Source organism: Acomys minous (genome assembly GCF_964271855.1).
Source record: "Acomys minous genome assembly, chromosome: 14".
Taxonomy (NCBI): Eukaryota; Metazoa; Chordata; class Mammalia; order Rodentia; family Muridae; genus Acomys; species Acomys minous.
Genome location: NC_140496.1, coordinates 68,745,609 through 68,889,787, shown reverse-complemented (window position 1 = coordinate 68,889,787; position 144,179 = coordinate 68,745,609).

Genomic DNA, 144,179 nt, shown 5'->3' with positions numbered 1-144,179 from the left:
ACATAGTTGAGCAAATGTCCTTCTTGTATGGTCGAGGATATTTCACGTATATGTCCAGGAATGGTATTGCTGGGTCTTGAGGTAAAACTATTCCCAATTTTCTGAGAAAACACTAGCTTGCTTTCCAAAGTGGTTCTACAAGTTTGCACTCCCACAAGCAATGAAGGATGGTTCCCCTTTCTCCACATCCTTGCCAGAATGTACTGTCACTTGAGTTTTTAATCTTAACCATGCTGATGTGTGTAAGGTGGAATCCCAGAGTCATTTTGATTTATTTTTCCCTGATGTCTAGTAACATTGATCATTTCTTCAAGTGTTCCATGGCTTTTTATATTCCTTTGTTGAAAATTCTCTGTTTAGTGATGGACCCCATATTTTAAATGTATTATGTCTTTGATGGTGTTTAGTTTCTTCAGTTCTTTACATATTTTGAATATTAGTTCTCTGGCACATCCAGGGTTGGTGAAGAACCTTTTCAAATCTGTAGGCTGTCATTTTGTTCTGTTGACAGTGTCCATTGCCTTACAAAAGCTTTTCCATTTCCTGAGATCTCATTTATTAATTATTGATCTTAGACCCTGAGCTGTTTGCGTTCTGTTCAGGAAGTTTTCTCCTGTGCTAACAGATTTAGTGTGTGGTTTAATGCTAAGGTCCTTAATACACTTGGACTTGAGTTTTATGCAAGGTTTTAAATAAGGATCAACTTATATTGTTTTTACATGTATACATCCAGTTAGACCACCATCATTTGTTGAAGACGCTATCTTTTTGCCATTCTATAGTTTGGGCTTCTTTGTCAAAAATCAAATGTCCATAGATGTATAGGTTTGTTTTTGGGGCTTCAATTCAACTCCATTTATCTTTCTGTCCGTTTCTATGCCAATATCATGCAGTTTTTATTGCTGTTGCTATATAGGATCAGGGATGAAAATACCTCAAGAAGATCTTTCATTGTATAGGATTGTCTTAGCTATTCATGTTTTTCTTTTTCCCATATGAAGAAAACTATTCCACAAATAAAAACAGAAAGAGAATAACCAAAGTCATTCTATGAGACCACACTCACCTTGATACATAAACTGCACATAAACCCAACAAAGAAAATTTTAGACCAAATTCTCTTATGAACATTGATGCAAAATTACTCAATAAAATACAAATCATATCCAAGAATACATAAAAAATTATCATTCACCATTATCAAGTAAGTTTCATTCAAGGCATTGAAGGGAGGTTCAATATATGGATATCCATCAATGTATTCCATAATAAAAACAAACTGAAAGAAAAATAAGCCACATGAACATCTCCGTAGATCCAGAAAAAGCATTTGACAAAATCCAACACCCATTCATGTTAAAAGACTTGGAGAATTAAGGGATAAAAGGCACATACCTAAACGTAGTGAAAGCAGTATACAGCAAGCGTACAGCCACACCAAACTAAATGGAGAAATAATTAAATTAATTCCACTGAAGTCTGGAACATGACAAGGCTGTCCACTCTCTCCATATTCATTCATTATAGTACTTGAAGTCCTAAAACAGAAATAAGACAACTAAAGGAGATCAAAGGGATACAATTTGGAAAGGAAAAAGTCGAAGTATTACTATTCTTGGATGATTTGATAATATTCATAAGTGACCCCCAAAATTCTACCAAGGAACTCCTACAGCTGATAATCACCTTCAACAAAATAGCTGGCTTGTATACAAAAGACAAACACTCATATAGCCAGTGGATAGCTCATCCTCCATGGCTGTGGGGAGAAGAAAGGCAGACTCTGACAGGAACTCTGGTTCTGAAGCCACTGATTTGATCACTTCCTTTTCCTGGGGAACATAGATGAAGGGGAAACAGACTATTTGGATGAGACCTGATATGCTGTGGCTATATGAGGTTGAGGAGGAGGCCCCCTTCTGTCAGAGGCATAATAAGGTGGCAAAGGGAGGGAAGGTGGGAATAGGATGATGCAAGTGGGGAATTAACAATCCAAGTGTAATTTGAATAAGTGATAATAAATTTAAATTATAGAAGAAAACCCAAATAAGTAATATAAGCAGGACTTTTTGCACCAAAAAAAAAAAAATAAGAAAATGAAAGGATATCACATGCTCATGGAAGAGTAGGATTAACATAGTAAAAAATGCCATCTTAACAAACGCAATCTACAGATTCAATGCAGTTCCCATCGATATACCAAGACAATTCTTTACACACTTTAAAAACTAACAGTCTTCTGAAAATTAGCAATTATTCTTCACATCTGAGCCATCCCTGCAGACTAAGAGATTAGTATCTTCTAGAGCAGTTTAAACATGCATTTGGGATTCTATGGAGATGTTGTTGCTGCACTTCCAGTGACAGAATATTGAGGTCTGTACTGCACTTCCTACTCATGCCTGACGTACATTTTTACATACAAGTGAAACATTCTCTAGGTCAAGAATGCCAATCCTAGGCATGGAATAGCACTGCATTTACCTTTTCTATTATAAGGAATATAATTTTGAATATCTTTTCATGAAAGAATCACTGGGGTTTGTAAACATCTTTCAATTTGAGATTTCCTTTCTCTACTTCCTTACAGTTCCATAAGAATAAGCATGTCAGTGAATTATTTTATGTATACCAAGAGTTGGAAACTTTTCATGGTGCCAGGCAGAGTGTTCTCCATAGATGTCAATAAAAGAGAGGTAGAATATTTTCATGCATGTCAGATATATTTAGACTAATTTTCAAATCATTCTGGGGAAAATTATGTATCTTTGTGAGAGATAAATTTTTCAAGTATCCAGTCCAAAAGTAAAGTATAAATTAAATCTCTAATTTCATGTGGCATGTCATAAGCAAGAAGTAAAGTTCAAGAGATTTATCACCAAAACCTAAGGCAGTTCAATCTGCCCTTCATGGATCTTGAAGCAGTGAAATTCAGGTGGCACATTAGTACAGACAGAGGGTGCAGTTTACTTTGCTACACATCACTCACCATATGATATTTAGTCAATGCAGTCTAATTTTTGAAAGTAGTTATTTCAAGTAGTGAGAACCTTTTCAAATGTATATATTTCCAGTTATTTTTTTGTCTTCTTTATCTAAAGGTTGGTCAAATTCTACTTCCAGCATTCTCAGCATTATTTGGAAGGATGTAGAGATACCATTAGTGTATTCTCCTCCACTATTCAGTAAAATCCTAATTGTTTTTTTCCTTTCTACATTTCCACAGTGCTCAACCCACTTGGGTTTGTTAATGTTTATAAAAGACATATCCCATCATTGACAAGGATCCCTTTGACTTGGTTCTGACATATAATTTCATAGGGAAATGAGGCAGTGGAAATGGAATTCTTCTCTTTTTAAAATACTCTTTGGATATAATTGCAGCAAATCATTACAATTTTAAGTTATTTTATGCTTAAAAAGACTTCTATCAAACATTATATTTGAGATATATTCCAATATCAGTAGAAATAATAATGATGTTAATTATGGCAAATAAAAATGATCTGACCTCACTTTAATACTGGGCTACTCTGGGCTATCACAAAAATTAAGAGCATCCCTCTTGTTAGGGTGTTTTAAAGTAAGAGCCATACAGTGTACACAGTGTACAAGGACAGTGACCAGTCCTTGATGCCTTTGGGTTTGTTGAGGTTCTATTCTTTTTTTTAAATTTTTTATTAATTTATTCTTGTTACATCTCAATGGTTATCCCATCCCTTGTATCCTCCCATTCTTCCCTCACTCCCATTTTCCCCTTATTCTTTCTACATTGAAAGGAAAGTGTCATTGTTCTAATCAATATTGAGGTTATGTCCAATGTAATTTTCATCAAGTTAATATCTCCCTTGTTATTGAAGAGCCTTCTCAATCTCACAGCATTTCTTATTGGTTTTACTATTAATTCATTTGGCACTTTACTGCTTCTGTTTACTTTTAGGTATTTCTATGGTTTGGGTATTTATTGCTTCCAAAGCATGCTGAAATTTATTGCTCTTAAGGGGGTATTATCAGGGTGCCAATTTAATTTATATTTATGGAATTGTTTTCTTCATTAATGGAGTGAGTTCACAATTACTGGAATTGGATCAACTTTGTGATATCTTACCTTCTTTCTGCTACTTTACCATGTGATATCTTTATTATATTAATACATCACTCGACAGTCACTAATAGCTTGGTATTGGAAAGCTTGTGGATCAGAATTCTGAATCAAAGAATTTTGAGAACAAATGGTCCATTCTGAAAATTTCTTATTTATCAGAAAAAAGGTTACAAGCCTGAAATTTGTACCTGAGAGTAGCCTATTACTAAAGCAAATACCTAAAACCCTGAAAGCAACCTTTAAGCTATGTAATGGACAAGAGAAAGTGGCAGAGCTTTTAAGGATAGAATGCTTTAGAAATCGCATAAGAGTTATCATAAGAATAGTAATAGAACTGGGTGGTGCTGGTCCACACCTTTAAACCCAGAACTCAGGTGGCAGAGACACATAGATAAATGCATTTGAGACCAGCCAGGTCTACAGAACTAGTTCCAGGACAGGCAAGGATACACAAAGAAACCCTGACTCAAAAAACCAATACATCCCACACACAAATTAATAAAATAGAAAAATGGACATCAAAACCAACTCTGATGATACCTTGGATAAAAAATCAGGTGAAGGTATTGAAGATGAGCTAAATTATCATTTTGCAAACATGGTATAAGTATGGAAAGTAATCTGGCGCTTTCTCAGAAAATGGGGAAAAGTGCTACTACCAGACCCAGGTATACCACTTGTGGCCATCTGCACGAAAGATACCACAATACACAAGGACACTTGCTCAACTATATTCATAGCAGCTTTATTCATAATAGCCAGAATCTGGAAACAACCTATATGCCTCTCAAATGAAGAATGAATACAGAAAGTGTGGTACATTTACACATGGAATATTATTCAGTTACTAAAAACAAGGACATTTTTAAATTTGCAGGCAAATGGATGGAACTAAAAATGCTCAACCTGAGTGAGGCAACCAAGAAAGACCTAGAAAGAAACACACGGTATATACTTACAGATAAGTGGATATTAGCCCAACATAGATGTCCTCTGAGAGACTCCACCCAGGAGGGAATTAGGCTAAATGATTGGACTAACAATCTGTCTCAGGGTGGACTTCTGAGTGTTGTATGGAAGAGTCGGGGCATGGAAGAACGAGGAGGCATCAGGAACCCCACAGGGAAACCATCAAAAGAGGCAGACCTGGACCCTAGGTGCCCTACACAAACTGGAGCAACAACCAAGGACAACACATGCAAAGAACATCGACCCCCTATTCAGATATAGCCAATGGACAGCTCATTCTTCATGGGGTTTGGGGAGCAGGGACTGCCACTGACATCAACCCTGGTGTCCTGGATTTGATCACTTCCCCTTGGCAAGGAGGTCCTTTGGGTACACAGAGGAAGGGCATGAAGACTATCAGGATGAACCCTGATAGGCTGTGATTAGCCTGTGTGGAAGGCAGTACCCCCTGTCAGAGGTCTAAGGAAGGGGAATAAGACAGGAGAGGCAGAGAGGATGGGAATGGGAAGAAAGAGGAAGGGGATAATAATCCATCTGCAGTATGATTAAATTATAGTAAATAGGTAATAAAAAAGAGAAATGAACTAAGATTTTGAGCAAATTTTGAAATCAATATATGAATTTTATTAAATATCATAAAATTCCGGTGACAGGAAATAATTTTAAAATGAAACACACACACACACACACACACACACACACACACACACACACACACACCGAAAAATTTGGAAAATATGCCAATGAGAAGTGTATCTGTTACATATGGTACATCAAAATTTTCATCTTTTGAGAATTCTACATACTGAATTCCAGATTGACAATAATAATTGGCAAGCAATCTCAACAACACTGGATGAGGTTTCCATGTCCCCCCATAAACACTAAAAATTTTATTGGTTGTTTCCTTTGTCTTAGCTATTGAATGAAAAAAGGAAGAAAGTATAAGAACATGAGATGACATTACTGCTCTGAGGTATGGTGGAGAAGAAAGTGTACTGAAGCTAAAAGGAGAATATAGCTAGAGGCAGAAACATCAGGGAGAGTCTAGAGTGGTCAAGACCATGAGCCATGTGAGGAGAGAGGGTAGGAGAAGGGACAGGTGAGAGAGGAGAACCAGGTGCAGTAGCCAGGAGGTGAAGGGTAATAAACAAGGGAAGACACCCAGATATCTGCATTGCATTATGAAGAGCAGCCCAGTCCGCTGGGCTGGTGGGATCAGAGTAGAGGACAGGATATTTAAACTATACCCTGTAATATGTCGAATCTAGGGGATGTTGGGAGAACCTATCAGCCAGGTCCTTCTACTTTGATATGTTAAGTATCGGCCATTTGTCCAGGGTTTGAAACTTAAGCCATAGCATGTAAATGAAAGCAGAGTTGGCTTGGACATATGGGAAGCTGACTGACCTAAATACATTTATTAGAAGCTTCGTTTCTATTTCTTGTGTTTCTATTCCTGATGTTGAAAATTTAATTCTGAAATTATATATATATATATATATATATATATATATATATATATATATGTATATATATATATATATATATATATTCATTCTTATCTATTTCTACTAAGAAATATATAGTCAGGTCTGTCAAGTGTGGTTTAATATAGTCATGAGATTACTTCTTAGAAAAGGATGACTGGGATTGATATACCTTCCTGTGGTTGTTGTTACTTTTGAAATTTAATTAAAGATATGATAGTGTATACATAAATTTTACTATTATATTGGTTGTTCAAGATTCTTACATCACCTCATGAATACATTATTGCATATAAAGGTTCTCTGAGAAATCAAAAGGAAAGAGGCATTAATTTAAAAAAAGAATATTTGTGGGTTTGGTGTGAAAGATACTACAATGAATTTCAGTGCTTAGCAGGAAACAGTTCCAGTGTGAGAACTATTAAACAATATTCACTTTTAAGAAATCTTGGTTTACAAAATCTATGGTCCCAGAAACTATCTGAAAAACTGAAACTGCAGACAAAAAGTATGGGTAACCCTACGGGTTAAGAAGAAACACAAGTGCCATCTAGAGAAAAAAGCTTCATGAATTGTTTACTGGAAAGGGTTGACTAACTATGTCATTAAATTTGAAAGCAAACTATTTGATGGTCTTCATCTCTGTATCTGTGGATCTCTAAATTAAATGAAGAAACACACTAATTGTCAAGTCTCAGAGTGTTCTGATATATAAAAAAATGATGTTCATTTCCCTTGATATTTCCACTACTGTTTCCCTTATAAAAGAGAAGGGGCTTTGAAATACAGACACCAAATTGGTTCAGATATGGTAATGCTGCATTTCAATATTTTTTATCTTTTGTGTACTCAAAGATACTAAAAATCAAACACTTTTGAGTGCTTTTTTTCCCTATTCCCACAACGAGGCCTTAAATTGTTTTGTGGTTTCTGGGCAAGGTGGTGTTATGGTTGCTTTGTGCCATAGCCTTAGGCTGCAAATGCTCAGAGTTCCCAATTTTATCCTTTAAAATTGTTCTGACTGCTCTGAGCCTTGTAGAGCTGCAGTAGTGACACTCATATTCAGGTGAAAATATGTGAACATTCCCAATGAATAGCCGTTCTTTAAGTTAGAACTTAAATACTGACTGGAAAGAAAGGCCGTACTGAACTTTCATATGTGACCTTGCTGGAGTCATGGATATTCTTAATTTAATATTAATTTAACTCCATCATCAACTGGCTAATTTAAGATGTTTATTTGGTCCTTTTATGTCGTTCTTTCTTTCCTTCAATCTCTCTTTCTTTTTTATCTTTGGTGACATTTTTCTATATTAGTTTGTGGCATGGATGTTATGATAACATCTAGATTTTTCTATTTCAGAGCATGTAGAATATTATTTTTACATGTACATGTGACAATGAATGTGAAAGTTAAAATTACAATGGTTGCCCTTCAGAAGGTGTGTGATAATTATGGTAACAAAGATTAATAAAGTGTTGTCAAATGTGGAATATTCATTTTCAAATATCTCTAGTAGGTGGATTTATGTCAAATATTGTAGCACTAAATGTTTGGATCAAGGTAAAGTTTCTTTATGTGCTCAACATCAGTCCAAAAATATATGTGAAATCTTGAACAGGTTAGAATAGAAAATTAAAACTAGTGTGGTTCTTACCAGAAGCAGTAATTTGCTTATATTTTCCTGTGGTGATGGATAATCATTGCAATTAGATGCTGTGGTAATATGACAAAATAGAAAACACTGGAATTCATGAGGTTCTGGGTTTCTGATTACTTAGTCTGATACTGTAGTTCATCCATGCATTGGGTATTTTGACTGGTGTTTATCCCTCATTTTGGCTTGGGGTACATAAGCTGCAGCCTTCAAACTGACTAAAGACTAGTATTTTTATCAAAGTATCATTAGGAAAATATATCATAAAGAGAATAATTTGTAAATATTAACCATGAAACTCATACTATCCCTATTCTATGTAAGCCAATATTGTTGTTATATGTAGATCATGACCAGATAGTCCAGAAAAATATGATAAATATAACGTTAAATTGCAAAAAGTAAAAATGGATGGTTTGTGGAGAACTTGCTTCCAGTATTTGTTAATACTTTTATAATAGAGATGTCAAAACTGTTTGTATTAGTTTTCTCAATATCTAAGATCTTTTCCCACTTTATACACAGTTTCAAGTTTTCTTAGCATATATAAGGCCACCTAGCAATTCTGCAAGGATTTTCCAAATAAGCTAAGTCATGACCAAGAGTTGTGGGTTAACGCTCCCTTTTCATTAGAAATCTATGTGTAGACACATACGCAGATACATGCCCATGTATGTGCACACACAGACACATGTTCTACACACACACATGCATGCACACACACACTCACACACACACACATACACAACTGACACAAATAAAAATCACATGAAAATATAGAGTATTTCAGTATAAAATTATACTTGCAAAGTATATGTGATTAAAATATTTAAGTATTTAAACCTGGTTAAAAACTCTATGTATAATTTGTGAAGAGTACAATAGAAAAGTCCTTACTTTCATATAGAAATGAAGGAAGTCTAAATACCTCACAAATCTTAAATTTGGAGAAATTACAAATTTAGACATACAACCTGTTATTCTTTCTTTGAAAATTTCATGTATGCATTAATTGTGTTCTGATCACATTCATCCCAACTTTGTCTTCCAATTCTCCTTGGAAGACTTGCAAATATGTCACCATGTCTTTTTTTTTTTTTTTTTTTTTTTTTGGTTTTCATTCAATAACACAGAGCCCAATCAATGCTATTGGTAAGAGTATGGTTTTTCAATCATCCATTAGAACATGTTTTAACTATCAGTAAGAACACCTCCAAGGAAAAATGACTTTTCTAACCTCAGTAGTATTGCATTTCCAGTATCCCATATGATTAAAATCACTTAGAAGACAACTATTCGAAAAGCATATTTAAAGTTCTCCCAAAAGTTCTGTCATTTTAAGAGTATTTATATGTGTGTGTGTAACAGGTATATAAATAATTTATGGTTATATTGTGTAATAATGCTAATGTAAAATGTTATATATATATATATAATATATATTTATAAAAAATTTATGAGTACATGTATAAGTATATACATATAGAAGTAAAAAATATACTTTTATGCTCTTAAAATTCATTTATGACCATCTATTTAGATGCTGGAAAAGCCTTTCACAAAAATCCAACATCCTTTCATGATTAAAGTCTTGGACACATCAAGGATACAATGTACATACCTAAGCATAATAAAGACAATGTAAAGCAAGCCTATAGCCAACAGAAAATTAAAGGGAAAGAAACTTAAAACAATTTCACTAAAATTAAGCACAATACAAGGCTACTCACTCTCTCCATATATATTCGATATAGCACTTGAAGTTTGAGCTAGAGCAAAAAGGCAACTAAAGGAGATCATAGGAACATAAATTGGAAAGGAAAAAGTCAAAGTATTGCTACTCACAAAAGACATAATAACATACATAACTGACCCCAAAAATTCTACTAGGTAAATCCTACAGCTGATAAAAACCTTTAGCACAGTGGTGAGATACAAAATCAACTAAGAAAAAAATCAATAGCCCTCCAATATACAAACAGTAAACAAGCTAAGAAAGAAATTAGGTGGAAAAAACACTCTTCACAAGAGCCCATGAGTAGTATAAAATATCTTGGGGCAATTCCAACTAAGCAATTTAAAGACCCGTATGACAAGAACTTAAAGCCTTTGAAGAAAGAAATTGAAGATGATATCACAATCTACAGCTTCAATGCAAATTCCATCAAAATTCCAACACAACTCTTCACAGACTTTGAAAGAACATTAACTTCATATGGAAAAACAGAAACCCCAGGATATCTAAAGCAATCCTGCACAATAAAAGAACACTTTAGAGATATCATCATCCCTAATTTCGAGTGACATAAAAACAGAGAAGTTCATCAATGGAATCAAAGGGAAGACCCAGAAGTAATTCCACATACCATTTAACACTTGATTTTTGAAAGGGAAACAAAAATTATATAATGAAAAAGAGAAAGTATCTTCAACAAATAGTGCTGATCTATCTGGAGGCCTGCATGTAGAAGAATGGAAACAAACCCATATCTGTCATTCTATACAAAACCCAAGCCCATCTGGATCAAAGACCACAACATAAATGCAGATACTCTAAATTATTAAAGAAAATTGAGAAATAGCCTTGAAAACATTGGCACAGGAGAAAATTTCCTGAATTGAACACCAATTGCACAGGCATCAGGATCAATAGTTAATAAATGGGATCTCATGAAAATGAAAAGCTTCTGGTATGGCAAAGAATGTCATCAGTAAGAGAAAACCAGTGTATACAGTATAGGAAAGATCCTTACTAATCCCACATTCAACAAAAGGCTTATATCCAAAATATATAATGAACTCAGGAAATTCGACTTCAACAGACCAAATAACCCAATTTAAAAAATGGGAGAGGATCACATAGAGAATTTTCAACATCCTTAGCCATCAAGAAAAGGCAAAAGAAAAGGATGCTGAGGTTCCATCTTATGTCTATCTCAATGGCTAAGATCAAAATCTCAAGTGATAGGACATGAGGACAAGGGTGTGGAGGAGAGAAAACACCCCTCTATTGCTGCTGAAAGTGCAAATTGTATAGCCACTTTGGAAACCAATTTTTTGGTTTCTCAGAAAGCTGGGAATTGATCTGCCATAAGACCTAGCTATACCACTCTTGGGCATATACCCAATGGACGATCCACCAAATCACAGGGACTCTTGCTTAACTTTTCAGAGTAGCTTCATTCATAATAGCTATGAACAAGAATCAACCTGGCTGCCCCTCAACCAAAGACTGGATAAAGAAAATGTGGTAATTTACACAATGAAATATTACTCAGCTATTAAAAACAATGACATCATGAAATCTGAAGGCAAAATTATGGGACTGGTAATGATCATATTGAGTGATGTAATCCAGACCCAGAAACAAAAACATGGTATATGTTCACTTATAAGTTGATATTAGCCATAAAGTAAGGGATAACCATGCTACAATGCACAGACCCAAAGAAGCCAAGTAACAAGGGTAGTTTAAGGGATGACACATGAATCTCGCTGAGAAAATAAAATAAAAGAGTCATCATGGGGAAGGGGGATGTGTGTGGTAGGATGGTGGATGTGAAGAGGAGGGATCAGTTCAGGGGAAGAGTGAGTGAAAGAGTACTGGATGAGAAAACTGGAATGGGGGAGTATCTCTGAAACAAGCTATAAAGCTAGGTCAATAGAAACTCTCGTGTCTATGAGGGTGACTCTAAGATCCCTAAGAGTAGATGATATGGAGTCTGAACTGGTTATCTCCTGTAAATAGTCAAGACTTCCACTGGAGTGACTGGGAAAACAACCCAGTTACAAAACCTTCGACCCACAATTTGTTTTTCTTATAATATGTGTATGAGTAAAGATGGAGCAGATATTGTAGAACAGCAAACCAATGCTTAGTCCAGCCTTGAGAAGAAGGAAGAATCCCATCCCTCATACTGTTAATGATAGTCTTCTGTACTTGAAGGCAAGATCCTAGCATAACTGTCATCAGAATGGCTTCACCAAGCAACTGATGGAAACAGATTCAGAGACCCATAGCCACACATTAAGCTTAGCTTGGGTAATCCTGTAAAAAGTGTGAAGAAAGATTTTAGGAACCAGACGGATTAAGGAGAGCTTAAGAAAACCACAGAACCAACTAATATGGGCCTATAGGTGCTCCCTGTGACTGAACTGCAAAGAAGAGTGCATTCATGGGACTGACTGATCCCCTGAACATATGTAGCATTTGTATAGATTTATCTACATGTGGGGATCCTAACAGTGGGAGCAAAAGGTATGTCTGACTGTTACTTGCCATTGTAATCCTTTTTTTCCAACTGGGTTGCCTGGTCTAGCCTCAAAAGCAAAATATGTGATTAGTCTATTCCAATTCTAATTGATACCAATGGGGCCTCACCTTTTTTGAAGGGAAATGGAGGAGGAATGGATTGAGGTTCTGAAACAGACTGAGAGAAAAGAAGTGAGGGAAAACTGGGGGCAAGATATAAAACTAATTAATTAATTTATTAAATATATACAGATCATGCAAAAATTTCATATATTTTATCAGTATAGTTCCTTATTATATATTCCATACATATATACTTATGTTTTATAAATTATAAATTTGTATATAATAAATTATAGTACTATTTATGTACATAAATATATTTTATATATAATAGAATTGTTTTAGTTAAGATAATCTGTCTGTTTACACTTACATGGTCATATATTTAACATTTATTGCTTTAAATTAATGTTAGTCCACACAATCCTTTTTAGAATATTTGTAGTCACTTGAGTGGAAGAGGGAGGGAGGGTTGAACCAGAAAAAGGTGAGGGAGAAGCTACAATCAAGATGTAAAGTGAACATATTAAAAATAAATAAGCTAAAAGAAATGAATGGGTAACTAACATAGGTTCTAGGACTTTAGAAAAAAAGTTATTGATAAGAAAGATATGAAATTAAGGAGGGTGCATTTGTTTTCATGAAGATGTACTTTTATATGTACTTGCTAGTTTTATGTCAACTTGATACAAAAAAAAATAGTCATTTGAGAGGAGAACACCACAATGAAGAAAATGCTTCCATAAAGTTGGGCTGTGTGTGAGCCTGTGGAACATTTTCTTAATTGAGGAGGACCCAGCTTACCCAGTACATATAATCTGGGGCACTGGGAACAGCAGACATGGGGCTAGAATAAGGTCAAAGACTTCTCCAAACCCTGAAAGTCTCAAACTTGAGACCAAAAAATCTCTTGCTGAGACTGGTTGGAGTAGGACCACTCTCTCCTTGCTTTCATGCCTGCATGCAGCCTCCAACTCTCAAAGTAGTCACACAGCCAACAGGTGGATGCAGATAGAACATCCCACCCATAGACAGTAAAATTCATTCTCCCAAAAATTGCCTCCTCACTTTCCAAGGCTCATACAGTACTTGTGCATATAGAATAAGGAGATACAAGCTGTTGCACTAATAAATGGGCTTTTCCACCTAAGATCCTCTAAGAGGTGTTGTTTCACTGGCCGGTAATACTTGAAGGGCTGTTTTGGAGAAGGCCTTCTGAGGACATTCACAGATGCAGACTTCACCCATTACAGATCCTGCTTCATTCTTCTAGGCTTAGTGAGCAACAGGACATGACACCCTGAGGAGCTGAGTGGAACATGGGACCATTGTGTACACACACACACACACACACACACACACACACACACACACACATTGATATATAATGTCAATGTTTTTGAGATGAGGGGATGAGATGAGAGCTCTTCCTAAGCCTCCTAACTCTTTTGGAACTCTTGCTGGCTGGTTGAACTACATTTTTCTGGCCTAAACTCCTATCCAAATTGACTAAGCCAAACTGGCTTGCCTTGGCTTCTTATGCTTTTTGAGTGAAGTGCTCTGCCTGCCCTCAAACTGATTCTGTAAATATGTTTTAATCTTCTGGATCCTTCTTGTTCTTTGGCTTGTTCTGTCTTCACCTATGTCTAGCATATTCTCCCTGCAACCTATCTCTGTAAAACTGTCCTAGTAATCAACTCTCCATAAAATTCTCCCCCTCTCTCTTTTTACTGTTCTTCAGTGGACTCTCTTTCCTGTCCTATTCTCATGAGAGTTGGGGGTATCCTATCTCTGGTTGTGCCTAACCAACCTCTCTTTAGTGATTTGTCATTTTGTCTCCTCTTCAATTAGATGTCACTACCAAGTATGGCTGCTTTCCTCTATAAAATAACCTTACTTTCATTATATGGGATTAAATATTTATACTAAGGCTGAAATACATGTCAGTATTTCAGCCAGGCCATACTTGTAATCCAGAGCATTTCTGTATTGCAACCAGATCCATAGACCTAGGAGGTCTTTGGATGTGATTCCTTGCAAGAGCAGTCATGTGGCTGGATTAAAATTCCTCTGCAATGAAAAATTCTAGGAAATACCTTAGGCTTCTTTTCCCCACTTATCTCTCCTTTCTCTCTCTCTCTCTCTCTCTCTCTCTCTCTCTCTCTCTCTCTCTCTCTCTCTCTCTCTGTCTCCAATACAGCATTTTATATAACACGGATAAGCCTTACTTTCACTGTGTACACCAGAGTAACTTTGGTATTAATTCCGATCTTGTCCCATCCATTGCAGAATGGAAAAATTACTGGAATATGACACCATGTTCTGCTTGATAATATATTTTTGCTTCTAATGCATAGGTAAAAATTATATTTTCAAAAAGATATAAAATAATTGTGATTTGTATCAGTTCTCCTTCAACATTGTGTCATCCATATTCACTCGTTTCTATGTCCTCAGTTTCAACAGTATCACCATTATTATCCTGACATAGAAAATTGAACATTCCATTACATTCCATCATAAAACCTGAATGAAAATTACTCAACAATAACCCAATTGCTACATGAAATAAAAAAGGTTAGAGAAATGGTCATTGAACTAATGGACCATTGAACAAATTAGTACAAATTGCCCATTTAGTGAACTAACTAGCAAGAACAAACCTGGATCAATGAAACTTGTCCAGACAATCCTATAAACATAATGTCTTAACACTTAAGTGGAAAAGAATTAATAGGATGAATACAATAGCTACAAAATAGACAGCCAATAAAAAAGGATATGGCTGTTATAAACTCACCTTCACTTATAACAAAGACCTGTGAAGCATAAACCACACCCCACAAACTAAAGGAACTGCAAAGAGACGGTGACGGATTCATAAGATCTCAATCACCAACTATGAGATGAAGCTGTCAAAGCTCTCCAAAGAGTCTCAAGGCTTAAATAACTAAATTCTGAAATACATTTTAAGACACTTCATCTTCCAAAAACTACAAATTTTAACCTTATCGAACCAAGCCATGATATAGATAATAAAATGAGGAACATTGTCTGAAAAATAAAGAATACTGTATGATATGATATGAATGCAACTGTTTAAAAATAATGCAAGTTAATAAAAATTTACATCAAAGTATTTGAAATGTCAGCATTTAATGGCAATGAAGCACAATGCTTATACAAATTTTACATTACAATGCAAGTGAAACATTAAGAACTTAGATATTTCAATTTTAAACAGATTTAACCAGATACAATAATTGAAATTACCTTTAAAAGTAATTCATTGGGTATAAAGCTATCAGAATAAGCTTTATGTTATTTTAAGTAAAAATAGACATATTGAAATTATTTAAAGCAATAATGGTGTCTATAGATAAGTACTTTTAGGACACAAACTAAGAATTCCTTGTAAGACAAGGTGAGTAAAATGGCCCCTGATGGTCCAGCATAAGGCTCAAGACTATCTTTTCCTTAATATAACTGCTAGGATTCTTCCCCAGTTGGCCTAACAACCAGTGATTTTATTGTTTACTTGCCACTGGCTTTGCCCCTGTCCAGGAGTATATAAAAGGACAAACCAACTACATCTCTCTCTTCTCCTTTTTCTACTCTCTTCCCAAATTCCTTACTCTTTTGCTCTCTTACCTGTCTCTAGGTCTCTTCTTCTATCTCTGTCTATTAGGGTGCCTCCTTCTTTCTCTCCCCATGCTCATATAATAAACCTCTCAATATAATATCTGTTTGGTGGCATATATTTCATATTTTATATTATATCTCATATCTTACTGGAATTTAAAATTGGTGGCCCCATACATGAAAAACAATCCCACAATTTTAACATCAGGCACATTCTCCAGCTTTCCCCTAAACTCTATTATCAGTCTGTGCTGCTATGCTGATACAGGCTGAAACTGATTCTGATGGCTCCTATGTGAACCGTTCTACCCAAGGCTAGGAAAGCTACCTGGGAAAGCCTCACACACTCTACCCGCTTCTGCTGCTAAAACACAGTACCATGGGCTCCTTGAGGGTCTCAATTTCAGCTCTTCCTCTGCTTGGGCTGGTTTACCAAGCATTCTGGTGCATGTGTGTGCTTGAGAAGTACAGCTACCACAGCTGGTCTCAGCACGAGAAAGGTGGTTCACACAGATGCAAGGAAACTCTGGGTCAACAGAGTCTGGGTGGGACAGCTAATGGCTAGACTCTGCATAGGGGCAACTGCTGGGCACCCAGCTCTTGTCACTGACTATCAATCCCCAACCTGCCACCCCTAATGGCCCAGATAGATATTTTCAAGGCCATTTGCCCCATTCTCTGCCCCATGGGTGCTCAGGCACTGGACTACTCTACTGTGATTAACTTTATTTTTAAGGTCAAACATAGACTAAGATCATAACATTTTACTGTGTTCACAAAGCATAGTTTAGAGCAGAGGACTAGAAACAAAGATCACTTAACTGAAATATACTAGATCTCAAACTAGTCAGAGACCTGATGAGTATGGCATTTAATATGCATAGATTTATTATTTAAAAAAAAAAACAGATTCCCGGATCATACCAGTGTTACTCAGCCTCTCTGAAGATTTGGGCAACTTGGCAGATGTAGATTGTGGTGGGCTGACCATTGGACAAAACTGCTCCCAATGTCTCGACTGCTACCCTAGGGCCCAGCATGAACTGTGGACAAAATGGATTCTGGAGAGTTATTGTCCCATGTTGCCGAATACATGGTGAGGTCAGTCTCTTGCACAGAAAAAGCCTCTAGTCCTCTGTGCCTGATAACCAACTGTTTCGGTCAATGGAGTCATGTTGCCACAAGATACAATTGGGACAACTGTATATTTGCTGTGTTATGACTGCCTAGTCATTTGCTGTCATTTTTATTGATACATAGATTCATTTAGGTTTCAATTTATCCTTCTCAGGTCTCTGATGACATTGATGGCTAAGCCGATATTAGTTTCCTAGAAAACAGACATTTAGCTACTTAACCCAAAGTATGCTGCCATGTCATTTCAAATAGCAACTCTCTGGTCTTTTTAAAGTTAATGTTCTGTTTTTTCTTTATTTTTATTGAAATCTTTTTCATATAGTATACATTTTTTAATTTTAGTTTTAATCAGCTTTTTCAGTCTCTTCCCGTCCCACCTACCGCCTCCCCACCTTATTACCCACTCAACATTATGCTATATTTTCCTTTATAAAAAAAGAAAAAACAAAAAATAAGATACATGCATACATACATACATACATACATACATACATACATCACATATACAAAAGAATTAAAAACAAAATCCAACAAATAAACAACCAAAATCTAAGGCATGAAATGTCAGTGTGTTGGCCAGCTGCTCCTGCCCATGTGGCCTGCCTGAAGTGATGTTGATATAACCAGTAGTCAAGGGTACACTGGAAAAATGACTTTATGTTTTCCAGGAGAAATAAATTAGGGTAGCTTTTTGGTAAAGGTGTGAGCCTGTTTTCACTTTTTCCTCTTAGTGCTGAGACGACAGATGCCATGAACTTGTACTGTTCATGTACATGTATTGTCATAGTGCATCAGTCCTGGAAGGCACTGTTTTCTTGGTGTCATCCATCATCCCTGGTTCTTAAAATTGCAAACTCTTTTTTTCTCATGCATCCCTAAGCCTTGAGGATGGGTGTTTTGATGACAACACATCATTTAAATTTGAGTGTTCCAATGTCTCTCACTTTCTACACAACATCCAATTGTTGGTCTATATATTAATTCCCAACTGCTTCAAGAAGCTTTTCTGATGTGTATTGAACAAGAGACTGATGTATGGCTAGAGTAATATATCATTAGAAATTATTTTGTTCCTGTTTCTTTAGATGGCTAAAGAAACCAAGTCAGTTCAGAGTTCTTGGCCGTATTAGTGTCAGATATGCATCCATCTCATGAAGTAGGCATTAAATCCAATCAAGAAATAATTGGGGTTTTTTCACAACATTTATGCCACTATTAGACTAGTACAACTTGTAAGCAGTTCACTGTTACAGATTTCATGGTTTGTAGCTAGTTGAGATTGATAGTTTTCTCTTCCAATAGCATGCAGAATAACTTCCCATATCTAGAATGATAGTCAGTCAGGGGGTGAAACATCTAGTTAATCACAAGCTCAATTTCTTTGTGTCTGACTACATATGTAACTGTTGTTTGCAGCTTTCAGAACTTACCAGGAGTTGTGAAGAGCAATCAATATCATTGTCAATAGCTTGGTTCCAGGAGGTTCTCATACAGTCCATTTGGTATATAATTCAACAAGATGTAAACTGTTTCTGGCACTGGAGGCATCGCTTGGCATGTTATGGATAATTGGGTCATTTTCCTCCCCATTATTTGGTGACTCCATTTAGATCAGTTTTTAAAAACTCATACAGTTGAAGATTTTCTTTGTCATTTTTCAAATGGTTTGATTGTTAGCTTTTCCTCCCCACATTTCCCCCTTTCCTCCTCTCTCTCAACCTATTTTAGTTCCTCCTTTTTTCAATGAATACTTCATTTCATTTCTGTTAAAAATTGAATCTCATTCTACTCTTTAAATGTACCACATTTTCATTATCTGTTCGTGGTAGTCTGAGTTATTCCAGTTTCTGGCTGTTATGAGTGTGGATGAGCTTCTTTGTAGTAGGATGTAGAGCCTTTGGGGTATATGCCAAGACTGAAACATCTTGATCCTGAAATATGTCAATTTTAAGCTTCCTAAAAAATTGTCACACTGATTTCCATAGGGGGTGCATAATCTTGCATCCCTACCTGAAATGAATAAATGTTCTTCTTTCGTTATATTCTTACCAGCATATGCTGTCATTTTGTTTTTAATTGCTTGTCACTATTTGAATGGTATAAGATGAAATCTCAAAATAGTTTTAATTTACATGTCTGATAACTGTGATTATTGACCATGTAAGTTATTATTTCCCATACAACTGCATTTCATCATTTGAGAACTTCCTGTTTACTTCTGTCTACCAGTTTAATTGGGTTACTTGTTGATTGATTTTGTTGTTGTTGTTCCTTAGGTTTTTGTATTTTCGAGATACTACATCTTTATCAAATGTATCATTTTTAAAGATTTTTTTCATTCAGTAATCTGGTACTTTGATCAAATAATGGTGTCCTCTGTCCGTATAGAAGCTTACCAGTTTCATGAGATTTCATTTTCAATATTAGTGTCTCTACTAATCAGTTTTATGTTCAGAAAGTATTTCCCCATGTCCTTGAGTTAAAGTCTATTTCAATTTTACTTTCTTCAATCACATTTTGGTTATCTGGGCTCATATTACGGTCCTTGATTCATTCCTGGTATTTTTCTGTTATTGTGTAGATTTTCCATACCTCTTAATTTACAATTCTAGGATTACTTATTTATAGTTTCTTCATAGGTATAAACGCTGAACACTTATCTTTTCCTTCTAGTGTCTTCTGTATAACTGTATTGTTAGAGCTTGCTTAAATGTGGCTTTTCTGTGGAATGTTTTTCTTTCTAAAATAATTTAAAATGATGGTTTTCTGATTATGGTAGTCTGTTCTGGCATCTATGATTCCTCCAGACTTGTAGAACTTCCTGTTGCAGGGTATTTGATTCCATACTGAACCCAAGATTATGAAGTATAAACACCTTTTTCTAATTATGGTATGGCTCTTTGATCCTAGAGCTTCCTATTTATAGCAAACAGGTATTTGTGTGGTTCAAGCAAAGCACACACTTTTAATCCAAGAACATTCTGTAATCAGGATTAAATAAAGTTAGCCCTATGGCAAGAGACAGAGCAAGTAACCAGACTGGCAGAAAATTAACAGGAGAAAAAAATCATAGAGCATGAGACCTCAGAAGGATGGATAGTAAGACACACAGGAAGTAGAAAAGAGAGGTTGAAGCATATTGAATTGAAGGGACTTAAGACAGCAATGAGAAGTACAAAGAGCTTTTTCCTTCTGGGACATGAGCTGTGTAGGAAGGGGCTTTTTCACCTGAATGTTTTCCCTGCCTCTCTGAGCTAGCAAGCTTTCACCCTTGCATCTGACTCCTGATTCTTCAAGGGTAAAAAATGAATATTTTGGATTTTGTTTTAAAACCTACAACTTCCTAAACAACTATGCTTAATTGTAAAACTAAACTATCTGGTCTTCAATCTCATCAGAGTATTGACACAGAATAAAACCAATTATCTGAGTAGACAGGAAGTGCATGTTAACTTCTTCCTTTTACAATTAACCTTAGTTGTTTAGAGACTAAGAAAGAAAGAAGTAAAAAATTTTTCTATAATTCAATGAATCTGAAAGTACAGCATACCCAAACTTAAGGGACACAATGGAAGCAGTGCTAAGAGGCATATAATTTTGACTGTAGGTATTTGTATATTTGTAGTTTTACATTGGGATCTAGACATATATATTTATGTTTGAAGTATTTCTTTCTTTCTTTCTTTTTCTTTTCTTTTGTTGTTGTTGTTGTTGTTGTTGTTTGTTTGTTTGAGACAGGGTTTCTCTCTGTGTAGCCTTGACTGTCCTGGACTCAGACTCGTTTTGTAGACCAGGCTGGTCTTGAACTCATAGTGATCCATCTGCCTCTGCCTCCCAAGTGCTGTTGAATTATTTCTTGATGTAGATAGGTAGTTCTGTCTTTCTTGGGTAATTGTTCTCTTTTTTGGATTGTCTTTCTTACTCTACATCCTAGGCATGTATAAAGGCTATGGGTTCTTAAAAAGGTGCTTCTGTGATGTTGCAAGTGGCAAAGGGATAAAAGTGGACTAGGAATACATTCTGAAAATAAGATAGAGCTAAAAGTACCCTAACTCTGTAGCAAGAGGTAGAATTCCCTTGATATGAAATTAGTGTGTGAGGAAGGGCTCCTACAGGCAGGCTGCAGCAGCACTTAGAGTAATTCTGGGGAAATTGGAATGAAGATAAGAAAGACAGTAAAATTGCCTACCTGTGTCTAAGCCCGCTTTGGCCATTGAGAAACCCTGGTAAAAAGTATTTCTGAGAGTTTGAGGCTGACACTGGAAAAGAAGTAGTCTAAATGGAGAAGATTAGGAGAGTTGGCAGAAAGAGCCACTGATGAATAATTTTAAGGAATCATAATTGCCTTAAGTAGGTAGTAAATCAATTGAGCATATCTCATATTTACCATTGTATATGTTGTACCCTACACAGAGGAAAAGTCTTAAGATTTTTACTAGTCATTGTACAATGTCCATAACTTTAATGTTTATTAGGCATAGTGTCTTGGTGTCATCTCTTCCACTAAACTCAGGTTTATTACCATTTTTTAGATAAACAAATTAGAGCAGAAAATTACAAGTAAAAAGTAGAAGGAGTAGTTTTAAATTCTCATATATTGTAGATTGGCAAAGACATCTAATGATTACTTGCAGTTCATGTTATGGACCCTGAAGTGATGTTGACATTTAAAAAGAGGGCCAAAGATATGTATACATAAGCAATCACTGTCAAGCAGCGGTCCTGCCCTTCATTGAAGCAACATTGTCTATGTATGGCTGTAAATTAATTTACCTAGGAGAGAAGTTTCAGAAATAATGTTGTGCTCTTTTCTGGCCCTAGGATGTTTTTCTTCCATTGTGAAGTTTGTAAAAGAAAAATGTAAGTTTTGGGGATTAATTTTTATTGAGTTGATAGTTTTAAAGTATTGTTCTAGCATGTATTGCTATTTTACTTTGTTTGTGGTGGAGGTGGGTTTTTGAGAAAGGGTTTCTTCTCTGTTTAGCCCTGTCTGTCTTGCTTGGAACACACTTTGTAGACACGCCTGCCCTTGAACTCACAGCGATCTCCTGCCTCTGCCTCAGAGTCCTGGAACTAAAGGCACTTGCCACTATGCCTAGCTTACTTTGCTTCTATATGAGCATCACTGTGATATTAAAAAGAAAGGATACTAGAAATATCCCTGATGAGTCTAGTTCCTAAACTTCCCAATAATATCCTAGCAAGTAAGAAACAAGCATTTATCAGAAAGATTATCTCCCAATTTCAAATTGTCTTTTCTCAGAGTTCAGGGAATTTCCCACAAATATTAAGTCACTTAATATAAGAAATAATGTAAGTGGGTATTTTAGTGGATGTAAACATGTTTTAGCTCTGGTCCCAAGTGTGGGAGGTGAAACAAACTTGTGTAAGGATATGCAGTGTATTTCAGCTGAAACAGAGTGGAGAAGGAACAGGTGATTTTTGTCCATTGGAAGAGGAACCACCTCTTTTGGGGGCATGGTCTTTGCCAAGTAATAAACATCCTAGTAAGGACTCTGAGAGGAGATACATATGTGAACCCAAAATAAGAGGCAGGGCTTTTAGGACGTGGGTGTTCATCACTCCAATTCAAGACACTCCTAGAGAGAACCACTCCAATGAATGCTTCTAGGCTCCAGGCTCAGGCAGCCACTCTGGGTTCCAGAGGCTGCAGTCACAGTCACCTTCGCTGAATTGCTGGTTTGCTGTTTAACTGGTCTGTTGAAATCCTGCTAACTACAGCAGTGGAATCACTCCAAGGAACTGAGTCTAAAATAGGTCTATTTCTTCGGTTCCCATTAACCGCTTTTTCTCTTATCTAGGGTAGGTAGATTGGAAGGGAGGGATAAGCATTAAAGAACCCCAAAAGACGTAGATTTGAAAAAAATTCAAAGCCTACAAGACTTAAAGATTAAAAGTATGTGATTATCTGAATAGACTCAAAATAAGCAGAAAGTCAGACATATATCATAATAGAAAATATACTCATGGAATCTTAAAAATATGGTTTCCTAAATAAGACTCATATAAGGGCAAACATCAGTTAGCCTGTATGCTGGCAAGTTTTATGTCAACTAGACATTGTGAAGACAATACCATAACATATTATTAATTAGTGATTGCTGGAGGAGTGCCTCAGAACATTGTGAATGGCATCACACCTGAGCAAGTGGTCCTGGCTTCTATAAGGAAGCAGGCAGAGTGAGCCATGGGAATCAGCATCCCTCCTTGCCCAGTGGAACAGCTCCTGCACCTAGGTTCCTGCTCTGTTTAAGCCCATGTCCTGACTTCCTTCAGTGATGAACAGTGATGGTAATTGTCAGCAAATTAAATCCCCCAAGTTGATTTGGTCATAATGTTTCATCCTAACAAGAGTAACACTAACTTAGACAAATATTCAAACATCACTGGAGGAAAATTCATAAGGCTTTACACCTAAATGAAAAGTGATAGGCAATCAGTGGCAAACAAACCACACACACACACACACACATACACACAGTAGTAGTAAAATCAGGCTGAGCCTAGTTTCACTCTTAGTTGACTCTAATAAGTTTTGTTTTGTTTTCCCCTGCCTACTGTAAAGCATGCAAGGAATCACCTGCAAACTTCAAATATACGCCAAAAGTAGAGGATAGAAGATAAAGACCTCTGATTTATCAGATGTATTTTAGTTTTTCAGCATTTTTGTTAGGGATTTGTAAGCCGCCTGTAGAGTATAACAAAATATCTCAGTGATCTTCATAAACCTGGATTAGAATAAGATTAAGTGTTCAAGTAGTGAATGATAGAATGTGTGAACCAGATCCACGCACATGTTCCGCCAGCACTTGTGAGCAAATATTCATGGAAAGAAGTCATGTCTTTGACTGAACTTTCTGAAATTCTCAGTAACTATTATCATGTAAAGGTTGTAGGGAAACTGGAATATTGCATGTCCATTCCCTAATTACAATGACTTATGCATACCATCTTTAGGAGCCAAAGCAACCATTTCTTGTCCACCTCTGATTATGCTCTATCATCCTGTGACTAACAGATACATTCTCTCAGACTGCATTAACAAAACTCTGTTCCACAGACCAAGAAGCTGAGACAGCACTGAAGGCCAATGGCAGAAACTCACTTCTGTATTGCTTTAGCTTACCAATTGAATGTTTCTACCAATGTGTTGAAAAGTATTTTTGATTTATGCCTATCTTTATTCTGATACAATAAACATTTCAGAAAACTGTTTCCATGTTGGAACATGAAACTTGGGGCCACCTGATTTTGCGTTCTTGGACTGTAGTTGCTTGCACTTAGTTTCAGAATAAATTATCTCTCATGCCCCTTAAGGTAAGTGTTGTGTTTTTGTGTCTATACAATCTGTCATAGAGCAACATTTCCCATTCCAAAGTTTTATGCTTTTAAGTGTTATGTTATATAATATAATATATATATGGATTTTAAAATTCCATTTCTCTGTATTTTACATGCTTAAATATTTTGGCTTGCACACACTTTTATGTTTTAATAGCTTTCCTTTTTGAAGTCTGCCTATATTTTTTGCTTCATATAGCATTCATAGTTTGAATAGTCTAATAGAATAACACAAGCATAAAGCAATAAAAAGCATACTTCAGGATCCGAAGATTGTCTTTGGAGAATTAGTGTGACACCCTTAACACAAGCATGCTCAATAGGTGATCAAGTGAACAAACTGAGGATTTTGCTTAGTTGATAATGTTTATGTTCTTGTTGATTTTGTAATTTATCTTCGCCCTGCAGGTCTCTAGAGGGCATTAATTTAGATGCCTCATTTCAGCACCAGCCACAGTGCCTTCCTGCAATCATTCAAGCTGAAGAAATGGTGATGTCCTAGCTATTATTAACTTGATATTATGACAAATAAATAGACATATAAATGGCTCTATAGAGTATTTAAATAATAAATGAGAAGAATTCTTGATGAATACATTGTCTTTTAATGTTACATGAATCTCCTTCCTCAGAGGACAGAATAAATGCTTGTTAGACAACCATGTTAAATCGTTCAAGTTATCAAAAGAAATAAAATTATTGTATAAATATTTTTAAGGACAAAGTTTGTATGTGAATTATTATTGTTGAGTACATGCATAACAAACTTTCAGTTAAAACACAAAATAATGCACAGACACATACAGACACTGGCACATTAGGCACTTTAATAAATATTCTTTGCTTGTAAAACATTTCATGATAGTACAAATATGAATAATAATAATTTCTAGATTATTTATCTTATATGGGAACACCCTTTTACTCACAGAGGAGTACAGGGTCTTAAATGAAATGTAATCAATATATTTATCTAGTACATCAGTCATTTATCTCTCCAAATGATAATTTTGTAAGATTTTTGTCTCTTAGGCTATGTTTTCTCTCTCCTTAATATATAAAAAAGTTAACAAATCAATGACAAGTGCCAAAACAAAAATCTTGAATCAATTCTATAAGAAATGAAATATTAGCTTCATATTCTATTTTGCTTTAGTTGAAAAACATTTATTTCCTAGAAGATTTAACAAAGCTAATGGCAATTTTTCATTGGGTTTATACAGCTCACAAGATCTGGATATTAAATCCTAGTGGGTCTTTTTTTCAATATTTCAACTAAGTTGAATTTTATGGACAGCATCATTTTCTTTAGAGAGATATCAAGCAATGGATGCAAGGCAGGGCCTCATGTCAGGTGTGTGTGGACTAGTGTTCAATTCCTTTCTTATGCCTTCATGTGATTGCTAACAATATAGTTTGATCATAAACTTATTTTTTCAGTCAAAATTCAGGAAAAGTATAGTGTATTAAATCTCTAATGATTATTAATAATAAATATGTCACTGGATACAAGATAGATGTAAAATAATATAGGAATATCAATATGTTAATTTTGTTTTCATTAAAATAGTTGTATTCAGAAGAAGAAATATGAATCAGTGGTCAGAGTATTTTCTTTGAATACGTGAAGTGGATTTGGCTCATAACATGTGAATGATGATTCATACTTTTGATGTCTGCACAAGTTGGTTAGTCAGGAGGAACAGAAGTTCATGGTTATCTTCAACAATATATTGATTTTACAGCCAGTTTGGCCTAGTGAGGACCCATTTCTAAAATAGTAATCATAATTATAATAATCTTTTGACTCTAGTGAATAATGTCACTCATTGGCATTAATCAAGCATTTAATAGATCTAATTTGTAAAACTATGTTCTGAACATGTAGTGGCTAGTTAACCAAAAGTATGGGTATTTTATTACCATCTTTAACAATTAAGATGAAAATTTTCCTGGAAATGCTAATTATATTTTCAAAATAAGTTGTTCAAAATTTGTTAGGGATTGTGTAGATATGATGATATTCATTTTTGGTGTAATGTAGTATTGTAGGCTAAAATAAATATATTTTGGATAATTCAAATGAGTATATTTTCAGGATTGAATGGCTTCTATAAATTTCACATTGTAGATGGAAAGTTACACCAGTCACACTATTCAACTTGATACTATTGAAATCCCCCATTACTCCACTATCACCAAACAAATATAGGAAAGTGGGATGGTTCATATTCCTTATACAAAAGCATCTTTCTTCATGTTTATCAACTTGACAGAGCAACCATAGCTTAGGAAAACTCAGTTGAGAAATTTCTTCCATCATATTGGACTGTGAGAATGTCTGCTGGTATTTTCTTGGTTGATAATTGTTGTGGGAGGGTTCAGTCCACTGTGGTGGCACCACCAAAGGGCAGTGGGTCTGGGCTATTCGATAAAGGTGGATTTTGTGTGCCTGAGAGCAATATAGTAAGCTACATTTCTCCATGGTTTCTGCTTTAGTTCTTGCCTCTAGGATTTTGCCTTTTGTTCCTGCCTCAACTTGCTTTGTTGATAACCTTTGAAATGTAGCATGAAATGAATCCTTTCCTCTCCAAGCAAGTTGTTTTTGATCAGCGCTTTATCACAGCAATGAAAAGAAAACTAAAATTAAAAAAAAAAAAACTTGCACCAGCAGGTGAAACGTGTTGTAATGTACCTGATTATTTGAAGTTTATGAATTATACTGTTGAGGAAAGTGGAGGATTTGAGAGCTTTGGGCTTGAGAAGCCCCTGAATACTAAGAATTTAATGGACTTATGTGGGAATCTGGAAGAAAATACTGAAAGCAAGTCTATAAGCAGTGTTCCTCTATGAATTCTGCTTTAGTTCCCTTCCTAACGTACTTACTTGAGCTCTTTCTTTGGTTTCCTTAGATGAAGGGCTTTAACCAGTGAGCCGTAACAAACCCATACCTCCCCTAAAATAGTCTTGGTCAGTATTTTAGCACAGCAACAAAAAGCTACCTAAAAAATCTATGCAGAAGAAGTATAAAGGGTTTTGTTGCACCTGAAAATTTTATATTCTATTTTAAAATCTAGGGGTTTAATTAACAAATTATTATTGTTTGTCATAAATCCCTAAAACATTGAGTCTTATCATTAGCATAGATTGAGATGCAAGAATATGTGCCTTTAAAACGTGTTGGTAAGGTAGTATATTAATATAATTAAACCTATTTTTGTGATAAGTTTTACTTTCACGTCAATCCCAATGATCTGTGTTCAGTGCCTGAAACACACATAAATTTGGAGAGAAAGAGACAAGTCAACAAATCTGTTCTTTGTGTACTTTGTACGTATCTCCCCAACACAATGCAAATATACAATAATAATAATAATTAAATTAAAAATACTGATTAGCATGTGAGTTTTAACCTGTTTCATTTTTAAAAGAATTTTTACATATGCATTTATATTATTCCACATATATACAATAAAATACCTATAGCAAGACTAACCATGACAAAATCAAGAATTATATAAATGTTAAATTCTTAGTGTTTTGGCTCTTTGTATTTGACAGCCTTGAAGAAAACGTCTTTCCTATCTTGGTGCATCTAAAAATTCTGAATGTAAATCAATCTCCATCACCACTTGTCATTATCAACTTAAAACATCTATCTAGACCTGAAAACATCTTAATCTGGACCAGTTCATGTCTCCTGAGGCAACTTGCTCCAGGAGGTCACATATTGAACCTGAACTTTTTGTGGACACCAAATCAGCATAGCAAACTACATCCCAGAATTCCTGGACTCAAGTGATCTTTCTCTCACAGTCTCTCCAGGGAATACAGGTGTACACCACTGTATTGGACAAAGGACTCTTTCCTCCTACTGGGTTTCCAGTCTTGATGTGATGCTTTGTGCCTAGTCTAATTGTAATATGTTATACCATGTTTGGTTGATATTCCTGGGATGCAGAAGAGGAATGGAACAGGAGAAAGGGGAGATGGGAGGAGTAGAGGGAGGGGAGTCTGTGGTCAGGATGTAATCTATGAGAGAAGAATAAATTGAAAAATAATTAAATTAGTAGTACCTCGGTAATTTTTTGGATTAGCACACTCATTCTTCATTTTAGAAATTGATCCTAATTAAGGAAACATGTGAGGCCAGGGAGCCATGTGACCAGGGGAGCTGATCTGGATCAAAAGTGAGGCTGAGGCCTGTCCAACCAACTCTAAAAAATATCATCTTGAGACCTTTGGGAGTATGACTGCTCCCTCCCTGCCCTAGGCCTGCAGATTGGGGGCATGTGGCCTTCCAGACTCAATTTTCCCACCCTTGAAGTGGTCATGTGCCTTAGTGGCCAGGGTACAGGTTCTCTCCTTAAAAAGTTGTTTCCAGAAATTATGTAAAAACTCCTCTCTATGCAAATGAGGCATTCCTAGCAGCTTGTCCCTGGCCAATAATGTACACTCACACTTGAAACCCTCTACTCACTCCCCAAAGGTTTAAATAGTCTTTGCCCTCTCTGCCTCATTTAAAGGAGCTGTCCTACTGAAGCTTCTCCAGAGACACACAAATACTCTGCATTGTACCCACACACCCAGGCTAAGCTTCATTTCTCTCCAGTCCAGCTTGGTGAGCCTGGATCCTCTAAGGGGAGACACCGAAATAGGATGACTGGAACCCAATCAATTTGTCCTTTAAAAGTCATATTTGTTTTTTTTTCCTGTTGAAGTTTGGCACAGTTCATGTTAGTCCATGGTTGTTGCTCTAAATATATATGAAAATTACACAGTATATTTAATTTCGTTGGTATTCTCAGTTTAGATATTGTCCTGGTTCTGAGAAGACCAGCTTGACTTTTAAATAGTGTTGGCAATTTTGAAGACTGTGAGGACTTGCAAAGTTGAACTGGAGGCATTGACACCATGGCTGTCATAAGCCTCAGGTGACGATGCGTGAGTGAATAAATCAATTATTAACTAGACCTAGAATCACTAGATAGGGAATCCAACATGCATGGCTGCAAAAGGGCTACTTATATTAATGGAAATTAGATCATCCCACCCAAAGTATGTGTGTTTGAGAGCTTTTGCTTTTGTCTTGTTGAACCTTGTTTTGCTGCATTTGATTGTTTATTAGCCTACTCTTTTCTGATAGGAAAAGGAGGGAAAGCAAATCTGGGTGAGAGGGGAGGGGGGTAGTTGAGCTAGGAGGAGTAGAGGGATGAGAAACTGTGGTTGAGATGTATTATATGAGAAAATAATCTATTTTCGACACGAAAAAAAGAAAGTTGGAGGAGGCAGTTAACTGGATTGCTAATATTCATGACTCTTTGCTTTCTATTGCTAATGCAATATGGCCAGCAGTCTCTAACCACTAGCTGTGTCTTCTCTGTTGTTATGTACTACTGTGTCCCTTTGAATTGTAACCCAAATTAATCTCTATTTCCTATGAATTGTTTCTTATCTCATATTTTGCCACATTACTGAGACAAGTAACTAACACATTGCTCTTCATTTATCTAATGGAACAATTAGTATTCTCTTTTTGAGGTTTATTCTTAGTTTTGTTTATGTGTATGTGTTCTGTGTCTGCTTTCAAGAATGTGGTATGTACATGGGAGCCTGCATCAGGCAGAAAATAAGGTCAAATCCCTTGAGCTAGAGTTACAAGTAGTTTTTACCACCTGAGAGGGTTCAAGGAACCAAACTCAGATCCTCTGCAAGGGCAGCAAGTATTCTTAAGCAGTTGAGCAACCCAACTTTTATCTAAGTGGTTTTGTTTGTTTATTTTTGGTATTCTGAGACAATGTGTCCCTGGGTAGCCTTGGATAATTTTGACTTGCTTTGGAGCCCTGGGTGGCCTCAAATTCAAAAAGATATGCCCAACTCTGCCTCCCAGAGTGCTGGAATTACAGGAACATGCTGCCACACCTAGCATTTAAGTATTTTATAATTTAAAAGTTAGCATTTTTCAAACTACCATTGTTTTGGGAAGAAAAACAGTTTTAAAATGAATGAGACTTAAATCCCTTTTAAAATTATTACATTTTCAATTTATTATAATTTATTCAGATTGCATCAGAATTTTATTATCTCACTTGAATCTCCTGGGTCTCTTCCCATCCTCCCTCCCTCTTCTACCTATTTTCCCTCCCCTAGACCTCTGACAGAAGGGGATCCCTGAAGGAGAGAAACCTGTTCTTTAGGATCCCAAGTGTGGGATCGGAATGGTCTCTTGAGAGAACAGGTGATGTTAATTCACTAGAAGAGCAACCACCTCGTACAGGAGCTGAAATGCTGTCAGCTGAAAAGATCCCGTGAACAGACTCTGGGAGGAGATATATAAATGAGCCCAGAACTGATGGTGGGCCGATTGGAGACTTGGGATAGATTTGGCTGTTCGTCGCTGCCCTTCAACACTCCTAGAGAAAACAGCTGGAAGGAAGGATCCAGAACTCCAGCTCCTGCTGAGGCTCTGGAGTCTAGTTACCCCAGGTTCCAGTGGGAGAAATCCTGCAGCTCCGGACCAGAGAATCATTCCTCAGAACTAATATCCTTAAGGTTTTGTTATTGTGTCCATTAATTCTCATTTCCAACTGTTTTGGTTAATCGGGTTATAATTGACATAGGCTCGGTCAGTAAATTGTTAATAAAATATTTTGGTTAGGAAAATTGAGTCTACAGACCCCCTCCCCAACCATATCGTCACAGCCAATCAGGGCTCATCTGGATAGCCTACACTCCCCTCTCTCTGTAAGCTGGCCTGGCCTCCTCACCAAGGGGACAAGTTAATATTTAAATGCTTGTTACTAAGTAGGAGTGTTGTAGCAGTTATGTAATTCTGTGAGCTTTAGGAAAAAGAGTCAAATTTAATGGGAAGCACTAAAGTTGATGTGCTCAAGAAAATATCACAAAATATGTTATCTACAAATTCTATCCAAAGGAGTTTCAAGATGATCTTAACATAATACAAAATGATGAGAAGTAGTAACTTATTAGAAGTATAGCTATTTAATTCACTTATACAGGTGATTTCTTATTGAACTGTGTATGTTTACACATACATTTTTAAATTATTTATTTATTTTTTTTTTGGTTTTTCGAGACAAGGTCTCTCTGTGTTAGGCTTGGATGTCCTGCACTTGTTTTGTAGACGAGGCTGGCCTCGAACTAACAGCAATCCTCCTGCCTCTGCCTCCTGAGTGCTGGGATTAAAGGCATGCACCACCACACCCAGCCTTACACATACTTATAAGACCATCCTTGCATACATAGTAAGTTTTATTCTTGCTTAGTCTACATGATATTCTCTCAAACAAAAAGAAAGAAAAGAAAAAAGTAAAGAAGAAGTTAAGGGATTGAAGTCTCATTTTACTTGCTTCTCACTCCTAATAGTCATCCTCTGTGTTTCATTATAGAACGGGCAAAATCTGCTTTTGTGATATCCATCACTTTCTGTAGCACAAAGTGGCCATTCAGAGTTTTGACCTCCAACTAATCAGAAATTTCTATTGGCTTCTTCTCAAAACTTCTCAAAACTATACTCAAGCGACCTTAGATTTTCTTTTCTAACCCAAATTGAAGTTCAAAATGCCTGAGGCTAAAGTAATATGTTTTTGCCTGTAGCATCCCCCTGTCACTTGCCCCAATTTGAACCATCCTTACTTTCCCCATCTCCCAACACTGCCATAGATTCTCTCACATCATGCTTGACTTTTTAAAGTTGAACGGAAACTCTATGTTAAGGTCATACTTGAAATTTTTACTTTTGCATTTTCTTCATGTCGTTTTCTTTATTATAGAGAGAAACTAATACTTAAATTTGCAATGTGATTTCCTTTTCCTCTCTAAATCCTCGTTGCTATCCTCTATAATGCTCTGTAATGATGAATTCTTTAATGCCATTAAAATTGATGTCTTGTGGTTTGTTCATCATTCTCTGTAGAAGTAGAAAGCCGTGTAACTCAGTGACCTTCAACTTTAGATCAGCCATAGTTCGGTTGAACAGAGCAGTTATATAATTCTTACAGTTAAGAGATCTTACTGCTGCTGTTGCCATCTGACTTAGACATGAAATCTGGCATTTTATAAGTTACCTATAAATTAATACCAATAATAAAATAGTAACATATGACTCAATGATAATTACAACATCTCATTGACCTTAAAATAATAAAAATAACAATATTAACTAATTTATCTGGAATAGTCTCTGAAAATTATTAGTAAAATCATAGAAGTAATGATTGTGATATTTTTAGAGCACAAGTCTACATTGAAAGATTGGTTCTTCAAAACAATAAAATGATTAAAAGTAATTTTTCTATATGACAGAAAAAAATGTTAAAATTTATTAAAAATAGTGAATATATATTGTTTTCTTCTAATACACTGTTAGAGGTCCAGGTTACCATCCTTGAATAATCCATCAAATAATATTACTGTGTTTCAAGGCACACTATTGGAAAATTTGAAATATATTTGTCACATTTCCTTTTCGGAAAGACTGATTTATGGGTCACTTTGTTCCTCACCCAAAATAATTACAAGAAATACCAATACAATCAATTTGTAATTATGTTTGTGAATTATACAATTGATTAATTACCAAACTAATTAATTATTTTTTGGTTAATCAAAATTAGTTTGCTCCATAGTAGCCTCATGGTTCTAGCTACCACTTGGTGATTGGCTTATTAAAGGAATATTTTAATCATTTTTAATTGCCTAAGGAATTATGCCAAAATTCCCCTAGGACTAATCTATGAACCTTATGATCTAAGTATTTGAATATCTAGTATGTTCAAGCACTGAACTATAAAAAATATTCCTGGATCTTTCATTTCTTCAGCAATAGGGGCCAATTCTCAACCATGAGTTACAGCCCTGAGGTAGGGGACTCAAGCTGGTCTGATATGAAAGCTTCTTTACAATAACTCAACTTTCATCCATCCAAAAAATCAAGCAAAAGACAAAACAAAACAAAAACTGTGAAAACTGACAAAGGAAGGAAGCAATTAAAGGTCTTTTACCACCAAGCTACAACATCTATAAACTCACAATTACCATCACCTCAAGGTATGCATAGATACTAGCCCAAGGGGCATGCCCCACGAAAGCCATCACTTACCAGGACACTGGGAGAGAGGGGAGGACATCCTATTGGGACTCTAGATGAGAGAAGCATGGGAGAATAGCAAGTAGAAGGATCCAGAGGGTCCTAGAAACCTACAAGTAGAACATTATGAAAGGCAGATTTGGGCGCAGGGGTCCCACTCAAACTAGGGCATTAGCCAAGGACAATACAGGTGGTAAACTTTAAACCCTTACCCAGACTAGCCAATGGACAGAACACTCTCCACAGTTGAGTGGAGAGTGGGGTATGACTTTCACATGAACTCTGCTGCCTCATATTTGACGATGTCCCCAGGAGGGGGCGACCTGGTGGCACTCAGAGGAAGGACAGCAGGGTACCAAGAAGAGATTTGATACCCTATGAGCATATACAGGGGGAGGAAATCCCCCTCAGGAACAGTCATAGGGGAGGGGAATAAGGGGAAAATGGGAGGGAGGGAAGAATGGGAGGATACAAGGGATGGGATAACCATTGAGATGGAACAAGAATAAATTAATAAAGAATTTTTAAAAAGATATGCATAGATGATCAGGAGATACTCATATATCCCTGACAACCACCATATGTTTAATCAGACCAAATAACCACTCAACAGTAGGAAAATCATCTCTGGTAAAAAAATCTCTGATGGCATTCGTGGCCTAGTGAGGTCATAGACCATTTTGCTCCACAAGCACAATTCCTTACTACATTCCAAATTTTATCTCTTTATCACAAATAAGTGTAGCTACCATGCTTCATCCAAAAAGCCTCTCTTTACAGCATATGAAAACTATCACAAAAGATATAACCATACACAAATCAGAAGACAGGGCTAAAAGATTTTAAGAGCCATAATATTAAGTAGCCTGCTGTTAAACAGTCATTATTGAAAATGTCTGGATGAATGAACCAGCAGCTATATTACTAACAAGGGGCATGTTAATGAGAGTGGAGAGAAAGTCCACTGGGGTACTACCTGTAATCAAAGAACTAAAGGCAACTTTACTGCTGGGAGGATAATGAGACTCTCTCAGCAATAAGCTCCTTCATTGGTTGTCCAATAAAGAATGGTCAACCTTGAAACCCAATGCACATAAACAACTCAGCAGGATACATGTATGTGTATTGTGTGTATCCTCAGCATACACATACCATATATATGTATATGAATATAGCAAATGTTATCAAAGAAAAGAGGCTAATAATTTGAGAGGGTAGAGGGCATGGGAGGTATTTGAGGGATAGTAACTGGGAAGAGATGGATGGAGGAAAAGAACTGCAGAAATTTAGGCAATTAAATTTAAATTAAAATAATTCCAAAATAGCATATGTTTCTAAATAGAAGGAAATAAATCAGGCTCAATAGGTCACAGAGAGCAAGCTTGTATGTACTCTGCATCAGCTCTGGCTCCAGGTCCTGGCGTAGAGTTCCTGCCAAAACTTTTTTTAATGATTACTGTGACCTGGGATGTTTAAGAGGAAATAAGTCATTCCTTTCTTCAACAAGTAAAAGAAAAAAGAAAGCAAGGAGAGTAATAAGTTTCCCTTTCTGATTAGTGTAAGCACTGATGAAGGAAATGTAAATTCACCTGAAGTAAAGATGAATTTTGTTTTTAAATTTGACATAAACTTTAAAAATGTAGAATATTTTATAGGAACACTTAAGAAATGGAGGATTTATTTCCTACAACTATGAGATATTTTTCTACAGACCAAAAATAGAAAAAGGGAGTCATACCAATATAGTTATTTAACTTACGATTATTAAGAATGAATAACAATCAATTATCTCTAATCACCCTAATGCACCAGTCCATCAAGTCTGAATTTTCGTCATCACCAACATCTCAGGTACTTGTTATATATTAATGACATAAATTAAGGTCAGTGTCATCACAAAAATTATATTCTCATGGTAAGAAAGATAGACATTTGCAATAATCAGGAACTGACTCCTGCATTTGGCTCATGCCTTGCCACCTCAGGAGTCAGATTTTATATGACTTTTATTTATTGTTTAAAAATGTTTTCCTCAATTCAAGTAGTAGACTATTTCTTCAAAATCATTGTTTCCTTGCTGGATGTATACTATAATCTCCAACTGCTTTTCGTCTCTTATATAGTGGACACTACTCATCAAGTATGTGTCTCATGCCATCCCATATAGAGGATGACAGCTCCTCATGTCTTCTCTCATCCACATAGTTTGTCCCCCTACAATGTGTTTAGTATCAGCTGCACTTGCTATCATACACCTTGGGAAACACAAAGCTGTAGTTACAAGTAGCTCATGGCTCATTTCATAGGTGACTCTAGGTTTAAGTTAACAATACTATACAATCTCTACCCTGTTTAATCTTACAACCTCAACTGCGTTACTTTTAAACCATCAAATTTCACACCTTGGGGCCATGGGTTCAGGTCTATGATATAATATAAATTACATTCACTTCAATTTTAAAATTTAGCATGGCCTTAAGCAACTTAAATAGTTTAAAGGTCCAAAATATCTTTATTTGAATTTCTATAAAATGAAATATAAGTTTTAATGCATATATATGTATATGTGTATATGTATTGTGTACATATCATATATACACAGAGTAAATATTTTTATTCCAAAAGTGATGATTCAAAGAATTAGAAGGAACCTGAAGCAAAAGGAAGCATAGCAAATTCCAAATCTTGCAACTCCATGTCTGACCTCTGGGACTCTTAACATGATATTCCAGGCGTTAAATTGCTTAGGTGGCTCTACCTCTCTAATTTTGCAATCTTAAACATACACAGAATTTTCATCCCAGGTCACAGTAATCATTAAAAAAAGTTTTGGCAGGAACTCTACGCAAGTACCTACAGTAGACATCCTCTGGTCCAAGCATTTTTAGTACCTTGGAGTTACTAGTGCAATTGAAGTCTCATCTCCACAACATCCAATACCTTTCGGATTCTTTCCAAAAAGCCTCACCACTAACTGTACACCACCTGGCCTTAGTTACTCTTCATGGGCCCATCAAGCTCAGCTTACTGCATTCAATCACATTTCCAGACCAAAATTCCAAATTCTTACCTACACTGCCACCACAAACAGTTCCAAATTGCCAAAGTGCCACATGCCTCAAACTACCATGGCCACAGCAATAATCTCTGTTGGTACCACTTTATGTGTTAATTTTCTTGTCACTGTGATAAAAACATCCTGAGAAAAGCAACTTAAGTGGTAATTTGTTCATTCTAATTTACAGTTCCAGGTTATAATTCATTGTGGTAGGAAAGTCAGGTTTTCAGGGGTGGGTGGAGGGTTGGGACAGATTGTCACATAGTATCTGTAGTCATAGTAAGAGGGCACTTACTGCATGCATGATTGTGCTTTGTTCTTTGTCCCCATTTATACATTCTAGGACCCTATCCCTAGATGATGGTATCACACATAGTCTATGTTTTTTTTTCCATCTCAGTTAATCTAATTAAAATAATCCCCATAGGCCCAGTGTAGTCTCCAAGTGATTCCATAGTTTGTCACCTTAAAAATCAACACTGACCATCACAGGTATCACTGTGTTGAATGCCATTTTCTGGAGACTTGTGAACAAATGCTTACACATAGCAGGTAGGGATCTGATGAGAGATTTAAGGAAAGATTCCACCAAAGCCTAGCATGGGGAAAACAAAGAGCGTTCTAGATTAGTGGTAGAAACAATGGGCGAGATATTATTAAGCATCGTGCCTGATAATAATGTACCTCAAAGGCAACTGTATCTCTGAGAGTTCCATCTCAGCATGCAGCATGGCATATGATAAATTTCCATCACTTTCTTTTCAATTTTCAGGCAGTTTAGCAATACCCAGCAACTGTGTCCTACTTACTGTATACAGCATTTTAGATCTTTCAACATTCTAAGTTTGCTGCATCTTATGACCCGTGACGATCTCTGAATAAAAGAAATATTTCAGTAATATAAAATAACTATACACTATAGTATCAATTGGCTAACATTTTTATGATAAATATGGTACTATTGTAATGTATAAATCTGTTATATAATAGTTATGATAGTTTTTTAGTGTTGAATGTTAACTAGTAGAATTTTATAGATTTGAACACCATGATGTTTTGATATCCTATTGCTATTTAAAATCACCACATATTGAGAAGTATATAAACAAATATATCTTAATATTTGGATTAGAAATCTGGACTTGATTTAGCAGAGATCTTTGTACTGTTGCTCAATATCAAACAGCACTTTCTGAGTTTTTTTCCTTTATAAGGAATTGCTTGCAAAGTTTTTTGTTTTCATTTGCTTACATTCTCTCTTACTAAGGAGAAAACTATAATTGAACACAATATAGAACATCTATTTTCTTTACTTTGATAATATTTACAACATCTTTCATGATTTATCAAGAAACATAAAATTCCCTATAGTTAAACCATTCAGACCATCAGTAGGGTTTCTTACTGTTGATGGAACTATTGATCATATAAACATTAAAAATGATGTCTGCTGTAGCAAATGCCAATAAAGTAGTTGTACATTAATCAGAAAATCAATACACTTGTCAATAGAAAGGCAACATTTGACAGAATGCTGCTGCAGCAAGACTGAGTAGCCAAGGGCCAAAAGCTAAGTAACACAGCAAGTGACCTATTTATTTGACTTCAAGCTGTTTTCCAATTGTATATGAAAAAAAAATCAACCACTAAACCAAATTCTCAGAAGGTCTGTAGTCATTTATTTAAGGATTGATTTTGAAAAGTACAGACCACCTTATTTTTTCAGTATCCTTTCTTTTTTAATTCCTAAGTATTTATATATGCTTTTTATTGTCTTTTAGGACTCAACTACTCATTCAAAATAGGCAGGCTGTGTATAAAAATAAAATTTATATGTCTTCAAGATTTTTTTCTTTTTTTAACCACTATCTATCTATTACCAAGCAAATAACTTGGAAATATATGACTTGGATTCTGTGTACAAAATTTGCTCAGTTCAGAGTAAGACACCTATTTCAAGAAGGTAAATTAAAAAAATAATAATTAGTGGAACTAAAAAATAATCACAATTTCCTTTAGAAAAACATTTTATTCCAGGAAACCAATCAACCATGTCACTACTTAAATTTGATTAAATAAATATGATTACTGATTTTTTTTATTTTTATGGATAGAAATTTTTCACTCACCTGGAAAAATATTTTGAGTCAATTTTTTAATGCAATGTTGTTGAAATCATTATTTCTTTTTCTATAATATCAAGTGTTTTTTCAGTGCTCATTAAGAAGAAAGAAATAATGAAAAATTTCAAAATACTGAGCATATATTTCTTCAGGTTTTCTTCAAACTTAGATTCTAATGAGTGATTGTTAGTGTGTTGATACTGTATATATGTAAATAATGTAATATATGTGTGTGTGTGTGTGTGTGTGTGTGTGTGTGTGTGTTTCCTATAATCAGTGGCAACTTACAAGAATGGCTTAATTTATAATGCAGCAACACATACTGCCTGTTCTTTGGTCTTGCTGTACATGTAGCAGCATTCTTAGACTGCCTTTTAAGTGCTACATGAAATACATACATGAAAACGATTCCAGTCTTTATTTTTTTGTACATATAATTTTAAGATAATAAACTAAGACTAAATATTCTAAAAGAACTTCTAGGACTGAAGCTACCCACACAACTGCTAGGCATAATTCATTTTAAATAGAAATAATTAACCTTTCACAAAGCCAGGTCATTTTTGAGTACACACTTCAAAGTAATGTATGATCCATTGTTTTTATCCTCTTATAATAAGAAAAAGAAAGATACAAAATGTATGATTATCCAATAAGAATGATAAATTTATTTCTATTAGAAGTTATATTTCATTATGACCAAATTACTTAAAGTAGTTATAACCTAGTAGAGGAGGTAATTATGTGTATTCAGGGATTTTTATTTCTTTCTCATCTCAAACAAATGCTTTAGAGCTTAAGGAACACAGATCAAGAATGACTCACCTTGACAACAGGAACAATTTCAAACTGTAAAACTGTTATTTTAGAAAAAATAACATTAATTAAAATGAACACTTAGAACATTTACATTTTCATATTATAAGTGAATATCATATTCTTCAAAAATTTGTTGTTTCTTAAAAATTATGTAAGGCGTTTGGATGAATATTTTTCTCAAAATTGCATTAGTATATAACAATACCTCTTCTCAATCCCAGTTTAGTATATTAACTCAATTCTAGACCTATTTGTGTGTTTTATGTGTGTGTGTGTGTGTGTTATGTACTCTCAACAATTTACCACTACACTTTTCTTCACTTGTTTTTACATAAACTATGAATTTTAAAGAAAGCTTAGGATCACTGCTAACTAAAGGGAAATAGAATACTCATTCACCAACATCATCAGGCATTTATGAAAGTATTAATGAGGTAGGCAGTTTTATATTATTTAATATGCCAAAATGTCAATTATGTAACATTTTTACAAGTAAGCAATGATATAGTAATTGGAAACTGATGTTTTTAGTGGAAGATGGGGTAGAGACCTGTACTGCTTAATTAATTAATACTTTCATAAATACCCGATGATGTTGGTGGGTATGTATTCTATTTTCCTTTTCATCAGAAGGGACACTAAACTATCTTTAAAATTTATATTCTATAAGAACAAAGGAAGAACAGTCTAGTAGTAAATGTTTGAGAGTAAATAACACTATACTAAAAGGACACTTCCTCAGCTATAATCATAGCAGCTTTATTTGTAATAGCCAGAAACTGATAACCTAGATACTCCTTATCAGAAAAACGGATAAAGAAGCTGTGGCACATTACACAATGGAATATTATTCAGCTATTAAAAACAAATTTTCAGGCAAATGGCTGGAACTAGAAAAGATCATCCTGAGTGAGGTAACACAGACGGAGAAAGAAAAACGTGGTATGTACTCGCTTATAAGAGAGTATTAGCTATAAAATACAGAATAATCATGTTACAAACCACAGCCCAAAGAAGCCAAGGAAGTCCCATAGGAGGATGCTTGAATCTCACTCAGAAGAGGAAATAAAATAAACACCTGAAGTAGACTATGGGAGGTAACTGAGTGAAAGACAGGTGGGAAGGGTAATGGGGATTGTGATCAGACGTGGAGAGAGCTGGGGTAGGAGACGTAACAGAAGTGATTAGTGGCATCTCTGTGACAGAAGAGGCTCCTGGGAATCTATGGGGGTGATCCTAGTTGAGATTTCTAGAAGCATGTTTTAGGAACCTGAAGGGGCTGCCCACCTACCCATAATATCGTCGACTCAAAATTTCTCTTACCTACAAGAAGTGTAGGTATTGAGATGGATCAGAGATTAGGGAAATGACCAACCAATAACTGGCCCAACTTGAGACCCTTTCAGTGGGAGAGAGCCAGCCCCTGACACTATTAATTATGGTCTGTTGTGCTTATAGATAGGAGCCTAGCCTAACTTTCTTCTTAGAGGCTTCGTCCACTAGCTGATGGATATAGATGCAGAGACCCACAGCCAAACAATAGGTGGACCTTGGAGAGTTCTGCAGAAGAGTGGGGGAGGAGAATATAGGAAGCCAGAGGGGCCCAGGACGCTACAAGAATACCTACAACTTAAACTAACCTGAGCATATGGGGGCTCACAGAGACTGACTCACTAACCAAGGAACAGGCACGGATTGAACCTTAGCTTCTTACAAATATGTACAGTTGTGCAGCTTAGGCAACATATAGGTCCGCTAACAATTGGAGCGTGGGGCTGTTTCTGACTCTGTTGCCTGCCTCTGGATCCCTTTCTTCTAGCTGAGGTGCCTGTTAGGCCTTAGTGGGAGAATATTCACTTGAGGGGCCAAGGTGGGTTGGTATCCCTTGGAGGCCTCCCCTTCTCTAAAGGGAGGTGGAGGGATGGCATGAACAACTGACTGGGACCAGACTGTGAAGTGATTTAAATAAATTTTAAAAAATGAAAATATTAAAAAAATAAATAAATAAAGATGGAGATGAACACATAATGTGAAACTGAGTTGTAAATGTTTTTTACATTTTCCTTAGGAGAAGAAACACACAGCTTGAAAGTTAGAGTTGTTGGTTAAAACTATTACATTTTAAATATGAACTATTTGTGCATCACTTTTAATTTAATAGTGACTAGCACTGATTTTGTCCGGTTTTGTTTGGATTTATGGGAAGGGATTAGTCTAGTTTTTCAGTCAGTACTAAGTTTTTTTTTTTAAGTACATATTCTGCACACATTAGTTCATCACTTCTGTGGTGAAAAAATGCTCCCATCAAATCATTTAACACCAGAGATGTTAGAATAATTCAGTATGCTAATTATCCAAAGATTTTAACACTTTATTTTATTCCAGGAAATCTTAAGTTTTAACAATGTAATTCCGTCAAGCCATTCTAATTTACATAGAATTTGGAGCTGATTTTATCCATTGATTAATACCTTCTGCAATCAAATTCAATTTCTAGAAGAGCCTAAATTAAGTCATTAAAATATGTAATTTACTAGAGGCTTATTTAGGAAGCAAAGAAATCAATTTCAATGTTTCTGTTTGGAACAAAAAATTATGCAAATATTTTTATTTAATTTATCTATTTTGGCTCATTTATAAAACTTTCATTTTTTTATTAACTTTTTTACTTTTTACATATACATTTATATTAAACAATAAATACAATATATACAATAAACTACCTATAGCAAGAAGAACCATGACACTATCAGGAATTATATAAGTGTTATATTTTTAGTGTTTTAGCTATTTGTATTTGGCAGTCTAGAAGAAAACAAAACATCTTTCCTATCTTGGTGCACCTAAAATTCTGAGTGTAAATCAGTATCTCTCATACCTCATCATTATCAACTTAAAACATCTATCTAGACCTAAAAACATCTTAACCCCTAAACAACTAAGCTTTATTTGAAAACTAAACTCTCTGGTCTTCAACCCCATCAGAAACTTGAAATGGAATAAAAAAAATTAATTACCTGAGTATACCAGGAGTACAAGTTAGTAGCTTTCCAAATGAGAAGATGACAGAGACAGTTTGCTACCTGAATAGTCACCCAAAATTCTCTATAACTTTGGACAATCATCTTCAGACTTCTGGCCCAATATATCTGACAGACATATTGAAGAAAAAGTGGGCATATTTTCTTTCCTGTGAGTGTGTGCTGATTTTTTTTCATCATTAAACTCATTGAGCCAAACTCACATTACTTTCACTACAATGCCCAATTTCTTAGGATTATATATATATTAATAGGCACCATGTAGTTTTTGTTCTCATTTATTTAAGGATACCACCATGTGCATTATCATCAGGGTTTTATTTTCTGGATTAGATTTTCAACCTCTAGACTTTTTTAGAAAGGATCAATCACATCATCAGCATTTTATGAATGTTATTATCTTTTTTTCTCAGTTTATTTTCCATAGCCCTCTAAATTTAAAAAGTGTATTGGTATTTTCACATAGAACATAACAAGTCGTGGATCCTAGATGTGAAATAACTTCCTTTATCTGCTCCAGTGTTGGGAATTTTCAAATCTTTTATTCTTATATCATCATGGCTGCTTTGGTAATTTCTGGATTTTCACCCAAACTAACAGCCAATTTTAAAAAGTCCACATGTGACTTTCATAAAAGATTAGGAATAAGGATTATAAAAGTCAGAGTACTAAGATCCCTTCTACAAGACATTCTGCATGAAAAGAGGTCTATATACAGGCTTCTTTGTTCTCATGTCCATAAAAATGAGGCCATAAATTTGAGAAGAAGTTAGAAGAGTTGAAGGAGAAGGAGACATAGAAAAGAAGTAAATGCAGTAGTTATATGAATATTTACAAATTAAATAAATTCATATACTTAAAAAATTGATTAACTATCGCTCTGATTTAGAATCAAGTATTTAAAAAAACCTTATGATTTACAGACTAGATAATTTGGAAATTTCCAGAAGGTACAATTAATGTTATAAGAATTGATGTCACTAAAAACCAGGAATATTTGTTGACACCTAAGCATTCCTTTTCATTATGAAATTTAAACACCCACATAAAGAATCTCAGAGTCATATAGCCATAAAGGGATTTTAATCTAGCATCATGGCTATTCTGTTGGAATACAGACATGTCCTTAATATGCATTTTTAAATCCCAAACAATGAAGGTAAAGTTAGTTGGTAGAGGGAAGCAGCTATGTTTGAAAGTGATGTTTAATTGAAAGGCAAAAAAATGGCAAATCAGATAAATATTTGATAGAATAGGATATTTCCAACTATCAGAAGAACAGAGAGAACAGAAAGGTGACTTAAGAGAGCAGTAAAGGGGGGCTGCAGTTTTACCAGGAGGGCTTTACAGATTCCAGTTGAAGAAAGAACAAGCTATACACAGGAGAAGATGGAGTGAGCCAGAGAATGCGAAAGAATATTAGACCATATTGCCAAATTTAGAGTTAGGCCAAACAGAGGCATTCACTGAGAAGCTGAGGGAAGCTAATTTGAATCTGTCAGAGAGGAGAGGAGTGTGAGCCAGAACAGCTGAGTTGAACTAACCTGTCTGAGTTCAGCAAGAAGTATGAAGAGTGAGCTCATTCAGCAGTAAGTCACAGAGGCTGCAAACATTCAAAGCCTAGATTGGATTCTAGACAGGCTAGAAGCTTCCAGGACTAGGCCTAGGTTAGCTGCCTGAGGTGATAAGCCTTCGACACAATAATTACATTAGGTGAATAAAAGCTACAAAATAAGCATACATTTCATATTGTCAACAAGAACTTTGTTTTCTGTATCTGAGTAGTGACTCAAGCAACTCTACGTAAAGATCTAGTTAAGTGCCTTTTAAATATCAAAGTCAATGGACACTCAAAGCCTATATGTGGTATGTATATATATATATATAATAAGTATTAGTATAAATATATTTTACATATAATTTACACCACTGGTAACTTACAGGAAATTGAAATACAGGAATATATAAAGATATTCACTATGTAAGCTCAATCTAATTATAGTCAACATAAACAGTCTTAGTGTGACAATATGAAATTACTGCATTCTAAAAAGCATGTCCTTGGCTTTATATTATCACACTAAGTGTGATACTATAAGATACAACTGACATGCTACTAGCTGAGGCACCACACACTGGAACCTTCTAATTTAATTGGATATGTTAAACTTGAAATATTTTTTCCAGTTTGAATTACAACTTCTGGGCCTTAAAATGAAATATATTTAATTAACTTACTAGTGAAGAAAAGCAACTGATCTTTTACCTAAGTGATATACAGTATACATTTGGAAGTCAGGATCTCTATCAAGAAAAACTAGATGTTAAATCTATTAGAACAAAAGCTACCAATGTAAACCAAGGCAAAGAATCAACAAAACATGAAGCCAATTCAAACACACAAGGATCTGAAGGAAAGGAAATACAGGTCATGCTAATCAGTTAAATTAGGGTAGTATTTTATCTTATTTGTGTTTAATTGTGTAGTTCTTTCATAGTTAGGGTTGTATTATAGTGACTCATTATTAACATGCACTTATTTACTTTTTATAATTTCATATAAGTACTATATTATACAGCAGTCTTCAACCCATGCCATGTTCTCCCATTAGCTGTAGTTTATTATCTTTTTCAGCTAATTATAATAATTGCTTATATATGTAAAAGTGTAAATATATGAAGACATTACATACACACATGCACACATACACAGTCACTCACATATAAACATATAGTAAAAAACCTACCGAGTAGTTTAATGTTGCTTATATGTACATGTTGTTAAGGCTACATGTTTGGGATAGGATAACCTATTAGTGAGCACACCCCGAAAATTGCTTCTCTCTCTCTCTCTCTCTCTCTCTCTCTCTCTATATATATATATATATATATATATATATATATATATATATATGTGTGTGTGTGTGTGTGTGTGTGTGTGTGTGTGTGTGTGTTGTGTGTGTATACACATATACACACATATATACATATTGCTATTGTAAGTAGGTTTTCCTCTTGGATCTAGGACATCGCCCATAGTAAGGAGTTGGCTAGTTTTATAGAAACAGGCAGGGATTTACTTTTGTTGAGAAAGTCTTAAATCCAAGTAGAAAATGGATGGGTAACCCTAATTTAAAGTGCAACTTTTAGGCCATGGAGGTAGTCTTACCAGTCAGGTCACTGTTTTAGTGCTCAAGTTTTACATCTGGGCAGGACTATTTATTAATTTTTTTCTCTTAGAAGCTTTCATAGCATTTTTTTATACCAAGAAAGTTAATTTTGAGGGAGGCATCTTATTGGTCAATTCCAACTTGATTCCCTCAAGATCCATGTCTTAGGTACGTAGTACTCTTAGAGAAAGTATATTATTTTCAGTTTTCAGAAGGCAATTAAGGATAATGGCAGTAGATTATGTTGTCTCGGGTTTTACAGGTTGGCATGTAGGTAGGTTGTAGTTAGAGAGGCTAGTATTGTACTTAGGGTGAGCATTATCTGCCAAGTAGTGTAATTCTATTTGAACTATACATGCAATTTTAAAATAATTTACAAAATAATACATTTCCCCGTGCGTTTTTCAAACATCTTTAGTGTTGTTTATACGTTTACTTTTCACTAAACTGAAGTTTTGGACATTGTTGTTGTCCAGCCTTATCAAGAGAAAAATTTTTTCCTTTAACCTTAACTATGTCAATTGGCCCTAGTCAGATTGTATTGCTAATCACATGCCTAGTGAATCCACATAAGCCTTTTTGTAATCCTAGCTGAAAATCCATAGGTAGAATTGATTAAATTAGTAGTGGTAATAAAGATACAATAATGGTAAGACTTTGTCAAAATGAAATATTTTTGGTTAGAAACACAAAGGGATTGTAAATAAATAGCACAGAGGGGGAACTTGAAATCATTTTAGAGTCACTTTAATTCTAATGTAAACACATTGTTTTCAATGATAAAAAATAAAGGACTCCATTCGTCATCATTACTAAGATGTTTATGTTTATGCTAGATTGAAGTAAGTATAAGCAAAGTAAAATATCAAATCTAGGTTCAGATTTGCCTTTTTAATAGAAGTGCCAAGGCTTCTTAACCTAATATTACTACTTTAAATTATTGCAATGTCAAAAAAAGCTAGATAAATCAGAAAACACATTTAGGGTTTCTTTTGTGAAATATGTCATTTTTTAAAAAATATAACTAATAATAGATATTAAAGTATATCTTTTCCAAATGTTATTACATTTAAATCTTATAGCAAATTAGTTTCAGATGACATTATTTATTATAAAGAAAATAATAGTGATAGTTCCCCCACCAGTATCAGAAATAATATTGAAAGACTTTTCATAGTTCTGTTTGGGTATAAGCCTGTTATCTAGAGATATTTGGAATTTATTTTTAGCATAACTCAATTTCCTACATCTTTTTTTTTTTTTTTTTTTTTTTTTACAAAACTAGTATTGTCTGGAACTATTTCAGAATCTGAATGGCTTAGAATCATATTCAGTAATACATATAGTTAAATGTACATTTATTCCAGGGATATTCTATTTAAGTTATTTTTTCTTCAATTACACGTCTTCTTAGTTCTCAGTATTGTCCTTATATTTTAGATACACATTTCCCTGTTATTATTTTTTATGTTTGCAACTGTTACTTAATTAATTAACTAATTAAGCTAATAGTTTATTTCTAAAATTTTAAGATACATATTACTGGACTGAAATTAAACAATACAATGTTTCATTAGGACAATAAAATACATAAGTAATATAGTTATGAGACAATGGAGAAATGCTATAAAGTGCCAACACATGAATGATCTGAGTGAGATTGATTATTTATCTTTATTATTCTGTCAATTATATTCTTTACACAATCTAATACATGGAAATGTGGGCTTCTAGGCATGGGTAATTGTCTTGTATACATTAATTTATGTGGAAAGCCCATATTGACTTGGGGGCCATGACTATCCCTTGGCAGAAGACAATAGATTTTATAAAATGAATAAGCAAGCTAAACCTTAGGAATCATAGTACACTCTGCTTTGTTTTCTTTTTTTATATTAATTTTTTATTATCTTTCTTCTTTAACATATATGTTTATATTATTACATATAAATAAAATAAACTATATACAGCGGGAAGAAACAAGGAACAATTGGGGATAATATAACCGTTACATTCATAGTGATTTGGCTATTTGTATTTGGCAAAATTGAAGTAAACATCTTTCCTATCTTGTTGAGTTAAAATTTTGAATGAAAATCCATATATCTCATATCTCATATCTATCAACTTAAAACATCTAAGCTTAATTGTAAAATGAAACTATCTGGTTTCACTGCATCAGATACTAAACAAGGAATAAAATTAGTTACCTGAGTAAACAGAAAGTGCAGGTTAGCAACTTCCAAAAGGAAAAAAATAATGGCAGAGATAGTTTGCTGCCTGAACAGTCATCTAAAACTCTCTATAACATTGGAGCATTATCTTCAGCCTTCTGGCCCAGTATATCTGACAAACATGTTTGAGAGGCAGGAACCCTATCTTCGCAGTGTTTGGTCATCTACTCTGCCTGCATCCAAGCTTGCCCATTTTTAGGCAGAATTCTGTCTGTGGCAGAAAAGAGGACATTTTGCCTGGTGGTTTGTTTGCCGCGTTTGAAGCCATCTCCATAAGGAGATTCTTTGATGCTCATCACCTTCTTTGAGGTAGGCTGGGTGTTGTCAGGCGTTAACCATCCTTGTTATCTAAGAATCTTTAGAATAATAAAAATATCTTTAAATCCCATGTTCTGAAGGGTCTGACATGACCATGATATGATCAACAAACAATTAGCTTGTATTACTAAATTATCATAAACAGCCTGCAATTCCACTTTCAAGGTATTGGAAGTAAACATTATATTATAATTTGAGTTGGATGTGTACAGTATATCGTATTAGAGTAGAAATATATATAACGTGTGTGAAGAATAATCTTAACTTTGAATTCTATACCAATGTATCAAAAATTTTTAATTTGTTGGTATATAATTTTGTATATTGATGCAAAATAAGTTTAATTTTGATACTCTTTGTTTTCTTATCCTGGCTTGTAGAGAAGAGAGGAAGCCTTGAGTGAGTGAGGCTCTGAGTGAATGGGTATTTTGACATGGGCTCAGCCTCAGGAGGACTCTCAGATTAATGGACTGACGATAAAGCCATAGAGCCTAGGCTCAGGAAAAATTCCAAATTGTTTCTCTGGATTCTGAGTATTAGCATTAATGGATTATTGATCTCTGTATGGAAAAAATAGCGATTGCACTTTCTTTCTCCAGAACATTTACACCTATAGCTAGCAATCATCTGCAACTTCAGTCACGTGAGGTTTGGTAACTTCTAATGACCTGTTGTGTTCTGCACTTATGTGGAAGTGCATGATAGGGATATTCCATTTCTGGCTAAGCACTCGATAGTCACATAGTCTCGGAATACTGACCAGTTATTACTCGCTGCATTAATTGTTGTTTACTATCTGACCAAGGCTAAATATATATAGCTAATGTATTTGCATAAACAAGTATATAAAAGATAGTTTGATACCATATCTATTTATAAAAGCAGCAATTACTATTACCCCAACACACACACACACACACAGTCTATGACCTACTCAGTTACTCAGTCATGGGCAATGAGCAGGGTTATAATACCAAGTAAGAATCATTCATGTGAACTGTGCCTCAAATACAATTAGAAAATAGATGTTTAACCTCATAATAGTAGTGATACTATCACACCAGTAGACCCATTTTCCCAGTATGTTGGTATTGTGGCTAATAATTTTCAAAGTTGTGTAACAAGAATGATGATTATGGCGGTTTGAATGAGAATAGTCCATTTAGGCTCAAAGAGTTGGATGCTTAGTCACAAGAAAGTGGAACTTTCTGATATGATTAGAAGGATTAGGAAGTGTGGCCTTCTAGGAGGAAGTGTGTTACTGGGGGGTGGGTTTTGCTATAGGGTTTTGAAAAGCCTATGCCAGGCCAAATCTTGCTTTCTTTCTATAGAGCGGGGTGTAGCTCTTAGCTCCTTCTACAGCACCTTGCCTGCCTTCCACCATGCTCCTTGCCGTCATGCTTCTTGCCATGATGATAATCAGCTAATCCTCTGACACTGTAGGCAAAACCCTAATTAAATGCTTTCTCTTATGAATTGTCTCTTCCCAGCAAGTGATTAACAGAACGGCCTTTCTCCATCAATATTCTGTTTAGCATAAATTAGCAGTATGATGATAAGTGGAAAACAAATGAAGCTTCCTTCAGGTCCAATTTTATGTCTCTGTGTCTTGCCACCAAAGTGTGTAGGCTTTTAATCAACAGGTCTTACTATTGAATTTCAATAGTTAACAGATTTAACACTCTAGAGGCAGTGGAACTTGGGAGAATGGAGCTCAAAATGAGGCAGAATAAATCTCACACAATACCCAACATTGTTCAGAGCACCAGACAATTTAGATTCTGAAGATTAAGAAGAGCCAATTGAGCAAAGCATAAAACCACAAGGGAAGCTGCCCATGGTGGGGAAGATGGACATGGAGAAAGTGCATTTCCCTAGAGTCACATAAGCAAATTACAGTAGCCATAATAATCATAAGTAAACTCACTCCAATATTCTATATCTCGAAAGCACAAATGGCACATTTCCAAGAATAATTTGGTGGTTTTTTGTTTTTGTTTTTTGTTTTGTTTTGTTTTGTTTTTTTTAGAAACTGAGGTCACAAGACTCTCCTGTTGTTTTCTCAGAGTTTTCTTACAAGCATTCAGAATTCTCATAAGCCTCCATTCTTGGACCATGTTCCTACAACTACCAAAAGGAATAGTAAGGGCACATATTATTTTGAGGCCTCCAGAGCCTCCCTGATGAATAACTCAAAGAAATATTATACACTTATTTCTGGGATATAGCATTATTCTCCCAGGTAACATTCTATCTTCTAACTTTTTTCCTGGCATTCAATTCTCTTAAAGCTTCTTCCACGTCTGTTTTTCTGGTTATTTTTCACTGGCTGTCTTCTCTCTCCCATCTCTCTACCCCCATTAAATGTTTGTAGCCCAGATATTCTTCTCTGATTCCACATATTCCATGACTCCTTAAGACCTCGCTCAACATCACCCCTGCAAATAGCTCCCTTTTGCTTCTTGTTCTCTACAGATATTTCAAGTTTTATACAGAAACTTATATTTTTTCAAGCTACAATAAACACAAGAGAATAAAATAGGCCTTTGTCTTTCTAATATTTGGTTACACAATCAGTATATATTTTACAGTGCTCTCTATTTTCTTGAAAATTTTAAAATTCCATTTTTTTCGTTAGTGTTCAATCACATTCTATTATGTATATGTGTCATATTTTTATTACACACCCATCATTTTACAAATATGTGGGATGATTCTCTTTCCTAGTTATTGGGAGTAGTGATCATATATGTGCAGCCTCAGTAACTAGGTAAAGTATACTTTGGTTATATAAACAGAAGTGGTATAGCTGAGTCACATTATAGTACTAGTCTATGAGAAACTGCCAAAATGATTTTCCTAATTGCCATGAAAGCTAGTGGGGAGCAAATTCAAGAGCCTATCTTTTAGCTGCATTGTCTATAGAACTTTGGAAAACCCTAATCACAACTACTAAAAAAAGTGCTAATAGGATGTCCTTCCCTCTGTCCCAGTTTCCTGGTAAGTGAAGAATTTCATGGGACATGCCCCTTGGGTTAGTATGCTGATAGAAGTGAGTATATACCATTTGAGTCTTTCTGCTTCTGCGTTAACTCACTCATTATGATCATTTCTAGCTCAATCCATTTATCCACAAATTTCGGGAATTCCTTGTTTTTAATAGCTGAGTAGTGTACAGTAAATTTTCAATCAAAACAGAACACGGAAAAAATTATCATGTTTTAGATGAAATATGCAATTTAAAAATTTATGAAAATTATTATAATAACAGTAGTATACAATCACTACCTTTAAATTAACTTTCTAAATTATTTCTAGGGAAATGACTTTCAAAGAAAAATTAAAGGTGAAAAATCAAAACAGAATCTCATCATAAAAATGTTAATTCACCATTAATGAATTTAAATTGCTAGTAAAAATCCATGGTAGAGTATACTAAATATAAGCATAATTTTATAATACATGAAAGAAGTTCCACCAAATTAAACAATTCAGAGAAGATTAAAACTTAATAGTTACATCATTCTATTAATACATGATTATATAGGTGTGTATGTCCATCACAGTCTTTTCCACAGGATTTCACAAAGACACCAGGAAGAGAGTACAAACACATTAAATCTGTGTTCAAAATAATCAGAAGTAGAACACTAAAAAACTGAGCATATGAAAACTATAAATAACAGAATATTTTCTTTTAAATAACCCTCTGACCTCTACATGTATGCTCCATACCACACATACAAACAAAATAAATAAAATACAATAAGAAAAATTTAAACAGACAATACAGCAGAATGGCCAAAACAAACGAAAAATTGCTAAAATAATGAGAATAGTACATCAATAGGAGAAGCTCTATATTTACCATTACCCCCTCAAATAAAGCCACAGAGAGGAGTCAAGTGTACATCCTCCTGTAGCACTACTAACCTACGCTCTGACCCCAACTATTAGCTTCTGAAGGTCTATAGCAAGAAACTGCCAGATCTCCAGAAAGCGTGTGTGTGTGTGTGTGTGTGTGTGTGTGTGTGTGTGTGTGTGTGTGTGTTGTGTGTGTGTGCACTTACCTGAACTTAACCTTCAGGAAGACAGGAACACTTCTCATCCTCATTCAGGATCAACATTGTGTGAAGTTCAGCCCCAAGACTGAATTTCAACCATCACTTAGCTGATTCAACATCTAGGAAGTAGGAATAGTAAATAGTGATTGAAACACCCAGTCACCAAAGGTGGGACAGATGGTCATAACAAAAGACATTACCAGTGGCCTAAATTTATTGCATTTATTCCATCACTCTTAAACAATTATTTTCTCCAAAAGTTAGTCTTCCTCAGTTACTTCTCCTTGAAGAAATTAAATCAGATGTCAGGCAAGACAATGATTTTTAAATGATATTGATTTTCAAAGTTAGTATGCAGTAATATTTAAAAAGTCCCATCTTTTTAAATGTTTATGTTTTTGCTTTCTTACCTCTTTTTTTTTTTTTCAATCTCTGGCCTAACATTGTTTTTGTTGGTGTTGATTTAATCTCTCTCTCTTCTCTCCCTGTCTCTCTCTCTCCCTCTCCCTGTCCATCTCCCTCTCCCTGTCCCTCTCCGGCCCTCCCTCCCTGTCACCTCATGTCTTAGGAATCTTTATCCCTTTTCAGTTTGAAATATTCCTTCTAGATTCCTCTGAGAGACTGGTTTTGTGGTAATAAATTCCTTTAACCCAATTTTTTAAATTTAAATTTATTTTTCCTAATTTTTTTCACTTTACACTATGCTCTTGGCCCCCTCCTGCCTTGTCTCCTCCTGGTACTACCCTCCATCCCTCCTCTCCCTATGCCTCACCTACAGTTTTCAGAGATAGGGAATCCTCCTCCCCTACCAACTGACTCAATTTTTTTTTAAGTTTTATCAGGATTGCCTGCATTCTCTTCCTCTGTTGCCTGGCAAGGCAGCCCCAACATGGGGAAGTGAATCAAGAGAAGGCAACAGGGTTCATGGCAGAGACATCCCCTGCTCCTCTTATTAGGGGACCCTTATGAAGATAGAGCTACCTATAGGCTACATCTGAGTATCGTCTTTGGTTGGTGCATCAGTATCTGTAGCCACACCCCTACACCTGGGCCAGATTTGTTGGCTCTGTTGGTCATCTTGTATAGTTTCTGTCCTTTCTGGGCCCTTCAATCTCCCCACTTTTCAATAAGACTCCCTGCTCTCTGCCCAAAGTTTGGCTGTGAGTTTCAACATCTACTTCCATACCTCGCTGTGTGAAATCTTTCAGAGGACCTCTATGGTAGGCTCCCTTTCTGTTCCCACACTTCAACTGCTTCCAATGTCTATTCTATTTGTCTTTCTGAATGATCATTAAGCATCTTTCCTAGGGTCCTTGTTACTTAGCTTCTTTTGTTTGTTTGTTTTATTGATTCTTTTTAAAAAATTTTTATTTTTTATACATTTTTATTGATAATATTCATATTACACCTCAATTGTTGACCCATCGCTTGTATCCTCCCATTCCTCCCTCCCTCCCTCCTTCCCTCCCTCCCACTTTCACTTTTTCCCCTCCCCTATGACTATGACTGAGGGGGACCTCCTCCCCTTGTATATGATCCTAGGGTATCAAGTCTTTTCTTGGTAGCCTGCTATCCTTCCTCTGAATTACTTAGCTTCTTAATATAGGTAAATTGTAGTATGTTTATGTCTAGGCTTCACCTTTTCCAAACCTACATTATTTGTGGTTTTTTAAATGCTTATACCTCTCTTCCAACCCATGTACCATAGATAGGATAGAAAGGAGATTTAGGGGAACAGGAGAAGTAGACCTTGTTGAATGCAATTTCAGGGAGCGATTCCCTGGTGTAGTTTGCAGGATTTCAACAGACCAGCAATTACACTAAAGTTGCTGCTGGAACATGGAATTCCAGCCAGAACACGGAGCCTCAAAGCCTTCGCTGAAGTGCTTATCTCTAGCAGAGTCTAGAAGTGGAGTGCTGAATAGCCAAACAATACCAAGACTCAAACCCCCACCAGCCTTCTGTTTTGGGCATATACATACATACATACATACATACAGACAGACAGACAGACAGACAGACATCCTTTTAGAGTGTATACAAGAATATGTTTTAGCTGGCAAAACTAAGCCCCCACCTTCCAACGAAACGGTTTGACTGCTAAGTGAATAAATGTCACCTGTTCTCTCAGATGTCTATTTCCCATCCCACACTTGAGATCAAAACAAAAACATGTTTACATCTACTAGAGTTATCCATCTCATATGGCTAATATCCACCTATAAATGAATATATACCATGTGTATTCTTCTGAATTTAGGTTACCTCACTTGGGATGATCTTTTCCAGATTGCCAAGAACCTCCCTGGTAAGGGAGCTCACTAAGCATGTGGGCTGTCTAGGAGGTGATCTGGTGTTTGCAAGGTCTTGCACCATGATGCACCCCCAAACTGCTTCCAGCCTCTGACATGCTGTCAGGAGCCATTGATTTGGGGGAAATCCAGGAGGCATGAGAGATCTCTGGAGGTGAGTATTTGCAAATTCTGTATTGTGATATACCCCAGAATTGCTTCCAACTTCTGGCTACTCTGTCAATTGTGCTTTGCTGCATTGCTCTAAAATCTGGCATTAGAGCCAGGCATGGTGGTGCATATCTTTAATCCCAGCATCCAGGGAGGCAGAGGCAGGTGAATCACTGAGTGTGAGGCCAGCTTGGTCTATAAAGTGAGTCCAGGACAGCCAGGACTACATTCATGCCCAGCCCGGTCTACAAAGCTAGTCCAGGATAGCCAAGATTACACAGAGAAACCCTGTCTCATAAAACCAAAAGTAAATATATCTGTCATTGGTGTGAATTCTTATTTTCTGGCTACTGACCAGCTCTGATTGAGCAAACTTCCTAGAAAATCTTATTAAAGATGTACTTTTTATTATTCATATGAATTAATCCCTGATTATGGGATTGCTGATTTGACTCAAATAGTTTTAAAAGTTAAAGTTAGTATAGCTACAATAAATACCTTTGTGGACCTCCAGATGCCTCACTAAAGATAGCCCTAGCAGATTTGTGGCTTCAGATAAGCCTCCACTGCAGTTGACACCATGAATCCTGGTATTTTCACCATAAATATGGGCAAATTTGTTTAAACTTCTCATGACCAAAGTAGAATGAAGCTATCTCGATATGTCTGAATTTACTCTGTTTCTTAGAATGAAAGACAGATAAAATTATTGTCGCAAGCTCATAAGGAACTAAGAGATAGCTGGATAATGTATAGTTAGGTGCGTCCTACTTGGTAAGTTGTATACTGTTGTAAGTTTCAGACCCTATTAACCTTAGACCCTGCCAACCTTTGTCATTCTGAACTCACCATGAACTTATGTAGTGGATACACAGATAAGAAATGTTTAGCTTTACCCTATGAGCATATAAAGGGGGAGGAAGTCCCCATCAGTCACAGTCATAGGGGAGGGGAGTAGGGGAAAATGGGAGGGAGGGAGGAATGGGAGTATACAAGAGATGGGATAACCATAAATGTTTAGCTTTAAAACATGTAACCTGTTATATTTTAGAACTCATCTGTTTTTGTTTTTGTTTTTGTTTTTTTTTTTGATTAATTGTACTCTTTTGACTATGAGGTAATTCCCTTTTCTCAGAAGTATAAGTACGATCTACAATAAACGTGGCTGGGAGAAAATTGAGCAGCTTAACTTCAGTTGAAGTTAAGATACCTGACTTCTTCCACCTTTTCTCCTGATCCTCTTCTCTTGAATGGTATTTACTCACTTATCATCCAACACTAGCACAAAAGGGAAGTCCCATGAAAGTCCCCACTTACCAGGAGGTTGGGATAAATGAGGGGGCCTCCTATAGGGACTCTAGGTGAGAGAAGTATGAAAGAATGGGGAAATAGAAGGATCCAGACAGTCCTAGAAACCTAGAAGAGGAACATCATGACAGGCAGATCTGGTCCTGGAGCGGGGAAGGGGGGGGAGTCTACTCAAACTAATGTGCCAACCAAGGACAATACATGCAGTAAAAATTGAACCCCTACTCTGATCTAGCCAATGGACAGGACACTCTCCACAGTTGTGTGGCGAGCAGGGACTGACTCTGACATGAACTCTGGTGTCCCATATTTGACCACTTCCCCTCCCCTTGTTGGGGAGGCCTGGGGGGAACTGAGAAGAAGATAGGCAGGCTACCAAGATGATACTTGATAGGCTGTGACCATGTGGTGGTGGAGGAGGTCCCCTTCTGTCACAGTGCTTAGGGAGGGTAACAGGGTGAAAAAGGGAGGGAAGGAAGAATGAGTGGAGACAGGTAAGGGGATAACAATTAAGATGCAATCTGAATAATTTAATAATAAAAAAAGTTTTAAAAAAGAAAGAAAGAAAAAGAAGAAGCTGAACTTACTCCCAGTCCCAAACCAACAGGTGTGCTATGCAAGCTATGGCAACAGCCAAGAGGTCCTCTAATGTAAAGTACGTGTAAAGCAGGACATTCCAAGCCCACCTTATATTGCTCTCAAAGCAGATTCTAAAGAAACTTTTCTACAGATAACAGTATCTAGCCAGGTACTATATGTCACGGTCCTAAATTTCTTCAAAGCTGTGTCTGTCTCATTGCTCACAGTGGTAGGAGCCAAGATTCTTATTGTCTGGAATGTTTGGCCAGATGTCTTCTTTCAACATTCGCTGCAAAAATTTTCCCTGTGGAATTTCATTAGGGCTCATAGTCAAACTGAGAAATAGAGAGAAAGAAAGTTTTAGAAGAAAAATCAGATTTCAAAGTAATTATATGGCAAAATTACACCTGGACCATATATATTATTCAAGAGCAGTAGTGATCAGCCAGAAATCTTTGGAACTTTCTCAAGCAAATCCTTGACAGCTGTTCTGGATGTCTAGAGATTATGTTGAACAGTCAGTGGTCTCTGGAATTTTGTCAAGCAAAGCCCCTACAACTTGTCCTCATGTCTGCAACAACAACAAAAATTTTCCTAACCTAAAGAAGACACCTTTAAAGGTCCAAAAAGCACACAGAACACCAAATCAATTGGAACAGAAAAGAAAGTCCTCTTTGTATATAATAATTAAAACACTAAACATGGGACAAAGAAGGAATATTAAAGCTGAAGTGGAAAAAGATCAAGCAAAATAAAAATTCAGGCTTATTAGAAATAATAAGACATCTCAGTGGAAACTCTATAAGGCAGAAGGGCCTGAAAAGATGTGATGAAGAATCTAAAAGACCACAGATGCCAACCAAACATGTTATACCCAGAAAAACTTGCAATCACCATTTATCCAGAATATAAGACATTCTATAATAACAAATTTAACCAGTATTTATCTAGAAATAGTTTTTCAAAAGGTTATAGAAGAAAGACTTGAACTAAAGAAGTTAAGTACACATTTGAAAACATGGAGAATAAATTATCACAGACCAACAAGTTTGAAGGAAAGGAAACACACACAAACACACACACACACACATACACACACACAAACACATACCACACAACCATCACTACCACAACCACTACCACATAACCACCAGCAGCATCAGTATCATGCAGACCAGAAAAACAGGAATCAATAATAATTGTTATTGACACCTCTCAATATTAATCTTCTCAGTTCCCCAATATAATACACAGATTTGCAGCATGGTTGTAGGAAAAAAATAGTCCATCTTTTTGCTGCATCAAGAAACACAACTCAATTACATAGATAGGTATTAATACAGTGATGGCTTAGAAAATATATTCTAAACAAATGGATAATAAGAAGCAAGCTTGTGCGTCCATTTTAATGTAACAAAAGTTGACTTCAACCCAAATGTCAGAAAGAACAAGAAGATGAAGTGTGAAAGGGAAGGAAATACAGTAGCGAGGGTGGGAATGAGGAGAGAGATAGCTAGAACTGAAAGGCATTTTGGAGTAGTATGGATGCCTAGCACAATGAAAATATCCTATAATATATAAAGTTACCTTAATGAAACCTTCAAATAATACGGAAGACAGAATCCCTACAGGTCATTTCTCATCACCAAATGAAGTTTAAAATGCCAGGAATCGCTTTAACCTAATTCAGTTGTTAGCCAAAGTTAATCCATGGAAAACTCCACATAAGTCAGGCTGTTGCCCAGACAATAGGTAGTTCTCTAAAAATTGCCAGCAAGGACCCATTCCTAAAGGCAACATTCACACAACTCATTGGACCTGGAGAAGTTGAGCTGTTGCCTACACAGAACCTTTAAGCCCATGTTATCATGTCTATGACAGAGAAATGTATTTTGCAGGCTTCCAGAAAAAGGAAACAACAACCTATGAAGTAGTTTTTAATTTTCTCTGATGAGGGGGATGAGATGAGAGCCATATACAAGCTTTACTAATACATAGCTTAACCTGAGCCCAGAGTGTTTCAATCTGACTATCCCTAGGCTTAGGCCTGGAAGCTTCTAGCCTTCATAAAAATCTAATCTTCTACAAGCCAGGACCTAGCAGGCTTCAGCTTCAAGCCTCCCTCTGCTAATCTAGGCCTTCGAAGCTTTCAGCCTCTGAGACTTACTGTTGTATAACCTCCACATCTTCTAGTACTTTCTGAACCCTGGATAGCTAGTTCAACTCAGATTTTCTGTTTCAAAAGTCCTTTCCACACTGACTGATTCAAACTGGCTTTTTTCCACTTCTTACTTAGTTGCTGCGCTTGGAAAACCTGCCTGCAAACTCCATAAACTAAAATTCAGGAACTCAACTGAACTGTACTGCTGAACTCTTCTGAACTATCTCCACGAACTTTTCTGCTTTCTGTATGAAATACTTTCTAAGTAGCTTCTCTTTACTCTCTGTTCTTGGGATATAGGATAGGCATATCCTATTTCCAACTCATTTTTCTCTTATCTTTCTCTGATTAGTCACTTTGTCTGCACCTCAATTTAACTTCACTGTTTAGCATTAAGGGTATATATTAAAGTCCAGCAAGATAAATTAAAGGAGTCTCTTATCTATATTTTAGCTAGTGGATTAAATGTGTGTACTATGGTCATGTTTGTATTCCAGTTGGATGACACAGATCTAGGTCTTTGGATCCTTTGCCAGAGCTGCCATGTTTCTGGATTAAAATTTCTCTACACCAATACAACCACAAAACATTTGATATACAATCTGCCCTGGCAGCAAAATGTGCTAGGCAATGGTGGCACAAACCATGTGGGAGTAGTCAGCCGATGTCTAAAAACAAGGTAGCCAAGGATCAAAGACTATATATCCCAGAGACCTAGGTTAAAACCAAATACTACTGGTCTTAATTAAAGAAAAATGAAACAATAAAATGAATACAAATGATATTCTGCTGTACTCATATATTGGCATTTTCTCTAGGCATCATCAGGGAGGGTTATTTCTGCAGCAGACTGAAGTGGCAACCTTTTAGCCAAGCAGGACTCCTAGTGGATGGAAGAGAGCACTAACCCACCCCCAAAACCTTTGAGACACAATTTATTCTGCATATAAGAAGCCCAGGGATAAAGAGGGAGCATAGATTTAGGGATTGTCCAATCAATGAGTGGCCCAACCAGAGACTCAGCCCACAGTAAAGAGCTAATCCCTGAAACTATTAATGGTACTCTGCGGTGCTTGCAGACAAAAGCCTATCATAACTTTACTCTGAGAGGCTCCATTCAGAAGCATATTGAAGCAATACTGTTTCTTTTCTAAGAGTGAGAGAAAAGGAGTGGGTCTTAGGGGGACCCAGAGGGTCCTAGAAACCTACAAGAAGAACATTATGATGGCTAGATCTGAGCCCAGGGATTCTGCTTGATCTAAGGCACCAACCATGGACAAAACGGGCAGTCATCATCAAACCCCTACCCGGATCTAGCCAAGGGACAGAACATTCTCCACAGCTAAGTGGAGACTGGGGACTGACTTTCACAGGATCTCTGGTGCCCCATATTTGGCCATGTCCCTTTGTTGGGGAGGCCCAATGGCACTCGGAGGAAGGATAGCGGACTACCAAGAAAAGACTTGATACCCTAGCACCATATTCAGGGGGAGGAGGTCCCCCTCAGCCACAGTCATAGGGAAGGGGGATTGGGGTGAAAGTGGGAGGGAGGGAGGAATGGGAGGATGCATGGGATGGGATAGAAAATGAGATGTAATAGGAATTATTTTTAATTTTCAATAAAAATGTGTAAAAAAAAAAAAAAAAAAGAAGGACCTTGGGGGAGTAGAGAGAGAAATAATTCTTTCAGATTATAATGTATGAGAAAAGGATCGATGGTTAATAAGAGGAGAAAGGAATTCTATCAATGATGAATTAATAAACATATTAGTGTATGTATCATCTATAACTTCCCAAATAAGTTATGCTAATGTTGCTTTTGGGGTAAATACATTTAATTGTTTAAACTAGGTTAAATACTAAAAAGCACAAATTGCTTAATTTTAAATTAAATGTTGTTTCTAATCCAAAATAATATTAAGTTATTGTTATAATTACTAAAAGTATTATAATCTCCTCAGTCTATTGTGAGCTGATTAATAAAATTTTCATAGATTTTTTTATATTCTATTTTATTATTTATTTATTTATTTATTTGTTTATTTGTTTGTTTGTTTCTTCACTTTACATGCTGGTCATAGCCCCTACCCTCCTGACCTCCCAGTAACACCCTCATTCCCTATGCCTCTCCTATTCCTCAGGAAAAAAAAAGCCCCTTCTCAATCACTGTAGCATATCAAATCACATCAGGACTGAGCACATCCTCTTCTGCTGTGGCTTGGCAAGGCAGTACTACCAGAGGGAAGTGATGAAAATCAAGCAACAAAGTCCATGTCAGAGACATCCTGTGCTCCCCTTATTAGAGGACACACATGAAGCGTGAGCTATCAATCAGCCGCATCTTTGTAGGCAGCATAGGTCCAATCCATGCAAGATCCTTGGTTGGTGCTTCAGGGTCATCAAGCCCCTCAGGGGCCCAATAATCTGACTTTGTTGGCCTTCTTGTGAAGCTCCTGTCACCTGTAGATACTTTTATTTCCCCCAGTATTCCACAAGTGTCCCTATATTTTGCCCAATGTTTGGCTGAGTCTCAGCATCTCTTTCAAAGCTTTGCTGGGTGCAGCCTTTCCGAGGACAACTCTCCTAAGTTCCTGAGAGGAGGATGCAAGGGATGATGATTAAATATCATTCAGGAAGAAAAATATAATAGACAGAGGTAGTGGATGAATAGAGGGAACAAGGTAGGAGATGGAGTGCAGAGAGATAATGTGGGTAGAGATCAGACCAGAAGAAAGAGAGAGCAAAGGGACAGAAGGCCTGTAGAGAAAACAGTAACTGTGGGCAGGGACATCTCTGGGAGTAGCTGGAGACCTAGGTCATGGTAGGTTCCCGGAAGAATATGAGGGGGGCACTAGCAGAGACTCCTAGTAATGGGGTATAGAGATTGAAGAGGAAACCCTCTAACTAGACAAGTCTCTTAGTAGAGGGAGAGGAATACCAACTCACCTACAATAATTCACTCTGCCTACAAGATGTGCAAAGATAAAAACAGAGCAAATAGAGAAGAGAGAGAGGGGAAGTGTCCAACCAATGCCGAGGCCACCCCAGGACCAACTCCTGACATCATTAATGATATCTATTTTATTTTATTGTCTTTATTTTGCACGCTAATTTTGTATAGTCAAACAAATGAGTGCATTTCAACTTTGGGATTAGCATTAATTTCCAGATCAGATGATTAATTAATTTTCTATGTTTAGGAAAAATGAATGAATAGGACATGATCATTATATTCACTGATTATTATGTTATGTAAGATATCGTATTATATAGCTTATGCATATGTGATCTTATATATAAAGGGGTTTTGTTCAAATGCAAATGTGTAGATTTATTTCTCAAAGTGTTATATTTTCTGGTATGTTAATGAAGTCACTGTTCTACACTTGGTAAGATTCTTGAAATTCTTATTGATTGTACAAAGGTTGCAGTTTCTATCACTCAGACACATGAAATATTAGCTACTTAAAGTTCTACTTGAGACATTGAATATGTAAAACAATTTAAAGTGAGAAGACAGTGGAAATTCTGTAGGTTTTCTTCTCTTTTTTTTTTCTCCTATTCTACTTCATTTTCAGTCTCTAGAGTAGAAAAGTTACTTTTACTGTAAAAACATGCTGTACATTTTGTTTTTAGTGTGTTCTAATCCACAGTCCAAATTAGCACATTTTATGACTCTATTTGGATGCTATCCAAGTTTATATCTGTGCCACTACCCTTCATAATTACTTTATTTAAAGAGGCTGCCTTAGCCCTTGCTGCTTAGAGGTTGTCTGTTCTCAACTGCTGGAATTGCTGCACATATTAAGCAGATGTCTCTGCTACAGAGTTTTAATTAGTTGCAGAGTATTTGTAATTTTCCTCATATTTCTCCGGATCATAGTCGGTCGTTGCCAGACCTCCAGGTCACCATTCAAATCAGAGAAAAAAACACCCCAGGGAAGGTACCATTCAAGTCGAAACATATGTCTTGGTACTTGCTCAGCTTAACAACTTGGTAATGAAAGTGAAAATTAAAAAAAAAAAAGTAAATGAGAAGAAGGGAGACAGGAATAAGGGAGAAAGAAAGAAAGAAAGAAAGAAAGAAAAGGAGGACAGAAGACAGTCATTTTATTTTCACTTTGCTGCCTATGAAAGGAAGTTGAACAACCTTGTGTTTTTCTGAGAATGACACCTATGTTGACTTAGTTATCCCAGTGGGTGACAGAAGTAGCATTTTTCTAGGTTCTGAAATCTGGTCTCGTGTTTGTTGAGTTTGTGTTACCTTCCTGGATTTTTATTGCCATGTCTGGTACTTAGGGTAGTGAAGTGGCTGTGGGTTGCCTTGTGGGGAATTATTCTGAGATCCTGGCAGTTTTGAGCACTTGGGATCCAATATAGACTGTGTTTCTAGCTATTGGGAGCAGACATAAAGGGAAAGGGAATTGGCTAGAAGGATGGGGATCTAGGAGGTTCCAAAGGACAGGGAAAGCTGCATCTTCCACAAGGATCTTATCATTCTCCAGGGAATAGAAGTAGGGAGGAAAGACAGACCTCTGCAGGTGGTCTACTACAGGCCTGGGGATGGGATTGGTGAACTGGAAATGGAGATAAGGAAGGAGAATGATGATTGCTTACTTGGTTCTCAGGATACTGACCTGCTTGTTCCAAAGTAGAAAAGGCTGCAGTTATTAGCATCTCACAAAGGGGTGGGCTAAGGAAGGAAGAAGATTGTCCACTTGTTGCTTCATTCTGTTCCTCAGCGTCTTGCTTTGGTTTCTGTCCAGAAATCTACAGTGTTCATAGAGTACTTCTAGTATTAAGAAGTTGAGATACCCACATCCCATTTCTAGATAACTTGAAACCATATTTATCTGTGAAGAAGCTGATGCCGTAATGTCTGATCTACCAATGTATTGAGCCATGTTTCTGCCTCCAAGAGAGTTGCCCAATAATCAGTTAAGGTATGGGCTTTGGATTGATAATAAGAGTAATAAGCCTCATTAAAGAGAATATTTGTAAAAAAAAAAAAAAAAGTAGCTGATAGTGTGAATTACAACAGGCAAGTTATAGATCTAAGTGACTAAACCAATAGTGGTTTGTTGTATTTTGAAGGTTGGCTTTCTGTATACATTGTCTACATCGGTGCTTATGGACTCAGCCGTTCTCCCATAGTATAACAATGAAAGAACATTAAAGGATGCAGAGGAGTTTGATTAATGTTGACCCATTGTGGATAACAACAGAATTCCAGTAATTTCCAAGTCGATATTTTAACTACTCTGTCACACCAACCACTCCCTCTTTCGAGATGAACAATTGGGATTGGATAACTGTTAGAAAGTTCATCCTTGCAGAAGACTGAATCTCTACCTCTCAGGAGTTTTTTACTGCCTCTACCTCTTCATCCAGGCGTAGGGCCTTGCAATACCACAAGTACCCCCCATCCGCCCTCGCTTGTGAACTGCCTTGCACTATGTTAACAGAATAAATAATGAATATCCTCCTATTCAGTGGACCTTAAATACATAAACAAGTATTGATTATCTCAAAAGTAAAGTCCTACTTCTGTATCAGTAGGGATATGTTACTGGGAATTTGATCACTAAAGAAACTTTGTCTTTGTTTTACTTCCCTGACTGCTAAATCATTAGTGACCAAATAAACTGACCCATTTAAAATAAAAGGACCCATTTCTGTACCCTTTATTAGTATACCAGGCTGAAAACAACAAATAATTTTTAAAAATGGATACCTAGGAGGCTACAAACGGTGAAAGATGATGCACTACTGGGTGGGTGAAAATAAAATCCTGTATCTGATAATTCCATTTCCAAGTTAAATGGGAGTCCATCTTAAAACCAAAGAAAAGATATGAAAAAATCAGTGAATGTATTTGCTTCCTGTAATGATTAATGGTTTCTATGGTGTCTTAGTTTCCTTTTCAGTAGTGATGATAAATACTCTGACTAAAGCTCATAGTTCAAAGTATAGTCTATTCAGGTAAGGAAGTCATGCCCATAGAAACTCAAGTCAGATGGTTGCATCACATCCACAATTAAAAAAAAAATGTTGCAGTTAAATGACCAGTATGGCTTAATAATTATTAGGCCTATAATTATTATTATGACAGTATTTTCTAACCTGCTAGCCATCAATCAAGACTAAGACACCTGTTATATTTTATTTTATTTTTATTTTTTTTAATTTTATTTTTTAATACATTTTTATTAATTTATACATATTACATCTCAGTTGTTAGCCCATCCCATGTATCCTCCCATTCCTCCCTTCCTCCCACTTCCCCCCTACTCCCCTCCCCTCCCCTAAGTCTGTGTCTGAGGGGGACCTCCTCCCCCTGAATAAGCTCATACGGTATCAAGTCTCTCCTTGGTGACCTCTTATCTTTCCTCTGAGTGCCACCAGGCATCTCCGTCCAAGGGACTTGTTCAAATATGGGGCACCAGAGTTTGTGTGAAAGTTAGATCTCCTTCTCCACTCAACAGTGGAGAATGTCCATCGGCTAGTCCGGGTAGGGGTTCAAGGTTTTTACTGCCTATTTTTTCCTTGGCTGTTGCCACAGTTTGCGGAGGGCCCCAGGGCCCAGACTCGCCTGTAGTTTTCCAGGACCCACTGGATCCTTCCATTTCCTCTTTCTCCCAGGCTTCTCACACCTAAAGTTTCAATAGGATGTCCTCCCCTCTTACCCACTATTCTGATAGGTACAGTTTTTCATGGGGATGTACACCTTGGACTAGTGTCTCGATATAAGTGAGTATATACCATTTAGCTCTTTTTGCTTCTGTGTGAACTCACTCATTATGACACGGTCTAACTGGATGTCTACATGTAGAAAAATGCAATTAGACCCCTATTTGTCACCATGCACAAAACTCAAGTCCAAGTGGATTAAAGACCTCAACCTAAAACCACAGACATTAACCCAATTAGAGGAAAAAGTGGGGAAGAGTCTGGAACTCATAGGCACAGGAGACAACTTCCTGAACAGAACACCAACAGCCCAGGCCTTAACATCAACAATTAATAAATGGGACTTCATGAGGCTGAGAAGCTTCTGTAAGGCAGGTGACACTGTCAAGAGAACAAAGCGACAGCCTACAGACTGGGAAAAGATCTTCACCGACTCTTCATCTGACAAAGGTCTAATATCCAAAATATATAAAGAACTTAAGAAATTAAACACCACCAAACCAAATAACCCAATAGAGAAATGGGGCGCAGAGCTAAACAGAGAATTCTCAACAGAGGAATATCAAATGACTGAGAAACACTTAAAGACATGCTCGACCTCCTTAGTCATCAGAGAAATGCAAATCAAAATGACACTGAGATTCCATCTTACACCCATCAGAATGGCTAAGATCAATAACTCAACTGATACCTCATGCTGGCGAGGGTGTGGAGAAAGAGGAACACTCCTGCATTGCTGGTGGGAATGCAAACTAGTACAACCACTTTGGAAAGCTATCTGGTGCTTTCTCAGAAAAATGGGAATAGGGCTTCCTCAAGACCCAGCTATTCCACTCCTTGGAATATACCCAGAGGATGTACTACTACACAACAGGGACATATGCTCAACCATGTTCATAGCTGCCTTATTCATAATAGCCAGAACTTGGAAACAACCTACGTGTCCCTCTATAGAAGAATGGATAAAGAAACTGTGGTACATTTACACTATGGAATACTACTCAGCTATTAAAAACAAGGAATTTCCAAAATTTGTGGACAAATGGATTGAACCTGTTATATTTTAAAATATCCTTAGTTAACCTGGGGCAAGGCAGATATTAATCCCCTAAACTACTTCCCATAGTGGGTCAGATCTCATAACTTCTGCTTCTAATAATTTCTATCAGCTACTGCCCATAGAGAATCCCAAATACTTGCTAATTATCATCATCTGGGCCAAGTCTCCATCCTTGCCAGCCATGTGCTTCTCCTCCACCTAACCCATGATGCAGCTTCCTTCTTCCCCCATCTCCTCCAGTCTCTCTTCACCCAAGATTTTCCCTGTCTCCCAAGCCTAGGAACCTTAGCCACACCTATCCCATTTACCCTGCCCAGTGTCATGGCCTTTTATTGGTCAAACTGATTAGACTCTTAGGCAAAGTACAGGTGGGGCAGAGATAGCAAAGTAGTAATATGCAACAAAATACATCAGACCAACCACCAACAAAATAGAGTGGTGAGAACATTATCTGTTAATGCTCATGTCTGACTCCCCTAAGACCCAACCAGTGGAAATGGTGGCACACACAGAGAGCTATTTAAATATATTAATGAACATAATCAACATAACCCTGCATAGGTATGCCTACAGTCCCCTCTTCTAGATTTGGTCAAATAAGCACTGACTATTCTGTTGTCCTGAACAAGTCAAAAAAATTTATTGAAGATTTCATGTTTCTTGACACCTCAAAAACCATTTAGTCACTTGTGCAATTGGAGGAAAACAGGACTAAAAAGTCTATTATGCAAAGTGGCAAATGGCTTGTCTTACTTGTGCTTGTAATTACACAAGGTAGAAAGACACCACAAGGATTCCACCTGCTGTAAGTGACTGACATTTTGAGAAGAAAATATTCACCATGAGATTTTAGTCAGATGCTTTTCTTTCAAGTATAAAACTTCTTATGTTTGCTTAAGACTTCAAAGAGTACGGGAGGGGCCTAACTAACCTTGAATAAATGAAGTCAAAATGTTTTCCTTAAGCATAAATCCTGCAAACATCTCTAATACAATATAACTTTAAGAACAGTTTGAAGATGAGATAGCTTACATCTGAAATATTGAGACTTAAAAGTTCTCTTCAAAAGAGAGCAAGACTCTATACCTTATATATAAAGAAAAATCACATTGATATCTATTTCAGTAGTCATAATCCTTCATTTGTTTTTGTTTTAATTTTTTATTAATTTATTCTTGTTACATCTCAAGGGTTTTCCCATCCCTTATATCCTCCCATTCTTCCCTCCCTCCCATTTTCCCTTATTCCCCTCCTCTATGACTGTTCCTGAGGGGGATTACCTCCCCCTGTATATGCTCATAGGGTATCAAGTCTCTTCTTGGTAACCTGCTGTCCTTCCTCTGAGTGCCACCAGGTGTCCCCCTCCAGGGGACATAGAAACCTACAAGTAGAACATTATGATAGGCAGATCTGGGCCCAGGGGTCCCTCTCAAACTAAGGCACCAGCCAAGGACAATACAGGCGGTAAACTTTAAACCCCTACCCAGACCTAGCCAGTGGTCAGAACATTCTCCACAGTTGAGTGGAGAGTGGGATATGACTTTCTCATGTACTCTAGTGCCTCACATTTGACCTTCATTTGTTTATATTATAAATTTTGTTGTTTTAATTTTAGAATTTTAGGAACTATTGTGATTATATATATAAAACTTATTGCATCCTAAAACTTTTACTTTCAATATATTCCAATACTTTGTCCTTCCTGAAATTGGTTTTGTTGTTGTTGTTGTTTGTTACCTTTCACTAGCTTGTTGGGTGGTGGAGTGTGTGTGTGTGTGTGTGTGTGTGTGTGTGTGTGTGTGCATACATGTATGTGTGCAGGTCAACATGGATCTGACTGAAGCTAAAGAAAAACCTTATTGTCATTCCTTCTTCAGAACTGTCTACCTAACATTTTGAGAAATGATCATTTACTGAGACTTGAGGCTTAAAAAATTGTATAGGAAAGCTGGCCAGCATGTATGTGCCAAGGATCCTCCTGTGTCAGCTCATAGCATTGGCCATTGGCATTAAAAGTATGTGCTTTATTGCCTATTTTTTTCCCTAGGTGCGGGCCTTGTATTTAGGTTGTCAGGCTTGTGTAGTAAGTCTCTTTTAAGTGAATTACCTCCTCTAAGTGCCTCATTGTCAATCTGTAACTATCATATTATCATCTTCTATAATCTCACTCATAAGAGTATCATTGTCATACTCAAAAGTTAAACTGGTAGAGACAAATATTCTGCAAGATCTGATACAATATTGACAGATGTTCATCACAGAAGAATTTACAGAAAACTGATCTTTACTCAATCTAATTATAAAATAATAGCATTTTACTCAAAACATTTTATAAATGTATTTATATTTGTAGGAAATAAAATAAATAAATGTATTTATTTGTAAAGAATGTTGGTGAAATGTGACTATTTAAATGTCATAAATAAATTCTTGTACTTGTGATTCCATTCATTTTATAAAGGTGATATATTCTGATGTCTTTATGCATAAATATAAGCATAAGATTTTATATTGTATTTTTATTATATCTTTAAGTGTACAGTGTATTAGGATTCATCTTAGTAGCTCTAAAAATGAGTTCACCTTTAAAGGAACAAATACTCCAAAGAAAGGTTATCATAGCCTAAGTTCAGAGACAGAAAGAAGATATATTGTCCTCTAGAGGCTTGAGTGTTTGAATTTCTGTCACTAACTAGATCAGCTAGATCTGTAGATTCTCACCTTTAGAAAGAATAATGAAATAGTGTCATGCAATAGATTAATGTTGTATATCATTATAATTATATATATATATGACTAAATGATTTATTGTCCTCATATAAAATAAACAACAAAGTATAGTATAGAAAATAACAAACAACAATGAATACAGGACACAAAGAAATGAGTAATAATTTTTCTATGTTCCATTCACTGTGATCTCTTGAGATTAGGGCTCAATCCTGAAATTCATAGTTTCTTCCTGTGAAAAGGCATCTACATACATGCCTTCATTTCAATTGCTGTATCATAATATGAATAGACAATATCATATATTTAGAAATATGAAGATATATTATATTTTTAGTTTTAAATTTACCTTATGTATGTAAATTTAGAAATAACCAAAAGGTCCATTTCTGCATGTCATATATTTAACCCAGTAAAATGTAAGACAGAACTTAAAAATCACAATTCACATATCTCAGTGCTTATCCACATCCATAAAATTTCATCCACAATATATGCAGTAAACTTAGAACCCATACCCAGATCTAGTTAATTGAAAGGACATTCTCCACAGTTAAGTGGAGAGGGAGGCCTGACTTTCACATAAACTCTGGTGCCCCATGTTTGACCATTTCCCCTGGATGTGGAGGCCTGGTGGCACTCAGAGGAAGGATAGCAGGTTACCAAGAAGAGACTTGATAGCCTATGAGCATATACAGGGGGAAGAGGTCCCCCTCAGGAACAGTCATAGGGGAGGGGAATAAGGGGAAAATGGGAGGGAAGGAGGGATGGGAGGGTACAAGGGATGGGATAACGATTGGGATGTAATATTAATAAATCAATAAAATATATTTTTAAAATATTTATCCACTAAGAGGTTAATTTAAAAGATGAACAATATTTGATTCTCTACAGCTTTTAAAAATACACATTATACACATTGTATCAACTATTTCCACAGAACAAGACTATTAATGATAGAACACCACAAGCTCTTATATAACGTCCACTAACCTTCATCACTTTCCATTGATACTTGTGTATATGCTATCATATAAGAACATGTATATGAGAATACATAAGTGTGAGTATACTATATTCATAAAATTATTCATAATTATCAAGCAAAAGTGACCACTCCAACTTACAAAAAGTACCTGTTCTTTGTGCCAGTTTTATTAAATCAACTTGAAGAAATAAAAGTATGATAAAGAGAATTTTAATGTTTTTAGTTTTAGATGTTACAGAGTTGATGAATCTATTACATATATGCAAATGAAATGTTCTCTCCATGCCTTAATAAGTATGCCTGAATCTATCCAAAGAGGAATAGCACATTAGTGCTCTGAGAATAATTTTCCTAGAGTTATGTTAGATATTCCGTCTTTGAAATTATTTTCAAAGATGACAGATTATTTTGTTGTGCCAAATTATGATAGTGCTTATCTTTCTAAAGTGTATTTTATTTTTAGAAACTAAGATTATATAATATGACTAAATTTTTTTATAAAAGAAAGTTGTACATCAAAGTAATAGCAATAAATGAACAATATAGCTATGAAAACATGGTAACAATTATGCTTTGATTCAATCATGAAATTATGTTTCAGATCCATAAAAACATGAAGCAATACCGAAAATGCACCTATAAATAAGATTGGATGCTGCAATTTAAGGTGAGATATGAGTATCTAATTTGTCAGTGTTCTAGCATGTAGCTCTCTTGAGGTAAGAGGAATGGTTTTGCAGAGAAGGGGTTAAGTCATATTAGGCACCTAGCTTTATTCTTTTTGAATAAACTTTTATGATAAAGATAGTATACTCTTAAATGCTTATACCTAAAATTTAAATATTGAATTAAGATTCAATATTTATACTCTATATAGTGTATACAATGTATTGTATGTAGAGCAATCAATTTACTATATACAAAGCACCTGACAGAAAATATGCAAACCTCTAATGTACCTATATTGGCCAGATCTATTCAAGAGTATATATATATATTTGAATTTGTAACACACTAGGAGTTAGATAATGTAACAAAGATTATTTTTGAGCTGGTACTAGGCTCTCAGACTCACTACTCCATGAAGCTGGGTATTAGAGAGTATGCTTATACTGGTTCAACCACATATGAGGGATTTAATTAGTTTATGTTGGTCCATTTATCATCTGTCAAAAAAAATGAAAACTACAATAATGTCTATGTAATTAATACATAGTCATCAAGATGGAAGAGACCTCTCTTTATTGTCACACACTCATGGAATAGAAGAGAAATGCTCTTTGTTTGCTGTGGATACCCATTTCTACATATCAAAGATAAATTTCCACGAGGTGTAAACCTTGTGTAAACCTTGCTCAAGGAGATTACCTATTGAATTGAGTAGATACTAGTTGAGAAAAGTATAGCAATCTAGTACTGAGATTTTAAAAGCTAGCTACAAACTACATTAGACGCATATTTCTTCCCATAATGACTTAACCTAAACGTGAGTGTTTTGCCAGGATCTCAGGATAGTGCCTGATGTGAGGATAAATCAGCCTTAAAGGAGGCCCACATAGTTGACGAAGAGAAGCAACTCCCTCAGTTCTCCACCGACACCCACATGTGGCCCATTTTGCATGCATTCCCACAAACACAAACTCAGAAGGGAATATGATAAAGGTTGTTTTAATTACTAATTATCTTGGTGTTTCAACTCAAAATAAGCTTTGATGGATTGTATGCTTTTCATAAATTTAATTATTTGGTATGCAGTTTTTATGCTTATATTACATTACTCAAGAATATTTTTGTGATTTAAGTTTATGCAGTTGCAAGTCAATGCACTGTTCATTATATTCCTATGGATATTTCTATCCCTAACTGTATAAAATATACTTCAGGTAAAGGATGGGATTTGGGCTCATACTAAATTGGTGTATTATATGATGCTGTCATGAAATGTTTTAAATTATATTGCCCCTATTCATGTACTTATATTGATATTTCAGTAGATATTCAGACACATTTATAAAAATGATTAAGTAGCCTTTTTTACTCTTCATTGTAGCAAGATTATCCTTTACTTAACAGCTAACATCTACTTATAAGTGGTCATACCTCACATTTGTCTTCACGGTCTGGATTATTGTCAGGAAGATTTTTTTTCTAGTTCCATTATTCGCCAGAAAATTTTACATTGTCGGGTTCTTAACAGATGACTAATATTCCATTGTGCAAATGCACCACATTATTAGCTATACTTTGGCTGAAGGACATCTAGGTTATTTTACTTCCTGACTATTAACAATAAAGTGGCTATGTACAATTGAGGAAGTGTCCTTGTGGTAGGATAAAGCATCCTTTGGGTGTATGTCCAATAGTGTTATAGCTGGGCCTTATGATAGGGGTGCATTATGTAAAATTTCCAAATAATCAATAAAATATTATATTGGAAACTGGGGTACAGATCTAACCACAAAATTCTCAATAGAGGAATATCAAATGAGGGAGAAACACTTAAAGAAATGCTCAATATCCCTAGACATTAGGAAAATTCAAATCCAAAAAAAATCTTTGAGATCCTATCTCCTACCTGCCTGAATGATTAAGATCAATAACACAAGTTACAGCTCATGCTGTCAAGAATGTAGAGCAAGAACATTCCTCCATTGCTTTTGGGAGCATAAACTAGTGCATCTATTAAGGAAATCAAAACACATCATGGTATAAGGAGGACATATCTAGAACAAACTGCACTGTGTCATCACCCTTCCTTCAGCAGGACACCTCAATCTTGGAAGCTAAGTAATTTCTTGGGTACAAAAGCCAAACTAGAGAGCTGCCTAGTTCCCTCTGCTGGGAAGCAAGCCTCACAAAGATTACATCCTCCTCTCTTTGCTGCTCTCGTAAAACTTAAAGGACTTGGCTCTCCACACAACATTAGTTTATAATGGTTTCTTGCCTCTCTGTAAGTAATGAAACTTTTGCTGACACCCAAGTTTGCAGGTGGTGGATGTGTGGTGGATTTGGCAGCAGGCCCTGCTGTGAGACTGGAAGTTGCAGAAACTGTGATAGAACTCTGGATTCTGAGCTTATGTAATGGATCCCTTCAGATTTAGAAGCCACTTTAGGAACGTCTAGTTTCTTAGAGTCTTCCTCTCAGAAAGGCAACTGAGAAAGGTAACATAAAAGGTCTATTAGGGACATTCCCAAGGCTCGAGGGGTGCATGCTCTTCTACTGAACATCAATACCTCACCAGGTTAGGTACTTTTCTATTTATTTGCTAGTCTTGGGATATTATCATATTCAAAATGTATTTTCAGGTTTCTACATGTATTTTTAAAAAGGTGTCTAAAAGTGTAAAACTTTCATATAGAAAATTTATATTACATTTTGTTTATAACTTATGTCTGTTATTTATACATATTGACCATACATTTCAGAACTCTGTAGGTATCTTTTCCTCTGCCCATGTTAATTTCTTTGATTAAATAAAAATATTAATATAAATGTAATATTTGCAATCATTTATAAGCATACCTATTTTTCCTGTGAATTAAGTAATTTCTTTCTCTACAGCAACAAAATATTTTCCATGTGTATTTAAATTTTTAATTGCTCTGCTTGCACATTTACATTATATTACAACTCTAAGTTCAATTGCATGTATTTGTCTGTACTGATTTTATATGAAGTAGAGGTAGTTAATAGATTTTGCCATATAAATATCTTTAAAAAAAACTAGTGTCACATTAAAGTCGTGCCAAGTTTCACTCTGTGCCACACCGGAATCATGAGGTATCTGTCGCTGTCTACATGTGCTCTGACATCTTCCTGAAGTCTCTCCAGCTTCCATATTCTGCATCGTAGTAGAACATCTCAGTGCTCTGACTGTAGCTGTGTGCTGTTGAATGGCTTGTTGGCTACGAGGAGCCATGGAGGAGCACACATAACAGACCTTCACTAATTCTTATGAAGAGCTCTCTCTCTCTCTCTCTCTCTCTCTCTCTCTCTCTCTCTCTCTCTCTCTCTCTCTCTCTCTGTGTGTGTGTGTGTGTGTGTGTGTGTGTCTTCCTGTATCTCTGTTTCGGTCTCTGTCTCTGCCTCTGGTGTGTGTGTGTGTTTTATTGAAAACTAAATCTGGCAGTAATGAGAACCCTGGCAGCATACTATTCCAACTCCATACATTTTCTTACTTTCCAGTGAACGTGGTATTAGGCTAAATTTAAATTCTATAAAGAAATTAATTTGAACCTGAAACTTCTATTTCCAGTGGCATATGGAAACAGAGTCAACAAATAAGCTTTAAAAATTAGTAACCACAATATAAAATGTGAGGAGAGTAACATATTTTTTTCCTTTTTAGATTCGTGTATCTATGCATTCATTTAATTCCATTTACATCCAAATCATAGGCTCTCCCTCCTCTCCTATCCACTCCCACCATTCCTGTCTCTTCTCAGTATCCCCTCTCCCCTACTCCTATGATAATGGGAGCCCCCTCCACCAACCCACACCAGCAGTACATCGAGTGCTGAATGCATCTTCTTCCTTAAGGGCCTGGTGAGGCACTCCTACTAGGGGAAAGTGATCATCAAAATCAGGCAATAGAGTCCATGTGAGAGATAGGCTCCTTTACCATTTCTAGCTGATGCACAGGATGACCAACTTACCCTTCAGTAACTTATTGTAAGGGCCCTAGATTGACTTCATACATGGTCCTTCATTGGTACATCAGTCTCCATGAGCCCCGCTGGCCTCAGTTTGGTAGGCTCTTTTGGACTTCTCATGGAGCTCCTGTCCACTCTGAGTCCTTATATTCTACCCCCCCCCCACTCTTCCACAAGACTCCCTCTGCTCTGCTCAGTGTTTGGCTAAGTATCAGCCTCTGTTTTTGGTAACCAGCTGGGTGGAGTCTTTCAGAAGACAGCTATGTAAGGCTGCCTTCATGTGTGTCTTCCTGGGTCTGGGTTAACTCACTCAGGATGGTCTTTTCTACTTCCATCCATTTGCCTGAAAATTTCATGATTTCTTTGTTTTTTTAATAGCTGAGTAGCATTTCCACTATGTAAATGTACCACAGTTTCTTAATCCATTCTTCATTTGAGAGACATCTGTGTTGTTTCCAGTTTTTGGCTATTATGTATAAAATTGCTAAGAACACAGTTGAGCAAGTGTCCTTGTTGTATGATGGAGCATCTTTTAGGTACATGACCATAAGTGGTATATTGGGTCTTGAGTTGGCATTATCACAAATTTCTGAAATACAGCCCAATTTATTTCCAAAGTGGTTGTTAAAGTTACACTCCCACCAGCAGTGACAGAGGGGTCCTCTTTCTCCTACCTTTGCCAGCATGTATTGTCACTTGTACTTTTTATCTTAGCCATTCTGATGTGTGTAAGATGGATTTTTAGTCATTTGGATTAATCGTCCCTGATTGACTATTTAAAAAAGTATTCCATGGCCATTTGAGATTCCTCTGTTGAGAATTCTGTTTAAATCTGTACCACAATTTTTAATTAGATTATTTGGTTTGTTGGTATTTAATTTATTGAGTTTCTTATATATTTTGCTAGTTGTATCTCTACTATGTACTTATTGCTGTGAATAGGAAGCATAAGCTAGACACATCATGCACAATTTCTCTCATTTGTTGTGCATTTTCAACTTGATTAAATGGTTATTAGAAATAGAACTTGTTTATTTTATCTCTTTAGCATAAGAAATCATCCTTAAACCTAGATCATGGATTTTTGAGAATATTATGCTCATTACTGAAATTACAAATATACACATATTTTTCTGTGTCGATACCAATACCTACATTTATACAAGCCAATATTAAGTATATGTATGTGTGTGTGTGTATAACCTATATAAAGATGCTTAGGTAAATATATGTGATATACACATATATCATATTTCTGATGAAGTGAACACAACCATTATCTAGTTTATACTTACTTGAATTCTTAAAATTTTAAGTAATTCAAAGCAGATGCTGAGACGCACAGCCGAACTCTCAGGGGAGCACAGGAAGTCTTAATGGAAGAGTTGGGGGATAGAAGGACCTGGAGGGGACAGGAACTCTACAAGGAAACTAATGGAGCCAGCACATCCTGGAGAGGACTGGGGTGCTGCAGAGACTAATGCACTAACCAAGGATCATGCATGGTGTGGACCTAGACCATCTCAGCTCAGATGTAGCAAATAGGCAGCAGTCTCCTTTTGAGTCCCTTAATTAGGGGAGTGATCTGTTATCTCTGCAGACAAAGCAAGCCAATTGAAGCCAGATTAAAAGTATTAAAAGGGCAGGTTTATTTGGAAATTGAGGATCTCAGGCAAATTCAGCATCCTCAGGGGGGAGGCCAGAAGTTGTACCTCCATCATGGTGGGCAGGGTTTTTAAGGATTGCAGGTGAAGGGAGATGACTAGGAAGATTATGTGTTTGCCACCTGCTGGCCTTGGAGAACTGATTGCTGCAGGTAAGGGGGTTGGGGGAGCTCTCAGGATTGCCAGGAATGGCAATCCTCAGGAATCCCAGGAATTTGGAGGCTTTCTTTCCAAGGGGGAAGGTTGGCAATAGGAGTGGGATTTACTGGAGAAAGTGGGAGAGGAGAGGACAACAAGAGATTCCAACTCAACTTGGAGGGGCGACCATTTCTGACAAAGACTCTGGTGGCCAATCCTTGACCACTTCCCTCTCTTGGGGCAGCCTTGCCAGGCCGCAGAGGAAGAGGATACAGTCTAGGTGAGATTTGATAGGCTTTGGTCAGATGTTAAGAGAAGACTATGGGAGCGGGGCAGGTAGAATGAGGGAGAGATGGTGAAACCAGGAGGGGACAAGGAGGGGGCTAAAATCAGGATGTAAAGTAAACAAATTAAAAAAAATAAAATAAAATCAGATATAAGCAATTAGTACACATCATGTATTTATTTAACACAGTTCATACCAAGTCAGCGATTACAATTGTTTTTCTAAGTAAATTTTGTTTACTTTTGGTTTATGAATCCACTGTTTTTCACATACTCTTTTAATAAATCTTACAAACTTTATTAAAAGTTTATTTGTTTACAAAATGGTGTGGTAGTTAAAAAATCTTCATGGAAATCCCTTTTTAAGAGAAATTTAAAAGTAAGTAACTTATTTTACTGCGTTTAAAACTGTAGTACTTGAGAACTTGCTAGAATTATGTTCTGATTTAACAGACTGAATGTTGAGGATCTGCTGATATAATTTTAAACTAGATATGCCATTCAAAGGAGGCTACTGCTTCAATTTAAAATCCATATATTTCAAATAGAAATGTAACAGGAAGCTTCCAAATAAAGAACATGAGATACCTAAAAGAAAACTGAAAAAAAATTAATAATCTCACACTCAATATATGAATTTCATTTGCTAAAACTCTTCTTCATACATGGGGTTTCTTTTTTTTTAAATATTAATCTCTAGTTTAACCTCTCTCCCTCATCTCCTTTGGGTCCCATCCTCCTTTCCTCTTTCCCCTCTCCACTATTGCTCAGAAAAGTAGACCCCTCCCCCCCATACAAATCCACCACAGCTCATCAAGTTTCACCAGGACCGAGCCCACTTTCTTCCCCTGTGTCCTAGGGAAGTGATAAAAAAGCAGGCAACGGAGTCTACACATGAGGTTTCCTCTGCAGAACATATAAAATTGTATATTGCTTATTGAGTGCTCTATGGTTACAAAGAATGGCATAAAATTGGCTTTGTTGGTTAGTTAACTAGTTACTAATTAGTTAGAAACAGAAACTCGCTATTCATACCTAGCTAGCCTTGAACTCAGAGAGAGACCCTTCTGACTTGGCCAGTGAAATGCTGGGTTAAAGCTGTGCATTCTTGATCCAAACTTCTCACGTGCTTATTTTTAAATATTTGTGTAGGTAAAAGATGTGAGGTCATGTAGGCATCGTAGTGCACACTTGGGTAGTAGAGGCAGGTGGATCTCTGTGAGTTCAAGACCTGCCACGCGTACAAAGAGAGTCTAGGACAGTGAGTGCTGTTACACAGAGAAATCCTGTCTTGAAAAACCTTTTTGAAAAAGAAAACAAACTAACTAACAAAAACAAGCAAGGTCAACTTTAAGCACTATTGAGTACTTTGTGGCAATAAAAAGAACTTTGGAAAAAAATTCGTTTTTTAAAGTATCAATTTCTATTCTAAGCCACGTGCCTACAGGTGTACCTGTTTGTGGCTATCTGTACATGGGTGAAAGGGTCTTGAAAGTCCGGAAGTCAGTTTTAGATTCCTTGAAGCTGGAATTGTATGCAGTTGTGAGCCTCCCCACGTGTGTGTTGGTAACTGAACTCAGGTCCTCTTGAGTATTCACTCTTAACTATCAAGGCATCTCACTAGCACTAACCATCAACTTTCTTTTTATAAAGAGGAGCAATTTATACTTGACATTTAAGTGTTTGTTTATTAGGAAGTTTCTAATTTTACTTTATGTTTTTAATCTCCATCATTCATCGTTTTGGAGATTTTGACCTTCAAGTTCTACTACGTATGTCAGAGGAAAGTCTTAAGGGTTTTTTGCGAAAAGCAGAAGTTGTGGAACCTCCTGTCTAACACATGGAAAACTGAAAACTCCTAAAGATGATTTTGTAAGATGCTTGGCCTATTGACGCTTTGATTTAACATCTTTTAAAGTTAAAAAACTGAAGTTAGTGTGGAAACAAAAGAGAATACTATTTATGTATAGACTGTTCCACAGTGTTTTCAGATACCCAAAAGAAAAGGTCATATTTTATTTCTGCAACTTCACCATTCTCAAAAAAATTAATTATTTCTTAGTACCTAATCTGTTATGAAGTTTAGCAGACCAGTGTTATTTAATAATTATAGAAAGTTAAAAACATTTTTTATTAGCAAAATATTATGATTACAGGTTTTTATTATTTTTTACTGCCTACAAAAATATTCATAATTTCGAAGCTGGAACAGACAATTCCATATATTTTATGACTGAAAACCTCATTAGTTTCAAATACCAATACATGATGCTATGTGGACTTTATAGTCATTTTATCTCCAGTAAGTTCCATATGTCAGTGCCCAATTATTTATTATATTTTTGAAAACATATCAGCTTTTAATGATTTATTTTTTAAATTTTGTGTATATATATATCTGTGTTTTGCTTGCCTGTATGTCTGTGTGATGGTCTTGACCCCATGGAACTGGAATTACAGACAGTTATAAGCTACTATTTGGTTGCTGGGAATTGAAACCAGGTACTTTGGAAGAGCAGACAGTGCATTTAACTGTTGAGACATCTCTCCAGGGCTATTTATTATAACTTATTGAAACTCCTGTAACAAGAGTTACACTTTGGATTCTCCAATGCAAGTTCCTTTAATTGAAAGTCATTGCTATACTATTGTTTGTATGTCTTTAAGTACTAGAAGATGTTTATGGATGAAAATTTACTCCATCATCAAATATATGTGTGCTTATCTTTGATGCATTTGCAAACATGTGTATGTAAAATATGTATATATTTCTCATATCTATTTTATATCCATCTCCATATTTGTTTCTGTATATCAGCATATACACCTACATCCTGTATTTTCAGCATGAAAACACTGTGTTTCATATAATTAAGATTTAAATCATATATTAAAAAGGTAAAATTATTTAAACACTAAAAATACATAGATACCATTTTCTTATAAGTATATTGTCTAGTAAATATTGTATAAAACTAAACTTTGGAAACATAGAACTTATCTACAGGAAATAGTCAAGACATCCAACGTTCCCTCTAGGCTTTCTCTGCTTATTTATTAATGTGACATACCCTAAAAACACTAAAGTACTGTATTATCACTTTTTAATATACAGCACCCAAATAAAATGCTGGGTTTGGAGCTGTACCTTGTAATTCCAGTACTGCAAACCCCAAAATAGGTGGTTTCTAGTGCTTTCTTGGAGGCAAGTCTAACGAAATTCTTTTTTTTTCTCCTTTATTAATTTATTCTTGTTACATCTCAATGGTTATCCCATCCCTTGTATCCTCCCATTCTTCCTTCCCTCCCATTTTCCCCTTAACGAAATTCTGTAGATTCGAGCTCAGTTAGAAAACCAGTGAGGAGGGACTGAATAGGACTACTGTCTTCTAAATGCACAAGCATGAGGGTTTGTACACATATATGCATATAAACTTATTTTACATGCTTAAATAAATATATCTTAAGTTTTAAATTTTAGATTGTAAATTGAAAAGTAACATTAGGGACTTTTGGCAAAATAATACAAATTTGTTATTTAGCCTCACAGCCTTCCTCACCAATTTTAGCCTGCAAATCTATAATGCCTCATCTAGATCAGAAACATAACACTACTGTAATGGCACCAATGCAACAGCAGATCCCATTTATGTATCCACCATTTTCATATTCACTCTTTTTATGTATATTTATATATGCAAAATATTATTCTACAGAGGAACAAAACCACTTTATTTCTACACTAACTAAAAGCAGCCAAACACAGTCCTCAGCTGTATTTCATCTCTGCATTTCCATCATCTTGAGAATTTTACGTAAGTGAAATTGCACAATGTGTAATCCTTGGAATCTGGATTTTTCACATTAAAGTTGAGATAAGTGCAAATTGCACCATGTATCAACTGCTTGTTGTTTATATTTCCAAACAGTGTTCTATTGTATACACAGATTTCAGATTAAAAACTGATTCATTTTGGCATTTGTGTTTTTCTCAATTTCGGATGACTACGAGTGTTATTTCTCAATAAAAAGTGATTGAGAGTACTGTTTTTATATTGTATAATGAGTGTGGATTTTTGTTTGTGTTCCCTTCAAATTCTTTTGCAGAATTACTGCAGTATCTTACTTCCTTAATAACTACATCTAAGCCATGTATTTTTGTCAGTATCTATATCATTTTAAATAATTAAATTTAAAAAACATATTACTCTGAAGCCATATTAAAAAAAAAAAGACAAAATGGACACAGTAAGTTTATACCTCTTTGTGTTCACATATATACAATATAATGTACATATGGACGTGTATGTATGTAACAATAATAATTAAAGTAAAAAGGGTATGCTTTTGACAGTATACAGGTATAGGGGAATCTTTAATAAGTGAGGCTTGGTAGAAGGAGACGATAATAGACGGTGAGACCTTGACAAGTACTTTGATAAATCAGCGCCTCCACTGTCACCATTTGTACTTCCTTGTTCCCCTAAGATAAACAGCTTTGCTCTGTTAAATGTTTAATGCTATGTCATTCTCCCATGCCATAACTACAAAGGACTGCGCATTCGAACCATGGGCATAAACTTCAGAAACCATGAGACTAAGTCTTCAGTTTCAATTATCCTACATACAGCAAGGTGAAGATGAGACGGAGGGGCTTAGACTTTGTCTATCAGATTTTTTTTTCCTTGTAGAGTTACCCTCATACCTTCTTATTGCACTCTTTAAAAGAGAATAATTATGCAACGTATAAAATAGAGGTTGAAGATAATGCCACACTACTACACTATGGTGGCACTGAGGCAACCATTTCTTTTTGGAGAATTTTTGCAAGGACAACAAGGCCACTTTTCTACCTAACATCTACTCTTACACACTGCACACACTTATATTGAGATTTTCATTTATATTAATGTGAATTCAGAAATATATTTTAAATTTTTTGTAGCATTCCTATATTATTTGTGTGGCATAAATTGTGCCAGCCATAGTCCGTCAACTGAAACTTCTTTCATTTGACACATAATTCCACTAAGCATGTCAGCTTCATTATGTCATTTCATGAACACTTTTCTATAGTCTGTGATACAGAAGGTTCACATCATGTATTTGTTGTCATAGTCTTTTAATAAGTCATGTCTTTAAGAAGTGCTGTTTAACTTTAGAATGGCTGTTGAGAATAAAATAGAGGCTATCAACATGCTTATTGATACTGAAGTGTCAGACCTCCTAGGCTGTCTTACTTGACCGAACAAGGTATTATGTGTGTTTATTACTTAGAGAACATAAACAAATGTACAGACATATATTTAATATAGCCGCATCAACCCTGTTACAGTATTAATGTCATTATGGACTTACCCTATTTCTAATTCAATTAAACCTAAGTGATGATCTGACTTCTAACATCTTATAAACTCTAAGCAATGATGAAACAGTGAAACAGAAGACATCACCTAATTAATAAACACATTTTTGATATATATGTACATACATATATAAAACTATGAACCCACGGTTTTAGATCAAATATCATTTATTGAAAAGACTATACTCTCTTCATCTAACTTTATTTGATAATTTTCATCAAATTATCTGACATTTGTCAAAGCTGTTTCTGTTTTTCTTTTTGTTTAATTAAATTAATGTATATAATTTCATCAGTAGCAAATTATTTTGACTTTTGTAGCTTCATATAATACACATTTAAATGAAGTAATGTAGGGTAATGTTACTGAACTTTGCTTTCCTTTTTATTTTTTCAGGAATGCGTTGGTGCCTTATATCTTTCACTCTTTTATACGTACTTTGGGAAAAAGTCAATATCTCATTTGAGATTCATTATCAATATGTTGAATCAATAAATAAAATTGGGTAAAACAACTGGGTGATATTTTAAAACCATGAACAGATGGTTCACTTATTTATATCTTTGAATTCTTTCACATTATAGAACTTTAGGCACCTAAAAGCTATGCATTTAATAAGTTACTTATAACTAAACACCATTTATATTTACTATTATTATACCTTTTAAAATATTACTGCAACAAATTATAATTCATTCAGGAAATAAAAACAATATAAATTTGTTATAACCCAATATTAGAATAAAAAGGTCAAAATGACCTACTTGATGAACATTTAGATATTATTAATAAGGATTACATTTTCTCACAATTATGTAGGCAGCATATTATTTTCAGTCTCTAATAGTGGCTTTGATAATTTTGTAACTATCATTTTCTTCATACCAATTGCTTGTTGAACCTTTATGATCTAACAGTTGTTCTTCTTTCAATATTTTAAGCTGCTTCTGTTTGTTTTATGCATTATTCCTGTTGCCCTGCTATAATTAAAGCATGTAACAGAAACATTTTAAGAAAATCTCATATTCCTCACAGTTTGAAGTGGTTGAGTCAATCATAATGAAGAAACTACAGAAGAGCAAAACTGCCCACATCATGGTGCACAAAGGACTATGGATGGATGTGAGCTGGTTGACTCACTTTCCACATTTTAATCTGTCTGTACCCCTGTTTATGTGACAGTGTCATTAAAATATAGTGCATAACTTCCCTTTTTAGTGAATATTTCTGGAAATATTCTCACAGAGCCACCCAGAAATATGTATCAATCATCTGCCGAGTTATTCTAAGTAAGGTCAGGTTGAAATTGAAGAAAATTGAACATGCTGGGATAATTCAGAATGATCTATATCTCAAAGTCCTATGAATAGCAATCTTCATTGTATTTTAGTTATTTAATAATATCATTTGATGTGCTTTGATCATATTCCCTGACTAACCAAGGCTCTTCTGTCATTAGATATTCCTTTTATTTTTATTTTAAGCAATTGACTAAACTGACTGACCAGGCAAGCCCCATGAAACATCCTGCTCCACATCTCAGTGCTGAGATTTCATGAGTGAGCTATTCTGCCCAGATTTTTATTTGGGCCTGGAGAAATCAAAACGTAGGTCTCTATTTTTACACAGAGAACAGTTTACTGATTGAGTCAACTCTCCAGCTCTTTGTTTTTATATTTTTCAAGTTACATTATTGATTGCATTTGTGTGTGTCCTAGGTTGAGGATTTTGCTGTGAAACACATGTGGAGGTTAGAGATAAAATAGAGAATTAAAAAAAAAGGTTTTGTTTGAGAATGCTATAATACAACTCAATACCTTTTATGCCACTTAAAACGAACTGAATAGTGACATGATTTCAATTGAATTTTTTATTCTGCGAAATAGAGAACTGCAATCTTCTTGCACTTATATTCTCATTATTCAGCCTATTTCCTTATAGGTTAATGATTTTGGAATGAATTACAATTCTTGTTATATTTTCATGCCTTTGTAATGCAGCACTAAAGTTGTGAATGTAGATATTTGTTTACTTTATCCATATATCAAAGACTTTCATCACATAATTTGTTTAAAAACCACATATGTGTATGTATGTAACCGCTGTTAGTGAATTAATGAGGCTGTGCATTTGAAAGAGAGTAAAAGATAAAAATAATAAAAATACACTCTTCCCCTGGTGTGCTTGCTACCCTATAATCCATGCCACACCTAGTCAACAGGAACAAAAATTATAATTCTCTAATTGCTTCCATTTAGGTGACAAAGTGATAAAAATAAACCATGATGCAGGACAGAAAACTTAATAGAAACCTGTGGAATGCTTATTATTTTCTGCTTTTTCTCTGTGATAATGTACCACAAATTCCTTTTAAAATGGGTCCAATAAGACATGGTGTAATTTTCTTGATACTTTGGCTTTGAAACAGCTTTTAGAAATGCTCCAAGGATAGATATTATGAAGAAATATCCTGGTGAAAGTGTGAGCCTACATTATTAACTTGTAAAGAAAGAGTAGCTCACAGAAATCACAATTCATTATATAACCACTTTTTAACTAATCTGAGTGTTTGTTCTGATTTTACTATACTTTGGCAATAAAACATTCAGAAGTATTTGAAAACAAGTCTGGGCTTGTAAGCACTACCTGCATGGTTTTGTGACCTTATTAAATAGGAAATCATCTAAGATAAAAATCTGTTACATAGTAAAGGTTCAAAATCATCTTTTCAATTTATTGAACTTGGTAGTTTAAGTAAACACATAGAAAGGAAGCATACAAGCTGTGTTATAGCAGTCTGAGAGACAATTAACAGTTCAAATGCAGAACCTGAAAGAAAGAAATCACTTGTATTTCATAAGAAAATTTTTCTAATCACAAACATATTTACATAGCCCTTTAAAAAACCAAAATACTTTGCTTTCTTTGGCTTGGTTGACTTTTAAATGAAATATATGTGTTGGTGATTAAACAGCTTCTTTATTTATTGTTTATTACTATTAATTTATGATCTTAAGGTTAACTTTAAGGCAATGGTAATGTGTTAGCTGTACTACTCACCAAATTCATTTTGAATTAAAATGTACATGCCATAGACCACACAATCATGTATAAATAAATAAAAATAATATATATTTAATTATTTGTTTATTTTTGAAATGATTATTACATGATTCATCCCTCCCATTCCTCCCTTCATTCCTCTCATACACCTCTCCTTGCTCTTTCATATTTATAATTTATTTTTTACTACACATACAAAAATGTATGTGTATGTCAGAAGCTTTACTCATAAAGCCTCAACAAAACTAATTGAGCAGAGAAAATCCATGTTTCATCAACCATACACAAATATCTACAGGCAATGCATGAGTACTGAGAACAGCAGAGTTGATCTTCCCTAGCAAAGTGCAAAACAGTCAACTACTACCAAAGGGTATTCCAGAAAACATGCATACAATAAAATCACTCAGCCTGAGATTGTGGCATTTATATATTTACAGTAAATTTGGAAGCAATTAAGCATGCACCAACTTAGTATGTATGCTAACATTTATACCTGTAAGTATTGTATATATTGAAATAATTTCTCATACTTGAAATGTAGTTCAAGTATTTATGGCTACTTACAGGAAATTTTATTTTTATTTTATTTTAACTATACTATTCTAATTTGAGCTGATTGTTAAATTTTTTTTTTAAAAATCTATGAAGTCATAACTTTTTATTTAATTTTAGTGATAAATTCATCATCTTACTCTTCCATTTCACCCATCTGTGCTGTGATGAAAACTATGACCAAAGGCAAATATGGCTTAAGGTTTACAATCTATTATCAGTGAATATAAGACAAGAAAACAAGGCATGGATGTGTATTCAAGAAATTATAGAAACAGAAGTCATGCAAAAGTGTTGGGTGCTGTCTAATCACCATGCTTGCTCAGTCTGCTCTCCATTATAAGCCAGAGCCTCTCATCGAAAGATGAATCCAAGATGGCGGCGAGCAGTGTGGACCGTGTTTGAAAGCTCCAGCGAACAATTCAGGGAATTGCACAGATTTCTGAGCCAGGAACACCAAGGTCCCCACACCACGGCAGCAGAAGTGCTCCACGGTCCGGAGGGACCAGGGTGCGGAGGACCTGCCGGCCCCTGCACACAGGAGGAGCGAGGACTTTCTCGGATCAGAGCGGCGGCGGTGAGAACAACAGTGCCCACAGCGGCTCCGGCAGCGCCAGAGGCGGTGGCTGAGGTTTGCAGCTCAGAGCCTTCCAGTGGAGGCGATTAGTGCGGTGGACAGTGGGAGTTGCTGCGGGAGAGGGGACTCTGGACAGGATTTGGGTCGCGTGGTGCCTTGAGACCCAGGCTGGACTCAGCGGACGGTTCGGCCCCAGAATCCTGGGTGGGCTCAGTGAGCTGGGCTGTGGAGAGGCTGGCTCGGCTGCCCGAGGCGCAGCTCCCCTGCTGTGACGCAGGCGGGGCAGAGAGCCGGCTTCCACCCTGAGCTCCGGCTCCGAGCAGACGTGGTTTTCCTGCTGTGACGCGAGCGGGGCAGAGCGCTCAGTTATACCCGGGGAGCTTGCTCAAGCAGCCTTGGTTTTTCGGCTGTGACGCAAGCTGGGAGGTGAGCCGGCTTCCACCCTGGGCTCCGGCTCAGCGCAAGCTCAGCTTTCCTGCTGGGACACGAGCGGGGCGGAGCACTCAGTTATACCCTGGGTGCTTGCTCAGGCAGCCTGGGTTTTTCTGCTGTGACGCAAGCTGGGCGGTGAGCCGGCTTCCATCCTGCGCTCCGGCTCAGTGCAGACCTAATTATCCTGCTGTGACACGTGCAGGGCGGAGCGCTCAGTAATACTTTGGGTGCTTGCCCAGCCCAGCATTGGTTTTTCTACTACCACGCAAGCTGGGTGGAGCGCTCCCTTCTACCCTGGGTGCTTGCTCATCAAGGTCCCAGTTTCCCTGCTGTGACACAAGCCTGGAGAAGCGCTCACTTCTACCCTAGGTGAGTGCGCAGCACTGCCACAGTTTTCCTGCTGTGACGCGGGCTGGGCGGGGCACTCAGTTATACCCGGGGTGCTTGCTCAAGCAGCCTTGGTTTTCCTGCGGAGACACGGGGTGGGTGGAGCACTCACTTCCACCCGGGGTGATTGCTCAGTGCAATCGCAGTTCTCCTGCTGTGACAGACGGTTCAGGCCCTGAGAAACTAGCTGAGCTCGCCACGTGGCTCGGGCCCAGTATCTCTGGCGGGACTTGGCAAGGGACCCAAAAGGTTGTGATTACCTTGGCCTGACCCAACGATCACTCAGAGACCCAGAAAGATTGCAGGATCCACAGCAAAGGGGAGCTGAGGATCACTGGTGGTGAGAGCCCAAAACTACAGGGCTAACCTCCTGCCATCCACACCAGTGAAGTATCAGGGCTTCCAGCCTACGGAAATCGTGAGAAAACAAGTGAATCTATCATCAGACTCCATCCACTCAACTCTGGAAGTTACCCAACAAAAACAGAGACGGCAAGATGTCTAAGGGACAGCGTAAAAGCATTCGCAAAAAACCCCAAAACAACATGGAGTCTCCAGCTCCCAGCTATCCCAAAGAAAACAACACGGAGAACTCACATACAATGGAAACACAAGAAAATGACCTCAAAGCCTTGGTAATGAGGATGGTATCGGAGGAAACAAATAGAATTAGAAATCAGATGCACGAAGAAGCAGCGAAGCAGGTGCGAGACATAAAAGAAGCACATAGAGTAGAACTGGAAATTTTTCAGGAAAACATAAGCAACCAGATGAAAGAAATTAAAAAATCTGTTCAAGATATGAAGATGAAAATGGATTCAATGATAAACACACAGACAGAAGAAAAACGAGAACGTGAGGCCTCAGAGAAGAAGGTGAATGACTCAGTGCTGAGCTTTTCTAATAGAATCCAAGAGATGGAAGAGCGAATCTCAAGTCTAGAAGATACAATCACAGATCTTGAAGCAACCAATAAAGAAAATGCCAAATCTGGAAAACTCCTGACACAAAACATCCAAGAAATTAAGGACACCATGAAAAGAAGAAATCTGAGGATAATAGGCATTGAAGAAAGAGAAGATATCAGACTCCAAGGCCCAGAAACTCTTCTCAGCAAAATCATAGAAGAAAATTTCCCCAATCTAAAGAAAGAGGTGCCTATAAACATACAAGAGGCATACAGAACACCTAATAGAATTGACCAGAAAAGAAAAACTGCCCGTCACATAATAATCAAAACACAAAACATACAGAACAAAGAAAAAATATTAAAAGCTGCAAGGGAAAAGGGCCAAATAACATTTAATGGCAAACCTATCAGAATTACACCCGACTTCTCAGCAGAGACCATCAAAGCCAGAAGGGCCTGGACAGAGATCCTGCAAACCCTAAGAGACCACAGATGCCAGGCCAGACTACTTTACCCAGCAAAACTATCAATAACCATTGATGGAGAAAACAAAATATTCCATGACAAAACCAAATTCAAACAGTACCTATCCACAAATCCAGCTTTACAGAAGGTACTAGAAGGAAAACTCCATCCCAAAGGGTCAAGCTACAACCTAAACTACTCAGGAAATAGATAACTATACCATGGCAAAAAGACAACTACACAAACGCTCAACTGAAAACAACATCAAAATTAAGACTCTTAATAGTAACTGGTCGTTAATATCTCTCAACATCAATGGTCTCAATTCTCCAATAAAAAGACATAGACTAACTGAATGGGTGCATAAACAGGATCCAACATTCTTATGCATCCAAGAAACACATCTCACCCATAATGATAGGCATCACCTCAGGATAAAAGGTTGGAAAAAAATATTCCAAGCAAATGGACACAAGAAGCAAGCAGGCGTAGCCATTTTAATATCGAACAAAATAGATTTTCAACCAAGATTAATCAAAAGGGATGAGAATGGACACTTCTTACTCATCAAAGGTAAAGTCAACCAAGATGACATCACAATTCTGAACATCTATGCTCCCAATACAAGGGCACCCACATTTGTAAAAGATCTGTTAAAAAGGCTTACACCACACATCAAGCCCCACACAATAATAGTGGGAGATTTCAACACCCCACTCTCACTGAAGGACAAGTCATCAAAACAGAAACTAAGCCAAGAAATAACATCACTAACCAATGCCATGGGTCAAATGGACCTAACAGATATCTATAGAACCTTGCACCCAAACAAGAAAGAATACACCTTCTTCTCTGCACCCCATGGAACCTTCTCCAAAATTGATCACATCGTAGTTCACAAAGAAAGCCTCAACAGATACAAGAGGATTGAAATCATACCTTGTATCCTATCAGATCATCATGGGCTTAGGCTGCAATTCAACAACAACAGAAATAACAAAAAGCCTACACGTATGTGGAAACTAAACAACTCTCTGCTAAATGACACCTGGGTCAGGGAAGAAATAAAGAAAGAAATCAAGGAGTTTCTGAAATTCAATGAAAATGAAGGAACAACATACCCAAATCTGTGGGATACACTGAAAGCAGTGCTAAGAGGAAAATTCATAGCACTAAGTGCCTTTAAAAAGAAATTGGAAGCATCGCACATAAACACCTTAATGACACAACTGGAAGCCCTAGAAAAAAAAGAAGCAGAAACACCCAAAAGGAGTAGACGCCTGGAAATAATCAAACTCAGGGGTGAAATTAACAAATTAGAAACTAAAAAAACAGTCCAAAGAATCAACAAAACCAAGAGCTGGTTCTTTGAGAAAGTCAACAAGATAGACAGACCTTTAGCCAAACTAACTAAAAGGCAGAGAGACAGTATTGAAATCAACAAAATCAGGAATGAAAAGGGAGACATAACAACAGACACTGAAGAAATACAAAGAATCATAAGATCCTACTTTGAAGGCATATATGCCACAAAATTTGAAAATCTAAGGGAAATGGACGATTTTCTTGATCAATTTCACTTGCCAAAGTTGAATGAAGAACAGATAAACAAGCTAAATAGTCCCATTTCCCCTACAGAAATTGAAGTAATCATTGATAGTCTCCCAACCAAAAAAAGCCCAGGGCCAGATGGCTTCAGTGCTGAATTCTACCAGACCTTCAAGGGCGAGTTAATACCGATACTCTTCAAACTACTCCAAAAGATAGAAAGGGATGGAACATTACCAAACTCATTCTATGAGGCCATAGTCTCATTGATACCTAAACCTCACAAAGACTCAACAAAGAAAGAGAATTTCAGACCAATTTCTCTGATGAACATCGATGCAAAAATACTAAATAAAATACTTGCAAAACGAATACAAGAGCACATCAGAGATATCATTCATCATGACCAAGTAGGCTTCATTCCAGGCATGCAGGGATGGTTTAATATACGGAAATCCATCAATGTAATCCACCACATAAACAAACTGAAAACAAAAAACCACATGATCATCTCTTTGGATGCAGAGAAAGCATTTGATAAAATCCAACACCCATTCATGTTTAAAGTTTTAGAGAGATCGGGAATACAAGGCACTTTCCTCAACATAATAAAGGCTATATATAGGAAGCCAATAGCCAAAATCAAAGTAAATGGTGAGATACTCAAGGAAATTCCTCTAAAATCAGGAACAAGGCAAGGCTGCCCACTCTCTCCATATCTCTTCAATATAGTACTCGAAGTTCTAGCCAGAGCAATAAGACAACATAAGGAGATCAAGGGTATTCAAATGGGAAAGGAGGAAGTCAAATTATCCCTATTTGCAGATGATATGATAGTCTACATAAGTGACCCTCAAAATTCCACCAGAGAACTCCTACAGCTGATAAACACCTTCAGCAAATTGGCTGGATACAAAATTAACTCAAAAAAGTCTGTAGCCTTCCTATACACAAATGACAAGCTTGCAGAGGAAGAAATTAGGAAAACTACACCCTTCTCATTAGCCACAAGTAATATAAAGTACTTAGGAGTTACTCTTACTAAACAAGTGAAGGACCTGTTTGAAAAAAATTTCAAATCCCTAAAGAAAGAGATTGAAGATGACATGAGAAGATGGAAGGATCTACCTTGCTCATGGATAGGGAGAATTAACATAATAAAAATGGCCATCCTACCAAAAGCAATCTACAGATTCAATGCAATCCCTATCAAAATACCTACACAATTTTTTAAAGACATTGAAAGTTCAATTCTGAACTTCATATGGAAAAACAAAAAACCCAGAATAGCTAAAACAATCCTGTACAATAAAAGGTTCTCTGGAGGAATCTCCATACCTGATCTCAAATTGTACTATAAAGCAATAGTAATTAAAACTGCATGGTACTGGCACAGCAACAGGCTGGTTGATCAGTGGAATCGAATCGAAGACCCAGATATGAATCCACACACATATGGTCATTTGATTTTTGACAAAGAAGCCAAATCCATTCGATGGAAAAGGGATAGCATCTTCAACAAATGGTGCTGGTCTAACTGGATGTCTATGTGTAAAAAAATGCACCTGGACCCCTATCTGTCACCTTGTACAAAACTCAAATCTAAGTGGATTAAAGACCTCAACATAAAACCAGAGACACTAAATCACTTAGAAGGAAAAGTGGGGAAGAGCCTGGAACATATTGGCACAGGAGACAACTTCCTGAACAGAACACCAACAGCCCAGGCATTAATGTCAACAATTAATAAATGGGACCTCATGAGGCTGAAAAGCTTCTGTAAGGCAGATGACACCGTAAAGAGTACAAAGCGACAGTCTACAGACTGGGAAAAGATCTTCACTAACCCCACATCTGACAAAGGTCTAATATCCAAAATATATAAAGAACTCAAGAAATTAAATACCACCAAACCAAATAACCCAATCGAGAAATGGGGCATGGAACTAAACAGAGAATTCTCAACAGAGGAATATCAAATGGCTGAGAAACACTTAAAGAAATGCTCAACCTCCTTAATCATCAGGGAAATGCAAATCAAAACAACGCTGAGATTCCATCTTACACCCATCAGAATGGCTAAGATCAAAAATTCAAGCGACACCACATGCTGGCGAGGATGTGGGGAGAGAGGAACACTCCTTCATTGCTGGTGGGAATGCAAACTAGTACAACCACTTTGGAAATCTATCTGGTGCTATCTCAGAAAAATGGGAATAGGGCTTCCTCAGGACCCAGCTATTCCACTCCTTGGAATATACCCAGAAGATGCTCCAGCACACAGCAAGAAAATTTGCTCAACCATGTTCATAGCAGCCCTATTCATAATAGCCAGAACATGGAAACAGCCTAAGTGTCCCTCAGTAGAAGAATGGATAAAGAAACTGTGGTACATATACACTATGGAATACTATTCAGCTATTAAAAACAAGGAATTCCCAAAATTTGTGGATAAATGGATTGAGCTAGAAATGATCATAATGAGTGAGTTAACTCAGAAGCAGAAAGACTCAAATGGTATATACTCACTTATATCTGCATATTAGCCCAATGGGCATGTCCCACGAAAGCCTTCACTTACCAGGAAACAGAGACAGAGGAGAGGACATTCTAGTGGGACTCTAGATGTGAGATTCATGAGAGAAAGGCAAAGTAGAAGGACCCAGAGGGTCCTAGGAGCCTACAAGTAGAACATTATGATAGGCAGATTTGGGCACAGGGGTCCCACTCAAACTAGGCACCAGACAAGGACAATACAGGCGGTAAACCTTAAACCCCTACCCAGATCTAGACAATGGACAGAACACTCTCCACAGTAAAGTGGAGAGTGGGATATTACATTCTCACACACTCTGGTGCCACACCTCTGACCATGTCCCCTGGATGGGGAGACCTGATGGCACTCAGAGGAAGGACAGCAGGTTACCAAGAAGAGACTTGATACCCTATGATCATATAGAGGGGGAGGTAATCCCCCTCAGGAACTGTCATAGGGGAGGGGAATAAGGGGAAAATGGGAGGGAGGGAAGAATGGGAGGATACAAGGGACGGGATAACCATTGAGATGTAACAAGAATAAATTAATAAAAAAAAAAAAAAAAAGAAATCACAAAAAAAAAATAAATAAATAAATAAATAAATAAAACTAAAAAAAAAAAAAAAAAAAAAAAAAAGAAAGATGATATTTGCCACAGTAAACTGAGTCCATCCATATAAATAATTAATCAAAATGTATTGTCTACATTGTAGGCATTTGTTCAGTTGAAATTCCCTCTACTCAGATAAATCTAACTTGCATAAAGTGAATAAACAACAACAACAATAACAACAACAAAATAACCACCAAATAAACCTAACGTAAACAAAAACTTAGCACAATATTACTCATGCTGAATTTTCCATCTTAATGAAACAATTAAATTTAATTTCTAGTAAATATATGGACACACCATTCTTGTGGTTAGAAAAATGTGGGGTGGCCATCAATACATTGGAAATTAGCAAAATTCCACCACAGTGAAAGACAAGCTAGAGAAAATATCAAATGCTTCAGAGACACATAAACTTCAAAGTGGAGTTATGCAACAAAGAACACTATGGAATATCAAAATTAAAAGAATGAGACATTTCAGAAGTATCTCTTCCTGTATCACATAGTGAACATAGAATTTGAGATTGTGCTCATGGTGTGATAGGAGCCTGGACATTTCTAAATATTATATAAGATTGTGTGGTATCGTGCTGAAATACATTACATCAGTCTTTATACCAATTTTGATTTTTAAACAGTGAATATTTTCTCATTAATACAAGCCGTGAGGCAAGCAAGATGGTTCAATTGGTTAAAGTGTCTGCTTAGTTCAGTCTCCAGAGCCAGTGATACAATGTTGGAACTAACTATGAAAAGTGATTATACTTAAGAATAAGTTTAATATGGGAGTTTTTAAAGAAAACTTTGCTTACACTAAAGCAGTAAATTAATAATGAAACATACATGAAAATTATACTATAATTATGAAATGTACATGAAAATATATTTATAGTCACAAAATATCTAAAATACATAAAAACGAAATATTTTTTATTTTGAAATATACGGGAAAAGTATATTATTATAATACTATTATTATGATAATTATTATTACAAAGTTAATCTTCCCTTTCTCTCCTTATTCCTTTCCTTTTGAAAGGCAAGAGATTTTAGACTCTGGAGAAAAAGAAGGGGAGAAAGATGGTCATGATTTCCACAGGACAGTAGCTTTCTCCCTACAGAGACCAGTGTTCATCAATGAGAGGTCATTTGAGCAAGACACTGATGCAGAGTATAGTGAAACAGAAAATGCTTTTAATAGAAAGGTGATCCTTTCCTAATAGTAGGTTTCATTAGTATATTCTGTTAAAACTGTGAGGGCAGATGTCAGCTGAGGAAGGTTAATTAGAAATCTGATAAATTTAGATCTTTTCCCTAAAGCTCATTGAAATAGCTCAAGTCTGAATTATTCATATACTAAATATCTGTACACTGCCATGGTTTTTAATGTAGGTAAGATAGATAAGTATAAATGGAAATGGAATTTTTATTATTTCTTAATGTGCTTGTTTGTTTTTACTATTGTTTGTGTTTAATTAGTCTTTGAGATAATTAAAAATTAAACATGCCCATTAATCGCAACACAAATATGCATGTGTATATTATGCTAATATTATGAAAAACTCTACTTTCCTGGGTAAGTGAAGACTTTCACGGGACATGCCCCCTGGGCTAGTGTCCAGATATAAGTGAGTATATACCATTTGACTCTTTCTGCTTCTGGGTTAGCTCACTCATTATGATCATTTCTAGTTCAATCCATTTGTCTACAGATTTCAGGAATTCTTTGTTTTTAATAGCTGAGTAGTATTCCATAGTGTAAATGTACCACAGTTTCTTTATCAATTCTTCTGCTGAGGGACACTTAGGCTATTTCAATGTTCTGGCTATTATGAATAAGGCTGCTATGAACATGGTTGAGCAAATGTTCTGGTAGTGTGCTGGAGCATCTTCTGGGTATATTGCAAGAAGTGGGACAGAGGGGAGGACATCCTATTGGGACTCTAGGTGAGAGAAGAATGGGAGAATGGGGAAATAGAGGGATCCAGAGGGTCCTAGAAACCTACAAAAACATTATGATGGGTGGATATGGTCCCAGGGGTCCTGCTCAAACTATGGCACTAGCCAAGGACAATACATGCAGTAAACTTTGAACCCCCACCCAGATCTACCCAATGGACAGAACATTCTTCACAGCTGAGTGGAGAGTGGGGTCTGTCTTTCATACGAACTATGGTGCCCCATATTTGACCATGTCGCCTGGATGGGGAGGCCTGGCGGCACTCAGAGGAAGGACAGCAGGCTACTAAGAAGAGACTTGATACCCTATGAGCATATACAGGGGGAAGAAGTCCCCCTTAGTCACAGTCATAGCAGAGGGGAGTAAGGGGAAAATGGGAGGGAGGGTGGAATGGGCAGATACAAGGGATGGGATAACAACTGAGATGTAATATAAATAAATTAATAAAAAATATTTTAAAAAAGAAAACTCTAAATATTACAATGACATTTTACTCATAGTTATATATTTCAATAATTTACATTTCTATTAAAATTTCAAAATATATAATATATATATAATATAATATTTTTATAATAGCTAATGGTCTTTAGATACTTTATTGTGTTATTATTAGATTGTAACTGGCTAAATTTATAAATAAAGTATTGATTCCTATCTAGTTTTTTCCTTTCCCTTTGTGTATATATATACACAAGTGAGCATATGGGCATTGCATGTACCTGAGAAAGACAGTGGAACTATACTTCCTTGAACTAGAAACACAGGTTGTTGGAAGCCACTTGTTATAGATCCAGGGAATGGGACCCTTGTTTTCTGGAAGAGCAGTACACTTCCTTAAACGTTTTGTAATTTCTCCAGCCTTGTCATTTTTTCTTTATTAGAACAGACACAAGTTATAATCATAAATTATTTTAACAGATGCATATATTCATATAAATATATAACAATATATCTGTAAAATAGTCTATCAATCCCCAGTGTGCATGTGTCTATATGAGTTCCTATGTTTTTGTGTGTAGATACGTATTCAGGTGTGTAGAGTTGCATATATATTTCAAAAGTTGATATTAGTTGTTCTCCTTACTTAGTACCCACTTTGTACTCTTGAGGTCGGATAGTTTACTGAAAATGGACTTCATTAGTTTGTCTAGACTAGCTAACTGGCAAGCTTCCACTGTTGGCATTACAGGTGTGCTCCACAATGCTGGGCTTTTACAAAGGTCATGGCAAACAGAACTCAAGTTTTTCTATATTCTTTTCAGGCACTTTACCAAGACACTCATCTTACTATGCTTCCCCTGCTATTTTTTTTTATATGCAGGCTTTTAGGAGATAGTTGACCAAAGATCTAATGTTCCTCCCTAATTTTCTCTCTTCCTTTTTTCCTCAAAGGTAAATGTCACATTCAGTTGACCACATGACTATGAAACATAGCAGATGCAACTCTGATAAGCAAATCTTTCAGTAAGTACAAGGATTTCCAAGTGTTTGGTGACTTAGTCAGTAGCAGAAATCTCAAAGACATATATTATTATAGTGAGTCATTAAGCGTCTACAGTCTTGTAGTTTCACAAGACTTTGTAGCTAGCAGACTGTAACTAGTATACTGACTCATGAAAAGCACAGATCTATTACCCTGGGTCGGAAGGCTACAAGAACATCAAGACTAGATGATGAACAACTAATGCTGATAAACAAGAAGATTAGAATCCCTTCAACATAAGACCCTGTTTGTACAGTGTCGACGGTATGGACACCTATATCAATACATACCTCTAGTTGAATTGAGTAGCTTTAACTTATGCAATTTGCTTCACCTTTACTCTCTTAAGATAGCCATGAAACTGGCCTCCATTCCATTGTAGAACACAGATCTCACACTCATAAGAAATGTCGGAGAATGCAATAGAGAGCTACTTGGAAAGCATTTCACATCATAAAGCAAGCACATAAAACAGGACTTGGAGGCATCGGCCAACATATGATATCATTCCAAGGCCCATGCAGGATAAATGAACAGTACAGACTATTTAAACAGGGAGGTTAGTGTTTTGTACAAGTTATTCTCTAAAGGGATGGCCTTCTGTTATATGTCATAGCCAGTCAGAATGGATTCCAGAGAGAGAGAGAGAAAGAGAGAGAGAGAGAGAGAGAGAGAAAGGAAAGACATGAATAACCAAGATAGGGAGACACAGAGTGATAGAGACAGAGACATGCATATTACTTAATATCACCCCTCTTAATCCAAGCACTTTCATGATTCCATTTCAAAACCAAATTAAAAGCAAAAGCAAGGTAAAAGAGTCATGTGTTCTTTAGAAGTCAGTCATGAAAAAATGGAATGTGGCCTTGTAGGAACAGATAGAAGCCTGGGAATGGGATTTAAGCAAAATATATGACAGTGACTTGCTATACATCTTATCTAGTTGTTTTTCCTCTGGGTAAGAAAAAGTGTACTTCTGTCAAAGGAGATGAGAAGGCCCTACTGCCTACTTTATAAGTGAGGGTGATGTCAACTCGTAATTCTATGTGGAGACTGTATAGACCAGTGGACACTACTGTCTTTATGTCTGTGTCTGAATGTGCAGCTAAATTTGATCTCTGCCTAGACAGGTTAAGCAAGTCCTCAATAATTCCTGCCTCAGAAATATATCTATCAGATATATTGGTCCACAAAGCTGAAGATGATGCTACAATACTATAGAGAGTTTTGGGTGACTGTTCAGGTAGCAAACTGTCTCTGTCATCTTCTCATTGTGGAAGCTGCTAAGCTGTACTTTATGTATACTTAGGTAATTATTTTTATTCCTTCTCAAGTCTCAGATGGGGTTGAAGAGTAGATAGTTTAATTTTACAATTAAGTTTAGTTGTTTAGGGATTAAGATATTGTTAGGTATAGATAGATGCTTTCAGTTAATAGAGATGAAATATGATGGATATGGATTTACATTCAGAAATTTTGACTCATCAAGATAGGAAAGATATTTTCTTCAAGGTTGCCAAATACAAATAACCAAAACACTATGAATGCAACATTTATATAATTCCTGATTGATTTGTGGTTCTTCTTCCTATATTAATTGTATTCGTTTATTATATGTGTGTGAAAGTATGTGTATGAAAATATAAATATGTGTTAAAATTAACTAAAAATAAGACAATTAAAAATTAGCAAAACAATAAAAAACTTTTCTCCCAATACCTTTTCTTGTCCCTGCTTCAAGAGCAAGAAAAAGTTTTATATATATATGTATGAATGAGTGTGCATATATTATTCATATGTATATATTTACACATATTTAATTATGTAAATATATAAATACTACATATTTATATGCATAATTATACATATGTATGTATATGTGGGGGAAACAGGTAATAACAAGAGCCACTATGTTCTATGCCAAAAAATTATAAGAAAATAAAACATATATTACATTTTTAAAGATTTCAATACTTTTTCCTTTTCTCAATTACTATTGATTTTGAATGTATTTATGGGTTTTGGTGTTAGCACAAAGAACAACATTTTAAAAATACAATTTCTGTAGCTGTTTTGACTATTCAATGATTTGGTCTGAGAGTGGCTAATATTTTCTTGCTTCACATATATGGAAGCATGTTTTCAAATCTATAAACCCATGTAAAATGAGGGCAGAGCAACAAACTCTTATAACCCTTATACTCATGGTTTGCTTGGAAGCAGCATGATTCCAGGGAGTCATTAGGGTCATTACCCAGGGAACCTAGCCTACCCTGGGAACTTCAGGATCCACTTCAAAGATTATGGTGAAAAATTGATTGAGAAAGACACGCCATTGTCAAATTTTGAACTCTACACATGTTTGCTTGGTTTAATGACTCTGTGTGCTTCCTAAATAAGGTGTTTTCTTTGTACGTTAAAATAGGCAGTAACAGTAAATGGTAACCCTATCTTTAGCAATAATTGCTGTTGTTTGTTATAAAAGATTTAAAGTAGCAAGGAAAATATTTTAAAATACAAATGCATTTGTATACTATATGTATACTATATGTATACTATACAAGTAGTAGAGTATAGAATAAGTATTGTATAGAATAAAGTAACCCAAGCTCAGAAAGACAAACACCATATGTTTCTCTTATAAGTGGATCCTAAGTTTGAGCCTAGAGTTCTAGATTTGAATTTGTGAGTTTTTGTGGACAACAGAACACTGGCGGATAGGCACTAAATAACAGTCAATATGAAAGTAGAAAGATAATATTGTGTAGAAAGGCTCAAGCGTTGTGGGGGAGATGATAACATGTATTGGGAATAATCCATTAAAGCAGGAATGCATGAAATAAAAATAATATAATCAATAGTAGTGTTTTTGTTTGCTTCTTTGATCTTATGATTATTTTGGAAGTTCAATATGCTCCATTCCTTAATAAATGCATTCTATATTTAAAATAAGGTAAAGAAGAAAAATGTGAGAGTAATCAAGCATATGGATTGTCCCTCCAGAAGCACTGGAAAGCAGTTAATGCAGAGTGCATTTACACACTGTAGCAGGAAGTTAAAGTGGTCAAAGAAAAACAAGCTTCTGTGTATTGAACCATCTCTCAGCATTTCAGATTGAACTGATAGGAACAAAAATATGCACAGATGATGTTCCAAAATTCTTAGCTTGATATAATTTTCAAAGTTCTACTGAGAAAATGGAATTTGGAAACAAAGGAGCCTTAACTCCTCATGGCTCCTGAACTTTGCACTAAAATGTTGTATGCATGGCATTTGAATGCTCATCAACACTCTGTTGAAAGCAGAAACTGCAAGCCATGAAACCTTTTCTGACAAGATAAAAGAAAAATGACAGAATACAGAAAGAACAAGATAGTATATCAACCATGCATCATATCTGAGCCAAATCCATGAAAAATGCACTCATTGTAAGGCAATGAGCCAGAACACCCTCCTTGACATGGAGAAATTGAAGAGAATGAAAACACTAGTAAGCAATGTGTCAAATACTGGGATGTCTTTTAGTAAACTCCCTGGTAATCATTTATTGTTCCAACATTTTAATATGAAACTCAGTAAGCATCCCATGAAACAATTTACAAACTGGTGAAATAAAACAAGGTGTGATATGACAGCCAAACAAGAGCATCATTCAGGGACCATTGATCAGGAACGAAAACTTCAATGCACAGTATTAGAAAAATGATAAGAGTTGTGTCTAGAGTTGTCACAAACTCTGAAGTTGAATTTTTGGAGCAGTTCAACCAGGTAGGTGAAACCATAGACTATGAGATTGAACCAAAGCAGAATAAAATCAAAAGGGCTGGGTCACAAAAGGGAGCACAAACCTGCACAAGTGTTATGCATGCTGTGGCTTCTTACAGTCCAATTTATCCCCTCAGTGAGCTGCTGTGTACTTCATAGCTCTATCTACTTTGATCATAAGAATAAAAATTGGCTAATAGATTTTAAGAATTTCCCAACAGAGCCTTTGAGATTATTTTTCCCAATAACAGTTCCTCAGGCATCAAATGCTATAGATCGTTGAATGTCCATTTTTTTCTTCTACCGCCCTTAAAGACATCAGCATTAGCAAACACACAGCTGACATAATCAGATTCTACAATGTCTATTTGTAATCTAAGCACGCACAAAACAATGGTATAATTCTGCTTATACAATATAGCTTGTGCTATTTGCAATTTGTGTTTTCATAACTTTTCCCTTCACATGCCTCCACATGTCCTAGGAAGTATCAAACTGAAATACATACATACACACATACATACACACACACACACACACACACACACACACACACACACACACACACACACTATGCAGCAGATGCCAGGGGGATATCCCAACCTGTTTCTATTGGGACCATGCATCAATTTATGTATAAACCTACATTCATTTTAGGCTTTAATTTATTTACATAAGTATTCCACTTAGTATTATTCTACTGTCGTATTTGTCACCAATCTGTTCTTAGCTATGCACTACACTCTAGAGAACCATTTTACTTCTGATATTTTTAGGAAACTAATAACTCCTGCAAGATGGACATTAAGCTTTATTTCATTTTTTTCTATTTGTTTGGCTTTTAAGTAGATAATTATTCTTTCTACATAAGTCTTTATTTCACATACTTTCCTTGAATGACAGTATTGGGTAAATGTAATTATGATTGCCATTTGTTAATTAGATCATTTTAATACATTTCTCATGTTATAACAAATAGAAAAATTCATAATCATAAAAATACTCTATAATTTAAATTTAAAGTTATCCAAGGATTACAGATTAATAGTCCTGACATTTAAAGCCAAATTTCATTTTAGGCATAATTATTTATACATTTATGTACGCAAAGATAATTTGCATTTTTATATAAAGCAGAACAGCTAAGTTTCTTAGTAACCTGTTTGCATTCCTACTTTCAAAGTAATTTTGAAAGTTTAAAATATTAGACTTTTTAATAATTAGCTATTTCTCAAGTAGTAAAGAACACAATTGCTGTAGAGAAAAGTAATTTTGAATAGAGCATTGCCAGCTGATATTTTAACCAAATATCTAACATTTAAACAATTATGTTATATAAAACTATTGGAACTTTGCATAAACTACTTTAAATGCTCAACTGAAAAAGAGATGGGTATCTAATGAGATGAATAGCTTATAAGGTATAAGATACCTCCCTAAGTGAGAAAATGAAAGAAACTTCCACCATCAATACTTTTTATTAGATAGACATTAATAGGCATGGATTTCAGATTTTATCTATGAGACCGAAGTTACATATTCCGTACCCCCACTCTGCAAAAGATGAAAGCAGTGTTATACGTGATCCTAAGCCCTCATCTCTCTCTCTAACTCATTCAGTCTCTGGCAAATGTTCACACTGGAAATATTAGAGAAAACAAATAACTGATCTCAAAGGTTAGGGGCTCTGGAGAGGAAGTCACATATGGAGGATGTGAAAATAAATTGACTTTCTCTAGTATAAAAACTGTTAAAAATAGAGCAACAATATATTGACTGTTTTCTTTTTTCCTCTTCTTCTTCAATACTGGCTGGCACTGCGTTGCTTTACATAATTTGCTAAGAAGAGAACAGAAACTATATCAGCCCAAAGTGACAGTGTTAACTATGTCCACTCTTGTATAATTTGGCTGCTGTCAGGTGAACCTACATAACTCCTAAATGCAAGAAAGTGTTTTTGATGATTGGTTTTAATAATCAACTTGACATAGTCTAGGATAATCCTGGAAAAGGGTCTTTAATAGGTTGTCCAATAGTCATAATCATGTCTTTTGTATTCCTTTACTCTCAGATGCATATGCTATACATGGCATGTTATAAAAAGCACTAAAGTTTAATGAAATGTTAAATTGTGTAGGATTACTTCTTTCTAATCAAGCCACTACCTCTTTATTTATATATTTAGGCATTGAGTTCAAGTTTTCATTAGTCTATGGTTCTTACAGGGAACATTATCAGCCAAATTAGCATAATTTCTATTAAAGTATATATGTGGGTTGAATATATATATATCCATACATAAATATATACACAATGTGTAAACATGCATATAAACATAATATAATTTTAATTGTACATGCAAAATAATATCTCAATCAATTTGTGAAAATATAAATGGGATATAAATTACTAATCCATGATAAATTACATTCTAAAGAAATGTGTCTACTTTGTTTTAAACAGAAGTATTAACAAATAAAATTTAACAATCTCATATTCCTCATTCTTACAATGAATCATAAGAGTCAGTATTGCATAATAGACAATTTGCTTTTAAATATTTGTAAAATTATGTTAAAGCAATTAGAACAACTGTTAGAAGGGACCATAGTTGGCAAACGAGGCAAAATAAAGTATAAGAATATATAATGTTTAATTTAAAATAAAAATGAACTCATATTAATAAAAGTGTATTTTAGAGGTTAGGAGAGAAGGCCCAGTGAGCCTAACATCATGAGTTTGATCCCTGCAGCCTGCATGGGGAAAAGAGAGAAATAATTCCTGGGAGCCTTCTGACTTCACTTATGCACCATGGCATATACAAGCACACATAATGACACATACAGGCATTTGTGTGCACGTACAAAAATAAGTATAGAAGGAGAGAAATGAAAAAGAAACTCACTAACTAAAGGGAAAGGAAAGAAATGTATTGGATTTCTCTTCATATTTTTATGATTATTATATCTAGTGTGTGAGTGGCATGTGTTTGTATGTATAAACATGTGAGACTGTAAGTGTGTGTGTGTGTGTGTGTGTGTGTGTGTGTGTGTGTGTAGAAGTCAGAGTTCAAGGCAAGTGTCTTCTTTAATCATTATACTAAATATTATTTTTAAAAGATTTGTTTATATTTATTTTATGGACATAAATGATTTTCCTGCATTTATGTAATTGCATTCCATGCATTCTTGGTGCCTGCAGCAGTGAGAAGAGGATGTCAGATCCGCTTGAGCTGGAGTTACAGTTGGTTTTGAGCATCCATGTGAATGCTGGAAACTAAAAGGCCTGTGCAAGTCCAGAAAACACAGCTAACTACTGAGTCATTTTTCAAGTCCCCTATTTACCTACTTCATATATACATATTATTTTTATGCAAGGTGTCACTAGTTAGCTGTGTCTGCCCTGGAATTCATTATATAGACCGTTCTGGCTTCCACTTACAGAGATAAACCACCCTGTCTCCTCAGTGCTGAGATTTGAGGCTTCATTTTGAACTCGGAGCTCATCATCTGATTGCTGGCCAGTGAAATCCAGGGATCCATCCTCTCTGCCTCCATGTGCTGAGGTAATGAGCAATGCGGCAGGCACATGGAGCATTCTAACTCACATCCTCCTGGGTGAATATCAGGCACACTCTAGAAATCAGTCTTCTCCCAAGCCCTTTGATGTTACCTTTCAGATCATGTTTTGGGTTCCATTCAATGAATCTTTCACACTTAATACTATTTTTTTAAAATTCATTTATTTATTCCTTTACATCTGGTCATAGCCTCATCCCTCTTCACCTCCCAGCCACACCCTCCTCCCTCTCCCAAATCCACTCGCAGATTCCTCAAAAGAGGGGAGCTCCCTTATTCATCCTTCGAGGCTCGTAAAGTCAAATCAGGGCTGAATGTGTCCTCTTCCCCTGTGGCCTGGCAAGGCAGTCCTGCCAGGGTGAAGTGGTTGAAAAGCAGGCAAGAGTTTCTATGTCAGAGAGAGGCACAACTCCCCTTACTAGGGGACCAACACAAATCCTGTGCTGGCTCTCAGCTGTGTGTTTGGAGGGGACCTAGATTCAGATCAGTCAAGGTCCTTGTTTGATGCCTCTGTTTACGCAGGCACTCTGGGCTCTGATTAGTTGGCTCTATTGGTCTTCCTGTGAGGCTTCTGTAATCTCCAAGTCCCTTTCTGAAGAAAAGTTCCCCCAATTTTGCACACGGTTCTCTATGTATTGCCCAATGCTTGGCTGTGAGTGTCAGCATCTGCTTTGAGGCACACTGAGTGGGTCCTCTCAGGGGACAACACTGCTTGACACCTGCCTGCAAGGGTTGTCTCTAACCCATAGGATGGGCATTCAGTTGGGATGGGCATTGGTTGGACCTTCCCTCAATCTCAGCTATATTTGCACATATGGTAAACTGGGTGATTTTGGGTCGAAGTTTTAGTGTATGAGTTGGTGTCCCCCTCCCTCTACTGAATGACTTGTCTAGTTAGAGGTTGTACTCTCAGCTTTTTTTTTTCATCTGTTTTTATTTAGGTAATATTTCTATCCTGATACTACTACATAAACAAATTCGTGAAAGCTTTGTAAGCTTAACCAGTTTGCCTTTTACTTCTGTTCTGGTTAAGACACAAGTCTTAAACTGCTTGTCTTAAAGACTCTCTCTGTATTTGCTTCTGTGGTCCTTTAATAATAGAATGATAAATTATGATTTGTATTATTCTTTCAACTGAAATCAACCCATGTTTATACAGAGGTATAAAAGGTAATTTACTATCAATGGAAATTTTAGTGTTTCATCAACTTATGTAGTCAAATACTTTAGAAGTAATGACTAGATTCAAAGTATCTACTTTTAGATGATGGAAACAAAGATTTTAAAAATCTGTATGACACTTTATAATCAAATTTTCAAAAGGAATTTATACTATGCATCTTTGTAATGTAAAGTTTTATGCAATGTTTAGAAAAAATTATTTTTTAATCATTACTCATTTATTGGATTTTACATGGCAGTTTAGAATCTGGTTAGGTATATTATATCACACAGAATGTCTAATTACATACCTCAATAGAAATGACATTTTAATTAAAAATAGCTTCAAATCAATCTAAATCTAACTTATAAAAATTCTCTTTGATTATATATTTGTTTATAAATTTGACTTTTCTATTTATGTGACAAGGATACACATGTTCAATCAACTTGTGTTTTTATAGAACTTTTTTTTTTGAGATTTTTATGCTAGTACGTAATTCAGTTTTATCAAGTGCTCCACCCTTTCACACACTTCCATTGTTTTTCCGAATCCAATTCACTACCTCTTTTATTTTCCAACCTCATATGCTTTTGTTTTTTAATTCACTAAATTCACTTAATCCTCCCTGCATGATATGAGTGTAGGACCATCTTCTGGAACGTTTGATTTCCTCTCAAGACATTATCTTTGAAGAAAGCATATTCTCTATCCACCGATAGCCTTCAATGCCGAAGCCTAAGCTAGAAAGTTCATGAGCCTGTTCTCCACTTGTGCGGGGAATTTGGTTGTCTTGTTCTTATGATATCAGAGCCGTTGTAAGTTCATTTGTACAGTGGTGCTCTGTTATTGACATAGGAAAAGTAAAACTATTTCTAACTCTGTGAGAATGTAAACTGTTACAACCACAACAGAAGTCAGTATAAATGATACTTAAAAGTCTAGAAATAAGCACTGTCTCTGATTGTGTTGTCTGCATTTGGGACCCATTTTTCTACCTGGGCTGCCTTACTGGCCTCAGGGGGAGAAGATACACTTAGTCCTGCTGAGAACTGAGGTGTCAGGATAGGTTGCTGTGCCTTGGGGTCCTTTCTTTCTTTAAAAGGAAAGAGGGGAAAAAGGGGAGAGCCAAGATTGAGGGTACAACTGTGAGGTGATGAGGAAAGTGGCTGGGATAGGGCTCTAAAATGATTAAATGAATAAATAAATGGAGAGATAAAAGCTAGAAATATAACTACTGTATAAAATAATTGTGTTACTCCTGGAAATAGTCTCCAAAGGGTATATTTTACAGAGGTACATGATCCATTTTTATTGCTGCTCTTCACAATAGCCTCAAAATGGAAACAGCCCAGATGTCCAACAAGATTTGAATAGACAATGTACATATGTATATATATATATATATATAATATATATAAATTATGAATTTGAAGATAAATAAATAGGGTCATAATCCTTCTAAGTGAAGTATTCAGACATAGAAAGACAAGAGTCATATGTTCTCTCTTATAAATCGATTATAGTTTTCAATTTTTAAATCTGTGAACTACTCATATTAGTTATAAAATTAGTGAGGACAATTGGAGTATTTTACACGAAGGCTTATAAAATAATCATATAATTAAATAATACATACTCACTTTTATAATCAGCATAAAATTTTAATTTTTAAACAGAAATAATTATTGCCACTGACTATTAAGTTAATTTAAGCTTAATGTTCTTGAGCCACTTACAAGTTCATATGCTTATATTAAGCCATTGACTTCAAATTTATACATTTCCAATTTCACTTGACATAACCACTAGTGTATCTGAAACAGATTTTGTCTCTGATGAGGTCTTTATGCTTTGTTTTAATACTATGCTGTAGTCAATAATCGTTTACAGTAGCATTGCCGAAAATAGTATAAGAAAGTGACACTTGCAGAATCATTGCAGCTGACCTAAGAGATGTTAACATATTACTATGCTTTACATACATCCGATATTTTCCAAATGGACCATTTGCCCTCATTTCATAATTGGAAAGGCCAAAATTCCTGCTTTAAGCACTGTGAAACAAAGGCTGGTGGTAGTCCAAATGTTGCTAGGCAACAGAAACTGATGCCTGGATATAAGACATGTCTTTTAATACATAGATAAAATATACCATGAAGGACACAGTGACAAGGCAGCTGGCATGCTATCCTCTGCTGAATCATTTCTTGACCTCTGGCCCATGCTTTCAGAAGCCAGATGGTCTGAGAATTATTTTTAAGTGTGTGATATCAAATGGAGGCCAAGTAGAAATAGGAGGTTAAAATGATATACACATCTATACAGAAAATTGGCTAAAATTTGGAAAAAATAACGTTTGACACACAAAATAATGTTTTATAGACATTCCCAAAAGGCATAACAATTTTTAAAATTCCATCATTTTTCATATTTTTTGCCTCCCAAATGGTAGGGCTGCCTTATGTTATAATGATCCTTTCAATGCTAACAGCTTAATTTCTCAGCATATACATCCTATCATGTGACCTCATTTACATGTATTGTCCTAATGTCTAAAGGTTATGTTACTAAATTAATATATTTTGAAGTGATTAATCTTTTGTTAAATCTGTCTGTTAAAGTGTGCCTTTGACCATATTTAAATGGACAAATATATCTACATATAATTTTGTTGGTAAGACACCATTGTCCTTCATTACTATGAATTTATATGTTAAAGATGTGTAAAATACAAAAGAAAAAGTAGTTTGCATGCAACTTTATTCAATTCCCTAATGCACAATAACAGTCTTACTTGACTAATCTTCATTGTGATGGATGGAATTAATAGAGAAATCAAGATACTTTGACACATCATAAAATGTTCATAATTCACAAGATGAAAATAGGTATAAGCTATTTTATTTCTTAGCTTATGAAATGCTCATTAATACAGAAATGCAAATTAGTCACAATTGTAATGAGACAAAGAAATTTTAATATCAAATACACAAAAGAATAATTGATATTCTGATATTTATTTTTTCTATAGATGTTTTCTATTTGGAGAGTAATTTGTTAGAACATTAAAGAAATAATATATTCAATGATATACAAATATATTCATAATAATATATTCTTGAAAATATGCATACTCAAACACACACTTTTTTTAAAAATGAGGTCTATTAGTAGTTAGTATTTTGTGACCCTTAGCCACCAATTTGGGTTCCAATGCCACACTTAAGTTTATTTATATGCTGGGGACTAAGGCATTGATTTACCTAAAAGTTTGACTTTGTCAATATATTTTATGCAATCACCATGATCAGTAGTTTTGGTATCTCTTGAACGTGCGTCAAAAAGATGAGTATACTAGGCATGCACCATCTCAACATTTCTATATTCAATGAACTGTGTGGAAGTTGTATTTCGGCAATGGGATCTCACACTCTGTTTTCAGAGAGCAACTTTCTGTACTAGCATCAGTGAGGGTTATTTAAAGATCTCAAAAGAACTTCTTTGGCCAACAAATCAAGCAAATGTAACCCAGTCCCACCAGTGGGAGCTTTGCCTTTCTACAAAATATGGTCAATTCAGACTCCATATCCTTCATCATTAGAAGTCCTCAGTATAGTCACCTTTATAGATTCCAGGAAGTTTCCTCTGTATTATGTTTCCAAAGCTACCCAATTTTTAGCTGTCTGTTCCCACACTCTGTCACTCTATCCCTATTCTCCTTCATGATCCCTACCACTGCTGGAACATACATGCCCCAAGTCTACCCACAGAATCTGTTCCATTTGCCCTTCCTCTTCTTTAGCACTGCTCTCTACCTAAGTTCTTTGGTCCTGTGGGATGTAGTTTGATTACAATTTTTAACACCTAATATCAATGTCTAAGTTAAAATATATCATATGTGTCTTACTGTGTCTGCATTGAAGACAAGGACATAAATTCACAAAGCTACAGGCACATAAGTTTTGATAAAGAAATTAGAAATAAATACATCCTGGATAAAAGAAAATATCTTCTGAAATTATGCTGGTCTAAGTGGATGTCTGCATGTAAACAAATGAAAATAGATTCATATTTATATTCCTGCACAAAACTTAAATACAAGTGGAACAAAAAAAAAAAAAAAGAACTCAGCATAAAAGCAGATACATTGACCATGATACAAGAGAAAGTAGGGAATATCCTTAAACACATTGGCACAAGATACAACTTCCAGAACAGAACAATAATAACACAGACACCAAGATCAACAAGTACTAAATGTGACCTTATAAAATTGATAAGCTTCTGTAAGGCAAAGAATACCACCACTGAGACAAAGAGGTAGCCTACAGGATGAGAAAAGATTTTTACCAACTTCAAGTCTTATAAGGGGAAAATGGGAGGGAGGGAAGAATGGGAGGATACAAGGGATGGGATAACCGTTGAGATGTAACAAGAATAAATTAATAAAATAAAAAAATTGATAAAAAACTCAAGAAATTAGACATAAACAAAATAAATAATCCAATTTCAAAAATGGGGTACAGATATAAACAGAGAGTGCTCAACAGAGAAATCTGAAATGTCTGAGAAACAACGAAATATTCAACATCGCTATCCATCAGGAAAATGCAAATCAAGAGGGCTTTGAGATACCATCTTACCTCTCTCAGAGAGGTAAGACCAGTAACATACGTGACTGCTCAGGCTGGGTAGGATGTAAAACAAGGGAAACACTCCTCCGTTGCTTGTGGGAGTGCAAACTTTAGCAGCCATTATGGTAATCAATATAGTCGTTCTTACAAAACTGGGAATCAATATAACTCAAGAGCCAACTATGACACATGTTCCATTCTAACTCATGGACACATGCTCAGCTATGTTTCGCATGGCTTTATTCATAGTTGCAAGAAACTGGAAACAATCTACATGTCTCTCAATTGCAGAATGGATAATAAAAATGTAGTGTACTAACACAGCAGTGTAGTACTCAGCTGCTAAAATGATGGCATTATTCTACTGCAGGCAAATGGAAGTTGTGAATTTTTAAACAATATGTGTTTTATTTTGTCATGATTGCCCAGCATATTTGCATGACATCAGCTCTCTGGATTTGAAAAAGGTAGTTTTATGGCCAAAAAATTATGGATATTCATGAATTATTTTGTGCATTGGACAAAATCACCAGTTTTCCTGTTTATTACATTGGTAATACCAAGTTGATTTATGACTGATTTCACGGAACAATAAGAGGAAATGAAAGTCACAATGGAATTGTCAATTAAAGTGCCTTTATTTCCCGTATTTTTTCAGATATGCTGTTTAGTTTTAGTTGTATGTTTTCTTTTCTTATTTATAAGTCTATATTTTGTGATATTAATATACAAAATACAGCTTTCTCTTTAGAAATGCTTACATAAGTGATTTTCCAATGTTTATTATAACCTGTTGACTAATTTTATCATTAATGTATTTGCATAGTTTAATAACATTCCCATATTAACTTTTTTTTTTTTTTACCTATTTCCATTTCCCTGCCATTTTACTGACATCAATTAAATTTTTTTATTTGTCTAGCCTGGCATGGTGGTACATGCCCTTAATTCCAGCCTTTGGGAAGCAGAAGAAAATGGACCTCTGTTACATTGAAGCCAGTCTTGGCTACATTTTGAGATCCTGTCTATAAGCAAGTAAACAAACAGTATCCTAACAATTTTTAATTGCTATTTTGACAATATAAGCTTAACTCACAATTTTTGTGATTATAGAACCTATAATGAAGGTGTTTCTATATTTTTATATTCACATATATCTATCATCTATCTATCTATCTATCTATCTATCTATCTATCTATCTATCTATGTATCCATCCATCTAGCTATCACCTAGATAGTTAGCCTGCTAGCTACCTATCTATCATCTATGTAATAATTTATCTATATTCTGATTGCATGTGAAAAAATTTAGTACTAATAGTATAACATCTCAAACATGATTTTTAAAAAATAGTACTGATTCTTTGTGGGTTTCACATCATGCAACCCAGCCCCATTCATCTTCCTGTTTCTGCATATCCACCCTTCGCCTTACAATCTCACCACCAAAATTAAACACACATGCACACACACGCACACACATATACACCACCAAAATCTAGAGCAAAGACATAGGAAAAAAAGCAGAGAATGCATCTCACCATGGAAGCTGTAGTATATCACAATATGTCTCAAGTTATATTCATCTGTCCACACATCTTCCCTTGCAAATGCTCATTGGAAAGAATCACTGGACTGGTACAAGATTTCTGTCTTCTGTGACACTATCAATATTATATCCTCACTGTGCCTCCACCTGTAAATCTTTGTATTGTCCCGTGTCGTTGCAGCTCCTGCAGCTTCGGATCAGCAGGACTGGCCCTTTCACATGTCCCAACAATTCGCAGATGATACAGATTTTGGGATGGGCTAACTCGGCACCCTGGATCAGGGTCTATGTGGTATCTGAGCTGGACAGTGAGCTGGCTCTCCCACCACACCAACAGGGTGACCTCTACAGCACTGCTTTCGCCAGGCCAATGCAATGCCAGCAGAAGCAGCAGAAGGCAGGGTAAGTTCTCTTGCTTTTATGGCTTCAGGCTGTCTCACTCACACCTATGCCTCCAGGGCCAGCTCTAATATGTTGCCCAGCCAAGCCTCAGGGCCCACTCTCACAAGTGCTGTTGTCTTCAGGATGCTAAATTAGCTCTGTTGCTCTCACACTCTTGGGGCCTGTTCACATGTACTCCCACATCAGGGTCAGCTCTTCTGTGCTTTTGTGGTAAGCTGTAAGGACCCACTTTCCTGAGTGCTGCTGCTAGTAAGGGGAAGTGCTAGTTCCCCAGGCTCATGACTGTGTAGGCAACCTACCTGACTGCTGGAGGCAGTGAGGTGCACAGGGAGAAGGGAGAAGTTAACCATCACCTCTGCACCTGTACCACCCTGGCAGATGAATAGTGAGATCAGCTCTCCCACACTCATGCCCTCAGGGCTGGCTCACCCGTTAGCTACCAGGGCCATCTATTTTGTGTTCCCAGCGCAAGGCTCAAGGCCTGCTCTCTGAAGTGAGACTGCCATTGAGAGGTCGGCAAACTCTCCAGAGACGCACAGCCATTGAATGACAAGGCCAGTTCTGCATAATCCCTGGGAAACCATGTGGTTCTCTGTGACTGCCTGGACCAGCGGTAATATGATCCTCACAGAAATTCTAAATCATGCCTCTGTGTAGCCATGACCCTTAGCAGCAGTTCCATCTGGGGTAGTACCATGGCCCCTAATGGCAGAGCTGGCCACTCACAATAAATAAAGATACTCCTTTCAACCCTTGAGTGCCCAGTTCCATCTCTCTTCATGTTATTCATGCTGCTCAATTGGCCTTTCTCTCCCATCTGCCCACCATTCACACACTGTGGTGGCTCCCACTGCTGTGTGCTGGAGAGCAAGTCTGTGGGAAGCATGGTAGTCTCCAGGTCTTTGTCTGCCATCATCCTCCCATGCTGTGTTGAGTGGTGATAAGTAGGGCTCTTCATGTCTATGCCATAAACTAGCTATGGGAGAAGAAGTAAGGTTTTTTGGGCATTGTTCTCTGTCTGTACCCAGCAATATTGCAGACACAGGTCTCTGTCTGCCTTTCTCCTCCTGTGCTAAACAGCTTGGATTTGATTTGATTTTGATTTTGATGTGCCCTAGCCATGCAACAACACAGGCCACCAAACCATGCATCAAGCTAGGATGAACAAGCCATGCGCGCTGCCCCTGACTGATATAGGAACACCACCAACCAAGTGTATCTAGAATTCTTAGTGTTAGTACTTTACATTGTTTATTACATATAGAATTTGATATAAATTAAACCCCCTAGTTACTTGATAATGAATTTATCTCAACAGGTGTAAATATTTAACTAAATACACTGTGGTAGTTTGAATAAAATCAGCCACCATAGGTGCATATGGACTCTTATCACAATTAAGCAACAATAATGAAAAGTCGGAATCAATGAAAGTGTTCTCCTCACACATTTTTATCAAAATCCACTCTTCTGGTCGATCTCTCATAGTCTCAGTACTTGTGTTCCTGGCTAATGGGGAAAAGGACACCTTGAATAAATATGGAATTGATACATGGCCACAAGAGGAGAAAGAGCACCTTCCTTTAAAGGAAGACATGCTGAAAGATGTACTTTCTAGTTGGTTTTGCTGACAGTGTCTATTGCATAGTTTCGCTATTAGAGAGTTTTTTTTTTAATCAATGCCTTGGATACAAAGCAAAAAAAGACAGTAGATAAAATACGGATTTTTTTCTTTCAGATTTTGACTAGACTTCAGTCCAGTCTCTATTATTTCCTTTTCAGATTCCCCAGGAGACATTTATTTATTCATTTATATTTCATCCAGAGTTTTAGCATCAATAACTGAGAAATACAAGTTATATTGGTTTCAATCAATCTTTGACAAAAAATAAACCTTATCACCATTATCTTTTAAAAAACATTTGTTACACGCAATTACATATTACTTTTTAAATTATAATTAATGGTTGTTTGAATAAATTCAGCATATATTTAAACTATTCGTTGGAATGAAATAACTTCATATGTCTTGTCTAAAAGGTAATGGCCACTTTTATCTGGCTACTAGATATTATAATTGATAAAGCTATCTGGGTATTATATATTATAAATGAAATTCACTCACTAAAACATATAAACAGGATTTTACATTTCATTTAATTTTAACTAAAAAGAGTATTTCTTTAGTTGGACATTGATTAAAGATATTAATTAAAATACATTTACAAGAATCATTACCTTTCTAAAATACAGTTTCTTTGGCTTTACTAATAAACAGGTGTTGTTAAGCTCATTATTTGTTATTGAGATATTTCTGCTTAAAAGTAGAAGTCCTAAGGCTAAGGAAATGAACAAAACACCCATCTTACTAAAACCTTTACTTAAATTTACAGGACTCACAATTTCAGCCTTCAAAGTGGTCAATATGCCTATAAGTTTTACCATGAAATCCAAGAATATAAGATGTCACCCATGCTGGGATATATATTTGTATATATGTATGTATATGTATATATAGTGATATATATGTATGTATATATAGTGGTGCTAGGACATTTGTGTCTTCAATGCTTTTATGCATAATCACCATACATGCTTCTCTAGTTAGACTAATAAATGCACTGATTCACAAAGGTGGGTATGTGTGGAATCATCTCCCTGGTCTTGCATTTGTGTCATCTGAGTAAATAGATTCCTGTTCATGTCTCCCAAGGAAAATCATGTAACAAAAGGATGTGCACTTTTGTTTTATGAATCATGTATTTTCCAGTGAAATATATTTATTACAGTAATGGTTGGCCTTTATTTCTTTCATCTATCTTAGATATCTACATGTTAACACTGTTTTTATCAGTTTAAACAAGAGCAGATTCAGCTTTTTAGGATAATAGGATAAATTCGAAGAAGTAAAGTAATACATTTGTGTGTGTGTGTGTGTGTGTGTGTGTGTGTGTGTGTGTGTTCCTTTGTCTACATGCATATAGTTATATGGAGGCTAGGACCAACTCTTGGTGTCATTCCTCAAGCACCATCCAACTTCTCTTGGAAAAAGGATGTCATAACGGCCTGGAGCTTAACATGTTGGCTAGGCCATCTTGCTAAAGAAGCCAGATTTTCTCTTTTTTCCTGCTTCCCTGGCACTGGAATTGCAAGCATATCATTCCATCATAGATACAGACAGAGACAGACGTGTGTGTGTGTGTGTGTGTGTGTGTGCGCGCGCGCACGCGTGTGTGTGTCTGTGTGTGTGTGTGTGTGTGTGTGTATGTGTGTGTGTGTTCTAGAAATTGAACCATGTCTTTGTATTCACGGCAAAATCTTGAACAACTGTGCAGTCACATATCCCTAGCTAAAGAAACTTTGGGATTTATGTAGGCTTATTTTTGATCTAGCAAAATTAGAACTTGGGAAATATGTTCCTGTAAACAAATGACTGTTTCTATACTATATCAGTTCATCTCGCTAATGTCATATGACTTAACCCAAAAAAGGTCCTGTGGTAAATTAATGCTTAGAAACCAGGGATTTAGACTATTATTAATATACAGTGCAATCCTTAAGCATATCCATGACTGCAACAGTAGCATAATAAGAAAAGAGAGGACTTAAGAAATGAATTTTGTTCTGTCTCTGTGCAATCTAGGAACAGCATTTCAACCAGAAAAAAGCAGCTAATCAGATGCAGACTTGGTCTTGATTTCCAGTTTGTCAGAACACTGAGATGACTAAACTTTTAGTCTTTGTAATTTAGACTGTGCTGTTCAGTTTTGCCAACAGAAGTTGAGTCTCTACATAGGTGTTCAGTATCCATTCTTTTTTCTCATGGAGGCAATTAAAAACATAAAACTTTGTTCAAAACAATGCCATTCTATGTTTCAAAACTAAAGATCCTTAGTGTTTCACAAGCTTTAGACCTATGTTGGAAAAGGATATTGTAACAGGGGATAATGTCTGCTGTTAAAAATGTATTCTCTTTTCATACAGGGGTATTTTAGTATGTCATTATTACATTATTTTCTATCTTCTTATTGGCTCACCCATACCTATCAGCATATATAGTAACAAATTTTCCCATCATCACCCATAGCTAGGCTAAAGATATACCATGTATTATACCTGAGTATGTCAGTTGTTCAGGCTCCATTTATTCTAAATAACTTATGAACTCTCAGTTCTCTTTAACTTATTAAGTTCTGTTTTATATTTATATCTTTTTAACTAATTCATTGCATTTTGAGACGGAGTCTCTTTATTTTATAACCCTAGCTGTCCTGGACCTGGCTGTATAGACGTGGCTGGCCTTGAACTCTTAGAGATCCACGTGCCTCTCTCTCTGCCTCTGCCTCCCAAGTTTGAGTGGTTGGATTTCTCCAGTTTTAATAATTAAATGGCGTTTTAAAACTTGTGTGATTATTCAATGGCTGAAAATATTATGATTCTAGTGTAGAATGCATAAAATCAATATATAGTTCTTAAGCATTTAAAGCTATAAGAACACAATGTTTTAAAGAACACAAAACTGTTTAAGAACAGAGATGCCTTTGTTTCTCCGAGACAAAGGAAATATTTCCATTGTTGGGTGATGTGATTTTTTTAAATGAAACTTTATATTCATGCAAGTTTTATTGTTTTCCTAATAAATGGCTTTCTTTACGTGCTGTTAAACATCAAATAGAAGCTAAATAATTGCATATCCTTATACTGAACAAAGTCATTTAATCAGAGGATTGGCTTTCCCGTCCTTGGTGTCACAATAATGTCCATAAAAACATGCATTGACCATTCCTGCTGGATAATATAATTATTTAACCACTTGAATCATATGACATTGTGAGGAAGGATATCATGAACACCTGGCTATTATATAGACTTCAAGCATGAAAATTTAATTCATAGTGTCTTAATTATTTCTTAAGTATATTATTTACAGAATAACTATGTCTCTGTTAGTACATATTAATCATTGATGTGAGACCTACCGTTTTAGAGAAAAGGACATTGTTTACTTTGGGCTTACGTTATTATGTTTGAAGATTTGAATGTCAGTGACATATTTCTTTGAATTTTCAGAACTTTTCTGCAACAATGTTTATATTATTTTATTTTATTTTTATTGGAAATAGATTTTTTTCATACATTATATCTTGATAATTGTTTCCCCTCTCCCTCCTATTCCCAGTTCTTCCCTATCTCCCAGCCCATCCAGATCCACACACTTTCTATTTTTCACTAGAAAACAAAAAGGGATCTGAAAATAATAATAAAATAAAATCAATAAATTAGAATAGAACAAAACAACTGAACAAGAAAAAGTGCCAAAAAAAAGGCACAAAACACATATAAATGCAAGACACACACATTTACACAAACAGGAATCTCTTAAGAAAACAAAACAAAAGCAACAATATGTATAGAAAGTACTTTTTAGTTTAAAAGAACTGCTTTGATTTAATATTAAGAAATAATCTCCACAATTTTTTATTTCTCTGTTGCTGTTTTTGCCATCTGTTGATGGATATGTTACCTAACTTTGAGAAAAGTTTGTTTCTTAAGTAAGACTCTTTGAAGAAAAGTGTCCATGTGGTTATCAGGTGGAATTGGGATTGTGGTTTTTGTCTACTTTTCCTGTTCGCTCCTGGACCCTATGTCATGCAGTCCTAATGAAGTCTCTATGCATGTTGCCTCAGTCTCTCTGAGTTCTCATGTTTACCACTCCTGTTGTGTTTAGAAGGCCTGGTTTCTTGGCATTCTCCATCTCCTCCAGCTCTTCTACTCTTTCCATTCTCTTCCACATGGTTCCCTGAGCCATGAATAGGAGGAGTTTGATGAAGGCATCCATATAGGACAGAGTGTTACAAGGTCTCTCACTTTCTTCTCATTGTGGATCTTCATATTCGTTCCCATTTATGATCAGAAAGCTTCTTCTAAAATGGCAGATCAAGGCACAGATCTAGGAGTATAGCAGAATGTTACTAGGAGTCATTTTCTTTTTGGTTTCTTTAGAAACTTTATGCCACATTGTACCAGTATGTCTTATGGGCAGAAGGCCATGGTAGATCCAAGGGTTTTTAGCTTGCTTGGTGTTTCCCTTTCTATTTGGATGTGTGTAGATTTTCTTCCAGTACAATGAACACTATTCAGTAGATGTGAAAGCTTTTAGTAGGCACTAACTCCATTTTTCTCTGTTCAATGAATTGTGTGGCTATTGTCTTCTGTAATAGAGCATTTGAGTCATTTTGTGGAGAATAACCAATAGCCTTGGCTCTTCTGGAATTCTCACTGAATCCCTTTAGTCAACAAATTAATGAACATATACATGAGGAGGAAGTCCCCCTCAGTCACAGTCATAAGGGAGGGGAGTAAGAGGAAAATGGGAGGGAGGGAGGAATGAGAGGATAAAAGGGAGGGGATAACCATTTAGATGCAATATGAATAAATTAATAAAATAAAATTTAAGAAAACAGAAAGAAGAAAGAAAAAAAACTAATTAATGAGATATACCTCAGTCCACATACAGAAATTTTTATTTGGTTATATATGTCAAGTAGGGCTGGGTCTCCCTTGTTATTTGGTGATATCATTACATATATATATTTTGTTGTTGTTGTATTTATTTTCTATACATCTTCTCAAATGGCCCTTAGGTTTAACTGTCCCTGCTTGTATACCTTCCCTCTCCCTCCCGTTTCCTCTCTCTTCCTCTTGGATCCTTGTGTTTCAGTACCTCCCTTTCATCCATGCATCCTTACATATTCTATTTTCCCTTCCCAGGGATCTCATTCCTCCCATTAGTACATTACACTCTGATTATATGTATTATACCTTGCTTATTATGAAATTTGCAGGGAAATAGACGGAAAAAGAGAAAATTCACCTGGAGTTATGTAATTCAAACTCAGAAACAGAAATATGTTCACATTTGCTTATGTCTGACTATAAGTTGTTAAGTCATTAATAAGAATGCTGTGACAATTTTATTTACATCCTCAATGAAATAACTGAATTTGTTTCCACATTTATTTTCTGACCATTCTACATTTAGCGACCACCAAGGTTGAGTGTATCATCTTTCTCTGTGGGCACATGTTCTGCTCTTCAGGATGATATCCAGAATTCATATTCTTCTAAAGTAGTAATTTACCCACATATCAAAATAGATATACAGTAACAGTGGCCAATAAATGGTCACTAAAACAAGGACTCTTTTCAACTTAGAATTAAGCTTAAATTACTTAAAGAATCTTTACTATCTGTGAATTTTAAATCCAGAAATAACTTTATTTAATTTTGCCACATTATCTTATCTTCATCATATATATATACATATATATATATATGTATGTGTATATATATATTCATACTGGCTCAGACTAAGTGAAAAATTGATTAATTAAAAAGTTATGGACAAGGAATGTAATTAAGAGAACTAGACAGTTTCTAAATAGCTTTCAGTTTTCACCCACGCAGAAGGACATAATGCAGAAAGTCAGCTTGACTTTGATATATTGTTTAATCTCTCATCTAAGAATATTGAAATTTCTTTTTCATTGCATACAAAAGTAAAAAGACACAAGATGTGATTATATACAAGATGATCATTATTTTAATGTACAATAAGTTATATTCAGAGCATTAAGAAAATTATATTTTTATTGATATTTCCTATCATATAATTCAGGCTGAAGAATTATTTTTTATCTTGTGGTAAGAATTTCTGAGTTATTTTGCCTTTTGTTGCATTTTTAAATTTTATACAGTCCTGAAAAAAATTAAAAATGTGAATTTTCCCCTAAACACAAAGAATCATGATAGGTGGAAAAGTGAGGTTAAGAAAATAATTGTAAAAAATAAAGCTAAGTGGATATAAAATTAAGGTGATTCCTAATGATTCATTGTTAAACCTATAAATTAGCTCATCTTCAAACCACATTGAAGAAACTTTTATTTGCAGTAGATTGTGATTAACATGAAGACACATAGCTGGCCATGGTATACAGACTAGTAGACTATTAAATCCTCAGCCATAAATAAAATATTTATACTACACTGCCACCTCTTAAGGCCTGGGTATCACTGAGGAAAAGGTCAAACAAATATTTTTAAAGCCATTGAGAGTGTATGAATACAAGGATATATTTCTGTAAAATATATTGAAGTAGATGTATATTTGAATACACAATAATTGAAACAACAGACAAAAAAATTTTGTCCAATATCAAAGCCATATCAAATTGCAATGGGTAGGTTGGAACAGGACATATAATTCTACTTGTAGCCATGGGACTCATGGCAGTTATTTGCTTTGGAGAAAGGAGTATATCATTATCTATTAAATTATAGCCTCTACAATTAACTGTGATATAGTGGGAATCCAACATCCAGAATATTTGGGCAGAAAAATTTAATCTTGATTGGTAAACTAACCGAAACAAAAATAAACTGAATAAAAGATGAGTGGCTATGGAAGGTAGGATCGAACTGGGAAATTAATATAATAAAACAGTTTACATGAAATTTGTCAAAGAATAAATTAAAACTATAACTATCCAAAAATTTTCAATTTGGATAAGCAGAAGTGAGAAGAAAGATTTGATCACTCTGAAAAGTAAATTCTTGTTTTCATGCCTCTTTTGATGATCAGTTATGAGTTGGCTAAAAAAAAAAATAGTTGTCTATGGCTACAGAACAAGATTTCTTTATATATTCATAAAGATCAGGAAAGAAGTTTTACCAAAAACTGTAGGAAATTATGTTAGTGACATCACAGGATACCAGGAAAACCACTGATTCCTTGCAGAATTTTTAAAAATTTTGTTTATTAAAGACTTAAAAACGGATGAGATCAGGAGCATTTAGGGTGCTATGATTGTAGACAAAGTGATGTACGCCCCATGGAGAACGAATCCAGAGAACCTAGAATCCCTGTTCAGATATAGCCCATGTTCATCTCATTCATCAAGAGGAGAATGGGAGAGGTAAGGACTGCCCCTGGCATGAGTTCTGGTGCCTGTGATTTGATCATGTCTCCTTGGCAGGGACGGCTTGTGGGTGGTGCAGGCTATCCTAATGAGACCAGATAGACTATGGTCAGATAGTGGGGAGAGAGAGCCAACACACACACACACACACACACACACAGAGAGAGAGAGAGAGAGAGAGAGAGAGAGAGAGAGAGAGAGAGAGAGAGAGAGACAGAGAGACAGAGAGACAGAGAGAGAGACAGAGAGAGAGAGAGAGAGAGAGAGACAGACAGACAGACAGACAGACAGACAGACAGAGACAGAGACAGAGAGAGACAGAGAGAGTCGGAGGACTAGGGGAAAGGAATATGGCAGAAGAGGGAAGGAAAGTGAGTATGGGAGGATATGAGAGGGGGTAACAATTGAGATGAAAAATTGTAAATAAAAATGCTCAGTGAACTTAGTCATCAGAGAAATGGAAATCAAAACAACTCTGATTTTGAAATATACATTTTAAACCTGTCAGAACGGATAAGATGAAGAAATCAGTGACTGTACCAGCTGGCGAGGATGTGGAGAAAGGAGATACTCTTCCATTGCTGGTGGGAGTGCAAGCTTGTATAACTTTGTAAATCAACTTAGTGCTTTCTCAGAGAAATTGAGATTAGCTTCACATCAAGACACAGCTTTTCCACTCCTGCGCATGTACCCAAAATATGCTCCGTCTTCCTGCAGGGACATTTCCTCAACTATATTCTAAGCAATTTTATTTGTAATGGCCAGAATCTGAAACTACCTTGATGTCCCTCAACTGAAGATTGGATAAAGAAAATGTAGTCCATTTGTACAATAGAATGCTACTCAGGTACTGAAAAAAAATCATTAAATTTTCAGGCAAATTGATGGAACTAGAAAATGTCATCCTGGGTGAAGTAAGCCAGACAAAGAAAAGATACACTTTGTATGTACTCACTTATAAGCAGATTTTAGCCATATAATACAGGATAAACATACTAAAATGCACAGACCCAAAGAAGATAATGTAACATAGTGATCAAGGAAGAGGAGGGAGCACAGAAAGATATAAAGCTGGAGATCAGACCTTGGCAGAGGGTGTGGGGCACTGCAGAGAAAAGAGAATCTGTGGGCTGGGATATCTCTGTGACAAGCTGGAGCCCTAAGTCAGGATAGGCCTACAGGAGAATGTGAGGGGGGCTCTAGCTGAGACTCCTAGTAGCAGCGACCAGGGAGACTGATAAGGACACCCTCTAACTAGGCAAGGCTCACAGTGGGTGGGGGGGAGGAACACCAACGCACTCACAAAAACTTTCACCCGTAATTTTCCTTGCCTACAAAATGCGCACCTATAAAGATAGAAAGATAGAGCAGAGATTGAGGAGTGTTCAACCAATGCCTGGCCCAATCCAAGAACCCATATCATGGTGGGATGCTCTGTTATGTTTGTAGACAGAAGCTTAGCAGAGTGGTCCTCTGATAAGCTCCACCCAGGAGTGGTTTGAATCAGATGCTGAGACTCACAGCCAAGCACTGGGCATTGGGTAAAGTATAGAGAGTCTTGTGGAAAATGGTGTGTGTGTGTGGGGGGGGGAGTGGTGGTGCCAGGATTAAGAGACATAGAGGTAACAGGAACTCTGAAGGAAGAACAATAGAGCCAACTAACCTGTGCCCAGAGGGGCTTGTGAGCCTGAAGCATCAACCAAGTACCAGGCATGGACTGGATTTACAGCCTCTACACAGCCTATGGACAACTCCAGTTTCCTGTCTGTGAGTCTTCTAGTAAGGGGAGTAGGAGTTATCTCTGACACAGACTCTGTTGCCTGCTCTTTGCTCACTTTTGCCAGGGCACAGGGGAAGAGGACATACCGGGTCCTGATGTGACTTGATGAACTGGGGTGGATGGGTGTGAGGAGAGGAGTGGTTTTTATAAGAGGAATGGGGAGGGGGGTGAGGGTGAGTGGTTTAAGAGAAGGGAAGTATGTGGCTGGGAGAGATGGAGGGAGGGGGATACAATTGGAATGTAAAGTGAATAAATAAATACATTAATAGTAATAACAATAAAGACTTAAGAATAGACTCAATCTCCTGGCATGGTGGCAGATGATTTTATTCCCAGCACTCATGGAGGCAGAGGCAAGCAGAACACTGTGAGTTCAAGGCCACCCTGGTCTATAAAGGGAGTCTAAGACAGACAAACCCATTCTCTAAAACAAAACAACAACAACAACAAAACCAACAACAAACCAACCAAGCAAAGACTCCATCTCTGTTCCATCTTTATCACAGCACACTTCATTGGCAGTACAAATTTAAGATTAAACTTTTCTGGGTAGGTTGACATCCTATGTTGGAACGGAGATTGAGGAAAGTCAAACAAGGATTGCCCCAAAACCCATCCCAAGGGAGAGAACCAAGCCTGAGACTATTAATGATATTATGCTTTGCCTGCATATAGGAGTAGCATAACTCCCTTCTGAGGGGTTCCACCCAGCAGCAGATCAAAACAGATGCAGAGTCCCACATCCAAAAATTAGGTGGAACTCTGGGAGTCTTGTGGAAGAGTTGATGGAAAGATAGAGGGATCCAGAGAGGACAAGAACTCCAAAAGACGACCAACAGAGTCAACTGAGAACAGTGGGGACTCTAAGAGCCTGAACCACCAACCAAAGGCCATGCACTGACTGGACTAAGGTCCCCCACACATCTGTAGTTGATGGGCAGCTTTGTATTCATGAGCGTCTCCTAGCAATTAAAGAACGGGCTAATTCTGACATGGGCTCTCAGTCTGATTTTGAATGACCTTGCCTTAGCTAGGATGCCTATTGGGCCTCAGTGGAAGGGCAGGTGCTTAGTCCTGATGTGACTTAATGTGCCAAGGAGGGCAGGTTGGTATGGGGTGGGAGTGCTCTCTTTTTCTGAGGAGAAGGAGAGAGGGAAGTGGGGAAGACAGGGGGAGGGTGAGACCAAGATATGAGGGAGAGGAGACTGCAATGGGGGTGTAAAGTTAAATAAAAAAAAAATAAACAATGGACTCAAATAGGAGTGGATAATTGATATGTGTTGAAAACAAGAGACCCACTGCAGACAAGGTAAAACTCTCCCAGCTGCCTGGAAGATGAGAATGGAGAATATAACCATGGAGACCAGTCGCATGTGGAAGGCAGTCACATAGTGGAATGCCAATGGGACTTTAGGAAAAGAGAAATAAGGCCTAAGCATTGTTTACAGAGTTTGCTGCAAGACTGTCCCCCCTGGTAATGTCTGAAGAGTTTGCTGTGAGACTGTCCCCTGGTAATGTCTGAAGCTACACAGACAAAGTATCATCAAATCACTCGTTACACATGGTCTGAACAAGAGAATGAACAACAGACATGGCATACTAGATGGGGAAAAGAAAATGAGTTATACACCTAAAACAAATAAATACATTAAAGTGAGGAATGGTGAGAGTGGGAGAAAGTCTTCCCACAGGAAGAGCATTCCAATTGGTTATTCTGGACCAAATGATCAGGCCTTAAAATATATACAAGTAACATTATATAGAATGAAGTCCATTTATTTAAGATTTTACACACACAAACACAGACAGACACACATGCACACAGACACACACATAAACAGACAGACACAGTATCATTGCATTGGAGAAAACTGATTCTTTTTCTACTAACAAAAATAAATGATCGTCCACTGTTAACCGTTACCCTAGTGGCTAGGGTTACAAATACTTTTTAAAAATATAACAAAATAAAATTTATTAGAAAAAACAAAAAACAAAATCACACTGAAGGCAGACAAGACTGAAAAGGCCCCAAGATCAGGCACAAGAATCAGAGACTCACTTGTTTGTACACCCATGAATTCCATTTGAAAACTACTAACCTGGAAAACGTAGAGGAGTTTGTGCAGACCCAGGCAGACCCTGTGTATTCAGTCATGGGAGCCTTGCTAATATTGGCTTAGAGAGCCCTTTTTTTCCCTGAGCTTTGGGTGGAGAATATGGATGGATAGGATGAGTGTTCCAGGGTCTCTCTTTTGTAAACCTGGCTGTTTTTTCTCGATAATGTTTTTTCTGCTACAAGAGAAAGTTTCTTTGATGACACTTGAATTAAGGCACTGACCTATATTCATATTATCATTATAACTTTTTTTCTTTTAGATCAGTTTCATTTGGTTTTGTCCCAGTTCCCTGGGCTTTCTAATACATTGCTCTTTTCCTTCAATGTAAACATAAGGGCATGTGTTCTTACTGTAATATAAGCTACAAATGACTCTATTAAAGGTAATAAAATCTTTCAGTATTAGTAATTACTACAGTAACTTAAAAGTCTATTATAAAACTTATAATTCTATTAATAAATATTATAAAATTCTTATTTGAAATGTACAATATAGATGTAATTATTCTTACTGTTTACTAGCTTGTTATAAGTCTTTTTTTAGTTTTTACATTTTATCAAGTTTTCTGCTAATTAATAATTAAATTTTCAGCATCATCAGAGAATTGAGAAGGAATAAATTTGATTACTTTAGTAGACAGAAAATGCAGGTTAGAAGCTTCCCAAATGAGAAGATGACAGAGACAGTTTGCTGCCTGAACAGTTGTGCAAAATTCTCTATCATATTGGAGGACCATCTTCAGCCTTCTGGCTCAATATATCTGACACACATGTTTGTGAGGCAGGGATTATTGAGGACTTGCTTACCTATGTTGGCAGAGTTTGGCCATCAGCTCTGCCTGCATCCAAGCTTGCCCATTTTTAGTCTCTGATGGTGTTGAAGACAAAATAGTATAGTTTTGCAATTAAGCTTAGCGGTTTAGGGGTTAAGATATTTTTAGGTCTAGACAGATGTTTTAAGTTGATAATGATGAAATGTGATAATGATGAATGTGATTTACATTCAAAATTTTAGACTCAACAAGATAAGAAAGATGTTTTCTTTAAGGCTGCCAAATATAAATAGCCAAAATACTATAAAAATGGAATATATATATATACATATATAATTCTTTATTATATCATGTTTCTTCTTACTTTAGATAGTTTATTATATATGTGCAATAATATAACTGCATATGTAAAAATTATTTAATAAGAAATAACTAAATTTCCTTATCCTCTCGAGGTTCACAAAATTCATACATATAAGAAAGCAGATGGTAACAAAGCAAAAGTGACATTTATCTCAAGCTATAACTTTTCTCCTTTATCTTCTTTCTTCCAATCTTTAGAAGATTTTTAAATATATCTTATGGACTTTAATTTATCTTCATATGTTTTAGCTGGTGTTTACCTTTTTTATTTTTATTTTTTACATATACATTTTATTATTACACAGATATACAATAAACTACCTCCAGCAAGAAAAATCACAAAGCAATCAGGAATTAGGTAAATATCACATTCATAGTGTTTTAGCTATTTGTATTTGGCAGCCTTGAGGGAAACATCTTTCCTATCTTATTGAGAATAAAATTCTGAAGGCATATGGATATCTTGTCATGATCAACTTAAATTAAAACATCTATTTAGACCTAAAATGATATTAACCCCTAAATAATAGAGCTTATTTGTAAAAGTAAACTATCTGGTCTTCAACCCTAAGAGAGACTTGGGAAGGAATAAATTTAAATACTTGAATAGACAGGAAGTGCAGGTTAGCAGCTTACAAAATGAGAAAATGACAGACAATTTCCTGCCTAAACAGTCACCCAAAACTCTCTACAATGTTGGAGCGTCATCATCAGCCTTCTGGCCTAGAATATCCATCAGACATGTTTGTGAGGCCCTGTGATTACCCTATCTTGGAAGAGTTTGACTTTCAACTTGGCCGGCATCCAAAGTTGCCTACTTTAGCAAAATTCTATCTGTGGCGGAAAAGAGGACATTTTGCCAAGTGCCTTGTTTGCAACATTTGAAGCCATCTCCATAAGGCGGTTCTTTGATGCTCATCATCCTCCTTGAGGTAGGCTGGGTGTTGCCAGGCATTAACCTATTGTATTGTTAAGGAATCTTTAAAAATTTTTAAAAATATCTTTAAGTGTCATATTCTGTAGGTCTCCGAAGTTTTTGAAGACCTTACCTAACTATTTCACCTTATCTATTTATGGAATCATATCTATCTTTTAAACTGAAGGATATATATTGTTATGATAAAAATAGACTAGTAATTGACATAACCATGATTTGATCAACTAACAATTAGCTTGTATTACTTAATTGTTCTAAGCAGCCTGCAGTAGCACTTTCAAATTATTCGGGGTAACCCTTGTTTTATAATTGATTTGTATGGGTATAATACTTCATATTAGAGTAGAAACATAGATAATGTTTGAAGAATAATTTTAAATTTGAATTGTATAAGTATATAAAATTATATGCCAGTGAGTTAAAATTAACTTTGTGAGTAACAACTACAGCATCAATTAGAGAAGTAGATTCAACAATCTACTTTCTGACTTATCATTCCTATATATTTCTATGTTCCTCTTCCTTTTCAAGCCCTATCTCCAAACCTAAGAAAGGGAAAATAGAGACATCCCTGAGTTCATCCTTGATTTCTCTAAAGATATTTTTTTTTTCATAGTAAATGCTGACTTTTAAGAAACTCTTTAGAAAAGTCTTTTCACTGCCTATTCCCTGTCAGTGTCTCTGTACTCCATAATTGATTGGTTGCTTTGGTTGTGGCATTTGATTCACTTCAAATAATAAGAACGTAACAATAATGCGCGTACTCAGTCTCCTAGTTTTAGTCTCAGCATAGGCACATTCTTTTTCTTTTAGAATTGCACTTTGTGGTCAATCATTATAATTTTTTCCTGCAAAATTTCTGTTCTTTTGTGATTTAATGCAGATGATTTAAAGGTTGTCATCTTTCATGGGCATTTAGTGCTAGGATATTGCCTCCATTATCATATTCTCATTCTAATATTTATTTATTGTTGGTTAAGTATTGAGATTCAGTCACATTGAGTAGCCCAAGATGTCCTTATACCATTGAGGAAGCTCTCGAGTTCTCTAATTACAAGTTAGAAACATCATGCCTAGGCCCATCTTTTAATTATTTTTGCTGTAACCCAAGACCAAGCAAGGCATCGTAAACAGTTTTGTTTTAAATAATCTTTTAAGATGTGGCTGAGAGAGATATTTTCCAAACACGTAAGCTATTTCTACAATCTATTCTTCATTGCACATGTGTGCTCAGTTTGTTTTAAAGTAGAACATGCCTCTTCCTTTAGCAAGTCGCAGTATTATTTCAGAAAAGCAGATGCTACTGGACTTAGATTTCAAGAAGAATGTGGCACTTAGAAAGAGTTGACTCCACATACGTGTAGGCTTTTTGTTATTTCTGTTGTTGTTGAATTGCAGCCTAAGCCCATGATGATCTGATAGGATACAAGGTATTATTTCAATCCTCTTGTATCTGTTGAGGCTTTCTTTGTGAACTACGATGTGATCAATTTTGGAGAAGGTTCCATGGGGTGCAGAGAAGAAGGTATATTCTTTCTTGTTTGGGTGAAAGGTTCTATAGATATCTGTTAGATCCATTTGACCCATGGCATTGGTTAATGATGTTATTTCTCGGCTTAGTTTCTGTTTCAATGACTTGTCCTTCAGAGAGAGTGGGGTATTGAAGTCTCCCACTATATTGTGTGGGGATCGATGTGTGGTTTAAGCCTTTTTAGCAGACCTTTTACAAATGTGGGTGCCCTTGTATTGGGCACAGGGGTCCCGCTCAAACTAAGGCACCAGCCAAGGACAATACAGGCGGTAAACCTTAAACCCCTACCCAGATCTAGCCAATGGACAGAACACTCTCCACAGTAGAGTGGAGAGTGGGATATTACTTTCTCACATACTCTGGTGCCTCACCTTTGACCATGTCCCCTGGAGGGGGAGGCCTGGTGGCACTCAGAGGAAGGACAGCAGGTTACCAAGAAGAGACTTGATACCCTATGAGCATATACAGGGGGAGTTAATCCCCCTCAGGAACAGTCATAGGGGAGGGGAATAAGGGGAAAATGGGAGGGAGGGAAGAATGGGAGGATACAAGGGATGGGATAACCATTGAGATGTAACAAGAATAAATTAATAAAGGAGAAAAAAAAGTAAAAAAAAAAAAAAAGAAAGAAAGAAAGAGTTGACTCCTAGTTGGTTTCTAGGACCCTCTGGATCCTTCTACTCTTTTTTACCTTAAATATTTGTTCTAAACTGTTGTGCTTAGACTGTGGCTAATTAGATATAATATCCCTCACCCTCATATGCATGGATGCTTTCAAGGATACAATAAAAAAAAAAGAGTAGATTATTGAATCTACTCCTCTACTTAAGACCTTAATTTTTATTCATGAGGTTACTTTTAATTCACTCATATAATTTTGTATATTGATACAAAATAAAATAAGTTTGTATACATTGTTATAGAATCCAAATTTAAGATTATTCTTCACACACATTATATATATATATATATTCCTACTCTAATATGTAGTATTGTATCCATACCACTCAACTATAATTCAAGGTTTACTTTCAATACTTAAAGTGCTATAGCTGGCAGTTTAGGATAATTCAGTGGCATAAGTTAATTTTAAGTTGGCCAAATCATGCTCACGTCAGTTACTAGTCTATATTTATCACAAGAATATACATCCTAGATTTAACAGATAGATATGTTTATATAGTTAGATAAGGTAAAATAGACAGATAGTGTCTTCAAAAACCCCAGAGGCCTACAGAATATAGCATTTTAAAATGTTGCTATTAGTTTAAAGATTCTTTGACAATAAGACAGGTAAACTCTTGGCAACACACAGCTATCTCAAAAAGGATGATGAGCATCAAATAACCTATTTATGGAGATGGCTTCAAATGTGGCAAACAAGCCAGTGGGCAAAATGTCCTCATTTTGACAACAGACAGAATTCTGCCTAAAAATGGGCAACCTTGAATGCAGGCAGAGACAACAGCCAAACTGCCAACACAGAGTAAGCAAGTCCTCAATAGTTCCTGCCACATAATATCTCTGTCAGATACACTGGGCTAGACGTCTGAAGATGATGCTCCAATGTTATAAGAAGTTTTGAGTGAATATTCTGTCAGCAACTGTCTCTGCCATAATTTTTTTTTCATTTTGAAATCTGTCATCATGTGCTTCTTGTTTACTTAATTACTCAGGTAATTAAATTTATTCCTTCTCAAGTCTCTGATGGGGTTGAATATTAGATAGATTAGTTTTACAATTAAGCTTATTTATGTAGTAGTTAAGAATTTTTAGGTCTGACAGATGTTTTAAGTTGGTAGAGCTTAGATAGGATATTTACTGATTTACATTCAGAATTTTAGACTCACCAAGATAGAAAAGATGTTCTCATCAAGGTTGCCAAATACAAATAGCCAAAATACTATGAATGTAATATTTATATAATTCCTGATTGTTTCATCAGTCTTCTTGCTGTATGTTGTTTATGGTATTTATGCATAATGATATAAATTTTTATATAAAAATAAATTAATTAATTTTAAAAATTCCCTCAAATGAAATACATAATATAATAAACTAACAACCTAAATAATAAAATCTTTATGTCTTTTGAAAATACCCATCATCTTTAATGAAAAATTATATCTAGCTCAGTGTTTCAGTTTCAAAATATCATGCAGAGTTTCTTCATGAGATGATAAATCTCCTTAATTTCTGTGCCAATATTTCATTCTCCCTCATCCTGAGATAAAAAACATAATCAGTGAGCTCACAGGAACACTCTGTTCTGGTCCTAGCCAGTCATTACCAACCATAAAGATAGGGGTCTCATTATTATATATGTCTTTAATTCAATAGAACTTATGTCACCATGTCCTTATTTCTTGACAATACATGAGAGCCCACCAATCCTGGACCACCATTTACCACTTAAACTCCATCCTACTATTTCAAAAACTCTTCTTCTTCTCAGTTCTTTCCATGTCCAACAAATTCTCAAATCTGAATATCTTTCCCTATGGCCTCAAAACTGTCTGTTGTAGATAAAATGTGGCTATCTTATATCATAAATTTATTTCTGAATGTACTTATAATTCCTTAACCAATTCAGAGACTTGACCTTCTTCATAATCAAAATGTCCTCAGAAGCTGGCAGGTACCATGGCTATATTTCTATATTTGTAGATAACACTAAGAATCTAGTAGGTTATGACATTTATTCTCATTTCTGCTTTCTAGGCATTTTCTCTTTACTATGTTATTAAATCATGTTCTGAAATATTCATGATTTTAAAACCAAGTATATTTTTCTTTACTTCTTCCTCCTCCCCCTATCCTGCCTTCCTTTCCCCTCCCCCACTGTCTCTCTTTATGAATCCTGATTTCATTTTATTCTCCCCAGAATTAACATCTAGCAAACTTACTGTGTCACAGATGAAATTTTTATTGCTCATACACCCTGTTAACTCCCATCAAGGAAGAAACAGTGTTTTTTACCCTGACTGATACTACATTTCTTCAGGTATACCTGTCATTGATAATTCCATTTTTTTCACAATGTGTTTTAATCTTTTATAACCACCACTCATATTTGTCATTCTTGTAATAACAGTAGGATTTATGTAATGTTACTAGTAATTCATTATTCAGATTTCTGCCACACTTTTGTTATATCATATGTCCTTTTCTTATTCTATTTCCTTAGTCACCCAGTTAATTTCTATGTTCAGTGGTGATAATAATTGTCCTCATGTACTTTTGATTTCTGGATATACTCTTTTTTGCCATATATTTCTCTAATGAAACTGTAACCAAAATCAGTAATAATTAACTACCAGATCAGGAAACTAATCAACTTATATTTTTACCATACCTCTTCAATCAGTAGGTTTTTTTAAAAAAGTCATTACAATGGAGCAAATTTAGCCATAATTCTATTTAGCAGAAAGCCACACTTAATCATCTTTGACAACATATTAAATTTTCTCTTTCCTTGAAATATGAGTCTGCACTTTCATTAATCTCTTGTTATGTGTATCTATGCCCATTGTATTACACTAAATTTAAATGTTTGAATTGTAGTTTGTTTTTAAATTAACTCAATATTGGGGTGACTATAAACATTAACTGTCTTCAAGTAAATTCAAAACACACAAGAACATGTCTCTGATTCAAGCAGTCGTTATAAATTCTATATTCATCTGTCAAGTTATCTATTCAATGTCTTTTCTCAATGTTGAGTAAATATCTCTAATTCACTATGTGAAAACTGAGTTGCTGCTCACCTCTAAATGCTCTCTGTAACCAAACTCTCTCTCTAAATTCTATTCCTAGTTATTCAATCTACCTTATAGTAGACCTTAATTTCTCCTTCACTTTCTATATTTACTTTGTCAAAAAATTCTATTGGTTTTAATGTTTAAAATAGAATCAATTTATCTACTTCTTGTTTATAATTCCTGACTTTTTGGCCATGCTTAAGAAATTTTTGCTGATGGTATGAATCATATTCTGTGTTGCTTTTAGGTTAGATACAATTTGATTTTTTTTAATGTTTGGATTTATGGCCCATTTACAAATCATATATTCAGAGACTTTTCATATCAGGCTCTAAATTCGTATTTTAGAATTTTAACTATCAAGGTAATAGTATTGGGAAGTAGACTTTTGTATAAAATTTTAAGAAGTGGTAATGTTTTTTGGTGAAACATAGCACTTATAAAAGATTCCACAGATGTTTTCTTTTTCTTTCTTTCAGTTGTCAGTTATGTATATTTGGAGGAAATTACTTCATCTCTCAAAGGCAAATAATTCTATATTATGGCAATTATGATGACAATGAATATGTTGTTCATCAAGGTACTGCCAGCTTCCCAAGAACGTTCTAAACACAAAGATAGCAGTTAATCTTACAAAAGTTCTCAAATTTATTCTAGTTCCAATGTTTAGAGGCTTAGTAATTTTTCTAGAGCTAGTTACCATCTTGTAAATATGTTCAAAGTCTAGATCCTTTTGCCTGACCTGATATACATATATAGAACAGTGGTATGTATGTGTGTATGTATGTATGTATATATATATATATAATATATATATGTATATATATATATATATATATATATATATATATATAAAGTTTATAAGGTAACTTTTTAAAAGATGGTTTTCCAGGATCTTTCCACTGGGTGCTCTAACAAATGAGATATAACCTGAATAAATTACTTAAATAAAAATAAATATCTCAGTTAGCATTTCTCTCTGCCTCATCACAAGTGAGCTCTCAGATACTGCTCCAGCGATATGGCTGCCTGTCTGCAAAATTATCATGGACTCTACTATCCTCTGGAACTGTAAGACCCAAATTAATTGCTTTCTTTTTATAGGTTGCCTTGGCCAATTGAAAAATAACTAAGATACCACTCTTCACATATATCTTCTGGTCAGCTTTTTTCTTTGTTAGTGTTATTTTGCTTTTGTAAATATTTTTGCTTACCTGTCTTATAATAAAGAAGTGGAATTAGTACTTAAATTTTATGCATAAGATTTGGAAGTAATGTAACCATAATCAATGTTAAGATAAGAGAACAAAATATATGTGTCTCCAGATGTATCTGCAGTCACAAGTCACCAATTCACTAAGGATTATTAGAGGCTTGTTGACTTGAGTCACTCAATTGATTCTTTAGGATGTTTGGTACTCAAACATAACAGGACTTTGAGGATTAAAATATGCTAATTATGAGATGCTTGGGATATGGTTCATGACCAAGCAATCAACCACTTCTTACATTATGATATTCCACAGATGTTTTCTAATCCTCACACTTTCTGAAAAATGCACTGGGGAAAGAACTATATTCAAATATGAAAGTATATTGCTTTTAGATGCAGCATATTGAAATACTTGAACAAAGTCTACAGAGTCTTCAAAATTATGAAAACTAAGATTTTATTGTTTATAATACAAACCACTTTGATGAGTTTAAAATAACAACTTAAGTGAGAAAGGCATAACTCACATGTTGTAGATACCATGAGTAACACTTTTTTATAGTAGAACATTGTCCAATCTTGTTATAGCTTAACATAGCTGTAATTACGGATTTAAATTACATAAGAATATATTTTACATTACTGAGTGATTTTCAATTTGGGCATAGATTAATGCATGGTAAGTAACTGTGCAATGCTGTATTTGTGACGTAAATACAAAGTATTTATTAGAACAGATATAAGGAATCTTGGTAAAATCTTGAAAATATTTTATAACATAATTGAAGTTGTACTAAATAGAATGTACAAGATCTAAGAAGTTAGTATACATACATTTTGATGGCTTCTTTTGACTTTCACTTTGACTACATTGAAATATACAAGACAGTATAAGACAGTAGGCATACTAACTGACTTAAAGCAATGCACTGAAAATCATATGGGTAAAATGATCTAAAAGAATGAGTAGATATTTAAAATTATAAAAGAAAGAAAGAAATTGAATAACTTTTGGAAATTCAAAATGTACTAAAATGAGCATAATTTGAACTTTCAACTGTGATGAGTGATCATATTATAGGTATAACAAAAAAATTAAATTTGATGAAAATTAGAATAACACAGATCTATGAAACTTAATGATATATAAGCAAAAAAGAATAGAATGAGAAGAAAAATTTCATAGCCTATGTCATAATTAAATGACTCATCCTTATGATAAACAGAAAATCATAATATCAGGCAAATGAAGATACACACATCTTACAGGGAAACAAAAGTAAGAAGGACGAATATATTTCTCATCATCATTATACAAATTTTAGGAAACAGGTGCTATAAGGAGTAAATGTGTTAAAAGAAAAAATTGAAAATCGTGCTATATAAACTTCTTACCAGTGAATATAGATATAATATATAATATATAATTTTAAATGCATATTTTCTGAAATAGTACACATACACACACAACACACACACACACACACACCACACACACACAACACACACATATAAAAACATGGACTCGGGTAAAAATATGTTTGCCATTACAAAAGAAGTAAACACAACAGTTTTAAACATCTACATATATTAACAAACAAGAAAGCATTTATCTATTGCTAAAAATAAGAGCCTTTTTTTTATTTAAATCTTTTAACATTTAATATTTAAAAACAGTGAAAAATGTGTGAAATACAAGCAATAAACAAAAAATTTATAAAATTACATAATTCAAACCCATACAAATAGCAATAATATAAAATAACAGAAAAGTCTTGCAGTACTTATTAAGTGTTAAAAAAAAACACTTATATGAAGAATGCAAAGAGGTTACAGATGCTTAAATTAACATCTAAATAGCCATGGAAATCAGTAAATTTAAAAGTACATATAATACCCACAAACTAATAAAATTATAATTATAAAAAGTGTTAGTATTTGTTCAAAGATGGAAGTAGGCAGATCAAAAACTGATAACATTTTAGTGATATAAATAATCATCTGAAAATGTATAAACATCATAATTAATATTTTAAAATATACGGAGGTTTTAAATTTTACTTTATATCCCGATCATATCCCCTTCCCTCCTCACTTCCCAATCCCACTTTACCTCCCTCTGTCCCTCCCCCTCCCCTATTGCTCAGAAAATGTCCCAATTCTCACGCACCCCTGATCATCAAGTTACATCATGACTGAGCTTACCCTCATCCCCCTTAGCAAGGCAGTCTCAGCAGGGAAAAGTGATTTAAAAGCTGACAACAGTCTGTCACAGAGAACCCTCACTCCCCTTAGTAGAGGACCCACAAGAAGCCTGAGCTCGCAGAGGCTACATATATGTAGAGGACCTAGGTCCAGTCTATACAAGGCCATTGGCTGGTGCTTTAATCTCAGAAAGGGTCTCTCAGCCCCAGTTGATTGGGTCTGTTAGAATTCTTGTGGAGCTCCTGTCTCTTCCAGGTCCTTTTCTCCGTCAACCTCCCCCTTTCCAACAAGACTTCCTAAGCATTACCTAATGTTTGGCTGTGAATCTGTGCTGGGTTGAGCCTCTCAGCGACTAACTCGGCTAGAATCTTGTCTGTAAGCATAGTAAGAGTATCATTAATAGTGACAAGCTCTTGTCCACAAAGTGGGTGTTGGGTTGGACCAGGTAGTTGTTGGACATTCCCAACATCTCTGCTTTATCGGCTTTATCTTTACCCTTGCAAGTCTTTTAGTCAGGGAGAGTTTTGGGTTGAAGTTCTTGTAGGTGGATTGTTGTTCTCCCCACTCTACTAAGAGACTTGTCTAGGTAGATGGTGTGTTACATTTACACAAAGAAACTGTGCTATAAAGTGGAAGTTTCTAGTTTCTTAGAAGACTCAGTTGTGTCATGTGGTGTTTTGCTGGAAGATGTTGTGAGAGGGCATGTGATGTTTTGCTGGAGGTGAAAATTTTACATGAGAGATAAAATCTTTCCATGATAAAGAACATTAATCATGCTTTAGGCTACATTTTAAAAACTATTTATCTAACTAATGAACATTTTCAATATCTGACACAAAAATTCATTAACTGCAAGGAAGAACATATTTTTTGGCTGTCATTCCAGTATATTTTATATTGGATGTTGAATTATGTAGAAGTAGGGCAGTTCTTGATAAACCATTTCAAAACTGCATTTATTAGGAAGTATATTGTTTTCAAGGCTGTATTTTTCCACATACTAAAGTTTTGGGAATTCTGTAGCAAGAAAAATGTTATACAACAATTTATTAAATACTAGGAAGAAGGAAACTTAAAGGAAGATTGGAGTTGTGAATTAAAGGCTAAACCAGTTCAGTGAGTTCATTCTTGGCACTATGGAGGACCAAATCATTGGTGTTTAAGAGTAAGAACAATGTGATATGAAGAGCTGACAAAAGTAAGACTTCTTTATGTTTTGGTCAGTTTTAAAGTAAATGGTCTCTAGTTAAGGATATTAGGCAAAGTGACAAAAGAGCTCTCTGGCTGCTTCAGAGCTGGGGATGAGACTGGATTCCCCCACTTGAGGTAAGGAAGGACTGGAGAAGATTTGCACTAAGCCTTCCTATTTCCTTGGCTGGAGTCTAACCCATTCTCTACAAGGTCTGCAGGGTTCACAGAAATAGCATTTGGTGTTTATCTATGTGACCACCATTTTTTATCAGTTTTCTTTTCTTTCTTTCTCTTTCTTAGCTTTGTTTTCTTTTTTTTTCTTATTTCTTTACTATTATTATAATTCATTCACATTGCATCCAGATTCTGAACCCCTCACTCTTGTCTTGCTAATCCCACACTCTATATCCCTCTGATCTTTTTCCCCCCGCCTTTAGACCTCAGTAGGTGGGGTCGCCCTCCCCCACCATTTGACCACAGCCCAGAAGGTTTCATCCAGACAGTCTGCATATCCATCATGTGTATTTCCACTGGGCCACACTACCAAGGGGAAGTGATCAAATCCCAGGCACCAGAGACCTTCTCAGAGGCAGTTCCCCACTCCCCATCTCCCCATGTGGAAAATGAACTGTGCATTGGGTACATCTAAACAGGTGGTTCAGGTTCTTTGTTTACACTGCCCTTGGTTGGTGTATCAGTCTGTACGGGCCCCCTCCCCCGGGTCCAGATCCTTCAGCCTTGATAGTCTTGTGGACCTCCTGACAGCACTCCCCATGCCATCCCCACCTTCCTGTCCTTCCATTCACTATGTATCTTTCATACAACTCGCATCTCTTCTCCCAAAATCCAGCTGCAAGTCTCAGTATCTGGTGAGATACTGAGATACTTGAGATACTTGACCCTGCTAGGTCAAGTCTCTCAGAAGGCATCTACATTGGTCTATTATCCACTTATAAGTGAGTATATACTATTCATGTCTTTCTGGGTCAGGGTTACCTCATTCAGGATGACCAATTCTAGTTCCATTCATGTGCCTGAAAAATTTCAAGATTTCACTGTTTGTGATAGCTGAGTAACTGTACCACAGTTTCTTTATCCATTATTCAGTTGAGGGACATCTAGGTTGTTTCCAGATTCTGGCTATTATGAACAAAGCTGATATGAACATGTTTGAGCAAATGTCTTTGTTGTATGATAGAGTATCTTTCGAGTATATCGCAAGAGGTGGAATAGCTGGGTCCTGAGGTAGCACTATCCCCTATTTTGCAAGGAAGTGCCAGATTAATTTCCAAAGTGGTTGTACAAATTTACAATACAACAGTGCAGGAGTGTTCGGCTTTCTCAACATCCTCACCAACGTGTATTGTCATTTGAGGGTTTTTTTTTTTTCAGCCATTCTGGTAGGTCTAACATGGAATCTTGGAGTCACTTAGATTTGCATTTCCTTGATGACTAAGGATTTGAGAAAATCTTTAAGTGTTTCTCAGCTATTTGATATTTCTTTGTTGAGAACCCTGTTTAGCTCTATTAATCTCCCCCCTTTTTTTTCTCTTTATGGCAGTTTGGGCATCACTCTTAAGGACACTAGCATGACAAATTTGAGTATTGTTCATTGCAAACTTGTAATAATAGTTCTGTGGCCAGAGAGAACACCCAAGATCCATTTCCTCTCTTTACCTTTGACACAGATGTTCTGTCCTTGGGCAGTCCCTTTCCTCACATCACAGGTCAAATTTCTCATGAGTTTCTTTGTTCCTCCAGCTTGCAAGCAGAGAAACCTGTTTAGCATTTTGTTAAGATTTAAACTCCCCACTTATACTCTCTGCCAAAGTTACATTAATTAGTAATGAGATGTGTGAGGAAATCACTCCTCAGCATTTTACATGTAATGGTCTTTGAACTATTTCTGTAGCACTAGCAAGGGACAGAAGGGTAATTAAAGCCAACTACATTGAATGTAACTTTTATAGATGGTGTTAGAGAATTATTATTTCACATGCCCTCTATAAAATTCCATCCAACCCCCAAACCATACATAATAGCAAAATCCTATTTGATCTTTGCAGTGCAAGTGTCATGCTTCCATCCAACATCAGTTCTAATTTAATCTGTATAATGTTCATTAATTCCTCATTTTAATTCAGTTCATTATATGTTACTATCAATGAATGTATCTTCTATTTAAAATCTTCAGTCTTCTATATTTATCTTTAGTTTGATATGTGATAGACATTTTCAAAAATTTGCTCAAATCAAACACATGATCATTCTCCTCAGTATTAGAAGTAGTTAATCCTTTCCTATTATTAAAATAAATTGATCAGACAAATTGCCATTGCTCCTTCAGGGGAAATGACTCTTTTCAATGAATAAAAATCTAGATTTCCCTAGTTGATCAGTGAGATGAACCTTTGGGGGACTAACAGCATATAGACAGGTGGTGCTGACAAGAAGGGCACTTAAAAATTTAAGACAGCTCCTCAGAAGAATAAAAGAAATTAAATTTGTGAAGGTCACATCTGGACATTCAAAGGAGGGCAGGTTGCACTTCTTGTCTCTTTGAGACTCTAAAGAGTATCATAGCATGGAACTAAATGCACCATTTCTCCTAGACATATTTTATTACCACTCTACATATTAATAGTCCTCCCTTCTCAATAAAATTATGCATTCAATAGAAGAATATTTCAGTTTGAAGCATTACCTTTTACTTTTTTCAGAGTGTAATTCTGTGTATCTCAGACAATACAACTTCGGCTCATTTTACATCATGGTTTCTTGTTAGGTTTACTATTGTAAATATTTCCCAGAGCTGTTGCTGCTGACTCTTACCTACCAATGCTATCTATTTCTATAGTTTTACTTGAGCAATTCTATTAGTTATAGGTCTTTAAATGTTTAATGTGAATCAGAACATTTGACTATATTTCATCTATATCTAGATTTAATTTCTAGTCACTCAAAAGTTTGTTATAATGTATTCTCTATAACAGCTTTACAACTTTGAAGGAGATATCTTCTTTTTACTTATATGTTTGAATAATTGGTCCCCAGTTAGAGGAATAGTCTGTGAAGGATTTGAAACTGTAACCTTCTTGAAGGAAATATGTTACTGGTGACCAGCTTGGAGGTTTCAAAAGCCCACCCCAATCCCTGTCAGCCCTCTCAGTCTCTAGGCCTCCAACATGTGCATCAGGACACAAACTCTCAGATGCTGCTCTAATGCTAAACTTGCCTTCTGCCATGCTCTCCAATGATGATTAGGACTCTAACCCTCTGAAACCATGTTATCAAATGAGTGTTTTCCTTTTGAGTGGCTTTGATGATGGTGCTTTGTGACAGCAGTAAAAAAAAAAAAAAAAAAAAAAAAAGCTACTTTAATTCACCAAACCTATGTCCTTGAGAGGTTTGAGAGGTTTATGGGACCTAAGTCTCTGACTCTTCCTGTCTAACTTTCCAATATGAGCTGATAGTTTTTCTATCAGTCTTCTGCCATGAAAATACAATAGGACCAAGTGTTTGGCAATACACTGGAGCTTTTAAAATGAAATAAAATTAATGAAACCAGTTTATTTTCTTGAGCATTTGGTTTCCTAAACAGTTAACTTACACAGTTTAATACAACTGTGATTTTGCAATTTTGGATTTTTTTACAACTTATGGCTTTTCTCATTTTGAATTAAATACATTTTCTTCATCATTTTAATCTCATGTACTATAGTTTTGTTGAAAAGTGAATCACTTCTATTCCATGATATTACTTCATACTTAAAAGAAGTTTCCCTTCAGGTTACCCAACCACAGGACTTAAATCTGAGGTTAGTGGAAAAATTATATTATGGTCCTGGTCTAACTCAGCTCACTGGATGTCTCACTGTATTGGCAAGACCCACAACTGAGTTTGGAGTCTGTGATAGCTGTAGGCAGGTATTCTAATGTCTTTTATCACTACAATCTCTTTATGAGTTTCCTAAGGTTTTAACTCTAACTCCCTTTACCCCTATTGGATGTTGCTTTCTTCCGTGTCACTCACTCTTCTTTTTCTCTGTGTTCACTATATGTCCTCCCAATAATGTGAATTTACAGTGATTCTTCCACACCTTCATTTTGTAGAATATTATATTTTATCCTGATTCCCTTTACTGCATTTCAGCAAGGCATTTTTCTAACTTGTCTTCTTACCCACAATTTGTATATTTTAAAGGCAAATGCTCTAGATAGAATTTTATTGCTTAGATAAAACAATAATGAAAGGTAATTTATGGAAGAAAATTATTTGTTTTGTTTATGGTTAAAGACCATCATCTATGCAATCCGTGGGTTTGGTTCAGTGTGGAGGGAGAAATTAAAACAAAAACTATGGAGGAGTGCTGCTTACTGGCTTTCTAACAATGAATTGCTCAGCTACATTCTTATATAGCCCAAGTCGGTCTTCCCAGGGAGAACACTGCACACACTGGACGCAGTTCTTGTATATCAGCTGGAAATTATGAAAATGTCTCACAATCATGGCTACAGAACAATATGATAGAGAAAATCTTCAACTGAAGTCTTTCTCAGGTGACTTTAGTTTCTATCAATTAATAAACCCTAAACATTATTCATAAGTACAATAGTACTAATTGTTTTAACTATTTAATCTCTGTATTTTCTTTACGTTAATCTTCCTAAATTTAGTGAAGTGTCTTTCCTTTTGAAATAGCAAACTTTGTTTTCTTCTATTGAGAAAGGGCTAAAATCTGGATTGTCCCCTTGCCTGACTTTCCTGCCCTTCTGAATGCTAGGACTCCAGTCATGTGCTACTATTTTTGTTTAACATTTTATTTTGAAGAGTTATTAATTGCATTTTAAATTTAATTAATATATTTCAACTTCCAAATGAATGTATTTGTAAAATAAAGTTGAAATATCATCTTTGATGAAGAAATTCTTAAGTTTATTTCTTCTGGTTTGTGGTTTACTACTCATATATTAACAGCATATTTCATTACTAATCTCTATAATGTGTTGCTAAAAATAATCTCCAAAGAATAATGTCAGATATATGCTCTTATTGTTTTCTATAAAAGACGCAGCATTTAAGTATAAAATTTATATATATTTGTATGTAAAAGCTAGTGTAATTTTTGTGTGTGTTGGGTGAGTAACAAACATACATACATACATACATACATACATACATACATACATACATTATTTGTGTTAGTATCTACCCAATTAAAAACTTACTAAGTTAGGTCCTGGTCCTACAAAGAGTGTATTATTGACATTGAATGTTGATGTCTATCATTCACAAATATATTTATTAAAAATTTTTCTATGCAGATATATTACAGACTTATTACTGACTATATCTCTAAAAATATGTCCTTATTCCCCAGTAATCATTAATTGCCTATAGATACATAAGAAGAGATGCCTTATTTTACCCACCTCTCAGTTATCATCTACTTTCGGGTCCTTTGGAAAGATTTAGTTCAAGGGCCTTTCTCCCCTCGTATGCCAGTAAACTCAGTTTGGTGTCAATTTAAGTTACTGCTGTGAGTCAGGAGTGCAGCACATTGGGTCATAAAAGCAATAAGCAATAAATCAAATCATAAATGAACAAAAAAGCATAAGTGGGGCAAGAAGAGAACTCCAGGAGCAGTGGGCAGAAGCAGGGGGCGATGGAAGTATGAATGTGCAGGCAGAACCAACAGCCAAACTCTGCCAAGACAGGGTAAACAAGTCCTCATGGCTCCTGCCTCACAAACATGTCTGTAAGCGATATTGGGCCAAACTCTGCCAAGACGGGGTAAACAAGTCCTCATGGCTCCTGCCTCACAAACATGTCTGTAAGCGATATTGGGCCAAACTCTGCCAAGACGGGGTAAACAAGTCCTCATGGCTCCTGCCTCACAAACATGTCTGTAAGAGATATTGGGCCAAAAAGCTGAAGATGTTCCAACATAGTAGAGAGTTTTCACTGACTATTCAGGTAGCAAACTGTCTCTGTCATCTTCTCAATTGGAAGGCTACTAAGCTGCACTCCCAGCATACTCAGGTAATTAAGTTTATTCCTTCTCAAGTCTCTGATGGGGTTGAAGACCAGGTATTTTTACTATGAAGCTTAGTCATTTAGGAGTTAGGATGTTTTTAGGTCTAGATAGATGTTTTCAATTGATAATGAAAATATGTGATGGACATTGATTTAAATTCAGAATTTTAGACTCACCAAGATAGGAAAGATGTTTTCTTCAAGGCTGTCAAATGTAAATTGCCAAAACACTAAGAATCCAACATTTATATAATTCTTGATTGTGTTATGGTTTTTCTTGCTATAGGTACTTTTATATATATATATATATATATATATATATATATATATGTGTGTGTGTGTGTGTGTGTGTGTGTGTGTGTGTGTGTGTGTGTTTGTGTGTGTGTGTGTGTGTGTGTGTTTGTGTGTGTGTGTGTGTGTGTGTGTGTGTGTGTATGGTGTGTAATAATATAAATGAATATGTAAAAAATAAAAATTAATTAAATAAAAAAGAGAAGAATACATTATATCAATATATGAAAATGTCATAATGAAACTCATTCTTTTGTACAATCAACACTAACTAATGGAAAATTTAAAAGCCTATTATCTCTTCCTTCAGTGTGCATTATCCTCAGAATCCTTTTAGGTAAAACTTCAAAGACTGATTACATCTTATGTGAGAAATATCTGACAAAAGTGGAATGCAGAAACCAAAATTTGGGTATCACAGATATTTAGGTCAAAATTATTAATAATGTACTTTTTGCAAAAATAATACACACAGATTCACATTAACCTGAGGAAAGCCATTCTACATAGTTTAGTACAAGGGGAAAACAATTACATTATATTTACTAAATTTCATACTACTTTATGGGGACCATATGGTTGATAATTCAGCTTTAATCTTGGGCACAGACACTGTAATTAACTCTCAAGATGAGGAAATCAATTACTAAAAACACTAAGATTCTTACTCGATT